Source organism: Lygodium microphyllum, chromosome 14 (genome assembly GCF_053477565.2).
Source record: "Lygodium microphyllum isolate KBCC chromosome 14, Lygodium_microphyllum_v1.1.10, whole genome shotgun sequence".
NCBI lineage: Eukaryota > Viridiplantae > Streptophyta > Polypodiopsida > Schizaeales > Lygodiaceae > Lygodium > Lygodium microphyllum.
Genome location: NC_141148.1, coordinates 12,620,384 through 12,764,562, shown reverse-complemented (window position 1 = coordinate 12,764,562; position 144,179 = coordinate 12,620,384). Strand labels below are relative to the sequence as shown.

The 144,179-nt window shown below is 39.5% G+C and overlaps 1 protein-coding gene across 5 annotated transcripts; it reads left to right on the top strand.

The window, feature by feature from the left end:
* Nucleotides 1-46,897: 46,897 nt before the first annotated feature.
* LOC148025333 (uncharacterized protein At5g02240-like) lies at nucleotides 46,898-96,100 on the top strand. Of its 5 annotated transcripts, XR_015693045.1 has the most exons (12): nucleotides 47,264-47,399; nucleotides 73,931-74,154; nucleotides 75,406-75,518; nucleotides 75,597-75,650; nucleotides 75,760-75,844; nucleotides 93,808-93,913; nucleotides 94,053-94,139; nucleotides 94,328-94,425; nucleotides 94,553-94,662; nucleotides 94,769-94,831; nucleotides 94,948-95,095; nucleotides 95,551-96,100. XR_015693045.1 is itself a non-coding variant. In XM_087692370.1 (10 exons), exons 1-10 carry the CDS (start codon nucleotides 47,057-47,059, stop codon nucleotides 95,623-95,625), a joined length of 1,134 nt encoding a protein of 377 aa, XP_087548496.1. In that variant the 5' UTR covers nucleotides 46,898-47,056; the 3' UTR covers nucleotides 95,626-96,089. The 5 variants fall into 5 exon arrangements, 3 of the variants coding, with proteins under 3 accessions (XP_087548496.1, XP_087548497.1, XP_087548498.1); XR_015693044.1 differs by lacking the exon at nucleotides 73,931-74,154 and having other exon boundaries at nucleotides 46,898-47,399; nucleotides 95,551-96,094; XM_087692370.1 differs by lacking the exons at nucleotides 73,931-74,154; nucleotides 94,948-95,095 and having other exon boundaries at nucleotides 46,898-47,399; nucleotides 95,551-96,089.
* The last annotated feature ends 48,079 nt before the right edge of the window (nucleotides 96,101-144,179 follow it).

Sequence of the window (144,179 nt, the reverse complement as noted above, 5' to 3'; positions counted from 1 at the left end):
TTACAATAGGTCAAGCAAATAAGATAGTAGTGATGGTTAGGAAAGTGGATGGGAAGGTAGTAGAGCCACACCATAGTCAGTTTTATGGGCACACTACCAGCCACCCCTCAATGGATGAGGCAATAGTGATGGAGAGGAAAGGACTAAGAAGGGAGTCCCCCTTAGTTGTACTTCATGGCCCCCTTTCACCTAGCCAAAATGATGCTCCTTAGTCATGGTAGCTATGATCAAGCAATTCACAACACCTTCATTAGCTCCACATCATCATTAGATGCATGTGTTGACTCTTCATACATGTTTATGGTCGAATGAGGTTGTCGATGCATCTATACAAACTATTGGATATAAATGTCTTTTACTCTAGTTATTATATAATTATTGATGGGTTCAAATATGTGTACTAAATATATTTTACTCAAGCTATTTCAAATATTGGATATAAATTTATTTTACTCAAGTTATTATTTCATTATTGATGGGTTCAAATATGTGTACTTTGATGAATGCATGAATCTTTTCTCAACTAGCAAGAGCTCATGTACTAAATATAGGGAGACCATGAGGCTATAATATCTGCAACTTGATTATCATATATTCTCTCTCTCTCTCTCTCTCTCTCTCTCTCTCTCTCTCTCTCTCTCTCTCTCTCTCTCTCTCTCTCTCTCTCTCTCTCTCTCTCTCTCTCTCTCTCTCTCTCTCTCTCTCTCTCTCTCTCTCTCTCTCTCTCATTTTCTTTGTGGATTGGCACTCTCTATCCTCTTATTAAAAGTATATCAGTATATGATGTTAGGCAAAGAAGAAACAATAGTTTAACACATCCATTAGAGAAGTATCTAAATTTGAAACATGTGTGGTACGGAAGGTTGTCTAAGTTACACGTCTAGATTTTTTTAATTTTAGACACATCACCTCCAATCATATGGAGTTCTTTATTGCTACAATAATGAAAATGTATCATGTTGGTATGAATCCATAGTCATTAATTGCTAAGTGATATTGCATCAATATTGTTTCTTAATGACTAGACCATTGTGAAATTGAGGCTGTGGTAAATTACTATGCATTTAGAAGAGTACACATATGTCATTTTCATAAATTCTCAAGATTTCTACCAAGATATGCATGCCATAGGGGACTTAAATCATAAATTAGAGCCTAAATATTGCTTAGTATGCTTATTATACATAATTGGAGCACTTGCCACATGTGGATATTGCTTAGTATACATAATTGGAGCACTTGCCACATGTGGATAGAGATAAATGAAAAGAATTTATAGCCTTGCAAATTCAAAGTGTAAGATAAATTAGTTCATATTTTTAGATATATGCACAAACACATATGATTTCGAAAAGATATGGTGTTGAGGGGGGGCCTTACAACCATCATTTGTGCCCTTACACCATTGCTTTATAGGCACCCTTGCAACTCGTGCTTGCATTGGTCCTAGCATGAAATGCTAGTGACTGGAATGAATGGTGTGTGCACGATTGGATGGTATGTGGCCATGTGGCTAATTCGACACCTGGCAGCATGTGAATGAATGATGAAGCTTATGGACATTTGCATGATTTGATAGTTGTGCACATGTGGACGATTTGATGATAGTCAATTTTCTAATAAATGGATGAGTAGGTAGCATGTGCTCCAAAATAATGCACTCAAGTGAAGGAGATCAAAGTGGCTATAGATGTGCCAAAGTTGACTAGTTGATGACAACAATTGGGAACTAACTCACATGGTTGTACAAAGCACCTAATTGGTAGCCATGTGTAATGACCCTATCAACGATATATAATTCTTTCCCTTGCATACCTCAAACAATTATTCCCCCCTAACTACCCTCATAGGGACTTCTTCCCCAAACACACACATTCCTTGTAGTTCGTTAAGGACTACAACAGTGTCGCACATGTAATTTCTCCCCCCCCCCCCCCCCAATTGTGCATGATCAAAGTTTACCCCAATATTTGCAAGAAACATTGTGAGAGAATAAGTTCTAATCTATTAATAAGGTTTTTAAACCTTAATTACAAAATAAATTGATGATGAAAAAAGGAGTAAAATATGGGGTAGCCTAATTTAGGCCACTAACTGGTCGAACCCCATCCCCCCAATATTTTTTTAAAAAATAAACATTTTTAAAATTTTCCCTCAATGATGAGGAGGAGGGCTTTCAATAGGCCATCGTCTAATCTCCCCCATGCTCGCTATCTCTTGTGCTACCACCACCACCACCACCACCATCATCATCTCCTCTTCCCCCTCACCTCCTCTAACCCATCCACGGTTGGCATCCTCCATCCCCCCTTCACAACCCCCTCTTTAATATTTAATTTTAACTCTCTCTTACTCTTCTCCCCATCAATTTAAGTGACCACCCCTCATTATTCCAAAATTTTTTAGATATATAATGTGTGTGTGTGTGTGTGTGTGTGTGTGTGTGTGTGTGTGTGTGTGTGTGTGTGTGTGTGTGTGTGTGTGTGTGTGTGTGTGTGTGTGTGTGTGTGTGTGTGTGTGTGTGTGTGTGTGTGTGTGTGTGTGTGTGTGTGTGTGTGTGTGTGTGTGTGTGTGTGTGTGTGTGTGTGTGTGTGTGTGTGTGTGTGTGTGTGTGTGTGTGTGTGTGTGTGTGTGTGTGTGTGTGTGTGTGTGTGTGTGTGTGTGTGTGTGTGTGTGTGTGATTCCCATCTCTCCTCCTATCATAGGGTTTCCCCAAATCATTCTTCAATTTTTAAATCAACAACTAGGAGGAGGAGAGAGAGGATTATACTCCCACTCCACCCTTCCCCTTCCAAACATGTCTTCTTCTCTCCTTTTTTTAAATATACATAGCAAATCTCCTAAGGATTCTTTATACTCCCCCCTAATTGACACTTTGATTTTTGAGAATTAAGGCATCTAGATTTTTTCTCCTTCTCTTGCCACATATTGACACCTTAAAAATCCTATGGCATAAGCGGTATTCCCACCCCCCACCCCCTCCCTCCCTTAACTATAAAAGGAAGTCCAACTGCGAGAGTAGAAGAGAAGAAAGGCAAGTGATGACACAATGATGCCAAAAAGGAGGAGCGATAAGAAGGAAGGATTTAAAAAATGTATTCAAGAGTGTTTGAGAGAGTGTGAGAAGGTGAAGGCCAAGGTTCTTGAAGCATTTTTCCCTAAGTCATAAACCCTTTGCCTTATTCTACCTAGTTTCTTTTTCTTCATCCATCATACCCCGTGGACAAAGGGTCATTGTGTCTAATGAGGTAGGGCCTTCCAGCATAGCAGGTCTATCTTTAGTGACACTCAATGTAGGGGAGAATGCAGCCACAATGACAATATTAATTATAATGTACAAAATCAAGTATTTTTAACCATTATTATTTGTACAATCCATTTCATTGAGAAAAGAGAAAAACCAGGATAAATTTTATCATTCTCCAGTACACCTTACTATACTTACATAGGGAAGTTATGGAATAATAGATAAGCAATATCTTAAATGGATAAAAATCTAGTTCTTAAACTAGTCATAAATATAAGCTTAGTCACCTCACTTAACGAAATAGTAGATATCTTACTGGGTTTCAAAAATATATCAATGAAGTACCATAGGCAAGAACCATAGGATTTACCATAGATAAGATTCATCATTGATTTAAAAATTTTAATATACTAATTTAGGAACAAAATAGAAAAATTCAAATGTTAGTGATCTTTCATGAGACATGCATCAAGTACTATAAATAATTCATAGATAACTAATTAAATTCCCTAATTTATATATTGAATTATTTACATTTTAATAGTCTCATAGAATAAGGGAAGGTTAACTCTATGAATGACCATAATAAAATTCCTCCATAATCCAAGGAGGTGTTGTTAAGCTATAAAAAATGTAGAAAAACTTGAGTTGCATGATTTTACATTAAAAATTAACACTCGAAAATACATGGAACAATTCCATTTTATGGTGATTTTCATGCATCTTAACCTAATCTAGCCTAGTTGAAATCACATAAAATGTATAATATACTACTCTTCTATGCCTAAAGAGCATGCAATTATTATCCAACCCATATGCTAGGCAAACAATGAAAAGTCAAAATTATCCGCACATGATATATAGTGCATACATTCGTAAAAGCATGTACTTCTAGTTAAGGGTGCACATAAAACTTATCAAAGAATTGAATAGTAGATTTCTAATTACCTTAATATGATCGCTAAAGTGAGAACGCACAGTCATATTATGTATATAAATCTCCCCTATCATTAAAATAATAAAATACTATTTAAGAAGGATTGATTGGCTATTGTCTTGAGTTGCAAGTTATTTGTAAAGTACATCTAATAAAATTATGAAAAACTTTTACTTATGCCTAGATGACAAGCAAGGTTGAGTAGTTTGCACTTCCCCAAGGGCAATTGCTAGGGCTCTATTTGAGCTAGTTTTATTGCGCCTATGAGCATCTGGCCAACATTTAGGTAGGAAGGTCCCGTACAGAGGGTTCCCTCTTATGGAAACACGTAACCAAGGGACTCTAGTCAAAAAGGGTAATTACATAGTTGATCCTACGATGGAGAAGAAATCCATACGAGTACAATGCTAAGCATCAAAAGCCCAAGAATTATTGGACTAGTCATCACTCTGAAAAAGTGAGCGGGTTTTTGTATCTAGCTCTATGAGCATGATTCCAATGTAAAGATTATTAATCAATAATTCAAATGTTTTGAAAAGATTGTCTTCATTGCTTTTATGTTGTGCTTAATGAAGATGTAAAACAAACTCAGTGCTCAAGAATAATTTAAGGAGTTGCATTTAAATACCAAACATTGTGTTAGTATGCTTTGTTTTAAAAACTAAAGAAAAACCATTATCAATTGGCAAGTGAGCGATCATCTTTCCCTAATGAAAAATGATTGATGGTTGGGTGGACCCGATAAGTCAAGTGTTTTCCTCATATGAAAATTTTAGGACAAGAGCTAGACATAGACTTTTCCTAGGATCTGGTCCTAAATCTCAATCATGTGCCATTTTAGGATAATGGAGATGAGATTTTTCCTTATGGACAAAGGGGCATTGTTTAGCTCCCCTTCATCCCTCACTCACAATGAACATGTGTAAAGATTGACCTACTATTAATCTTAAACGATTACAATGTGATCACCTTGATTGAGTGCTAGAATACTAGTAAAGACTGTTAAGTTTTTTAGGAACCTTCAAACCAATCCTTATGGGTCGAGGCAAAGCACTTCGTAATAACGAGATAGACCCAAGGTCACCCAACTAGATTATTCTTGTGGAGTGCAAATGGTGGCATCTGGGATACCTAGATGTTGAGAGTGAAAAAAGACTGAATTTTTGTTGTTTTTGAGGTCTGAATGGTTGATTTTTTATGGATTTTGAGTGATGTATGGTTGTTTTTGGAAGTGTTTGAGAGTGTTTTTGATTATATTGATTATTTTTTGGAAGCTCGTGATGATTCTTAGTGGAAATATGAAGCTCTGTGATGTTTTGATAGGTTCTGTTGAGGTTCTGATTGGTTCTGATATCTTCTGTTTAGCTTTTTTTTTGTTATGATTTTCTTATGTATGAAGCATTGATTGATGATTGATGAAGGTTGAGATCTCTTGAAAGCTTATTGAATAGTTTTTGATAGTTTGGAATGGTTTTAGTATGAGTTATGAGGGTTTGTTGTTCTTTGATGATCTTCTATAGAGCCTTTGTCTCTGCTCTGCTTGTGTTCCTGTTCTATTCTGTAGATCTTCTGTAAGTGTTCTGTAGAATGTATGTGTGACTTCGAGAAAGTTTTCTAACTTTTGGAAAGGATGAATCTAAGTTCAAAAGAGCTAAAACAAATGGAAGAAGCAGCTATTGAAGACTGAAGAGAAGACTGAAGTGACAGTGACTGTAGTGAGCTATGAAGAGACACTGTAGCAGCTCTGGTGCCCTTTCATACCTCCCATACCTCTTGGGAGGTGCATCCACGACCTAAGAAGGATTATTAAGTGCCATTCTTGAGTATTGTAGTGAGGAGATTATGTACTATTGAGAGAGAGAGAGAGAGAGAGAGAGAGAGAGAGAGAGAGAGAGAGAGAGAGAGAAAGAGTCAATTCTATCAAAACAATGTATCTTTCTATGAGAGATTGAGAGAGAACTATGAAGATAATAAAGATGAATACTATGTGATTGATTTCCATTCAAAAGTGGTGTATTATTTTAAGTTCCTTGTTCTATTGATGGATTCTATGAAGATTTTGAAGATTATAGTTGATTCTATCAAATCAATGGGAGATATCTAGGATGATGCTACGTGAAGATTTGCTATTTTCCTTGTTTTGGTCATTAAAAGAATGAAATAAAAGCTTGTTGCTGTTAGAAGATAGATTTTCTTGCAGTAGAATCCCCTTTTCCTTGGTGTTCCTATTGGGGCTCCATGTTTTTGGTGCGCAACCGAGGAAACTTGCCATCAACAAGCATCAGAAGAGGCTGAAAATGAAGGAAATGGCATTGTCAAGAAGAGAAGAATTCAATGGATGCTTGGAAACTTGCCATCAACAAGCATCAGAAGAGGCTAAAAATGAAGGAAATGGCATTGTCAAGAAGAGAAGAATTCAATGGATGCTTGCAAAATTCCTTCTTCCATTGAAGAGATGGAGATTCTTATTGCCAAAGCCACTTTCCACAAGAAGTTCATCCCACAATGGCAAAAACATATTACCATCATGATGCAAGCTCTATGTGGTGGACTATTTCCTATTCCTGTTAAAGCAACAGAGATGTAAATCTTGGTGGCAAATTGTTTGGGAACAAAGTGAAGGGTAGAAACAGAGAGAATGACCATCCATGGAAGATTTGGCATTCATTGAGAAGTTTCCAGACATCATCAAGTGGGAGATCGTGAAGAAGCTTCAGGAGTCGTGGTCAGTGGAGGTTCACGAAAACAAGAAGGAAAAGACTTGGAATTTGTTCGTGGATGCTCAACAGCAAGATACGTGGGGATGCTTGGTGCACTAACAATCTTCTGTTTGTCCAATTAACAACCCACTAGAAGTTGGTAGACAGAGTTTTTTTCACAACATACACTATTGAAACCATCAGAAGCTGGCATTATTATAATGATGGCACAACAATGATTCTAAGAAGAATGAGTTTTGATACTTTCAGAATGGAATATCTCCCCCTTTGTAGTGGTTTGAAAGCTGAATTCAGAGATGTTGAAAAGAAGGAAGTAGAAGAGATGTTGGCCAGAGAATCCTCTAGACACTGAAGCCCCTCCCTGATTCTATTCTGTTGAGTACAGACCAACTGGTTGGAGCAAACCCCCTGATGAATGATGCAATCAAGAGGCAAGTGTTAGAACGAGTCCAAAGGTACGTGAGAATAGAGAAGGCAAGAATCAAGGCTGAAAATGAGCTTGCAGCAAAAGCCTCTTTTGATGCCCTAAAAGTACTCTTTACAGAAGTCCCTATGGCTACTCAAGGTCCCCTTCCTAGTCAGATTTGTCCTGGAAATATTGATGACAGGCCAGAAAATGTAGTCCCATTGCCAATTTTTAAGGAGAGTATGATGAAGACCCTGATCTTCATGTAGCAAAATTTATGGTAGCATGTGTGGCTAACAATGCCAAAACCCATGAGCATTGATTAGCGATATTCCCCACCACTTTCAAGGACATGGCATTTCAATGGTATGAGAGACAAGCAGCAAGAACTTTTGGCACATGGGACGACTTGAATTTGGCCTTCCTCACTAAATTCAGGCGTGAAGGTTTTGAAGAGCGGATGCAAGAGAAGTTCATGAACCTAAGTCAGTCCTCTGGAGAAAGAGTAGAAGCTTATGTCTCATGAATGGAATCCATCCTGAAGAGATGGAATAACCATCATTTGGACGAAGGTATCCAGAAAGGAGTGTTCCTCAGAGGTCTACAACTAGAAGTTCGCAAGTTTGTGGAATTGAGAAGACCAGTCAATCTGCAAGCTGCAAGATTGTATAACGAAGTTGAAGCAAGGTTGTCAATGACTCCAAGAAGAAGAGTCTTACCTCCTCCCATGCCAGGAATGGTATACCCACCAAATGCAGTCCCAAGGATAGTTCCCTACCCGTATTCCCAGATGCAAACAGTGCCATAGTACAGTGCACCTAATCCACAGTGGTCTCACCGCAAACGATAGTGCCTCAAATGATGGTTCAATCAAAATAACAGTGGCCTCAAACAGTTCCTCTAATGGTGACTCAACAACAATGGAACCCTACCAACTGGAATCAACAACCCCAAGTCTCAACAGGAGCTCTGAATCAAAGCCAGAATAGAGGACCTTCTGGATCAACCCAACCTGTATATGCAATAATTACAGAAGCTTCCCAAAACCCTACTACAAGTACTTCAGGAGGTGAAAATCTGAAGGACTACTTATCCAACACAGTCACAAGTATCAAGAAAGAGCTTTTGGATGTGATTCGAGAGCAACTACAGACGCTGAAGGTGAATACTGCCAATATATCCACTCCTACGGGATCTGGGAGAGATGTGATGCATTCTAATACATGGTGTGGAAAGTGCCATCAAGCAGGACATTTAGATGTACCTAAAAACCAACCATTCATGGAGCCTTCTGTTCTTATTGTTTGTGGAAGAACCATACATAGGATATTTGCTCTCTAAAAGAGATGCACGAACGAAGACAGAAAGATGAAAATGCAAGATTCAACTTGCTAGAATCCAAAATGACAACACATGACATTGCACCAAAGCCTAGGGAGTTTGGTCCTAATTTTCGTCCAAGGAGATTTCCCTCTCAAAGTTACAGAGGACAACAGTCTGGCGATGGTCAGAGATCAAAGGTAGAATGTTACAAATGTAGAGAAAAGGGTCATATCCCCCCGAATTGTCCAAACCCTAAAAGATCTGTGGATTACAAGCCCTTATGTAGCTGATGCAAAGAAGAAGGCCACACTGCAAAGGACTGTCCAAGTCCAGCCCCTGTTAAGGTCAATGCAACTGATAGCCAGCAGAAGGCACAAGAGCATGCCTCCAATTTGGTAGAGTTGGAAGTTGCCGCTATCAGCGCGCTAAGAAGAAGGAACCAGTTGTCCAGAAAGAGAATAACTCCCCTGCCAAGACTGTGAAGTTCAACTTGCCAACAGAGGGACAGAGTGGTACAGGACAGAACAGTGCAGTACTAGAGAGCACTGCAGTGCCACAAAGAGTCATAGAGACAGTCCCAAAAACAGGACGAGAGGTCTAGAAGATAGATGATACAGAAGCACCTCCAAAAATAGAAGAAGTGTCGATGCTGCCATTGCTAAAAGAAAAAGGAAAGATGAAAATGGGTGTAGCCCCATTCCCTAGCAAGCTGGAGAAGCTTGTAGATCCTATCAAAGATTATGACTTGGCCAAAGACCTAGACACTTTTAAACCAAACCAAACCTTCCGACAGTTGTCACTTATACGATTTCCCAATTGCCAAAAAAGATTCAAAAGCATCTTGACAAGAAGACGTGGCCTAAGGATGTGGGTAACGCCTTCCTAGATCCTGGAATCCCAGAGATTAGTGTATGGATAGAAGGATGCTTTATTTCAGATGCATTGATTGATGGAGGCTCATCAGTAAACATAATGATAGATGTGACAATGAAGGATCTAGGTTTGCATGCAATTCAACCTACACAGCGGCTTATCAAATTGGCAGACCAAAGCAGAATTAAACCATTGGGCATCCTCCCATACGTAAAACCAACCCTTGTAGGAAGAGACTATTGGCTGACATATTTGGTGGTCAAACCAAATTCCTATGGAACCTCATGCCCTCTATTGTTGGGAAGACCTTGGCTTTTTGAAGCAAGAGCCAAGACGGATTGGTTCAAAGGAACCCTAATCCTAGGCAAAGGACCCCATAAAGTGGTGTTGAAATTGTATGGATCGCAAAAAGGCAATGGATCCACATCCATCGAAGTCATAACCAACTCCTCCAATGAAGTAACAGATGGTACATCAGGAGATGAAGAGGCTATTAAACAGATCTTTCCCAAGAAAACAGAGGCTCAGTCCCTAACAGTGGGCACTATAAGCCAACCACTGAAGGAAGCAAATTCTTTGTCCATGGGAGAATACCTCGTGCCTCAATCCGAATTGACTTTTGAAATCACCTCTGACATCGAAATAGAAGCATGGATGTATTGTGCTCCCTGTTACATCACAGTCGTAGAGACAGAAGCAAAGGCAGAAGCAGAAGCAGACACAGAGATGGAGGATCTGTTCTTCTCCTATAGAGCCTCTACAAAAGCAGAGACAGAGCCTCCAGAGGAAGAGGATGAAAATGATGAGGAAGAAAACGAAGCAGGTTATGAAAGTGTAGATGAGGAAGTTTCTTTAATAGTAGTGGACGATCTTGTTGATGTCCTTACAAAGACCTCAGAGACCGAAGATCTCAAGCTGTTGGAAGGAATGACCATGGTTCCATTTTGGTTGACCAGTGGACCACAAAGTATGCAGAATCTACATAAGCAATAGATCAAAGGTATAAAGATTAAGTTCACCAGTGGCTCCTGTCGCCTTGACCATTCATTCTAGAGAAAAGATGATGGTAATGCCCCTTGTCAACAGAAGCCATAGCCATCAAAGCCACGGCTTATAGAAGGTCCGTGCTATGTGACATTCTTGGACGCATCCTTTGAAGATGAATCCCTAAGTCTAGAAGAAATCACCACTCACACAGAAGCAAACAAAGCTCTGATACCCTTCTAGCAATCTCAATAGACAAATGAGTCATCTGTTCAGAAGGAGGACACTGGTTCTAGTGAAACATCTGATGATGACACTACTCCCTTGAAAGAGTCAGATCTCTATCTAGAAGCAATCTGTGGGACATTTATCCATGAAGTGAAAGGTGAACGGCAAGTGACATTCTTGGATACTGACGATACTAAACGTCACCTCAAAGTGGGTCTCAATCTTCTCGAAGAAGAACTAGTGGTCACGCGAGACCTACTAAAGGAGAACTTAGACGTGTTTGCTTGGTCATATAAAGATCTAAAGGGGATTGATCCCACAGTATGCCAACATCACATTGACCTAGAGCTTGATTCCAAACCAGTGAGACAGGGACAAAGGCATATGAATCCTAGTTATTCTGCTCTGATGAAGGCTGAATTATTGAAGCTTCTTGTTATCCCATGGCTAATAGTGAATGGGTTTCGCCCATTGTGGTAGTACCCAAGAAGAACGGGAAACTTCAAATATGTGTGGACTTTCTAAAGCTGAACTCGAAGACGAAGAAGGATAATTTCCCTATCCCTTTCACAGACCAACTGTTAGACACAGTGGCAGCGCCATGACCCTTAAAAATTGGCAATGGAACTACATTTGTTGGCCTGTCATAAATATTTCCAAGACGAATCTGACTAGGAAGGGAGCCTTGAGTAGCCATGGGGACTTCTGTAAAGAGTGCTTTTAGGTGTCAAAAGAGGCTTCTGCTTCTACAAGCTCTTTTTGAGCCTTGATTCTTGCCTTCTCTCTTCTCACGTACCTCTGGACTCGTTCTAATGCTTGCCTCTTGATTGCGTCATTCATTAGGGGGTTGGCTCCAACCAATTGGTCTATACTCAACAGAATAGAATCAAAGGGGGGTTTCAGTCTCTGGAGGATTCTCTGGCCAACATCTCTTCTACTTCCTTCTTTTCAATATCTCTGAATTCAGCTTTCAAACCACTATGAGGGGGAGATATTCCATTCTGAAAATATCAAAACTCATTCTTCTTAGAATCGTTGTTATGCCATCATTATAATAATGCCAACTTCTAATGGTTTCAATAGTGTATGTTGTGAAAAGCACTGCGTCTACCAACTTCTAGTAGGTTGCTAATTGGACAAACAGAAGAACAAAGAAAAATTAATAACTCGCAAACCGTTCATCAGAATGCAATGCGGTAAGAAGGAAAATGGGATGGGAAGGGGAGGGGAGATTGTGGAAAAGTTCAAGGGGGTTTCCAGCATGAAATCACGGCGTTCCCATGAGAAAAAGGCAAAAAATATGCTTGAAAATCCATACGACAATTAATATCAAAGATTCCATTCGCCGAAATAAAACATGGGAAAAAGAAAAATTGTGAGAAAAGGAATACAAATAGGCCTATCATGTCAAAATACATTTCCGATGGAGATAAGATTTGGTCACATGGAAAAAACCCAAAAATCGACCCCAATACGGGATACAAAAATTAGCAGAAAAAGATCTGGTCACACCGAAACAAAGGACAGTAAAAAGAAAGAATGTCCACGCGAAGGGAATTCACATGGCTGGTCAATCAACACATAGTTCCGGGGGAATTAGGAGGGTTCGCATGAGAAAAAGGTGAAAAGCGACCCTGAAAATCCATGCGGAATTAATATCGAAAAATCCATTAGCCGAAACGAAGTGAGGGAAGAAGGAAAAATATGCCAAAAAGTGTGCCCAACAAGTCTATCACATTAGAACATAGTGCCGAGCAAAAGAAACCCTGTTCACATGGAAAAAATCCAAAAATCATATCTGAAACAAGATTCGAAAAGTGATAGCGAAGGATTCATGCACCGAAAGGGAGGGCGAAAAAAAGAAAAAATGTCAGGACATATAGAATCTTTAGGGCTGTCACATCAAAGTTCAGTTCAGATGGGGTTAAGAGGCGTTCACATGGAGCAAACAATAAAATGGAGCTCGATAACACCAATAAAAACTAATAACAAAAAATCGAGAGGTCGAAACAAGCAGAAGAAAAAGGAGTATTATGGAAAAACGATGGTCGAACAAGGCTATCTAGTCAAAGTTGAGTTTTGAGGGAAATAGGGCAAGTTCACATGGAAAAATGTCAAAAACACGCACGTAAAAGATACGAAACTGTACAAAAATTGATTACGGGCAAACCATATGTCGGAATAACATGCGACTAAAAGAAAAAATGTCCATGGGGAGGCATAGGATAGGACTGGTATGTCATATCACTATTTCGAAGCTATAAGGGTGCATTCGCATGAAAATACATTCAATTGTGTGAGAAAAAGCTCCAAAAATTAATAATGCAAAAATGTAAGCCAGAACAAGGGGATGTAAAAAGGAAAAGTGTGTCATTCAAAAGGACAAACAGGGCTACCAGGTTGAACTGGGAGTTTGGTGAACATAGGGGATGTTCTCATAGAAAAGGGAAAAAATGCACAAGAAAAGCAACCATAAGGAAAACGACCTCGATGATAGGGGGTACGAGGGTGGGTGGGTGAGGAAGGGACCCCATTAGGGCGGAACTAGTATGGGGTAGACTCGCACGATTGAGGAATGGCATGTGTAGGGATTATGCATATCAAACACGTAGGGACGTGTGCCCACACTTAAGACCTTACCGGTTAGAGTAGATTGATCGACACGGCCATGGACTTGTCAATTGATGGGACACTAGTATCCCCACACTTAAGACATAACATACACTTGCAATCAGAAAAGTAGGGTTAGGAACACTTGGCCCATTTTGTAGATGGTTGAAGGGAGCTGCCATTGTTGATGCAGAAATATTGAAGCTGTTGTCGGTTGGCAAAAGAAACCAGGATGCGCCAAAGAACACGTCCAGCATGGAAGGGACCATGCAATAGTACCTAGGGAGGTAGTTTTGTCGATAAAGTCTGTCAATTCAAGTGTCGATGACGAAGAATAGAACTCTCAGCTCACGGGCACTTAAGAGGATGATAGAATAGTCGCTCACCCCATGACGCACATTGCTCAATGAATAGGCGTGAAATCCCATAACTCACGCCCAATTTAGAATTGAACAAGGGGAAAGTGATTGGAAGGGAGGATGCCAATGTTGCACAATTGATAGTGCATTTGTGCGTTCCACCCATCTGGCATATATGCAAGGAGGAAGGCCAGGGAGCCTTATAATGCAGTGCACAGAATAGGGTGACGTGTCCTGTGCTAATGGCAAAGACCCATCCCATGTGTGCATAGGAAAATGGAAACATACCTAACTCCAATTGTCGTAACATCCCTCCATCTCACCTCTCGGAATTGATTGAGGAGAAACACCAGTCATACTCAGCCTGCCCTCTGTCTCACACTTTGTTAAAAGATACAGAGGGCAGCCCATTCCTGAAACCCATTGATGTAATCCTCACATTCACTTATGTAGAGGTTGTATGCCTTGTGCACATTTGATGGTGCAACAGTGCATTCCACCCTACGCCAGCATACAGTGTAAGAAGGAAGGCCAAGGAGCCTTATGGTGCAATGCACACGAACAAATCGTGCGTTGTGCATTGAGAGGCCCAACCCGTGCATGCAACACTCCATTCATACATCTCGCCTCTCATTTGATTTGAAGGGAAAGGCTGGTCACTCACCCCACCCTCTATCTCACACTCTTTTGATAGATACAAAGGGCAGCCCATACTCACATCCCCATCCTATTAGGATGAAATCTCGCATCATTGGTGATGAAGATTCTGTCGGCTCTTGTTTTCACTAGAGTGTTGAAGATGATGCATACCTAAGGATGTAGCTAACACGTCTAGTACTTCAATGGTTTGTATGAAAGATTGTCTGTTAAGGAGGGTAAACAGACTGATATTGCAGAGACAGCACACCAAGGGATCTATGGCTTCAAATTGCTTGCGAAAATATTTTGCTGGTGAATCAGCTATATCTGAGGTGCTACCACCTTTTCCACAGTTAGCTTTCCACCCAAGGGTGTTTCCACCTTTTCTTGGAATGAGGCATGCTATGACATGGAATTTCTTCATTTTCTCCCATAACAAATTGTTTGTTTTGTTTTTTTTTTCTTATTTTTTTTCCCTGTTAAAAAAGAGAATGGTAGAAATACCATGTGTCAGGACCAACCTCGCCACCATTGCTGGATTAGACGAGAAGACAACAAGGTAGGGTTTAGAGGTATCTGTGAGGGACTAGTAGAACGAGACTGTCTCATGAGGAAGATTATAAGGGCTATCAGGAGCACGAAGAGAAGGACAGTGTGATGCCCAAAAGGGAAAGGGTGGGTTGACTGTGATTTTCAAGATCCCCAGGGAGGCAAGTACTTCTTCAGGCAATAGCCATTTATCAAAAAGGGATCCTCAGAAGAGTCGACAACTTGCACTTGGACAGAGCCATTTGGGTTAATAGCAAGTGCCTTGTAGGGACCCATATAACGTTGTTGAAGCTTGTCTAGAAACTTACCAAATCGAGAATCATAAACAGGACAAGATCACCTTCTTTGAACTCCTTGTGCTTGATGAAGCTGTCATGATAGGCCTTGCGTCACGCTTGAGTGGTTTCCATGCACTGTAGGGCCATCCGCCGAATCTCATCTAAACATTCCAAGTTTAGGAGGTGCCGTTGCAGTGACTCATCATCTCCTAAGCGTTCTTTAACTGCCACTTGCAAAGAGGGCAATTCCAGTTCAACCGAGAAAACGGCTTTGGTACCATACACTAGCTGGAAAGGGGTCTGTCCTATAGCTGCCTTATGGGAGGTTCCGTATGCCCAGAGGGCCTCTATAAGTCGATTGTCCCAATTATGACGATGTGCAGCAATCGTACTTGTCAAGATCAAGCAAAGGATGTGGTTGGTGACTTCAATTTGGCCCTTGGCTCTAGGGTAGTAAGGAGTGGACTTGCAATGGCGGATCTTATACGGCTCTATCAGCTCTTCCATGATTTTGTTAAGGAAATGAGTACCTCTATCACTTATCAGCTCGAGGGGACTACCAAAACGGGTGATAATATTCTCGTACATGAATAGGGCTACGCTATTACCATCGTCTCGCTTCAGAGCTTTAGCTTTACACCATTTTGTGACATAATCCGTACATACCAAGATCTATATGTTCTGCTTCCATTTGGTAGGCGAATGAATGGGAACCACAAAATTAATCCCCCACTTCTCAAACGGTTTTAGGGGAAGAATAGGTTGCAGTGGCATGGCACCTGTTTTGGTGGGTTTCCCCATTCGTTGTCAAGCATAGCATCTCTTGCAGTAGCCATATGTATCCTTGTGGAGGGTCGGCCACCAATATCCTACGAGCAGAGCCTTTCTGGTTGTTGCTTCTCCTTTGAATTTTCCACCACATGGTTCGTCATGGCATGCTTTCAATACTATGCCGATTTTGTCTCCTGCAACACATCGTCGCAACACTTTATCTTTGCCTCTATTGTACAGTGCACCGCCTAGCAAGGTGTAGGGAGCTAATTCTAACAGAAGCTTTTTCTTCTCACAGCTTGAGATGCCACGAGGATACTGTTGAGTTGCCATGAGGTTGGCTATGTCTGCATACTATGGAGTAACTGTTTTGACTAGAAACAAGGAAGCATAAGGAAGGTCTAGATCATCATGTTCCTCTTTTGCGGTTTGAGGGATCCGTGACAGATGATCGGCTAGGACATGGGAACGCCCAGGCTTAGTGATCACTTCAAAATCAAACTCCTGAATAGGAGAAACCATCTCATAAGTCGTCCTTTAACATCTACTTTGTTCATAAGGAAGGATAGGGCTTCATGATCCACGTAGAACTTGAAATGCCTTGACAGTAGATAGTGTCGAAACTTCTCCATTGCAAACACCATTGCTAAGCACTCAAGCTCTGTCATTGTGTAGTTCCGCTCTCTATCAGTGACCTTTGGGCTTGCATAATATATTAGTTGATCTATTTAGAGGGGCCCTTTTGACATAGGACAGCACCTAGCCCTTCAACATGCATGGAACTCCTTCGTCCAGTCAAAAGGCTGCAAGATAGGTGCTTGGATAAGGCACTGTTTTAGGGTATTAAAGGATTCTTTGCAGTCATCAATCCAAAGGAAATCTGCATCTTTCCTTAGAAGCCTGTACAGAGAGGCTGCCTTGGTTGCAAAATGTGCAATAAATCTTCTATAGTAGCCCATATGGCTTAGAAATCCTCTCAGTTGCTTGAGGTTTGTTGGTGCAGTCAAGGCAGCAATCTTCTCAATCTTTTCCGGGTCTGTTGCAATCCCTTGTGCAAAGAAAATATGGCCCAGAAGGACTTCTGATGAGATGCCAAAGACACATTTGTCAGGGTTGAGAGAAATCCCATACTCTCGGCATGTGTCAAAACATTGCTCTAGGTGTCCCCAATGCTCATGGATTAAGCTATAGACACAGAAGTCATCAAGATACACCTCAATGAAATCATGCAAATGATTCTGAAAAGCAACCATCATTCCTCGTTGGAAGGTGGCAGGAGCATTATAGAGCCCAAACGGCATCACTCTATAGGTATAGGTTTCCCGTTCTGTTGTGAAGGTTGTTTTGGATTGGTCCTCTTCTGCAATTTGGACTTGGTTATATCCACTGAATCCGTCTAAGAGGAAATAGAGCTCATGGACTGCCATTGTGTCCATCAATTGGTCTATGAAAGGGATAGGGAAATGATCCTTATTCATCTTCGAGTTCAACTTTCGAAAGTCCACACATATTAGAAGTTTTCGGTTCTTCTTAGGTACTGCCACAATGGGCGAAACCCATTCACTGTTAGCCACGGGATAAATGAACTCACTTCAAGAAGCTTCATTAATTCAGCCTTCACCAGAGTAGAATAATTAGGATTCATACACCTTTGTCTCTGTCTCAGTGGTTTGGAATTAGGCTCTAGGTCAATGTGATGTTGGCATACTGTGGGATCAATCCCCTTTAGGTCTTTATATGACCAAGCAAACACATCTAAGTTCTCCTTTAATAGGTCTTGTAGGACCACTAGTTCTTCTTTGGGAAGATTGAGACCCACTTTCAGGTGACGTTCAGTACCATCAGTATCCAGGAACGTCACTTACCTTTCACCTTCCACTTCATGGATAAATGTCCCACGGATTGCTTCTGGATAGAGGTCTGACTCTTTCAAGGGAGTAGTGTCATCTGATGTTCCACTAGAACCAGTGTCCTCCTTCTGAATAGATGACTCATTTGTCTGTTGAGATTGCTGGAAGGGTATCAGAGCTTTGTTTACTTCTGTATAAGTGGTGATTTCTTCTAGACTTAGGGATTCATCTTCAAAGGATGCGTCCAGGAATGTCACATAGCATGGACCTTCTATAAGCCGTGGCTTTGATGACTCTGGCTTTTGTTAACAAGGGGCATCATCATCATCTTTTCTCTAGAATGAATGGTCAGGGCGACAGGAGCCATTGATGAACTTAATTTTTATACCTTTGATCCATTACTTATGTAGATTTTGCATACTTTGTGGTCCATTGGTCAACCCAAATGGAACCATGGTCATTCCATCCAACAGCTCAAGATCTTTGGCCTCTGAGGTCTCTGTAGGAACATCAACAAGATCGTCCACTATCAAAGAAACTTCTTCATCTGCACTTTCATAACCTGCTTCGTTTTCTTCCTCATCATTTTCATCCTCTTCCTCTGGAGGCTCTGTCTCTACTTCTGTAGAGGCTCTATAGGAGAAGAACAAATCCTCCATCTCTGTGTCTACTTCTGCTTCTGCCTCTGCCTCTATCTCTGTGACTGTTATGTAATAGGGAGAACAATACATCCATGCTTCTATTTCGCTATTAGGGACTGTGCTCTGTTTTCTTGGGAAAGATTTGTTTAATAGCCTCTTCATCTCCTGATGTACCATCTGTTGCTTCATTGGAGGAGTTGGTTATGACTTCGATGGATGTGGATCCATTGCCTTTTTGCGATCCATACAATTTCAACACCACTTTGTGGGGTCCTTTGCCTGCGTTAGGGTTCCTTTGAACCAGCCGGTCCTGGCTCTTACTTCAAAAAGTCAAGGTCTTTCCAACAACAGAGGGTATGAGGTCCCATAGGAATTTGGTTTGACCACCAAATATGTCAACCAATAGTCTCTTCTGGCAAGGTTTGTTTTTACGTATGGGAGGATGCCCAACAGTTTAATTCTGCTTTGGTCTACCAATCTGATAAGCCACTGTGTAGGTTGAATTCCTTGCAAACCTAGATCCTTCATTGTCACATCCATCATTATGTTTACTAATGAGCCTCCATCAATCAATGCATCTAAAATAAAGCATCCTTCTATCCATACACTAATCTCTGGTGTTCTAGGATCTAGGAAGGCATTAGTCACATTCACTTCCTTTGCAAGTTCTGAGGCTTTGTTGGACTTTGTTGTTGTTGGGATAGCAATCCTTAGGCCACATCTTCTTGTCAAGATGCTTTTGAATCTTTTTTGGCAATTGGGAGATAGTATAAAAAACTGTCAAAAGGTTAGATTTGGTTTAAAAGTGTCTAGGTCTTTGACCAAGTCATAATCTTTGATAGGATCTACAGGCTTCTCCAGCTTGCTAAGGAATGGGGCTACACCTATTTTCATCTTTCCTTTTTCTTCTAGTAATGGTAGCATCGGCGTTTCTTCTGTTTCTGGAGGTGCTTCTGTATCATCTATCTCCTAGACCTCTGGTCTTGTTTCTAGGACTGTCTCTATGACTCTTTGTGGCAGTATAGTACTCTGTAGTGCACTATTCTGTCCTGTATCGCTCTATCCCTCTGTTGGAAAGTTGAACTTCACAGTCTTAGCAGGGGAGTTATTCTCTTTCTAGACAATTGGTTCCTTCTTCTTGGCACGCGTGATAGCGGCAACTTCCAACTCTATCAAATTGGAGGTAGGCTCTTGTGCCTTTGGCTGGCTATCAATGGCATTGGCCTTGATAGGGGTTGGACTTGGATAGTCCTTTGCAGTGTGTCTTTCTCCTTTGCATCGGATGCATAAGGGCTTATAATCCATATATCTTCTAGGGTTTGGACAATTCGGGGAGATATGACCCTTTTCTCCACATCTGTAACGTTCCACCTCTGATCTTTGACTACCGCCAGATTGTCGCCCTCTATAACTTTGAAAGGGAAACCTCCTTGGACCAAAATTAGGACCAAACTCCCTAGGCTTTGGTGCAATGTCCTGTGTTGTCATTTTGGATTCTAGCAAGTTGAATCTTGCATTTTCATCTTTCTGTCTTCATTCGTGCATCTCTTTTAGAGAGCAAATATCCTCTATATGGTTCCTCCACAAACAGTAAGAACAGAAGGCTCCAGGAATGGTTGGTTAGCGAGTACATTCAGTTTGGCTAAATGTCCCACTTGATGGCACTTTCCGCACCATGTATTAGAATGCATCACAACTCTTCCAGCTCCCGCAGGAGTGGATATATTGGCAGTATTCACCTTCAGCATATGTAGTTGCTCTGTAATCACATCCATAAGCTCTTTCTTGATACTTGTGTTGACTGAGTTGGATAAGTAGTCCTTCAGATTTTCACCTCCTGAAGTACTTGTACTAGGGTTTTAGGAAGCTTCTGTAATTACTGCATATATAGGTTGGGTTGATCCAGAGAGTCCTCCGTTCTGGTTCTAATTCAGAGCTCCTGTTGAGACTTGGGGTTGTTGATTCCAGTTGGTAGGGTTCCACTGTTGTTGAGTCACCATTGGAGGAAATGTTTGAGGTTATTATTGTTATGATTGAACCATCATTTTAGGCACTGTCGTCTGTGGCGACCACTGTGGATTAGGTCCACTATACTGCGGCACTGTTTGCATCTAGGAATAGGGGTAGGGAACTGTCCCTGGGACTGTGTTTGGTGGGTATACCATTCTTGGCATGGGAGGAGGTAAGACTCCTCTTCTTGGAGTCATTGACAACCTTGCTTCAACTTCGTCATACAATCTTGCACCTTCCACTGCAGCTTGCAGATTGACTAGTCTTCTCAATTCCACGAACTTGCGAACTTCTGGTTGTAGGCCTTTAAGGAACACTCCTTTCTACATACCTTCATCCAAATGACGAGTAGTCCATCTCTTCAGGATGGATTCCATTCGCGAGACATAAGCTTCTACTCTTTCTCCAAAGGACTGACTTAGGCTCATGAACTTCTCTCGCATCTGCTCTTCAAAACCTTCACACCTGAATTTAGTGAGAAAGACCAACTTCAGGTCGTCCTTGCCTTGCCTTGATACCAAACAAAATAAATCGCGCACACCAAACAAATATACTTCTACTAACCTTGCCTTGACGTGTCAGATCATTTTCAGTTCGTGGTTTTTTTCCTTTTTGGATTGCTAACTTGCATCTTGGGATTGAAACGTGTGCATTCCATTTCATTGCATATATATATACCCACTTCCAAGTACTTTTCTTTTTTCCTTTCTATTTCTTATTTTTCACTACCCAAAAATTCACGATTAATTTTTAAAATGAATCCTAAATACCACCACACCACGCGTCATTGCACCAAACACACCTTTTTCTAATAAATTAAAATAAACCTATCGTTCACTTTGCCCGTGCTACGTATGCTTCAGAGGCACCTTAATTTTAAATAAAAATGAACCAGTTGTCACAAAAATGCATGTGTTAAAAAAGAAGAGCGCTTCAGACACATCAAATTTTTAATCAATCAATATGCATATAGAGACTTGAGTCTGGGTATCGAAGTCCGAGATTTGTTAAAAGCACCATTTCACATTAATAAATTGTAGCTAAAAATTTAAAAATGAATTGTCATTTTCTTATTAATATTTACAACCTAATAAAATTTCAATCATTGTTAATAATTTATTAAAACGAACCCTTCACTAAAATTATTCTCCACAGGGTTATTGAGGTATTATGGTTTGATTGTATGATACGATTATGGGTGCAATCTGTAGTTTTCTTTTCTGCCTAATACGGGGTCTCGGGTTCTTAATTATTTCATAGCATGAAGCTTTTGGTCGCATATGTGTAGGTGTCATGCCAAATTTTTTCTAGGATGTGGATTGGTTGGGGTGGTCAGTTGGTTAATCACATTTGTGTGTGTTTATTCTGGTCGATTTCTTTTTGATAGATATTCTCTTGTTTTGCAAGTATTCACTGTGATTGTCTGTGTGTGTATTCCATGTGAATGGCACCTCAAGCTCCTCCTCATGTTCAGTATGTCCCATTAATCAGTAGAGATTATTCTTCCCTATTGACTTTTGAGCCTATTGCGAAAGCTAGCCTTGCATCTTTTGTGGCTGCTCCACTCTCTCTAATTCCAGATGATCCAACCCTATGTGATGAGTTTCTCACGTCATACAGTAAGAAATTGAGCTTGGTTCATGGTACTTCTATGGTCTTGACACCTAGAGGGTTAGGGAAGGCTTTGTCTCTTCTTTACAAAGGAGAACCCTTTGTCACAGCCCGACAGTTATTCTCAAATGAAGAGATCCTCAAGTTGTTACAGAAGCAGACTAAAGAGTTTCTTGATGTCAAGAAGGTGATTAACACTTCAGGAGTGTCTTTCTCAATGATCATTGATCCTCTCTGGAAGCTAGTCTGCCAATTTCTCTAGGACAGGTTCATGCTTGCCAAGACACCATCTCACTATTTGTCTAAGGAGCTCTTCACAGCCTCCAGGATGGTTTTAAAAGGGGTTTCCATTGACTAGAGTACTTACCTTCTTATGAAGATGGACTGACATTTTCTTAATGTGACTCAAGGGAATGTTACGAATGTAACCTATGGTTCATATTTATATGCTTTCCTAATATATTCACGCCTTAAGAAGGGTGTTTTACCTCCTCCTCCATATGATCCAATCCCTCTCCCTCCACCTTTAGAAGATTGAGAACCCATTGACATAGAGGATATTGACTCCCCTCCTTCGTTGGTCATTTAGCGAAAGCGCTTGAAGCGTGTAGCAGAGACAATTTCACCAGTCGTTCCTTCAATGTTAGTTCCTACTACCTCTAGAAGTGACCTCCCTGCCTACCTCACATACAACTTATTTAGGGCACATCGAGAGGATTCTTTGGATATATCAGTTCCTCCGATGAACAATTTAGTGACACGGGATGCCATTCCTTTCCTTTGTAACGACATCCAGAGTTCTATTGAACTCTTAGTGACAGCTTGTGTTCAACAGTTATATGCTTCTTTCTATGAAGAATTAATGCAATCCAAAGACCAGATGCATAAGGCAACCACAGAGTTAGCCTCTACTAAAGACACTCTTTTTGATCTGTTTAAGCAGATGGAGTAGCAAACACAAATGATTGAGACCCAGAGAGAAGAAATATATTCTTTGAAAACTCAATTAGCAAAAGCTCACTCAAAGGTCACTAGAGTTTCGAAAGAGAAAGAGAAAATGTCTAAAGAAGCTCAAGAGTTTAAGACTCTTCTGGATACGAAACTATTCGCTTTGCAAACTACTCGCAATACAGTGGTATCCCAAGCTTCCTAGATTAAACAGTTAAAGGACCAACTGGCATAGTCACGGTACATCCCTCCAAGTCCTAGTGTCCCCATTATTCCTTCTATATCTCAGAAAGACTTGGCAGTTCTTCAGAGATAGGCCACATTATGTCCACTGTTTCAAGCTAAAGTGGAAAGATTGCAGTCTAGGATGGATTTATTATGGTCTACATTTGAGCAATTTCAGGAGTACGTTCCTCCCAACTATTCCTTTTTTGTCCACTATCAGCTCTGCAGAAGCTAGCATTTTATATTAAGCTCTCAACGATGGATCTTTCTCTTCCAAAGGATGGTCGAAGTGGAGCCTGCTCTTTTGATTTGCTGATGGAAGTTCTCCATATGGTCTTTGAAGATTTTGTGATGATGGTATGCTGCTGTCTTATATGTATCTACGAGGTGATCTATTAATTCTCGATGATGTAGATCTGGCTTGGTATATAGGGGATGTGGTCTTACAAGCTGCTTTATATGTCAACCATTTAGAGTTGAGGATAGATGACATGTTCTAGTGCTATTCTTCTAAAGTGACTGCTTGCCGTGACACTTTATGGCATTCAATGATTAATTCTGTAGTCATGAACCAACGACAGAATACAACCTCTACTCATGTGTAAAACACTAACCAACTGAGGGTGGTGGATCTTTTAGCTTATCTTTCCAAGAACCATCCATTTGATTCATCCTTCTTTGATACCTACCATCAACGATCTATTTTAGGTCCCTTAAATTCCTAGCTTATTGTATTATCAACAAATGGCCCATCGCTATTATGCTTATTTTTCTCTTTATCAATCCAACTCAGCAGCCATTTTACATCTTATTTTCCAACCTCAAGGTTTTCCTCAAATTCCAATCTTTACCTATTGTTCTTTCATTGAAGATCGAATCTTTTCCCCTTCTCCACCTTGTCCTTCCCCATCTATCCATATACCTTCTACTTTTACTGCTTATCAAGTAACACCTTTTCTAACTAATTTGCCTAAATTTTCAGCTAATCCTTCTTTAGCTTATTCCCTATTTTATGATTTTTCCTACCCATCTCTTCATCCTCTTTTACTCATTCCTCTTCCATCTTCTACCACTTCTATTTCTCAACCCCCTCAGTTGGTTAGTGGGTATAAAGAATTTGATCAGCAGATTCCAAGAAGAAGAGGATGGAGCTCAACTAATTCTCTCACGGGACCACATATTTTTTGGCAATTAATTCCAAGAGATTGGACAACTGCTAGTCAAGCGTACCAAAATTATCTCTATTTGCCCAACAATATTCACAATCTCTCGATCCTTCAGTGAGATTGATAGTCCATTTTGCTTAGTACCTAGCAAGCATGCATAAGCATTCCCATAACAATCAAAAGGCCATTCCCAAGCTTTTTATGAATGTCAATGTGAACATTGATTCCCAACAATTGGATGTCCTATATTTTCATGCCCTTTGTTTACCTAGTAGATACCTTGTTTTGCTAAAACAGATGTGCTGCCTTCAATTCTTTCAAAATCCTCGAAAATCTTTTGTAGATGAGTCTTTATCCATGGATCGCTTCTGTAATCATCAAGCTTTGAAGAGTGATCATCTTCATTGATACCCTTGAATGTATCTTCTATGCTTCTTAATGATATATTTTGTGGAGGTGCCATTCTGATGGTTGTTTTGTGTTTGTGATGTATTAATTTGTATGTGATGAGTTCGTGTTGGTTGAATCATTTGTTCGAGAGCTCTCTTTTCGACTATTGATACTGATGGTAATGGTGGATGGAAAGCCTACAATACAAAGCTAAGGAACCTCTTATATCATTTACGAATTTGTCATGACTTTCTATTGTTTATAAGATTTGTTAATGCATAGCAATGTTTTCCTTTAGTAGTATTCTTTCTTAGATACAGGTGATAAGTTGGGGTCGTGGTTGGGTGATTATTGAAGATACCAAAGAAGATCGAATTGAGCTCTTTACTGAACTTACATTATTCTTTTCCTTAGGTCGCGATGACGCTTCCTTTTTAAGTGTGGGGATATGTTGAGAGAGGAAAAATATTGAATTTTTGACTGATTTTTATTGTCTTTGAGGTCTGAATGTTTGATTTTTGATGGATTTTGAGTAATGTTATTTTGGAAATTTTTTAGAGTGTTTTGGATTATATTGATTATGTTTTGAAGCTCATGATGATTCTTAGTGGAAATATGAAGCTCTGTAATGTTCTGATAAGCTCTGTTGAGGTTTTGATTGGTTCTAATACCTTCTGTCTAGCTTCTGTTTTGTTCTGATTTTCTTTTGTATGAAGCATGGATTGATGATTGATGAAGGTTGAGGTCTTTTGAAATCTTATTGAATAGTTTTTTATAGTTTGGAATGGTTTTGGTATGAGCTATGAGGATTTGTTGTTCTCTTATGACCTTCTGTAGAGTTTTTGTCTCTGTTCTGTCTCTACTCTGTTTCTGTTCCTGTTCTGTTCTGTAGATCGTTTTCTAACTTTTGGAAAGGATGAATCTAAGTTCAAAAGAGCTTTAAAAAAATGGAAGAAGCAACTCCTAAAGACTGAAGAGAAGACTAAAGTGACAATGACAGTAGTGAGCTATGAAGAGACACTGTAGTGGCTCTGGTTCCCTTTAATACCTCCCATACCACTTGGGAGGTACATCCATGACCTAAGAAGGATTATTAAGTGCCATTCTTGAGTATTGTAGTAAGGAGATGATGTACTATTGAGAGAGAGAGAGAGAGAGAGAGAGAGAGAGAGTCAGAGATAGTCAATTCAAAACAGTGTATCTTTCTATGAGAGATTGAGAGAGAACTATGAAGACAATAAAGATGAATACTATGTGATTGATTTCCATTCAAAAGTGGTGTATTCTTTTATGTTCCTTGTTCTATTGATGGATTCTATGAAGATGTTGAAGATTATGGTTGATTTTATGAAATCCGTGGGAGATATCTACCATGATGTTGTGTGAAGATTTGTTATTTTTCTTGTTTTGGTCATTAAAAGAATGAAATAAAAGCTTGTTGATGTTACAAGATAGATTTTCTTGCAGTAGAATCCCCTTTTGTTTGGTATTTCTATTGGGGCTCCATGTTTTTTGTGCATAGCCAGGGAAGCTGACTGTGGAAAAGGTAATAACACCCGGTAGTTCAGGATATAGCTGATTCACCAGCAGAACATTTTTGCAAGCAATTTGAAGCCACCTCCCTTGGTGTGTTGTCTCTGCAATATCAGTCTGTCTACCCTCCTTAACAGACGATCTTTCATACAAATCATTGAAATACTAGACATGTCAGCTACCTCCCTGGGTACGCATCATCTTCAACACTCTGGTGACAACAATAGCCGACATGACCTTCATCACCAACCCCCTGAGTGATGCAAGCTTTCATCCTAATAGGATGGGGACGTGAGTATGGGCTGCCCTCTGTATCTATCAAAAGAGTGTGAGACAGAGGGTGGGGTGAGTGATCAATCTTTCCCTTCAAATCAAATGAGAGGCAAGATGTGTGAATGGAGTATTGCACACACGGGTTGGGCCTCTCAATGCACAACACACGATATGTTCCCGTACACTATACCATAAGGCTCCCTAGCCTTCCTTCTTGCACTGTATACTGGCACAGGGTGGAATGCACTGTTACACCATCAAATACGCACAAGGCATACAACCTCTACACAAGTGAATGTGAGGATTACATCAATGGGTTTTGGGAATGGGCTGCCCTTTGTATCTTTCAACAGAGTGTGAGAGAGAGGGTGGGCTGAGTGTGACTAGTGTTTCTCCTCAATCAATTTCGAAGAGGTGAGATGGAGGGACATTACACCAATTGGAGTCAGGTATATTTATGTTTCCCTATGCACACACGAGACGGGTCTCTGCCATCAGCACAAGACACGTCACCCTATTCTGTGCACTGCACTACAAGGCTCATTGGCCTTCCTCCTTGCACCTATGCCAGATGGGTGGAACGCACGGATGCACTATCAATTGTGCACACTGCATAATCCCTCCCAATCACTTTCCCCTTGTTCAATTCTAAACCGGGCATGAGTTATGGAATTTCATGCTTATTCATTGAGCAATGTGTGTCATGGGGTGAGCAACTGTTCTATCATCCTCTTGAGTGCCCATGAGCTAAGTTCTATTCTTCATCATCGAAACTTGACTTGATGGACTTTATCAACAAAACTACCTCCTTGGGTGCTATTGCATGGTCCTTGTCATGCTAGACATATTCTATGGCGCACCTTAGTTCCTTTTGCCGCCCGGACAACGACTTCAATCTTTCTGCATCAACAACGGCGGTTCCCTTCAACCATCTACGAAATGGGCCAAGTGTTCATAACCCTACTTTTCTGATTACAAGTGTATGCTATGTTTTAAGTGTGGAGACACCAGCGTTGCATCGGTACAAGTCCGTGGCCGTGTCAATCAATCTACTCTAACTGGTAAGGTCTTAAGTGTGGGGACACATCCCTACGTGTCTGATGTGCATACCCCCTGCATATATCATTACCTAATTGTGTGAGTCTACCCCATACTAGTTCTACCCTAATGGGGTCCCTTCCTTACCTACCCACCCTCGTACCCCTTGTCATCAAGGCCGTTTTCCTTATGGTTACTTTTCTTGCGCACCTTTTCCGTTTTCTATGAGAACATCCCCTACGTTCACCAAACTCCCGGTCCAACCTTATAGCCATGTTCGTCCCTTTGAATGACATAATTTTCCTTTTTACATCCCCCTGTTCTAGCCTTACGTTTTTGTGTTATTAATTTTTGAAGCTTTTCTCGCACAATTGGATGTATTTCCATCCAAACGCATCGCGTCCTTTTCTATGAGAACATCCCCTACGTTCACCAAACTTCCAGTCCAACCTTATAGCCCTATTCATCCCTTTTAATGAAATACTTTTTCTTTTTACATCCCCCTGTTCCGGCTTCCCATTTTTGCGTTATTAATTTTTGAAGCTTTTTTCGCACAATTGGATGTATTTCCATGCAAACGCGCCCTTATAGCTTCGAAATAGTGATCTGGCATACCAGTCTTGTCCTATCCCTTTCCCTAGACATTTTTTCTTTTACCCGCCTGTTATTCCGACGTATGGTTTGTCGCTAATTAATTTTTGTACGGTTTTGTGTCTTTTTCGTGCGTCTTTTTGACATTTTTCTATGTGAATTTGCCCTATTCTCCTCAGAATTCAATTTTGAATAGATAGCCTTGTCCGACCATCCTTTCTACACAAGTCTCCTTTTTCCTCCGCCCTGTTTTGACCTCTTGATTTTTTGTTATTAATTTTTATTAGTATTATCGACCTCCATTTTATTATTTTTTCCATGTGAATGCCTCTTAACCCCATCGGAATTAAACTTTGATGTGACATCCCTGAAGATTCTATATGTCCTGACATTTTCTCTTTTTCCCATCCTCCCTTCCGGTGCATGGATCCTTCGCTATTACTTTCTAAATCTCGTTTCGGATACGATTTTTGGGTTTTTTCCATATGAATGGGGTTTCTTCTGCTTTGCACTATGTTCTGATGTGATAGGCTTGTTGGGCACACTTTTCTACATATTTTTTCTTCTTCTCTCACTTCGTTCCGGCTAATGGGTATTTCGATATTAATTCCCGTATGCGTTTTCGGGGTCGCTTTTCACCTTTTTCTCATGCAAAGCCCTCCTAGTTCCCCCGGAATTATGTGTTGATGTGCCAGCCATGCGAATCCCCTTCCCACGAACATTTTTCCTTTTTACTATCCTTTGTCCCGGTGACTAGATCTTTTTCTATTAATTTTGGTATTCCATACCGGGGTGGATTTTTGGATTTTTTCCATGTGACCGGGTCTTATCTCCGTCGGAATTGTGTTATTACATGATAGGCCTATCTAGAATTCCTTTTCTCATAATTTTCCCTTTTCCTATGTTTCATTTCGACGAATGGATTATTTGATATTAATCATCATATGGGCTTTTGAACCTATTTTTTGACTTTTTCTCATGGGAACGCCCTGATTTGATCCCGGACATCCCGTTGTACTTTTCCGCAATTTCCCCCTCCCCTTTTGGCCCTGTTTTCCTTTTTACTACATTGTGTTCCGATGAACGATTTGTGAGTTATTAATATTTTTTTGTTTTGTTATGTCCCTATGCGCCTCGTCTTGCGCGTGAATGCGCATGTTTTTGCTTTTACGCACCTCATGACATCTCCGTGGCATCCGCGACTCCCCCGTTGCCGTCGTGGCCCGTTTGCTCCTGCTGACGCAAATTTTTTTACTCCCGCCCCGTGCTTATGCACGGGATGAGAGTTATTCTTTTCTTTTTCTTTTTTTATTTTTATTTCTATTTCTTCTTTATTTAACAAAACACATTTTTGTTTGTTAATTTTTTATTTACTTTTAAACACAAAACATGAAATTCCCCCCCTCCCCGACAGTTCTCTTCTTCCCTCTCTCCTTTCTCCCTCTTCTCCTTCTTCTTCTCTCTCTCTCTCTCTCTCTCTTCTCTCTCCGCGCCTTCTTTTTCTTCTTCTTCTTCTTCTCATCCTCCCTCCCTCCCCTTCTTCTTCCTCCCTTTCCTCCTCTTCCCTTCTTTTTCCCTTCTTCTCCTCCCCTCCCTCCCCTTCTCCTCCCTCCCCTTCTTCCTCCTCCCCTTCATTCCGCCGCCTCTCGTGCCCTGGTTTGTCGCCTGCGCTTTGGTCCGTCGCCATGTGCTTGCGTGACGCCAGCCGCCCATAGCCCCCTCCCACCACCCCTTTATCCTCACCCCTTTACCACCCCCTGCCCACCCCCTATTTCCCTCCCTGACCACCCGTAACCCCACCCCCCCCCCCCCCCCCCCCAAATTGGCCCCTCCACCAATTTGACCCATCCTTTCCCAAATTTACCCCTTGCTAAATTTGACCCCCCATCAAATTTGACCCACCCTTCCCCAAATTTACCCCCTACTAAATTTGGCCCCCCACCCACTAAACCCCCCCCCCCCCCCCCCCAAAAACATTTGGCCCCCTTCTAAACCCCCCCTCTTACCCCCCCTTCTAAGCCCCCTTCCCATGCCCTTTCTAAGCCCCCCCAACTCTCTTTTCCCCCCGTGGCCTCATAGCCCTTATTCTTCCCCCGGGACCTACACAGGACATGCAAGATTGTCATGCGCGAGCGCAGCGGTGTACTCGAGAGTCTGTGAGCTGCCAGCGAGTGTTCACGCGCAAGGTCGCGCGTCCAGACTTGTCCGTGCGGTGGTGCGTGCTCATCCGTTTTCAAGCAACTGTTCACAAAAAGCCATGGGTACCTGTTTTAATTTAAAAATCCGATTAAATATGCAAAAAACACCTAAAATCCTTAAAAAACCTTTAAAAATCATTAAAATTTCAATTAAAAAACTAAAAATTTATTGAAAAATCCTTTACCTAATTGGAAAATTTTCTTGTTTATTTTTTTGGTTGAAATGCAAAAAATAAATTGCAGATAAATTACAAATATTAAAAATCCTTCAAAATCTATTCAAAATTAAACAAAATTTACTTAAAATCAATTAAAATAAAAATACTTTTTTTTAAAAATTCACAAAATTCTACCAACTCATTTGAATATTTTTAGAATGTTCCATATACTGAAAATTTTTTGTCAAATGATCCAACTATTATTTTAAGGCAAAAATGCTAAATTTGATACCTAAATTCATGAAAATTTCATTTTCAATTTCAAAAATAAGCTGAAAAATATTGGATAAATCTGAAAATATTATTGAAACTTGATGGTATAGTTTTCACTCATGGTGGGCTGCTAAAACCTTGCCCTAAAAATTTACAACATATTCATGTGTCCCGTTTATCCCATTTTAGTCATATTTTAAAAAAAACAAACAAACAAACATTGGATATCACATTTTAAATAAACTCTTTAAAAATAAAAATAAAAAACAACCTAACAACACAATCAATAAAAATAAAAAATAAATAAATCGCGCCCACCAAACAAATATACTTCCACTAACCTTGCATTGACGTTTCACATCGTTTTCAGTTCGTGGTTTTTTTCATTTTTGGACTGCTGACTTGCATTTTGGGATTGAGAAGTGCGCATTCCATTTTATTGCATACACCCATATCCACTTCCAAGTACTTTTCTTTTTTTCTTCCTATTTTTTATTTTTTGCTACCCCAAAATTCACAATTAATTCCTAAATTGAATCATAAACACCACCATGGCACGCGCGCTCGTGTCAAACACAGCTTTCTCTAATAAATTAAAATCAATCTGCCATTCACTTTGCACGCACTACATGCGCTTCAAAGGCACCTTAATTTTTTTTAAAAATGAACTAGACATTCGTCACAAAAATGCACGCACTGAAAAAGAAGAACGCTTCAAACACGTCAAATTTTTAATTAATGAATATGCATTTAGAGACTTGAGTTTGGGTATCAAAGTCCAGGATTCGTTAAAAGCATTGTTTCACATTAATAAATTATAACTAATAATTTAAAAATGAACCCCCGTTTTCTTATTAAGGTTTACAACCTAATAAAATCTCAACCATTGTTAATAATTTATTAAAATGAACCCTTCACTAAAATCATTCCCCTCACTGCACTTTTTCCCCTTTTCAATAAATATGCTTCATGGGATGGGCACGTGTAGTCTTTCAAGTTATCATTGCTTATCGAAGTTCTGGTTATGTCGTGGGAGGGTTATTGAGGTATTATGGTTTGGTTGTATGATACGATTACGGGTGTGGTCTGTAGTTTTTTTTTTTTGCTTGATACGATGTCTTAGGTGCGTGTTTGTTACATAGCATGAAGCTTTCGATCGCATATATGTAGGGGTCATGCCGACTTTTTTCTAAGATGTGGATTGGTTGGGGTGGTCAGTTGGTTAGTCACGTCTATGTGTATTTATTCTGGTCGATTTTTTTATATATAGATATTCTCTTATTTTGCAGGCATTCACTATGATTGTCTGTGTGTGTGGTGTGCGTATATTCCATTTGAATGGTGCCTCAAGCTCCTCCTCTTGTATAGTATGTCCCATTAATCAATAGGGATTATTCTTCCCTATTGACTTTTGAGCCTATTGTGAAAGCTGACCTTGCATCTTTTGTGGCTGCTCCATTCTCTCTAATTTCAGACAATCCAACCCTATGTGATGAGTTTATTGCGTTATACAATAAGAAATTGAGCTTGCTTCGTGGTACTTCTATGGTCCTGACACCTAGAGGGTTAGGGAAGGCTTTGTCTCTTCCTTACAAAGGAGAACCCTTTGTCACATCCCGATAGTTATTTTCAAATGAAGAGATCCTCAAGCTGTTACAGAAGCAGACTAAAGAGGTCCTTGATGTCAAGAAGGTGATTAACACTTCAAGAGTGTCTTTCTCAATGATCATTGATCCTCTCTCGAAGCTAGTCTGCCAATTTCTCCAAGACAGGTTCATGCCTGCCAAGACACCATCTCACTATTTGTCCAAGGAGCTCTTCACAGCCTCCAGGATGGTTTTAAAAGGGGTTTCCATTGACTGGAGTACTTATCTTCTTACGAAGATGGACCGGCATTTTCTTAATGTGACTCAAGGGAATGTTACGAATGTAACCTATGGTTCATATTTATATGCTTTCCTGATATATTCACGCCTTAAGAAGGGTGTTTTACCTCCTCCTCCATATGATCCAATCCCTCCCCCTCCACCTTTAGAAGATTCAAAACCCATTGACATAGAGGATATTGACTCCCATCCTCCGTTGGTCATTCAACGGAAGCGCTTGAAGCGTGTAGCAGAGACAATTCCACCAGTCATTCCTTCAATGTCAGTTCCTGCTACCTCTAGAAGTGACCTCCTTGCCTACCTCACATGCAACAACTTATTCAGGGCACATCAAGAGGGTTCTTTGGATATATCAATTCCTTCGCTGAACAACTTAGTGACAGATGGGATGCCATTCCTTTCCTTTGTAACGATATCTAGAGTTCTATTGAACTCTTAGTGATAGCTTGTGTTTAACAGTTATATGCTTCTTTCTATGAAGAATTGATGCAATTCAAAGACCAGATGCATAAGGCAACCACAGAGTTAGCCTCTACTAAAGACACTCTTTCCAATATGTTTAAGCAGATGGAGCAGCAAACACAAGTGATTGAGACCCAGAGAGAAGAAATATCTTCTTTGAAAACTCAGTTAGCAGAAGCTCACTCAGAGGTCACTAGAGTTTCGAAAGAGAAAGAGAAAATGTCTAAAGAAGCTCAAGAGTTTAAGACTCTTCTAGATACGAAACTGTTAGCTTTGCAAACTGCTCACAATACAATGGATTTCCAAGCTTCCTAGATTAAACAATTGAAGGACCAACTGGCACAGTCACGGTCCATCCCTCCAAGTCCCAGTGTCCCCTTGATTCCTTCTTTATCTCAGCAGGACTTAGAGACAAGCCACATTATGTCCGTTGTTTCAAGCTAAAGTGGAAAGATTGCAGTTTAGGATGGATTTATTCTGGTCTAAATTTGAGCAATTTCAGGAGTATGTTTCTCCCGACCATTCCTTTCTTGTCCACTATCAACCTGCAGAAGTTGGCATTCTATATTAAGCTCTCAACGATGGATCTTTCTCTTACAAAGGATGGTTGGAGTGGAGCCTGGTCTTCTCATTTGTTGACAGAAGTTGTCCGTATGGTCTTTGAAGATTCTGTGATGACGGATACCATGTTACTGTCTTATATGTATCTATGAGGTGATCTATTAATTCCCAATGATGTAGATCAGCTTGGTATGTAGGGGATATAGTCTTACAAGCTACCTTATATGTCAACCATTTGGAGTTGAGGATAGATGAAATGTTCCAGTGCTATTCTTCTAAAGTGGCTACTTGCCCTAACACTTTATGGCATTCAATGATTGATTCTGTAGTCTTGAACCAACGACAGAATACAGCTTCTACTCATGTGCAGAACACTAACCAATTGAGGGTGGATCTTTTAGCTTATCTTTCCAAGAACCATCCATTTGATTCATCCTTCTTTGATGCCTACCATCGACGATTTGTTTAAGGTCCCTCTGTTCCTAGCTTATTGTATTATCAACAAATGGCCCATCGCTATAATGCTTATTTTTCTCTTTATCAATCCAACTCAGCAGCCATTTTACCTCTCCTTTTCCAACCTCAGGGTTTTCCTCAAATTCCAATCTTTACCAATTGTTATTTCGTTGAAGATCGAGTCTTTTCCCCTTCTCCACATTATCCTTTCCTATCTATCCATATACCTTCTACTTTTCCTGCTTATCAATTAATACATTTCCTAACTAATTTGCCTAAATTTTCAGCTAATCCTTCTTTAGCTTATTCCTCATTTTATGATTTTTCCTACCCATCTCTTCGTCCTCTTTTACTCATTCCTCTTCCATCTCATACCACTTCTATTTCTCAACCCCCTCAGTTGGTTAGTGGGTATAAAGGATTTGACCAACAGATTCCAAGAAGAAGAGGATGGAGCTCAACTGATTCTCTCACGGAACCACATATTTTTTGGCCATTAATTCCAAGAGGAAGAGTCTTTTGGGCTTAAATAGGCACCTAGGAATGGTACTATAGGTTTTATACTTTTATGCATTCACAAGGTTACTCTTGTAGTGATATGGATCCATGTATTTACAAAAGAAGGCCTGTGATGGTAGCCTTATCATTTTGTTGCTATATGCTGATAATATGTTGATTGTTGGGAGTGCTCATAATGAGCTAGATGCTTTGAAGACTCAGATTAAGAAGAGTTTTGAGGTAAAGGACAAGGGTCATGCCTAGAAGAGAAAGTGAATTGTTTTTGTATGCTGCATCATGCATCCATGGAGAAGTGGCTCACGAGGTACAAGTAGGCCAGAAGAGAGTAGGCGGGAGCACGATTAGAATTTTGGCATAGTGCACACCATCAATCGGTTTGATATCCCGATGGCATGGAAAAGATGTTGCGGTTTATGTCTATGCAATGGTTGCATGAAGCAGCTCACACGAATGAGTAGAGGTCTCTACCAAGGAGGGGTAGGAATTCTTGAGGGGATGTAGTTCAAAGGTAACCACATGCTTTCTTTGTTGGCATATCTAGATTTTATATGCAACAACTAAATTAATCGTTTTGGTATACAATACAAAATCTACAATGCAACATGATCGCATGGGCGACATTTTCGAGTTGAGCACATCGATAAATTGCACTCCACAACAGATTGTGGTATCATGGTAAAGTTCGAGCAAGAGAGTCACCGGTGGGCCACAGATCCGAATACTGTAGTAGATGAGATGGAGTATTTTGGCAACTTGCAAACTATTATCTTAATGGATTACCATAGCTTCTCCATGATCATATTCGATGTACATGGGTTTAAAGTAGGTTTGGAAGGAGTTGGGAGAACCATTAGACGAGGCCCATCTAGATTTCTGAATGTAGTTTTCAAGAAAAGATGGACATATATGTGAGACATGTTTGTCTTGCCACTGGGTCATTGTGTGTAGGTGAATTACCTTTTTTGTTAATGTTTCTACGATATGAAACAATCACAAATGTTGATTCACTCTTATATGTGATATTGAATAGGTAATATTTTATCCAAATCCCCGACAACCTCGATGGTGGTATATTGTGTTATCAAAACCTCAAAGTGTGCAAGTGTGTGATGAAAGCAATGTCCCCAGCATGGATGAGGAGAGAATGCAAGTAGAGGGATCAATGTTGCAGAGGGTGGAGGGCGAAGAGGGCTTGGAGCCTATAGAGGAGACATGCATGGATAATGTAGACAAAGAGACTAGAGGCCGATAATTTTTCGAGAATGAAGTGAAATCCTCTTTCTGTGGTGATCTATGTATAGATCTTCTAGTATACGCCGAGCTATGCCAAGAGCTTGACATGGAGCCATAGGCCAGGTCATATTTACGTCCACTTGCTCAAATTGTTGATAATTCACTTTTAAGGGTACTTAATATATGTGTTTTAATAAGCATCATTTTTTGCAAAGTTATGTTGTCGTGCTTTACCTAAATCCTTATATTGATTACACTAACATTATTTTCTATCTATGCGGGTTATCTTTGACGATACCCAGAGAGCAAGATGAGTCGAGGACTGATTGATGAGGAGCTACATGAGATCTTCACACGTGTGTATCCAAATCAGATGGTCCGCTTTAGAGATATGGTGGACCAAGAGTTGTTGCGAACATCATCAGGCCGTTTTGTGAGGTCTACTTCAACACTCTCTGATGCTTCAATCTCCAGTCGGTGGGGTCGATGCTCTAGACTATGGCCTTGGCTAGAGGGAGTGATTCTAGGAGGTGCTGCAAAGATGTGGATGTTGTAAGCCCACGATTCATTCCAAAGAGGGTTGCTACTCCTCACTCGCATATACTAGTTCTAGAGAGGGTGGCTCAAATGGTATTGTGGAGGCACTGATGCATTGTCTTCATCTCATCGGTCTGGTGGACACTTGTCACCCCAAGATTTGTCACATCTATAGGGACATCTACTCACGTGACTCTCATTTTGCTCAATCATCCACAGTAGGTGGCACCCCTATGGGTGCTACCTTGAGAAATACTTGCAAGTACGCCAGGTGTAGAAGGGTCTCCTAGTTACGTCCAAGAGCGTGGTTGCAAGTGGGAGAAGCTGCACTTAGATATACCTTAGTAGGATACAGATACCTCGTAGATGACAACATGTGTTGTGATCATGAATGATGAGGGGAGGATGCGATGTCTCGCATGAGAGAGTTGTACCAATAAGTATTTAGGCACAATGTTCTAGACCATTGGAAGAATATATGAGAGGGGAGCAAGGACTATGTAGTGGCTCTTTACATAAGGAGTTTCTAGTACCTACGACAGCAAATGAGTTTTCCACTAAGTGGATCATGGAGTGTATGCATGCATATATGTCACATAGACAATCACATGCATGCAAGGCAATCAAGAGTGGTGTCTCAAAGCTCGAGTGGTTGGACATAGAGGATTGGTGGAGACTCAAGAAGAAGGCCACAAACTCTCTAAGACGATGACAGTAGCAGTAAGAGGCAGCGAGGGTATGATTAGAGGCAAGGGTCATGTATCATCTCAGGAGTGGCGGCCATATGACTTATTTGGAGGACTTTGTAAGTTTTCTTTTGGTTTTTCTCACTTTCTTATTTGGAATATCACTTGTACTAACAACCTTATTTCTAATAATGCTATTTTGTTTTCTTTACAATGCTCCATCACAAATCACGATCCTATAGGTTTGGAGACTCAATATGCAAAGAGACATGGTCTCACTGCACTTATCGATAGATTGCATAACAACGGCCTAGTAAGTCAATCCTCTTTCTTGTTTGAAGTCATTAGTTTTTTTGTGATGCATTATGTATGGTGGACTAATATCAAGTTATTTATTTTGTAGAGTCCATTCGACGCTCCTTTGCATCAAGACGAACTTTTAGAATGGTGAGAAGCTGTAGCATGTGCCTGGATTCGTGGAGTGCACATCATTTTCTTTTTTGGTCATGGGATCCATGCATGCCTCTTCCATATAGAATTCCTTAGATATATTTATCATCCTTTGTATAAAATCACATTTTGCGATATTTATACATAGATTTTCATGTTTGTTTTGGACTCTCCTCTCCATAGTTCCATGTAATTTTATGAGTTGTCATCACTAGTCTTATACTTATTTTATGAGTTATCAAAATTGTGGTTTTAAATCGTTTTTGCACCTATCTTGATGACAATTGCATATTCAATATGTAATAAATTATTCAGCACATGGCGTTGTGGGTGGCAAGGCAACTTACTGCCCTACCATCAAAATTTTTTCTTTGTAATTGTCCCTATTTGCATCACTAATTTACAGCACATGCCGCTATCCCAGTCGGTATATGCATTACAAAGCGTTGCTATTAGTGTCACTTTTGTGATGCAAACAACGATGCTATTAGCTACAAATTTGTAGAGATGCCTATACCAATGCTTTTAGCGACGACAAGGGTAATTTTTTTATGAATATTTGCGTCGCTTTAAATGTCGGTATGTGGCTTGTATCTTGTAGTGTTGCCTCCACATTGCAGTTATTTTATCTATATTGTGTTACTAAGTTAGATAACATTAAAAATCAATTAAAAATTAATTGTGTGTGACATTAAAGAAACAATTATGTGTTTCAAGTTTGTGAATCACTCTATGAAATAATCTCTATATGTAAATGTGGCTTATAGAAATAACTTTATAATGAAAATGGCCATATAAGTAATAAAACTAACATAAAATTGCTAATAAAGAAATAAATGGCTTGAGACTCTTCAAGTAGTATTAAGAAACATCTTTAAATTCTTATACACTCCATATGTATGTGGTATTAGGATGGTAGATTTAGGAATCCAAGAATGCACACATAGATTGGAGAAGAAGAACCTTAAAGACCACAAATTAGAAAATTCAAAGGTCTAACTTTAACCTAGAGTAAACGAGTAAATATACAAAGCTAGGGAAAAAGGAGCATACTAAGGAAAAAAGGTACCTTGGTAGTCCTAACTATGTTCACATACATCATTATCAAAATATGATAAGAAATCCCCTTAGAAGTAATGTAGTGAGCAAAAGTTAGCACTTAGGTAGAGAGAAGTGCGAAGCTTAGTGGATTACGACCTTCCACAAAGGAGAATAAACCTAAAGCTTCTTAAAAAGCTTCAAATTTCTCACAAGGTAAAGCCTTTGCAAGGTTATCATGTGTTGGCACATAGTTCAAGCTAATCTCTCATGGAGAGAAACTCTTCTTAATATAATTATAATTGTAAGATATCCATTTTTTTGCAATAAATAAGGGCGATTGTGGCAAATTTTCTCCCTCCCCCAATCCCTACATATATTGACTCCTAAATTTTACGCTTATATAGATTCTCTTATTCTCACTCACACTAAAACTAATTTATTTTACTAGATTATCTACTTATTAAATTTAAAATATTTTAATATGACTTATTTTTTCTTTTTTTTTCTCATTAATTTGAATTTATCCTAATTATCTCGAATTTATTAATATTAATATTAATTTGTTTTGATATTATTCTAATTACAATGATTTATCTTAATATTTTCTTAATTTATTACCAATTTTCATAAATTTTCCTAGTTATTTATTAATTTTCCTAATTTATTGTTAACTTTCTTGACTTATTTTGATTTGCTATTAAATTTCTTAACTTATCTTGAAATAATAGCAATTGTTAAACCATTGTACTTTTTCTTACATTTTTTGAATTTTCTTACAAATTTAGCTATTTTAAATACAAAAGTTTCAAAATTTTTTACAAAAAAAACTCACATGATTAACTTGATTTTTTATAAATTTATTTAATTGATTTAAATAAAAATTTAACTTTGTAAACTTGAAATTAAGTTTTTATGGACAAGTAATTAAAGCTAGGATTTTTTAATGGGCTTCTTTCATCAATTTATGAGCCATGAGGTTTTTCAACCAAAGTATACCATGGTCTAATGCAATGTTGCTTGGCTTACCTCTAAGGCTGCCCTTGGATTTTGGATTTGACTAGCCAAGGTGGAAGTTGGCAACTACAAAATGGAAAGTATTTGGTAGATACTAAGAAAGTAAAACATATTGAGAAGGATGTAAAGAGAGTCGACATTCTTGAAAAGCTTAACTTGATTAGAGCCTTTTGGTTATTTAAAACAAAAGACTCCCAAGCTCTTGTATGTGTAAATTGTCATATGACTAATCGAAATCAATATGTATACTCATGACTCACAAAAGTTGTAGACCCTAAGTACATTGAAACTCAGCTTCATAAATCCTTCATACCTAATTTAAAAATATCTAATCACCTTGGCTACCCCATTACAGTCGTGGATGTAAATAGATTTCATTCTCGTTAGTATATTGTTTAGCCTAGGAGCCTATTGCCCCCATTCCACTTGAATACCACTTTAGGTGCTACATCCAAAGCCTTGTAAATCAAAAGATTTTCTTGTATTAGAAATGAAATATGAGGCTCAAGATTTTTACTATTAACCTTGAAAAATACTAAAGTAATAAAAATTATTATAAAATTTATAAATCTTCAAAGGGTCACTACCATTTTTCTATGAACAAAACAAAATCTCTATAACAAGCTATTTCAAGAAAAAAGATTGAGATACGCTCTTCATTCAAAATCTTGTGCAGGAGGAATTTTGCTCAATGTTCCCCTTGATCTATCAAGTAGGTTTGCAATGCAATCTTCGACTACATGAGCACATTTTTTCGGATGACGGACTGGATCTTCATCCCACCTCACTACTAGGACCCACTAGTAGACACACTATACTTGAGGGTTTATGGTGCCTCTCCCAACTACTATATTTACTTTGATCATATTGCTAACCAAGAATATGACCCATGGAGGATTCATTGGGCTAGAATGCTTCAATATCATTCGACTTTTTACCTTTTACCCTAGGCCTCCTAGCCCTATTTAGTACCATGACAATGACGCCATGACTCGAGCTTAGTGGATATATAGGAGAGTTACTCGAGTCATTCGGCCCAATCATATTGTGTTTGCCTATTGATATGAAGGTTTTAGTTACTAGATGGAGGGATTTCCTAATCTTTCTACAAAGTATTTAGCCCTAGATGTTGTGAGCAAGCCACCTAAGTATTACTCTATTTCCTTAGATAGATAACATGGTTGACAATGAGGTTGTGCATCTTACACTCCTACTCAAATTGCTCTACGAAGCTATAGGGGTCATCGCTTGCTCTATACTTATCTACTTGCTTGGCAACTAATGGGATTTTTACTTAGTCCTTTGATCCTGGAATAGTACCGAGTCTTGCCAATAATGAGTTGGCCATGTGTGTTTTGATGTGGAGGGCATATAAATTATCTAATAGCCTTAATTGTGTAAATCAGTCACTAAATTAGTAGAGGATTCAATGACATTAGAATCATGTAACAATCATCTCTTCTTTTTTTAAAAAAATTTGTGCAATCTTGTCATGAAAAGAATTGTGATTCAAATTAATTTACTTTGTTGCAATATAGATTCAAAAAGAACCATGCGATGATTTTTTGGTCTTCCACACTATGTATCAATCTGCCTTGCATTCATGGGATTTTTCTTAATGAGAAGACTTTATTAAGAACTTGGAAAGTTTGCATTTTTGTGTGAGCATACACCCTTGCCTATAAGACTTGATTCCATTCTTTTTTGGCTCAATGAGTATTTATATAATATTATATTATATAATAGCAATTACTAAATTGGCAAAAAAGTATGCTTCTAAGTTGGGGGAGGGCTTTAGGGTTTGAATGCCCACCACCTTGTCAAGCACACAAATGGTGCTTCCCGTGTTGTGTACATAGGCCTTGCCTCCATGATTTGGCTACCATATTGTAAGATTCCCCCCATCTAGTTGGACATGTGGCCTTGACATTTGAGACATCACCTTGTTGGCCACCACCATGTTGAACTTGGCATTGTGCCAAACTTGGCTGCCATTTCATTTGCCAGAAACTCCACCTCTATGGCCTCCTTGCACCACCCTATAGGTGTGCCTCCAATTAATCGAGCCACACATGGCTCCCGACACCATCATGTGAGGTCTATATCACTATGCCACAAGGGAAAGAAACAACCGACGCTTAACCTCCACCCTTCTTCCTCCCACGTCTTGATCATCCATCTCTTGAGCTATTGGAAAGGTACCACCATTGTGTTTGCCATCTCATTGCAACCACAAGTCACCATTTGACCAACATCATCCGAGGAAGAATAATCGATAGGAAAGAGGAAAAGAGGTGCAATAGGATCACCACTCATTGAAGATAAGTCATACTTAAATGTGCATTTTAATTGTCTTAACACCACCTTCGCATGATTTGGGAAAGTTGATAGGGTTTTGTGAGTGTCAAAGAGTGGGGGAGGTAGTCATGCGTAAACGAGTTGGTTACAACAAGAATTTGAAGGAATAGAAAGTGGTTGTGTGAAATCATTCCTTGTCCGTTTGCTATTGCCAATCAAATTATTGTGAGAGTCTATGTAATTGAAACTTGACAATTGTTAGTCGTCAAACACCAAATCATAAATCATCGATAATCAATTATCAATCCTCAATCAACGACTCATCTTTTTCATAAAAACCCTATGCCACATCATCAATTATTAAGCTACCAAACCATAACTTGTCAATTTATGGCTTCTCGATTGCTAACTTGTCAATCACCGCCCACCATCAATCACCAACTCGTTGATCACCGATTGTCAACTCATCAATTGTCATCTTATCGATTGGCAAACTTGGTAAGTGTCAACTTAGCAATTGACAACTTTCCCATTCTCATCAATGGATAACTTTTCAATGCTTAAACCCATCAATCCTAACCTATGCATGTAGAGACCTCATCAATTGATAGCTTGCCAATTGCGTGAACTCTTGAACTTGTCAAGTATAACCTATCAAGCCTGAACCTCAACAAGAATCAATATGTGAATCATGGATTGGGAAACTCACTAATTGATAACCTATCAAATCAACTAGAAAACTCATTGATTGACAACTCGTTACTTGACAACTTTTCAAGCTAATTGATAACTTTTTGACCTTCCATGCTCAAACCTTGAACTTGGGGGCTCTCAACTTCCTAGTTTCTTGTTGTCAATTAGTCAACCTATTGCCCTTCAAGCATTTACTTAGTTTTGTCAACTTGTCAATCACAAATTTGTCAATTGATAACTTGTTGAATGTGAAGCACCAACTCATCAATGTGTCAATCAATAGCTTTTCCACTCATAGTTGACAAGTTATCAAGGCCCAAATTTGAACTTGCCAATTGTGAAGATTCTAATCCTGCAATCATCAATCTATCAAACCACCAATCTATTAGCCTCTAAGGTAAGGGAATATCCCAACATAGAGTAATAGTTGGAAATAATTGATAAGGTCAAGAAGTGGGTGCAAGAAGCTCAAGAAGTCGAGCAAGCATTGATTTCTACATTCAATATGAGTAGCATATAGCTGGCAAGCACTGTGCCACAAAAAAGTTCACCTCTAATCTACTTGAGGCTAGAATGGCCAAAGCTTCATAATCCCTAAATGAGCTAGTAACCAACCAAGTCATTGCTTCAAAGTAAGGATGTGAAATTTGACCTTATTACCACACTCGCTTCGACCAAAGTGACAATATTGGTTAGGTTTGTTAATGCATATTGCCCAATGACCTCTCAAAAAAACTTAAACATTGAGTAGAGGGCGAGATGGAATTGCAGGAACAACCACTCCATGTGATTCAAATAAACATGCAAGTGTAGAAGCAATAGACCCTTCTCTAAGAGCTCTTTGAGTCAATATCTTTTGGGAAGGAGCCAAACGTCATGCCATTCTTCTTGTGGAAACTCTAGGTGACTTACCAAGATAAGGGATCATAGATACTAATGTTTGAGTTAGAATAATCAATCAATCATTGCTAGAGGCACAATGAAATCTCCCCATTGAGAATGTGCATTTTAATCAAACAATTGTGGATTGATGGATACAAAGTTTGACCATTCACCATACTAAAAGATTGGCCTATCAAAATTCTAGGGATTAACTTCATAGTATGTATCATGGTGATGAAGGAAGTGGATTATGATTTGGTTTTAGGTAGCCCTTGGATATGGAATGCTCGACTCATTGAGAACTAAGGTAATGGACTAGTCTTCTTATGGAATCATTAGGATGCAGTGAGGGTAAAAATGGAAAGCTAGAAAACCACACTCATAGATCTCAATGCCATATCCAATATGCTTAAAGGTGATAAAAACTGCATCTTAAAGTCCCTAAACAAATATGTCCCCTACTATGATGACAAGCAAGGTCAGATGCACATTGTTGACATGCTTGATTTATTGTTTGCAGAGAAAGAAGAGTACAAAAAGTCAACAAAACACTCAGCCAAGCAAATGAAGACAAACTTACCACATATGCAATCAAGCCTATTACGACTAAATTAATGATACATGTACTCGTGATGAATATAGGACCATCCAAACCAAACGTTATAGGATTCAACATTCGTGCTGCCCATTAGGAGTTGAGAAAATTTATCCTCAATGGTAGTGGTGCCTAAAGAACAACCATGAGGCCAACTTGTTAATATTTGAAGAGTTGCTTCAATAGTAGAGTGGAAGTGAACAAGGTTGCACCTAGCATTATTCACCTATCATTATGATTTGGTCACATCCTTGATGAAGGTCAATGAGCCATAAGAAGAGGATATAAGTAATTATAAAGAAGGTTTCACTAATGACAAAAGTGAAGATGATAATGATGATGAGTACAATAAATATGATTTAGATGGCAAAACCATAGAACAAATCATGGTAGATTCCAAGCCCAAAAAGATGGATGGACTGCTTGTCGATGTAGTTGTCAAAGTGAAGTCAGAGCTAGAATGGCGGAGCTAGAATGGTTGGAATATTTGGAGGTGCTCGATCACAAGCAAATAGAATGTTAGACCTCAAAGCTTATCTTAGCTCTTGATGTCCTCAAAATTATAGAAGCACAATATTGAAATGAAAATTCACTTCAAGAAATAGACAATACAAGTTCAAAGTTAGGTGAGAGGAGGGATTTGGATCCAAAAACTCCATAGCTAACTCTAACCAAAGCTAGAAAGTTGAAGGAAACCCAAAACGATAGAGACTTTAATGATGAAAATTAGAAAAAGCCACAAGATCTCTTGAAGAGGTTCACTCACTTCAAAAAGGGGGACTATATGGTCATTATGTTGAGAGCTAGATGCAAAGGAAAATCTAGCAAATCAATAGAGGGACTTGCAAAGGTCAAGGAAGTGAATCTTGCTAAGGAAGGAGAACCTCCTAAACCTACACATATTACTGACAACCTTGTGGAAAAGGTGAGAAAAAACTTATCACACTTCTTAGGGATTTTCCAAATGTGCTTGTATGAAGTTATACCAATCTTAAAGAAGCATCATTGCATATGCTCACTCGTACTGTCCCAATAGATCCAAATATCAAATCCACAAAACAAAGATATTATATAATGAACCCAAGATATACACATTTCATATGAGAATAGTTGGATAAGCTTCTCAAGGTAGGGTTCATTTATGAAATAGAACACATAGGCTAGGTGTCTCCCATTGTGCTAGTACTCAAGAAAAACAACAAAATCTAAGTATGCCTTAACTACAAAAAGATAAATGCAGTCACTAAAAAGGATCACTACCCATTGCATTACATCGAGCACATGATTGAGCATGTGGTAGGAATGAAGGCTTACAATTTTTTGATGGATTCTTAGGCTATAAATACATGTAAGACCTTTATGTCACGCATAAAACTGCCTCTACCGTTGAATGGGGGTGTTCATGTACACTGTCATGCCCTTCGATTTAACAAATGCACTAGCAACATATCAATGCCTAATGTATACAATTTTTAAACACATGCTTTGCAAGTATCTCAAAGTGTTTTTCGAGAACCTTTATGTCAATTCCTTATGGGGCAAACATTTAGAGAAACTTCGAGTTGTCTTCGAATAATATAGGCAATAGCGTTTATCCTTAAATCTACTTAAGTATTAGTTTTGGGTGAAACATGGTATCATTCTAGGATATGTCATGTCCAAGGATGGAATAACAATTGACACTTCAAGGATACAAGTCATTGTGGAATTTTCACCACTAGAAAACACTAAAGAAGTTGAGTGCTTTCTCAAGCACATAGGTCATTATAGATGCATCCATTGTGAGATCATTGTATAGGCTCTTGGTAAATTGGAAATGAACAGATGAATGCCAATAAGTTTATGGAGCTAAAGAAGGCTCTAATCAGTGCACCTATCCTATAAGCCCCTAACTATAAGCTAACATTCCATGTGCACATTGATGCATCCAATATCGCTTTTGGAGGTGTATTTTGTTAGCTAGAACACGACATGGATTTTTTTTGTGAGCTTCACTAGTCAATAGCTCATAAAAACCAAAATAAACTACTTAATAACGGAGTGAGAGGGACTAGGCGGTATATGTTGTGAAAAATTTTGACCGCTATCCCCTTGCCACCCATTTCACCTTCTTTGTAGACCATCAATCTTTACTATATTTGGTAAATAAGTCGTGTTATAGGATGCATCACTAGATGGCTTTTGTTGCTGCTAGAGTTCAACTTCAATGTCGTTGTGAGGAAGCGTAAATAGCATTTCATTGTAGACCATATGTTGAGAGTGACAAGTGGAGAAAAAAGCAATAGGAACTGATGATAATCTTAGATTCATAGTTGTTTATTCTTTAGCAAGAGGCTCAACTTTTCAAACCTAACCTAATACCTTATTGGGTTGATGACATTATCGACATATTGACAAATGGACTACTCGAATGCCCGACTAGTTCCTTAACTCATTGTTATTGTTATTCGGTCCTCCAAAACTTGAAATGTTTCACTAAACTAATGAAATTAGTAAGCTTGATACAATAGTTCAGATGCTCTACTTAGATGCTCATACATACGTACCAAGAAAGTATGAGTGCAAGATTCGAACTTAGGCACTCATGTTACTCGATCCACACCCATGTTACTTGATCCACACCCAAACCACTAAGCCACAATCCCCTTGGCTTGAGATGCTAGTGTGGGGGAAAAATTCAACTGCAACTAGTAGTACGTCTCAACATAAGGATATTATTTACGAAAATAATGCTAGAAACAAATTCGCCATGGTGGGTTGGAAGAAGGCTATCCACATGTGAGGAAAAGATTTTGCTAACAGGGAACGTCGACAGTCGAAGGTCACTCCATCGTTTCGGAGAGAGGCTAATTAAAAATTCATCTTCTCTCATTGATAAGTTCCATCAATATCATAGAGTATCTACCGTTGCGCAATGTCTACTCATCTGCTGCAGTCCTTTAGCTGGCGCAGCTCCCACCCGCCCCTGCCTCTGCATCACAGGGGCAGCCGCACCCAACATCATGGTTGGCCGATCGCTTTTGATCCCATGGACCCCGAGGGCAACGGCCACCCGTCGATTCGTTTTCGGTTGCCACAGGTGCGTGTCGCGCCTCCTGTACAACCGTCCATCATGTGCAGTGGAGGAACAACTTGCGCCAAAGGAGTGGTTGATGCCCCTGTTTCGGAAGATCTTTTCACCAAACCTCAGCGGGATTCATCGCCAACGCTCAATTCATCGAAATGCGTGCTTGTGGTGGGCGGCACCGGTGGCGTTGGTATGCTGGTTCTTCCCCTTGCAAAAGCAGTGAATCTGGACGGAATATTGGTGTTTATAACTCTCAGTCCATATTAATGAGCAGCTGGTTTACGCCAGCAAACTGTGCGTGTGTTCAGGCTGAGTTCAATTTCCAAGGACGGCTCAATCTTAATTTGCCTCACCCCTATTTTGGGGGGGGCGGGGGCGCGGGGGAACTTTGCACCTTAATGAAATGACAGCTCAATCTTAATTTCCATCACCCGTATGTGGGGGCTTGACACCTTAATAAATCAATCGCCCAAAAAAAAAAAAAAGAACAGTCCTTGGGTGAGGTAGGGCAGCTGCATTTTCTAAACGGAATATTGCCACTAATAGGAAATTAGCCTGAATAGAGCATGGCACGACAAGGTAATCCTTATGGATTATGAAAAATAAATATTGCTGTGGGTCTCTGTAAATTTTGCTTAACAGTATGCGACAGTAAGAAGCACTACAAGTCTACACTACACTCTAAGACTCTCCTTAAATTTAACAATATTGGCAGGAGAGATCAGCCCCGTACATGATGAACAAGCCCTTCTTATTGTTGCCAATATCTCTCTTTAGAAATTTGAACCCATCTAAGGTCCATGACTAGTACGGGATCTCTTGTTGTGTGTCACCTACTGCCAAATGTAACACATTTAGTGTGTTTGCAGGTCTAGGGACATGAAATACAACTAATTCCTAGGCTTTGATGACTCTAATGAAGAGTCTATTCATACTCATTCTGAGAGGTAGCGTGATCCTTGCGAAGTTCAGAGGTCTGAGCCTTGTTTGAGCCTGCTGCTTAAACCCTTTGCTTACAACAACTAAGTTCCTTACTTCCAAGAGACACAAGCTCCCTTGCTTAAGCAAACCCTATGCTTGTATATATCAAAACCATGTACCAAGACCTCTTCTCGAGCATCCAAAGTGCTTCAACCCTAACCACTAATGGCTACGCAAATCAATGCCAATGGGCTATTGCTGTCCCCAATTAAGCCTCGATGGCTCAAGCACCTACGTGACTCAGATAGATTCAATCGATGAGAATAGTACTCCTATCAATGTGTAGGTAACAAGCATCAACATTGAAGAAGAAGCTCGAATCCTCAATCTTTGTGAAAAAGCTTTACTCCTTACGCTCCTCGCTCCAAGCATGAGCTCTCACAAATACTAAACACTGCTTTGATACTAGTTGAGAGGGAAGTAATGGTGGGATGCGAGGTAGAAACTATGGAGTGCAAGAGGGTTAAGAGAGAGAGAAGAACATAAGTGAGTTATGTGAGTATATAATGAATGGTATCCTCATTCTTTGTTATTTTCACTTATATATGACTATACAATATATATGTATACGGGCTTGCCCGGCTATAGGCCAATGGCCTCCCAACACCAAGCTGAAGGCATAAGCTATAAAAAGGAAATGTGTGTTGAAAAAGCAACAAGTAGACAAGACAAAAAGAATATCCTTCAAATAGGCCATACAAAGAGAAATAGAAATACAAAAACATTATGAAGCCCAACCCTTAACATCCCAAAAGAACACTCCATGCAGAATCTAGAAAGTTCACCTTGAAAAAATGAAGAAACATGTGCTGGAAACGGAAATCCTCTCTTGACTAATCACATAGATCAGAGCAGCTCTCCTCTCTCTCTTCATGTCTCCCATAGAGCCACCCTTTTGTCCCCAAGATGTTGATGATGACACATTTTGTATAGGTGCCCATTCTACCTTCTATACCCAAAGAAGACTGTTTGGATGGATAAAACTACTTTGTTTGGCTTTGCAAAGTGGAGTTTTTGATACCTTTGATCTTTGGGCTTTCGTTACTATCCCTATTCCTTGGTTCGTGGAGGATCCTGCTCTTGGCTCGTCTATGGGTCATGTAGCCCTTTGGGATAGACTCAATTCTTGAGCTTGAGGTTTTCTCTTTATGAGCCTTCAAGACTCTGTTTTGGTTCATGCGTGGAGGTTGAAGACGGTGGTAGAAGTGTGGATAAAGCTTTCTTCTCTCTACCATCAGAAGACATTTGCACACTGTATTACGTTGGAGAAGAAATGTTGCTTGCTCTTGGTTGATCACTCTCCTTCCATGAATGACCACATGAACAAAATGGAGGATACAAGGGATGAGCTTGCATCCCTCGAATAGATGATATCTTTGAAGGATATGGCCATGGTTTTTCTTATTCAACTGCCATCTCCTAGTACGATGTCTTCTACACTAACTTTTTAATATCAAGAGTTTGCGAGACTCTTCTTTGGGAGAAGTTAGCGGTGCTTGTCTTGGAGCACGATGAGTGTCTTAAAGAGATGGGAGCTAGTGGATTTGACTCTACTAAAGCTTTTACTACAAGTATATGAGGGGGAAACAAAGACAGGAACAAGAAGGTAACTAATAACAAGAAATAGGATGACAAGAAGAATGAGAATAAGTCTAAAACCGAGTGCCTCATCTTGAGAAGTGTTGGAAAAAGTACCCCCATTTGAAGCCAAAGGATGGTTAAAAGAACTTGAAGGCTACCCCTATTATTATGTAGTCTGTCTTTGTGCATTTATTTGAGGTGGAGGATATTGCTCTTGCTTTCTCCACTGAGGAGAAGCCATGGCTCATTGACAATGGGGCCACTTCCCATATGACTTATCGACATGATTAGCTTCAGGATCTTCATTCCAGAGGGGGTTCGGTTACTATTGGTGACAACTCTCCCATGCTGGTATGTGGAGTGGGAACCATTCCCTTTTCACCCGATCGTCAGGCCTCAACAGCCAAAATCTTTATGTTCCAGATTTGGGCTTTAGTCTTCTTTCAATCCATGGTTTCATAGAGCTAGGTACCCACATGGTCTTTACCCAGGATGCTATGATTGTTGAGGATTCTTCTACAAGTTTTATTCTTTCGACAGGTACTTAGGAAAGTGGGCTTTATTAGCTCATTGCCCTTGTTGCGTCAACTTCTCATGAGCTTGGGCTCCTTTGGCATGCTTGTTATGGACACCTAAACTTTGACATCATATGAAAAGCTTCTTGGAAGAAGTTAGTGGAGGGTCTCCTAGATTTTCCTCCTATTCACACCTTGTGTCCCAGTTGCTTACGGGGCAACCAGCATAGGCAACCTCATCTACAAGTTACTTCTCGAAGGGCTAGTACACTACTCGAGTTGGTCCACACCGACTTATGCAGACCTATAGGCACGACCCTCCTTGGGAAGGCCAAGTGTTTGATGATGATTGTTGATGATTTTACCAAATATGTGTATCATACTTCTTGGAGTATAAGAGTAAGGCGTACTCCAACTTCTACAAGTGGAAGGTGTTTGCTTAAATGCAAACGTCTTTCAAGGTCCGAGTTGTATGAGCTAACCATGGCAGTGAGTTTTACTCTTAAGGTTTTTTAAAGTTTTGCAAGGATCATGATATTCGGGTGGAGTATTTTATCTGAACTCACCATCAAAGAATGGTGTGGTGGAGTGCACTGATCGGCCCATGCTTCAGATGTCATGATCAATGTTGGAGCTTTGGAGTCTACCTTGCTTTCCTCGGGGTGGGGTGCTGTAGTGGTGCTTATCCACAACATGTCTTTGATTTCTGCATTGCAGAACAACTCCATATGAGGCTTTCTTTGGGAAGAAGACTTCTATCTCCCGGATTTGTATCATTGGGTGTGATGCATATGTCCATATGGACAAGAATAAACAAGACAACAAACTTTACTCAAAGTCAAAGAAGCTTATCTTTGTAGGTTACGATATTACCACAAAGAGCTACAGGCTCTATGACCCATCAACACAAAAAATTGATGTGAGCTAGGATGTAATCTTTGATGAGGCTTTTGCCTCTGATGATCCCATTGATGGTGCTTCTTGTGTAGGTGGTTCTTTGGGAGAGATTACACTCCGCCCGCCCCCCCCCCCCCCCCCCCCCCCCCCCCCCCCCCAAAAAGCTCTACCCCTTTCTTCTTGGTTACTTGTTGGCACCGCTTCTTCTTCTTTGACTCCTCCCCCTCCTTCTCCCCCGTCTGCTCCTCTTTCACCCTTGACAGTGTTGAGATAAAAATGCATTAGCTTTATTAAAACAGCCCCAAAACTTAATTAATTATTGAATTAAAACCTTTGTATTAAAATGAACCTAGAGAGTTTCTATGTCCCCCATGCAAACCCTAATTTGGGAGGCCCCAAACTTTCTATAAATAGACAACTGCCCTCCATTCAACCTCAATCTCATTTTGGTAGTTTCCAAGTGCTAGAGCTTTGCTGTTCACACCTCGTTTGCAGAGATCTTTGTCGGAGCTGCCCACCATTGCTGTCCATCACGTGGCACCCTCTTCCAAGCTTTCTGCTCCTGCACTAGAGCTGCCTAATAGCTGGTGATTGCTGTTCAGGGCTGAAACAGCCTGCATTTACAGTTTTCTATCCTTTCGTGTTGTTGAACAGCTTGCCTTTGCTGCCGCCTAGCTGTTCATGATCTCTAGACAGCTGCGTTTTGCTGCTGTGTGCTCCGCCCTGCTTGCCTTGTCATCTCCAAATTTGTGTTTTGCTGATTGTGGGGTTTGTATAGCTGCCATGTCATCATTGCTCTGCCTGTGTTTGCAGATTTCTAGCATTCTTTTACGTGTGTGTCATTGATCTGGCATCTACTGTTGCATTTGCTGCTGCTAGACACCTTTAGAGGTTGCCTTGTTGCGTTTCAGGTCCATCAATGTACAACACACTTCTTGTTCATACTCTCTGCCGTGGTTCTCGAGACACAGGAGTTTGGGGGTCAATATTCATTCACTACATAGTGTGTTTGCTGCATGAGCATTGTATTCTATTCATATTCATTCATTCAATTATTCTCTATGTTCATTGTCTCTGAGTTACCCTAACCCTAATTGTGTTCTATTATTAGTTCGTGCTTTGTCATATGATTGTATTTGAGTTTCTATGTTGAGCATTTCTTTACATTGTATGAGAGCTAGGTATCCTTTGAAGAAACTTAGATCTTGATTTGAAAGCTCTTCTCAAAAGCCAATAACTACAGTAGGAAATATGACTTTGAACACTTCTACACCTACCAAATCCCCAAAGGCACCTATGTTGAGAATTGAGCAAGAGTGGCATAAATTGGTAACTCCGCAAGGTTTCGACATGGCCGGAGATCCTTTTGACTATGCTGAAGACATGCATAATTATTTCATCACAAATGAGGAGTTGCAACTCGAAGATTAAAGAGCTACTTTGATAAGCCTTTAAACAAAAGCTGCATAAAGAAGGTATACTTGACTCTTTCTCATTAGATACAGTGCACGAGTTTAATGATGTTGTAGGACCGTTGAGACCTCCATTAGGGATGGGTCCTTGTTGAGCTAAAATTGCATTAGAAAAGGGGAGAAGGATAAGTATGAGTGGCCGTCCTCTAAGGAGGGGAAGAGAAGGAGATCCTTCAAAGAGTCTCTCTCTCCCTCTCTCTCTCTCTCTATTCTTCTTCTTCTTCTTCTTCTTCTCCTTCTCTTCTCTCTTCTCTCTCTCTCTCTCTCTCTCTTTCTCTTTCCCTTGAATGCGTTGCTCAGCATGTTGAGCCCCTCCTTTGATTCCATTGGGGGGGGGGTATATAATGTTAAGGGGGGTATTATTGGGAGGGGGGGAGGAAACGCGGAGAGGAGGTGGAGTGATGGTAGGGTCTCCACCACCTATTCTGCATAGCGGCAGGAGCGTCATCGTCTTCATCTTCTACTTCACCGTCATTTGCTTCTTCATCGTTTCCTTCTTCTTGTAATCATCACCTTCCTCCTCCCCTCGCGATCATTGTCATCCTCGTCCATGTCGTCCTCTGCTGTCTTTTTTTCCTCTTTTTTCCCTCGCCACCTGTCGGCGATGACAGGGGGGGAGAAGAAGATTAAAAAAAATTTCCATTATTTTTTTAGTGGGGGGGGGGGTTCCTATACCTTGCGGGCGGGGACTATTACATCCTCTTCCCCTTAGAGAACTCGAGATGTCATAATCTCGGAAGAACTGGGAAAGACAAGTATTAATGGGGCATAAGGTCTATGGGTTAGGACTCATTATGCGTCCGCTACGTTGCTCTTAATGACTCAAGTAGTGCAACTTATGTTATTGCAATTAACCGTAGATACGAGAGTAGGATTTATTCCCAATATAAGTTGTATTACATGTCGATAAAATTTGCTAATCATCTCGAAAAGGTATAGTGGGTTCTAAGTCTTCGTCTTCGTTTGATTCCTCTAAATATCCATAGATTGCGCTTGTGTAGCTTCGTTTTCTTAGAGGCTCAATATTTTCTGGACTTAAGTTAGGGCAGTTTGCTTGGATGTGCCCTAGCTCATTGTAGTGGAAGCATCGGCGGATGGGACATCTTCTACGGATGTGCCCTATCTCTCCGTATGTGTGGCATCTCTTGCCCTGATCTCAGGAATCATCTTTGTCAATTGTCCGGTTTAAGTTCTTGGACGATTGACTTTGCTCGAAGTAATGCATCTTGCAAGTCCATTGGACGCATTGCTTCAAGTTGGTGGTTTAGAGGAGTGTTCAGGCCATGGCAAAACTTGGATACTTGTTGTGCAATATCCATAAGCTCAAAGTCTGGTAGGTTGGCTGAAGGTATCGTCTGCGTACATCATCTTTCAGCTGAGCCCAAATAACAGCGGCTTGAGAAATACCTTGATCTTTGCACCATTGTTTCCACCATATCCGAGATTGGCCAACTAACTTAAATTTGGCTGTAATTGCTTGATTGGTGGAGGCAGTTTCCGCAGCAGAGAAATAGTCATTTATCGACTCAATCCATATCTCCGCCTCGGCTGTGACGTCTATTCCTTTTCCACCAAACTCGGGGGCCTTAATTTGTTTGAGAAGGATTTTCTTCTCTTATATGTCAGCATTTGTGGGTGCAGAAGGTGCCTAACAATCAAGCCATACCACTTAGGTTATTCTGTTTAGGATATGTCTACGAACCCTACATTAATCAATCATATATTATTATGAAGTTTCGCTCTAATACCAATTGTAACGTGCTCGCCTATTGGCTGTCCAAGCAGGTTTTTAGCGGTTCATCGAGAGACGAATCTAAGTGACGCCGCTTGGAACTCCCATGGAATGTTACGGGGTTTGTCGCCTAGGGTTTTCCAAGTCTGCCTCGCAACAGCACGTTCGCGGCCGTGAACCCACTAGGATCGACCTGAAATCTAGATTCCTACTGATCAAGGTGTCCTGATAGTGTTTCGGCGTCGGGTCATGGACATCTTACTTTACGTAGAGATACCCAAGCCGAAGCGAATCCATGCAGCACTTGGTTCAAAGAGAATGGGAAACGAGAGGGATGCGCTGATCGACCTCTCTACTTGTAGGGCATAGTCCCATTCCGGTCCCCTAAAACAGCATGAATCGGGTTCTAACTTAATGATACCTAAAGATCGAACGATGGTAAGACCTTGTGAGAAGCCTCCGAGTTCTTTAGGACCACCCTGCCGTAGGATAGACCCGTCGGGGGTTCTGCCCACTCGCTTCCCTTGATAGCTTTAGTTTTCTAATTAGGTTCTATCACATTTATGTGCGATATTTAAAATTAGCCTCCTTAATTAGGCCTTTTAGAAAACGGGGTTCATTCAGGTAATTTACAGCACAGACAATAACAGAGCAAGTAGTCCTTTTGTCAAACAAGTTTCTATAACTTATCTTCAAGTTAATCTTTGTTTCCGGTCCATACAGGAGAAATTATATTTCCCTTCTACCTCACAGAAGTACCCGGTCCAAATAACATGGTATCATAATTTCCATCCATGATCTAGAATAGGATCTTTCAATGCCATAGACGTTGGACTCATGGCAGTCTTCAACTCTGTCCCGGAGTGGCAAGGGGTGTCCAGAGCTCCACTTAACTCCAAGCGGCCTAGGAGTGAAACACAATTTCCGTGATTGGCCTTTTTACCACTTGACCTTCGGTCCGTGAAATCAAGCACAAACAAGGCAATCGGCTTTATATCATCTTCTAAGAAAACATTTCTTTATCCTCATGGCAACTTGGTATTATAGACCCTTGCCATGAATTTACCATAAATCACAAGCACTTGGAATAATCATCCATATCACAATCCAACGATTAGTTTAATGCAAAAGCATTTAGGACGTTGTTTGATCAACCAATAAAAACAATGGTATTCTTTTCCAAATGTTGCAAGAATAATCACGATAAACTTTCCATCGCATATTTGCTCTCCCCCTTGGGATTAAAGAGTGATACTAAGTAGAATTTTAACTTGTTTTATCTTCCTTTCCCCTAAAGAATGCGAGACAATTTGTAACGATGCAAGACTATCTTTCAATGTATAATAATCCATGAATTATTGTGCGAGTTGTAATCAACTCATGGTTTGGCAGCACAAGATAACTCCTTGACCGTTATTTTATGTGAAACCTTCATAGGATGGATGCAAGACTTTAATGCAAGATCAATTCGTATACCATCAATGTAAGTTTCATATAATCTTTCCCATGCATGTAGCGTCTATGTGCACAACCCCTAGGGTAGCATTGCGAACCCTAAAATGATATTGTCCTAGGTGAAGACTAATCTAAGACTTATCGATGCTTAATACTTTAGAGTCTTATATGTTGTTTATGCTATGCATGGATTCATCGTATAGCAACTAGGTGCAAATAACCTCCCTTGATACAAGCACTTTGCAAACTTCATCTTCGAATATTTGAGATGAGATTTATCCTTTTCAATGATCTATTCTAGTGCAGCACAGTATGGCCTTGATGTGTCCCATGCGGAACTTGGAATTGTACTATTCATATTCGGTACCGTAGTTGTATTGGTGGTGATGCCCTCGCTTGAGGCTTCGTTGCTTGTCGTGGGATTGCCATCCACACATGACATTCTCCGTTTGGGGGCCATTCTCAATCTTCATCTCCTATAGATGCGATTCGCTAAAGACTTCAGCACGTTTTATTCGATTAACAGGGCCAATTTGGGGAGAGAATTAAGCTACGGTGGAGGATAATTTTGTGGAAAAGGGGAGAAGGATAAGTACGAGTGGCCACCCTCTAAGGAGGGGAAGAGAAGGAGATCCTTTAAAGAGCCTCTCTCTCTCTCTCTCTCTCTCTCTCTTCAGCGTGCTGCGCAGCATGTCGAGACTCCCCTTTGATTCCATGGTGGGGGGGGTTTTATAATGGTAAGGGGGGTATTATTGTGGGGGGGGGAGACGCGGAGAGGAGGCGGAGTGTGGTGGGGTTTCCACCACCTATTCTGCATGGCGGTAGGAGCGTCATCGTCATCTTCTACTTCATCGTCATCTGCTTCTTCATGGTCTCCTTCTTGTCATCATCGCCTTCTTCCTCCCCTCTCGATCATCGTCATCCTCGTCCATGTTGTCCTCTGCCGTCTTTTCTTCCTCTTTCCCCCCCTCGCCACTTGTCGGTGATGACGGGGGGGGGGGGGGGAGGGGGAGAAGATTAAAAAAAATTTCCATTATTTTTTAAACAAGAGGGGGGGGGGGGGGGGTTCCTATGCCCCACGGCGGGGACTATTACACATTCTTGCAAATTGCAAGTGCTAGAACTTTGCTGTGTCCACACTCCGTTCGTGGAGGAGATATCAGCTGAAGCTGCCCATCATTGCTGTCCGTCAACTGGTGCATGCTGTCTAGCCTTCTCTCACCATCTCTCTCTCTTTCCAACCATTCTTTCACTATTGTACAATAGGGTGACTAATGTCTACTATTGTACTAGCTGCTACCTGCTGTCTTCAGCCCTAGAAGGTTGTGTTTACTGCTGTTTGCCCTTGTGCAGCCTGCGTTTACTATAGAGCAGCTTGTGCTCGATATTGACACCACCTGCCAGCTCAGCATTTTGCTGTTTTTGACACCCATATGCTGCCACATCATCAGTATATTTGTGTTTTGCTAATTCTGCCTTGATTCAGTGGATCTTCACCACTGATCCAGCCACACTTGAGTTGTGTTTGCTACTGCAAGACAACTTTGGAGGTTGCTTGTTGCTTTTTGGGATTTGTCAGGAGTACGATACACTCTCCATCTCATTATCTTTGCCCCAGTCCTTGAGTTAGGGGAGTTCGAGGTTTGGTATTCATCATTGCATAGTGTGTTTGTTGCATTGAGTATCGTATTCTATTCAGATTCATATTTCATTATTCATTGTATTCATGGTCTTTGAGTTATCCTAACCCTAACTATGTTTCTGTATCAATCTTTTTGTTTGTTGTACAATTGTATTTACTTTTTGTTGTGGAGTATTTCTTTGCATGGTATTAGAGCTAGGTACTCATTGAAGAAAACTAGGCCTTAGATCAAAGAGCTCGTCTTTAAAAACAAGAAATCACAAAGAGAAAATGACTTCGAATACATCGATATGGATTTAGTCTCCAAAATTATTTACACTGAGAATGGAGTGTGAGTGATTTGAGTGGCTTGCCCCTTTAAAAATAGAAATCATAGAGAGAAGATAACTTCGAATACATCGATACTAATTCAGTCTCCATAATCATTCATGCTGAGAATGAAGCGGGAGTGGTTTGAGCAGCTCGACATGGATGAAGACACCTTTCACTATGTGTCACGAGGATGTGGCATTTTATTGCTTTGCTTAGCATTTGATTAAAAGTTAATCAAATGTGCTAATGTGACTTCTTGCACATATGAGATGCAAGTTAATTATCTTACAATGTGGAACTAAGAATCCCGAAATATCACTTGATACCAAAGGCAAAAGTTGTAATAAGTTATTTCTGATAGGTACTTGGTGGTACTCGGTGTTAGATTTTGGCTTAGACCAATTTATTGGCCACTAATGGTAGTGGGTTGACATTAGAGACTAGGTCTTAATTAATTAATTAATACCGATTTAAGGATCAATAATTGTTTAGGGATACTTGGAAGATGAATTGGCCTAGCTAGTTTAATTATCGGTTGATAGAATTATTTTTTTGGACACTAGAATAATTATTAAAGTAATTTTCAGAATTAATATTTTGAAAATTAATTTAGTAAGTAGGATAATGTTGAAAAATGAGATTAGAAGATTGCCACTTAGTAAAACTTGCCCATGCAAGTGGAAAAACCGTTTTTGAGGCTATGAGAAAGAGAGAAAGAGTCATTCCATCCATTGTAAGAGAGAAGGAGACTCTTAGAGAGCAAGAAGAGGCTGCTAATGTGATTTGCAGCTATCAGGGATCAATCCTACAGTATGTGATAACAGTTTGGAGCCTTGTAAGAGCAGGTGATAGCAATCCAAGGTCCTTCTTGTGCAGATGACGACATATAGGAAGGGGCAACAGTCTTTTTGGTGGTCCTAAGCTGTAGATCATAGCTTCCATAGATGTTTGAGCAAGGCAATAGTAGTTTTTTAGTGTTTCTTGCAATGAAACTCTGAAATCTCTCTCCCTACAGCATTCTCTCTCATCCCCCAATCATTTCTTAAGTTATCTTAGCAGTTTCCAGTTGTTTAAGCCATCAGAGGAAGAGACTTCAGTCAATCTCTATTGTAGAGCCTAATTTATAGCAAAAATTAGGATTTGATAGCTACCTCGGGATATGTGCTCAAAATTAAGGGCTTAAAACTTGAAATTCCAGTAGTTGAAATTGAGGAATTTCAAGGAGATTCAAGAAGCCAGCTAGCCAATATCAGATTTAGGGCTGAATTTGTCTTTCAAGGAGTAGGGTGAAGGCCAATCCCCAAGCAAACCAAGGGACAAATTGGTTTGAAGGCTTGCTGATCATTTGTGGCAACAAGGGGCATTTGGATCTATGGAAGAGATTTAAGGAATCTCAGTTGTACTCCATCCAATTGCAGTATAAGTTAAAGAAATGCCGAAAGGGGTGCTAGTTTTGGAGCCAACAAGGTGCCTAATATCCAAGATTGTATAGTAAAGTGTGCATTTTAGATTGTGAATGTGTTAATTGCTGTAATTAAGTACTTAATCAGGTTTCACTAGCCTCTCTAAGAAGAAAGACTGGTTTCACTACATGGGAGAAACTAAGGCATATTAGCTCACTCATAAGGAATATAGTTATTGTGGCTTATAGACGAAAGAAGATTGAGAAGCTTGACAAAAAGATTGTCCTCGATAATAGCTACTTAATGAAGATATACATGATTTTCTCTCTTTAGATGTTGTATATAAGTTTGATGATGTTGCAGGGCCATCGAGACCTCCATTAGGGATGGGCCCTCGCTGTTGGAGGAGGAGATCTAGAGCATGTGTCCTATTTCCATCTAGTTTCATCCACTATGGTGCAAGGTACACTAGACTCATCTTTTGTTTCTTCTTCTTTTATCTTTTGCTTTTCAATATATTGGTAGAAATCATGAGGAAGAAAGAGTACGGTGTGTTCACTATGAAAAAGGATCTCTTGAGAACCAGTTCTTGTATGTAAACACATACCAAGGTGATTATAAGAAATCATGAGGAAGAAAGAATACGGTGTGTTGACTATGAAAAAGGATCTCTTGAGGACCAATTTCTATATGTAAACACACGCCGAGGTGATTATAAGAAAAAGTTAAGTACCTCTTTTTTCACCCTTCTTTTCGAATTTCTTCTCAAAATCACAATGAATATGGTGTTTCTTCTTCTTCCTTGCATGGTGCATCTTTATCTTTTCATTTTCCATCACTAAATGTACAAAATGAACAAAATGCATCTTCATCTGTTACTACAATTTCAAAACCCACCCATTCCACCCTCTTCTTTCGTTGCATCACCAGTTTCATTTACACCATTCACCATCCCTTATCAGACCCCTCATGTTGCACCTCACACCACACTAGGGGTTTCTTAACATATAGGCATAACCTTTAGAACCTCTAGATCTATATTTCCAGGTGGTGCTTATACATCTATGGGGAAGGCTCGACCTCCATCATATACACCTTTGGGATACACATAGCATGGGATATCCTCCCAAGCTGTCCCAAGTGTTGACTATTTAGTACCATAGTTTGCTAGCTTAGCTATGCCTAGTGGACCTTCTAGTTATGTTTCAGTATCTCATTCGACAGTTTCAGAGTCCTCCTACCCTCATAGGCACCTATGGGTCACTAAGCATGCATTTATGGATAAGACTAGTTTTAGTGGGTCAAACTTTACCACTTGGTTCAACTTGATGAGGCATGGCTTTGGATCTCCAAGGATTATGAGAACTTGTCCAAGGGCAAGAACCCTAGACCCCCCTGGTTTCCATATGAGGTTGTTCATTCTTGGAAGAGGAGAAATGCCATAGCCATAGGTGAGTTGACACAAGGTCTCCTCTCTAAATTCCACTCATAACTCCAATACTTTGACCTTGCCTCTGAGTGTTGGGCTCATCTCGTTGACCGCTATGCAGCTCAGGATTGGACCCCTCGTATCACACTTGATTGTGAGCTTCAAAACTTCAAAATTTCTAACTGGGATGACCTTATGGTCAAGTTGACTGAACATTGACGTCTTCTCAATAAGTTTTCCAGTACAGGGGCTCTTAAGTCCTTTGATGACCAGGTCACATTGTTTCTAAGTAAGCTACTAAAGAAATACTTCCATTCTACATAGAATAAAATACTTCCATTTTGCGCAGAATGTGGTATTACAACCTACAATGCCCACCTTCTATGAGTTTGAATGTCAGTATTACATTATGTTTGGCTGTTCGATCAATTTCATAGTCCATCCTCCTTAGAGGGGGCTTTTACATCTTATGAGAAGGGGTAGCAAGGGAAGGGTAAGCAAACTCATATTTCAAATCAAAATCCATACTCGAATCAAGCTATGAGTCACAAGGAACTTCCCAAAACCTAGGTGGTAGAATGTTGGTGCAGCTCCTCGAGTCTTTGAGTCACAAGGAACCTTCCAATCTTCTGTTAAACCTGGGTGGTAGAATGTTGGTGCAACTCCTTGAGTCTATCTTGGGAGAATCTTACTGTGTGCTTGATATCCTTTGACTCACTAACAGGTTTGAGATGAGGGCAGTCCAGGATAAGAGTTTGCTGACACTTCCTGATATTCCCTCCAAGGTCAATAATGCGCAGTGCTTTGTGCTCAAAAAGATAATTTCGGGGGATAGAGTCACTTGTGAGTAAAGAATGGTCCGATTTATGCAATAAATCCCAAAGGAATCCTGAGTCACTACCAACACTTTTTACCCAAGTTGGAAGTATGCTTTACCAGGAAATTAATAAAACTTTTATTTATGCCTTTGACTTATAGAAAAACTGTAAAAGCCATAGCCGATGACATTTATGATGTCATGAACCAATATATATGGTATGAAAGCAGTATGAACCTAGCTACTACAGAGGCTTATAAGTTCTAGTGTGATCATGTCACAACTCTATAGAAACAGAATTTGTATCCTTTTTCATTAATTTGTCTATATAATGATTTATTAAATTTATTTCCTTTGCACTAATTAGATATAAAGAAAAGTGCATTGGAGCTGGCCACTGATGAGTGGTCACACGTTATGGTGGACCCACGGAGTGGGTTAGAGAAAAGATAGTTCACACTTCCACCTATATGACCCGATTGGGCGCCTGTGACTAGAACTCACACATATCAGGGTTAGACTCGCACACAGAAAGGATTGATGCCTTGAAGTATGGGCTAGATCCACTAGAACAGACAGTTACAATCAACAAGATGGCATGATCATGAAATGCTTGTATAATGTGCATGTGTGGGTTGAAAGCTTGAAATGCACATTTCTTTGCATAGGAAAGTCACATGAAGATTCGGATACCATTTTTGCGATGTACACGGAAAAAGCTTTCATATGACACCCATATTGGGGAGGTCCCTAAATTTTAGGAGATCCCTAAATTTTAGGAGGTCCCTAAAATTTAGGAGCCTCGAATTAGCCTAAAAATGCTAGTCCTAAAAAATAGGGATGTCATTCTAAAAATAGTAAGTTCTGTACTCTGACTGTGCTTACTAAATTTGGTTGTTTCTATTCTTGACAGTATTCAACCCAAAAAGGAAGGCCATAGAGAAGAGACAAGTGTCAAGACACTTGTCACACAAGTTTCCAAGTGTCCCACCACTTGTCACATCTCATGACATGTGGCTGGACACTTGTCTTGTGCTACTCCACTTTCCCCTTTTGTACTAGCTCTCCCCTCTCCTATAAATAAGAGCTCGTTTTTTTTCATTGATCATCATTTTTCTTTGCTGTAAACTCATGTACAACACCCACAGATAGCCAGAAACTGGCCCCATCCATCCCCATCATCATCCCCCACTTCTTCATTATCAAATTCCTCCATATTCCCTCTTCTATCACTGCTGTTTACAGGACAGCAAGCCTGTAAATTCATCACAACACCTCCTTCTCGAGCTTTTTCTTCCATTTTAGCTACAAGAAGCAAGCCCTATCCATGTACTGTTGATCAACGATGGAGAAAGGCTGAATTTCCCTTTTTCTTCTCTCATACTATAAAGAAATCAGCTCTTATCATTGCATAATAGATAATGCATGTGTGTTTGTATATCTTTGCATGATCTTGTGAGAGTGAGAATTACTTCTTCTCACTCTCAGGTTGATTGTAACTGAGCTCTTCCCTAAGGGACTTGGGTTGAGCAGAAATGCATTCCTTCGGGGGGGGGGGGGTTGCCCTTCTTCAACCCTCAATATTGTCTCCATTACTTTTACATTTTCATGGCTGTAATTTTGTGAGTAATTTTCATTTTCAGCTTTAAGTATTCATTCTCTTTTATATTAAATCTCGAAAACAAGCGAATATCATAATTGTTAAGCATACTACGTTGTTCGGGGCGTTTACAGATCACTACTCCGGAGTGGACAACTTGTTGAAACTATTTGGATTGGTGGAACCGCCAGTTGGGCTGCTGTCTTTAACTTGTGACCTAGCTTACTGCCTACGTGCCTGTTATGCCCAGTCATTCTGAATAGCACTCTCTCTTCCCCCCTCAAACCCCCTGTCTTACCACAGCTGCTAACATAGAGTTAGCTGGGGCTGCTTCTTTAAGTTTTATCACCATTCTACACTTGACGAAAGGGTTTAACAAGCAATATTGCTATTCCTCACGTTTGCAATGTTCTTCACTCACCCATGTGTTATTGCTGGTTTAAGCTTTCGCCTATTGTCTAAGATTCCCCACTGCTGCCTCTCGACGGAGTTTGGGCCATATCTCAGTTCCAGTATGGCTGGTCGTCCGAAAAGATTAGCTAAGCATCATAATCTTGGTTGGCCTTTACCCAACCAACTACCTAATTCTATGTAGGCTCATCAAACAATGCTTCATTATCTTCTTGCATAGCTTTATTGCTTGCGTTGCTTTTGGATCTAGCTTGAATTGTTTGGCAAATTCGTGCATGTTACACACCCGTTTACTGCTTTTTTTTTCAATTATTACCTAAAATATCTATTCTTGCTAATATGCTACGTGTTTGTCTTCAAAGTTTTATGACCCAACATGTTAATAACTCTTTTTTTTTGCAGCATTGCTTTGTCTGCATTAAGTAAAATATACATAAACAAATCTAATGCTTTTTTTCCTTATCCCTTAGCATAGATGCTGGGCCATTCTAAACTTGAACCAAAAATCTTGCCCATAAAGCAAATCAGCAAATAAAAACAGGTATTATCAACACTATCAGTTGGTTACTTTGATGACGAGTATCGCTCAAAGGCCAAGGATAGTCCACCCAAAACTCATGTCTTGAGTACATCATGTGAGGGCCCTTCAACCCCATCTCCATAGTTGAGACAATAGGGTAGACCCGTTGCTTACATGGTAGTTGGACCTTCTACTTCCTCTTCACCCAAGTTGTCAAAAAAGTTTGCCCATTCTACTATTTGGAATTTAGTCCTTAGACTCTCCTTGTCTCCCTTTAGGATAGACTTGATGAGTCCCTTCTCTTTCTAAGTCACTCTATCCCCATCGATGTGCAACTAGAAGCACTTGAGCCTACTTTCTCTCGATATCCTTTGGCCAAGTAGATTGTGGAGCCTTCCTTTGGCTTAAATATTGGTGATATTGATTGATGCTCAGATATCCTATGGCCAATAGTTTGTGGAGCAGCGTAGATATCGATGATATTGAATGATGTCTTCTCTCTTTTGCTGCACATTCCCACTTACTTTTCTGCATCTTTAGTGTGCCTATCTTCTGAGATAATGGGAATCCCTTCCCATTTCACACACATCACCTACTTGCACTTTACATTGAAGTTGAGATATGCATGTTTTATGGTGTTATGTCGTTGTTTTTTCTTTTCTTTTGCAAGTTGCCATCACCTTCTATAAGACCTACCGCTTTGATTGGAGTGAGGACTTGGATCATTTGGCACTCCTTCCCTTGGTCACACTTCTTTGGTGGAGCTTTCCACTCTGTTCCAGGAAGGAGATTTCTTCTCCTGAGGACAAGTCATTGCCTTCCTTGAGGCCACCTTGGAGGCCATTCATTTCACAAGTTTTCAGCTCGACATACATCTCACTCTTCTTCTTTGGGTGCTTCTCCTTTCTCCCATCGACATCGACATCTTGGGAGGAGAGAGGGTGTTTACTTCTTCTTCCATTGTTCGAGATGACCATGATTGTAAAAAACAAACTACGTAGCATATTCCGAGCTAGAAAGTTGATAGGAGGCTCTTTAGTACCCCTAATGGCAAGAGGCCATGGAAAAGAAGCTAGAGAGTATTAACATAAATGAGACTTGGACCTTGATGGATCGTCCGCGTCACAAGAATGTCATTGGGACTAACTGGATTTTTAGAAAAAAGCTAAAAGCTGATGAAACTTTAGACAAGTACAAGGCTCGCCTTGTAGTACAAGGGTTTCGATAGGAGCAAGGTATTAAATATGAAGAGACCTTTCTTACTGGTGATCGCACTAGCTGCTCATCATAGTTGGCCAATCTACTAGATGGATATGAAAAGTGCATTTCTGAATGGTTATCTAGAGGAGAAAGTCTATGTGGACTAGCCAACTGGATTCTCTTTTGCTAATTGGAAAGATAAGTCTTTTATTTGTGGAAAGCTTTATGGACTGAAGCGAGCACTGTGGTCTTGGGTGTAGAGGACGGATGAGTTCTTTAGGACTCACAGATACCATTCTACTTCTTATGACCCAAACTTATATGTCAGTATCATTTCAAAGGGAAAAATACATCCTACTATACGTAGGCAATTTACTTCTTATTGGCTCAAATTCTGTTGCTATAATAGAAATTAAGGCCTAGCTTAGTTTTACATTTGAGTGATCTTGGTCAGTTGGTCTTATTTTTTGGGGACAGAGATAGTTCGTTCCGAGGGTAGTATTTTTATGTCACAGTAATAAAAGTATACTATTTTGTTGATGAAACAATATTGCATAGTTCAGACATGGCATGTGACCATGCCTCTTGATCCCACTGTCCACTTATCTAAGGATACTCTCAATTAGTTCTTCGTTTGAGGATAGCTATAGCTCTGTTGTAGGGAAGCTCTTTAGTTGATTCACCCTAGGCTAGATTTAGCATACTCAGTTAGTTTGCTTAGTCAATATTTCATTGCACCTAGGATGTCACATTGGATTGCTTATTTACGTGTTTTGAGATATCTTCAATGTACCTACTCTTATGGATTAACTTTTGGTCCTGGTTTGTGCTTGTAGGGTTACACTAATTTTGATTGGGCATGAGATCTTAACACCCGGTGTTCCCACGGTGGCTACCTCTTTTCCTTGGACATGAATCCCATCTCTTGGTCAAGTTGTAAGCAGGAGACAAAGATGGCTTCCATGGCTGAGGCTAAGTATAGGGCTCTTTATGATGGCACCACTAAGCCATCTATCTTAGTAGCTTGCTGACGCTGCATCAATTCCCTTGTGCTGCTCTGAACGAGAGTGTGATTGCACTGGTTGGTAACCCCATTGTCACCTCATGGACGAGGCATGTTGAACTACACTTCCACTTCACCAGAGAGTAGGTTAAGTGTCACGAGGATATGAAATTTTTGAGATGCTCGAATCTTGCTAGTAACATTGATTAATTTAAATTACTCAAATGAGCAAGGTTGTAAGGTACGTGTGATGCACATGGCAATTATTTCATGGTAATAGCCTAGGGTCCTTGAGGTAGTAGTGGATATCAAAGGAAAAAGTTATGATATGTCATGTTAGTTAGGTTTTGGTAGTCAGTTGTTGTCAGTTTTGACCTTGGGATGGTTAATTGTCCATTAAGTGTCAATGGTGACACTAGGGACTAGTATTAATTAATTAATTAATACCAGTCTAAGGGTCAATTGAGGTTGGGGACCACTCAAGGTTGCAATCAAGGTTGCAAATGGCCTAGCCAATTTAATTGTGGATGAGTACATTTAAATGTGGGCTGGATCAAAAGGGCTGAAATTAATTTTCAGAATTAATTAATTGGCTGAAAATTGCTGAAAAATCGGATTAGAAGGCAGCCACTTAGCAAGAATGCCCACGCAGTGGGAGAGAAGGCTGATTGGGGTTGGTGGAGAGCGATTTAGGGCATTTAGCCTATGGAAGAGAGGAAGAAGTATTAAGAGATAGGTATGTGAATCCATTGTATCCACCCTAGTAAGTGTGAATGGATTGGAGGGTAGGGGAAACCCTAACCCTAGCCATCCAAAGGCTATATAAACAACCCTAAGGGTCACTCTCAGTAGATGAGAGAGTACCCTAGTTTTACTTTGAGCAACTTAATAAGCAAGATCTTGTTCTTGTACTTTGAGCTCTCTTCTCCTTCTTGTGCACATCTTTTGATGCTACAACTCTGATATTCCAACATGGTATCAGAGCCATCTCTGATTCATTGAGCTTTCCCTAACTTCATCTTAGCCTAAGTGCACAAGAAAAATTTCATTTTTCATCTTATTCTCTCAACCTCCATTGTTAGTTCTGGACTTGCAGACCTTGGAGGAGTTGGTGTGGCCAAGGGAGGTTATATTAGCTCATGATTTATTCTATGGACCTCTTTTCCACCTTAGGGCGTAGTTTCTTGTCATCTAATTTGCCAACATTGTCCACCCTAGGAACCGGCATTGCTAAAATATGCAGAAAAAGGTGCAGACTTTGTCTGAGCAGATTCGACCTGATCATGCTCATCACAAAGGGTGCAATGGTAGTGGCTACCATGGGGCTTAGATAGTGCCCCCCCCATTACGGACCTTCACGAGACTTAAAGTCATAACCTGTCATGAGGTACAAAAAGGCATAGTGGAATGGCACACAAGATATATCAATCAGGAATCTTTGTATTCATGATATCGAAAGATACAACATTGAGGCACATCTCAGGACTACACCCTTGTGACGCCGCATATGTGAGGGTTCACCATTGAGTATAGGGAATCACACGTAGAGTGTAAACCAAGCTGAGTTGAGAGTTACTACTACTCCCTATATAGGTGTTTTTGGCTCCAATGCCATGGTATAGCTACAAAGCCCATATCCTTACACTCACCCCTGCTTAATGAATTGTTGTCCTCAGTAATCTAAGGGTGGTTTCTTGACTCATTCTGGGGTCTTAACACAGCTTATGCTATCAAGTTGGTCAGTGTTTGCCGGTCTAGAACTTGAGTCATTAGCGGGGTCTTAACGCAGCCTTTTCTATCAAGTTGGTCAGTGTCTGCCGCACTACAACTTGGGGGTCTTAACACAGCTTATTCTATCAAGCTGGCCAAGTTCTACCCATCTAGACTTAGTTCTTTTATTGTTTTTGCATTCCAGTCAACCCTCGACTCAATTACATTTGAGGAGTGGAGGCTTCATAGTCCAAACTTGAGGTCGGCTTGGCTTTTATGGCTTTGCATGCCAAGCTTTGTAGGCGTGATCCCAAGTTGTCGCGCTGTTAGGGTCAAGGCGTGGTGGCGCGGTTGTCGCCATGTTGTGCCATGCCTTAAGGGAGACAGTCCATTAAGTTGCTCCTTGCACTGGTGCTCTCTTTCTTCGTGCCATTGCCTTGGGCCTTGGGAACTTGGGTCTCTTGGTTCGCTTACCAAGACACTTTGCCCTCATTGCCAAGTCAAGAACTTGGGCGGTTTTTCTTGGTCTCCTTATCAGATCTTTCTCGTTTGCTTTATACTTAGACAAACCGGTTGGTTTATACTTAGACAAACCGGTTGGTTCGGCTTGTCTTTTCGCATGGAAAGTGCGGTCTTGGTGCATTGCACCTCTTTGGCTCTTCTTAGCCTCATTTGGAGTTGAGGCTCTTGGGGTGAATGGACTAAGTCGTCACACTTAGACTAGATTTTGGTTTGCGGAAGTAGAGGTATCCTTGAAGTTCTTGGGGTGACGCCCATATGTGTGGTGCTTGGTGTGTCACAGATCCATAGGATCAGGGGATGACAACTCCTTGCACTGCTTGGGACGTGAATACCAAGATTTCAATCTTTGCCAGCATTGAGTATGGTCCCAAGGGGTTCCATAGTCGAAAGACATTCACCTTAAGAGTGAGTTGCCAAGGCTCAACTAGCAAGGTTCGCTTCCATGGCCTTGAGTTACCTTGATTGGACCATATTGCGAGCACTCCCTCATACTCTCCCTTCTTTGAGGCATTGTCCTCGGACTCCTGTCCAAGCTCATAAGGGTTTGCCTCTTCGGGTTCAAAGGCGTAGCCAATGACTCCATTGTTGAAGTGCACTTGGTTTCTACTTTGATCTGAGTTGGTTGGGATGGGATGTGGCCTTGATTCAAAAGCTTGGCTTGCTTCGTCCTTAGCCACGAATTGAGTTGGGGGGTTTTGGAGGCATCTTCATTCTTATCTCTCATCTTGGCTCTAGCGGCTTGCCTCCGTTTCTTGGCGTTTGGTTTCGCCTTCTTCTTCGTCTCATTCTCATTCTCATTCTCTTCCTTCTCTATCTTTTGCTCTTCTTTTTCCTTCTTGTTTTTTGTCTTTTCTTCTTTGGCCTTCTTGCCTTGATCTATCTTCTCTTGCTCTCCTTGTTCTAGCCCATCTTCTTCATTTGGCTTCCTAGCTCTCCATACTTGTTCTTTCACTTTGCTTTCTTTGTTCCATCTTCTTCATTTGGCTTCCTAGCTCTCCATACTCGTTCTTTCACTTTGCTTTCTTTGTCTTTTTCTATTTGCTCAATCTTTTTTCTAGCTTTCTTCTTCTTGTTTTTTTCTACTTGTTCCTCATATCTTGCTCTAGGAGGACATTGCTATGCCATGTAATCTAATGCCACTCTGACATTGAGGGGGGGTGTTGAGAGATAGGCATGTAAACCCATTGTATCCAAGGGTGGATAAGGTCAGATGAGTGTGAATGGATTGGAGGGCAGGGAAAACCCTAACCTTAGCCATTTAGAGGCTATATAAATAGCCCTAAGGGTCACTCTCTGATAAGAGAGTATCGAGTTGTACTTTGAGCAACTTAATAAGCAAGATCTTGTTCTTGTACTTTGAGCTTTCTCCCCCTCTTATTCACATCTCTGATATTGCAACAAGGAGCAGTTTCTGGTCTGATTTTCAGCCATTGGAGGATCTTCTAGGGCAGTCAAGAGCTGGATGAGACCAATCCAGGGCAGGCAACAATAGTTTTAGTTCTCCCAGGTGCAAGCGACACTAGTCAGGGACTGGAGACAACATTTCATGCTCTCCTTGGCAGTAGGCGATAGCATGTGAGGTTGATTTAGGTAGATAGCAACCAATTTTAGGGTTCTTCCACATGGAAAATCAGGGAATTCTCTCTCTCTAGCATTCTCTCATCTTCTCCAAATTATTCTCTGAAGATCTTAGCATTCCTTAGCCATTTGAAGGTATTCTTAGTTACATTTGGTGGACAGTAGGGAGAAATCTACTGTAAATCCTAAATTTTTGTAGAAATTAGGATTTAGTAGGCCACCTTGGGACTTGTGCCATCAGTCAAAGGCATTGTACACTGAAATTAGTACCTAAAATTCAAGGAATTGTCAGGTATTTCATATGCTAGCTTATCCCATGTGATTTGGGTCTTCATTTGGACAGTGGTGGTTCCATTTGAACAAGTCTTGGCTGAAAATCAAGGGATGATTGTTCCAAATTGCTTGTTGATCAGTTGTACAGCAAGGAGCTATTGGATGAGCAAAGGAGATTGTGAAATCTCAGTTTGTACTCAATCCATTAGCAATTCAAGTTAAAGAAATACCGTAAGGGGCACTAGTTTTGGTGCCAATAGAGTGTCCAATGTCCAAGATTATGATGGTAATGTGTACATTTCAGTTTATGTTCATTTGTTAATTATTGTAATTAAGTGCATGATCAGGCTTTACTACCATCTACGAGAAGGAAGGGGTTTCATTGAGCTAGACACTATTCACCTTGAGTTTGTGCCATCATGCCAAAATCCACCAAAGGCATCTTCATGGGCTATGGTGACGAGGGTGAATTTGGCTACAGAGTGTGGTTACCTCAGTCCAAGAAAATTATTCGCAGCCGTAATGTTGTGTTTAATGAGGCAAAATTGCTGCAAGGTACTTTAGCCTCTAATGAAGATATGAAAAAGGTCAAATTTCAGAGTTTGCAGCCACCTATTATTTCAGAAAATGAGCCTCATGGTGCTGTACCATAGGCTGAAAATGATGATCAATCGGTTATTTTTGAGCCAAATGATGATGGACAGCAAATAGGAGCACAAGGAGGTCATGGACAGCAAGATAGACTTGCTGATTATGAAAATGCAGGTGCTGGTAATGAAAATGAAGGTGATGTATAGCATGAACAGCATGTTGAAAATGGCTTATAGTAGCCAATAAATGCTGAAAATAATATACCTCTAGATGTAGACCCAATTCCTGAAAATGTTGATCATTGGGTATGCAGGTCTACACGCGTAAGAAGGCAACCACATAGGTTTGACCCCTCCTTGCATTATGTGATACTTATAGATGAGGGTGAGCCTCTTACATACGAAGAGGCCAAGTCATATGAGTTCAGCAGTAAGTGGGAGCTAGCTATGAAGGAAGAGATTAAATCTCTATATGCAAATGATACTTGGGATCTTGTGTCATTGCCCAAGGGAAGGAAGCCATTTTCAAACAAATGGGTGTACAAAGTAAAGACAGTTGATGGGAAACCCAAGTACAAGGCAAGGCTAGTTGCCAAAGGGTAAAGGAAGGAATTGACTTCCAAGAGGTCTTCTTACCTGTTGTGAAGATGACTACTCTACATGTGCTTTTTGCTCTCACTGCTCTATTGGACTTAGAGTTGTATCAAATGGATGTATAAACAACTTTCTTGCATGGTGACATTGATGAGGAAATCTACATGAAATAGCCCGAGGGCTTTGTAGTTCCTGGAAAAGAGCAGAGGGTGTGTAAACTAAAACACAGCCTGTATGGGCTGAAGCAAGCACCACAGCAGTGATACAAAAAGTTTGACACTTTTATGCTATCTCATGAGTTTACACGCAACCATGCAGATCATTGCTTGTACATAAAAAATGATATAGATGGCAGCCCCATCATACTTGTTTTGTATGTGGATGATATGTTGCTAGCTGGGAAAATAAAGACTAGCTTGGATGCTCTAAAAAATGAGCTGAAATCAACCTTCTCCATGAAAGATTTAGGGAACGTAGAGCATATTTTGGGCATGAGGATTCGTAGAGATAGAATGTAAAAATTGCTATTTTTATCTCAAGAAAAGTACATTGAAAAAGTACTGGACAGATTTAAAGCCTTTTGGGGTACCCTTACCACCTTATCTTAAGCTTAGCAAAGTTAATAGCCCAAAAGATGACGAGGAAGCAAATGCTATGAAGGGAGTCTCTTATGCATTAGCTTGTGGCTCTCTTATGTATGCTATGGTTGCTACTTGTCCAGACATTGCTCATACAGTGGGAGTTGTTAGCAGGTTTATGCCAAATCCTGGCAAAACACATTGAGAGGTTGTCAAGTGTATTCTTTGATACCTCAAGGGTACACAAAGAAAGTGTATTTGATATGGGCAAGGTGCACTTAGTTTGCAGGGTTATTGTGATGCAGCCATGGCAGGTGACTTGGACACTCGTAGGTCCACCAGTGGGTATATCTTTACAGTTGCTGGTGGGGCTGTTTCTTGGTGTTGGAGGTTGCAAGACATTGTTGTGTAGAGTACCACTAAAGCTGAATACATACCAGCTATTGAAGCTTCTAAGGAAGCTATATGGTTGAGCAGACTTGCAGAGGATCTCGGCATGTCTATAGGTACTGTAGTTTTGGGATGTGATAGCCAGAGTGCTGCATATCTAGCTAAGAATGCCATATTTCATTCACGCACAAAGCATATAGATGTGCGATATCAATTCATCAGACAGATTCTGGAAGATGGTCAAATCACATTGACCAAGATCAAAGCACAAGACAACCCTGTAGATGTTCTAGGTTGACATGATAGACCTTCGGATCCTTCACTTCTTCCTTGGTTGGGAGATGTATCAAATGGCACAAGGCATCTTCATCTCCTAGCACAAGTACATCTCCGAGCTGCTTTCGGATTTTGGTATGGCCGAATGTTGGCCTATTTCTTGCCCCATTCTTGAGAGAGAGAGAGAGAGAGAGAGAGAGAGAGAGAGAGAGAGGACAAAGGAAGAGCGACTCAATATATTAAGTATAGCATACAACCTACAAGAGCTATTCAAGTAACCTACCAAGAGCTTATTGTAGGAAGGCACCAAGAGAGCACGCACAACCAAGGGTGAGATTAGAGTGATGGAGTGTAACTATATGTGGCCTTTAAATAGGCAACTGATGGAGAAAATGAGAGGCTATATGCCAAATGAAGGAATATTTAAAGAAGTCTCAATCTAGAATAGTGTTGGGGCTGTTTAGTAGTATTTAAACTAGCCACTGCTCCAAGTATCCAATCTAGTAAAGCCTCAATCAAGAAAAGCGCTAGGGTCTGGTTAGCAAGATTTACACTAGCCATTCTTCCAAGAGTTCAATCTAAGGTTGTTTACAAGCACCACTGTGTATCATTCTAATTTCTGACAGAGGCAGCAACAAGCTTTCTAATGTGAGGCTTATCCAATCTCTCATGTTAGTTGACAGAAGGAGATGTGGGAGTGGCACTCCCTAGGCACTTGTGCAAGGTATGGACGTAACCTAATGATCAACATGAATCAAGGGTCTGATTATTATTGCACTTAAGGAGAGAACCCTTACAAATGTCCAATGTTGTGATGTCTACACACATTAATTGGGGAGTTTCTACATGACACTAGAGTTGCTAGTCTTTAGGAAAACTTCTAGGTGGGTACAAGGCTTGGTGCTTGAGCATTTTGGCAGCAGTGGAATGTGAGAGGATCATCTTAAGGACTAGTTTGCTGCTATATTGACTTGAGTTTGTGCTTGTTGGGACGATGAGATTCTATTTCTAGAGAAAAGTGACATGGCTGGGTGGGTGGCAAGTCATTGTGGTCAATGTTTTCTAAATTTGCATGCTATTGTTGTTTTGAGCATTGTGGGTGGTTTATTTTTACTTGCCTCTAGTTAGCTGTGGGATGCTGCACCCAATTTTGAGAAGTTTTAATCGATGTGGTTTTATGGTTGCTTTGGCTTGGTATCAAGTTACGTTATGTAGCAATCAGTTGTCTTGCTTGTTACAGGGTGCCTTGGTGAAGATAGTGCATTTTTTCACAAAATTCAGCTGTTGATGCTTTAAAGATAGATGATAACAGTGGAGGTGAAGAGAGTGCACTTATCATCTGTTTCCATGCAATTGAATTGTTGATGCTTAAAGACTTGACAGTGACTGTCAAACCGACGGACCATGTTTTCCCCCCCAAAGAAAGGAAATCTCCATTAAGAAAGACCTCAGGAAAACATGAAGGTAAAATAGAAAGCATAAAATAAGCCTTGTATAGGACTATAAGTTACATCAGAGACATCTTGCCCAAATCTTGAAGAGATTATCGGCAATAGAAATGTCCTGCAAATCAAAGGCGTGATTGCATCTCGCACTCTGAATGAATGAAGCAATAATGCAAGCAAATCGCCACCTACTTGTCAAAATGGGTTTTGTTTAGGTGTTTCCTAACACTGGAGTGAGCAAAGGGGGATTTTGTTCCTCCTGCTCAAACTGCCAAGTTGGGGAAAGACTCATGTTGAATCTTCCATAAGTCCTGCATTTGGTTGGACAGGAAAGTGTTCTTCTTGTTTGGAATTTGGGAGGGTGTTGCCACTCTTGTGATCGGACTGGCCTTCTGGTGCTGGTACTAGCTCTGTTGTTTCTATGATTCCTGTCCGATTTTTCATTGAGTCTTCTTTGGTCATGGGTATTGTGGTATTGCAGCCATAGGTTGGTGTTAGAGTACTTGTTGTTGCACTAGTGAAGTAGCTAATCAATCTGGCCCTGTGCTTGAACAACACCCTGTTGTCAATGTCTTGTCTGTCCTTGAGCATATTGCATGTGATGATGAGACAACTCCCTTTTATTGATCTGTTATGCATGGTTTGTTAACACAACCTTTAAGCACATGAACAAATACTTTGGAAACAATAATGTATTAATCAAAGTTTGTTACAAATCCATCATTTGAGAAAGAATGGTAAAAACTGTCCTGTCTAGGGTGGGGCCTTCCAACCCCGCAAGGTCAGGTCCTATGTGACTGCACTCCTTGCACGATCTCAGGGGATTTATGAGCTCAGAGCTCCACTAAGCTCCCTTGAGCTTTCAGAGCCGTCCTACATTACGGGGGCACTTACCACTCGATTGTTTGCCCTACCAGCTAATCAATTTGGCCTTTTGTTTGAATTACACCTTGTTGTCAATGTGCTGTCTACTCATGAGCATACTGCAGGTAATGATAGCGGCAGTCTTAGTGGAAGAGAGTGACAATTACCTGGGTTGTTGAAGACATCTCAATCAGCAGCTGTCTGTGAAACATTTCCACTATATCTTCTTCTACTAGATTGATGATTAACTTTTGAAAGGACCATATTCAATCCAGAATCTCATGTGTCCCCCTTGTCTAGGTCCTTTCTTGTCTTATGCACATGCATGTTGCAATTTTTGTTTGCTAATTTTCAACTTGGGATGTAGCCTTCACCTGACTTGTCAATTTGTTCTCTTATGGTTCAGGGCAGCTTGTAGTAGCGGCACTGATGGGTAGAGGTGTTCGGACTCGTGTCCTGCTACGGGATGCAAAGAAAGCTGTCAGCTTATTTGGCAAAGAAAACTTTGACAAAATGCAGGTATATAAAAGCTTAAGGTTTTCAAGAGTGGGACTTGTTTCTGCTGCCTGACTACAATTATGCCTTTTTTCCCTGCAGGTTTTCATTGGAGATACAAGGAATATAGAGAAAGTGGACCCTTCTGTTTTTGAAGTATGTAATTTCAGGAGAGTTAAGATTTTCACATTGACAATTAATATGCTAAGGATATCTGTGTATAGTGTGCACTTTTTCACCTACAAGATGCTGTTTGTTGTTACAGGGCATCACTCATGTCATTTGTTGCACAGGAACCACTGCTTTCCCATCAAAACGTTGGGATGGTGATAACACCCCAGAAAACACTGGTACAAATTTAGACCAATAGTCTTCAGTGTGTTTATGCCATGACAGGCTGAAGCCGAAGTGGTATAGTAGTATTTTCTCAACTTATTATGTTTATTTCTGCTCCCCCTTTTATGCTGAAAGTTGACTGAAACATATCTCAGCTTGTACGGATGTGGCCAAGAGGGGTAAAATTGTTTTCTTTTAGCCATTTTTGATGAAAATTAGTAGCCTGTACTTGGCCCTACTGGTCTAATGTACACCTCTAAATATCATTTCAATCTTGAGTGTAAAACAATCTATGGAGACACTCTAGTGGCAGGTCACTCCTGCAGATTCATAGAAGTTTAATGGACGATCTACAAGATGAACAAAAATAGCATTAGACAGAATGTGAGGAGGTCTAGCTTACAGCAAAAAACATATGGATGTGGTTAAGCCTCCACAATAAAATAGCAGCTATCTCTTTTGGAACCCAAACTTCAAATGCCTTTATGCCAATGTCCTTTGAGCCTCCACAATAAAATAGCAGCTATCTCTTTTGGAACCCAAACTTCAAATACCTTTATGCCAATGTCCTTTGAGGTCAATTTATGAAGGAGATAATGTACATGACTGAGGTTGTTGCGAACATGCAAGGGTAGATTAGGGTTTGTTTCAAATAATGGTTCCAAAGGAACCTTAGAAACAGAGCATGGGTGAGTGACAAATCTAAGTTACAAGCGCTGATGTAAACCTGAAGAGTTTCAGTATCAACAGGATTCTATGTAGCCACCAAGAGATGGAGAGAATCAAGGGGTGCATCCACTCATTAGGGGAGAACATGTGATTGTGGGCTGACCTTGGGAAGTCTCTATGTATATCCTAAGTCATGTATCAAAAGGCTATTTAAAGGCAGCCATTTCAATGAATAGCAATACATTGTGGGTACAGAGATAGGAAAAGTAGGAGAAATTCATGAAAGGCAAAAGAACACAGCTTTTCAATCATAGGAAGGGTTTTACAATTAGGCAGATCATGGCTGTCACCAGCTAATTGGTTGCATTGCACTGCTGAAATGCAGTCTGTAATGCAGGTGATGGTGTTTTACTGCTGTTGGCTGCTTTTCTCGTGCAGGTGATGGCTGTACTGAGCAGGGTGAATGCTGATCTGGTGCAAGTGATGCTGTCCTTGGCTCGCTGATACAGTTTTAAGCCCATTTCTGTGGTTCTGGGGCTATTATGAGTACTTTTGTTGGCCCCTATGTTCTTCTTGCTGTCTGTGTGGCTCATGGGAGAGAGGTGTCATGAAAAATCTTGTTGGAGGGGCTCTTTTACATTGATCGTGAATGATCTAGTCATGATTGGGATCTCCTACATGAAGGCCTCGAGTGCTGGGTGCATTATGACACTGAAGGTCTTGTCTAGCTTGGGCTTTCATAGCAATGGAGGAGAGTAGTCTAGCAAGATCTTGGGGTTGGGCAGATTGGTCTTCTTGTGCTTTTGTGGATTCATTAGTGGATATGTTTAGATCTAGAGTTGTATGCCTTGGTTGGTGAGAGCAGCTTGAGATGGGTTTTAGAGCATGGATGATTTGTTGAGTAGAAGTAACGAAGTGGCATGTTGAAGGTTGAGATTGGAGATTCTGAGTAGGACTTTTCAAGTGGTCATGTTGGCAATTTGATAACGGCCAAGAAATACTATAAAGGGTGCCAACTATGGGGCCAATCTCTCTTTGTGTGCTGGTGTAGGAGCATTATAGACCCGTTGTTTTATTTTCTTTTCTATTGCTGAATTTCAGTTTTTAAGTTGTAAGTGCTTGCAATTTAAAGTCTACTGCCTTTTTGTTTATGGAAGGCCAATTTCATGGTTCTGTTCGTGGGACATCACCATCTTCCTTCAGGGAGTGAGTCTGCGGTTTGCTTTTGTGCAAGCACTTGAGCCTTAAATCCATGTAAACATAGAAACCATTCAGCAGGGATGTCTCACAAAGAATAGGGCAGTGATTTTTCTGAAGGATTGAGATCTTTTGATTGGTATCTCAACATGCAGATGATGTGCACGAGGTATTGGAGCATGGTCCTCTGGTGCATGAAGATCTGATGGACGATGTTGCTTCAGAGTGTAGGGAGCCTGGAGAGAATAAAGCAGATGATGATGCTTTATGTAAAGCACAACTGCTTAGTCCATTTGACAAGTTTTACTTAGCTAGCTAGTGCAGTGGAGACTTTTGCCCAGCTCATGTAGTGTGATCACTAATCTTGGACTGCAGGCCTGTGGCCCTTGCGTCTGTTCTAGCATCTGATGACTCTTAGTTAATGCAAGAATGTGATAGGACAGCTGACGATATAACCACTCATCTTGTAGAGGTCATGTACTGACCAACACAGCCCCCTTAGATGCATTGCTGGTTGGGATTAGGAGCCAACTTGCTAAATTGAGACCTTTTTCTCCAAATTCCCAGATATGAGTAGAGATGATCCTTACAGCTTTGCATAGTAGTTTGAACAGGTTTGTGTCACCAATGGGCTAGTGGTGAATGATATAAGAGTGCAAGCCTTTAGTCTATGCTTAGGTGACAAAGGTAGAACTTGGTTCACAAGCTTGGACGATTATGAGAAGGCTCATGCCTTCATCTTGAAGGATTTGTTCATTAAGAGGTTTGTAGAGGGCAGTTATGCATAGAATTTCCTCATTAGCCTAACGAATGTGACCCAGTTGGAGAATCAGGCAATGAGAGATTATGTCTCTAAAGTTTAAATCCAAATTATGTGATCCAAGAAAATACAAAGAGTATCTTATTTACATGCATGACCTTCTGTATGAAGGCCTTCGAGCATATGATAACAGTATGAAGAAACACTTGGTATGTTATTTCTCGGAGCCCATTCCATTTTATTGTAAGCGAAAAATGAAATAGGAAAAAAGAGATTTTATTGACAGTGTTGGACAAATCATCCAAACTATAGAACAAACTATCAAGGAAGTTTGCCATAGTAAACGTTGACAGTATTACAACAAAAGTTTCCTATAGTTGTGTGTAAGACTGCAATCAAGTATGAAGAGGGTTTTGGATGTGACAAATGTTCATGCCATCTGGCTGGTTGGTCTAAATGGAGATCTTATAACAACAACAAATCTTCTTATAAATCTCACAAGAGAGATTCTCAGCATAATCATAGAAGACATTATTGTTACTCTTACAACAAATAAGAAGCATCAAAGATTAGTCATTCTAATTGCAAAGGATTAAAATGCTATATATGTGGTAGTTCTAGTCATCTTGCCAACAACTATCCTTCTAAAGGTAAGGAACACTCTGGGAAGACAGGTAAGGAGCAAGCCAAAACCAATGCTCATTATTTACTGTCTGAAGACTCTTTCTTTGCTTCAGAGTCTAGTGCTAATTCAACAGACTCTAACACAAAAGATAATGTTTCTAAGACTTCTTACGATTCTGATACAGTGCTACAGATTACACTAGTGATACAAAAAGTTCCTTTTCTAATCGGAATGAATCATGCTATTCTAATGTTGAAATTCTCCAAACTTAGAGTAGTATTTCGGAAGTGTTTGAGTCCAACCAAGAAGATACTGCTTCTCCAGATACTTCTCCACCCATCTTTACTCCAATTAATGCTCACTCATTCCCTCACTATTTTTTCCAGAAAGGAAAAGAAAAATATATGCCATCCACTTCAGGTTTGAAGCATAGGCACAAGGGGACTATTGAGTGCATTTCCTTTTTCTTTTTGTAAGATTTGCACGCGGCTGACACAGCCTTCCACTAACAGATATCCACTATGTAAAATGATTTGACCCCCCTCACTTGTATGATTATATTCCCTTTGGCTCCTATAAATCGAGAGCTCCTTCACTCATTGGAGCAACCAAAATCACTTGCACTTTCTCTCAACAAGCACTCTCATCCATAGCCTTGTATCTCAAGTTCAGCACTTCTAATATACTCAAGCTTTGAACCTAAAGTGGATGGCATATATTTTTCTTTTCCTTTCTGGAAAAAATAGTGAGGGAATGAGTGAGCATTAATTGGAGTAAAGATGGGTGGAGAAGTATCTGGAGAAGTAGTATCTTCTTGGTTGGACTCAAACACCTCGGAAATACTACTCTAAGTTTGGAGAATTTCAACATCAGAATAGCATGATTCATTCCGATCAGAAAAGGAACTTTTTGTATCACTAGTGTTATCTGTAGCACTAGTATCAGAATCGTAAGAAGTCTTAGAAACATTATCTTGTGTCAGAGTTAGTTGAATAAGCAGTAGACTCTAAAGTAGAGGAAGAGTCTTTAAACAGTAAATAATGAGCATTGGTTTTGACTTGCTCCTTACCTATCTTCCCAGAGTGTTCCTTGCCTTTAGAAGGACAATTGTTGCGGCAAGATGACTAGAACTGTTACATATATAGCGTTTTAATCCTTTGCGATTAGAATGACTAACCTTTGATGTTTCTTGTTTTTGTAAGAATGACAATGATGTCTTCTATGATGCCTCCTTGATCTTCTATGATTATGCCAAGAATCTCTCCTATGAGATTTATAAGAAGATTTATTGTTGCTATAAGATCTCCATTTAGACCAACAAGTGGAATTGCATGAACATTTGTCACATCCAAAATCCTCTTCATACTCGGTTGTGGTCTTACACATAGTTGGAGGAAACTTTTGCTGTAATACTGTCACCTCCTCCATTGTTACTCCTATTTTCTCGCACTTCCAAAGAACGGAAACAAGGGGAAGCCCACCAATGATCACTCTCCAAAGAAAGACCTTGCATTTGAACAAGGTCTTGTTCAACCATCCTTCCATCACTATCATTTTCCACCAAGCCTTGGATTTATGTATGCCCCAAATCGCATTGGCTTTAGGAACTAGCCAATGCTTATCCTTGATCAAAAGATGATACACTTGGTTGGTTGAAGCCTTTTGAAGACAAACATGGCTAGCAAGATCCCAAACTTGTTCCCCTTCCCCCCCCTCTTTGCGTGTGTGTTGCAAGAGTTGAAAAAAGTTCAAGAAGGCCTAGCAATAATGAAGCAACAAATAATCAAGAAAGAATAACAAATTAAAAAATTACAAGAACAACTGCAAAGCATGAAGAAGGAACAATAGAAAGCAAAAGAGGAGCCCATAACAGAGTCATTACAAGCAAAATTAACTAGCTAGATACAAAATGTAAACTTATATGCTTCAACACATTTTTGTACAGAGGTTATGTCAATAATTAAGAAGAATGAGAGGATTGAAAGTAATGAGAGAGAGATGAGGATTGGAGGTCTCCCCCTAGGATGGGATAGGGAGAAACTTGCTTGAGAGTTGAAAGATGATTTCCTTATAGAAATGAATGTTCTACGAGCATAGCTAAGCAAGGTTGTTCCTTCATATATTTGGGAGAGCCCATTAGCATTATCCCAAAAGGCACACAAGCTAAGATCAGCTACATGAATATAATAGAGAAGGTAGTGGTGATGAAGCAAAGTAAGTTCCCACAAGGGACAAAATTGTTGATAGCAGACGAATTGACCCCACTTGAGCTCAAAAATCGACCAATGGAATTAGCCAAAGTCAAAGAAGCATGAAGAAATAGTAAGTGGAAGTGTATCGAGGAGGAAAAGCAATCATCGAGGAGTTTCTCACCCCACTTCCCTTGAAGTAAATATATCTTCTAGTGGAATTTAGCTACCCTCTATATCTATAAGGGAACTTGATGTTGTAATTAAAGCTCTTATGAGTCGCAAGAGCTCTAACCATGAAAACTAGACCATATCCAAAACTATCATTATCCACAAAACTTACGAAAATAGAAACTATGGCTTATAAGCTCCAAGTTCGTGCCACAAGAACGTGAAATTTTAACTTAAAGCTATTTGGATACTTAAATTGTGACACTTGAGTTGCTGTGCACATGCCTGATTTAATGTGTCACAGTGGTAAGACAATCCTAGCTTGGGTAGTGGGCACATTGGTAAAGGTTGTTGTGGTGGATATGTGCCATTGGGTGCCTAATGTCAAATCTTGGTTAGGAACATTGAAATTTCCCTTGGAAATGAATGATGGTGTCACGCGGATAGTTTTAACACTTTCAAGTTCAAAGAGTTTAGGATTTAAAATTGAGTTTGGGCGGCATTGAATGTTATTTTAATGAGGGCAAGACCAAAGGGCTATACAACTCGGATTTGTATGTGGATGCCCTAGTGAAATAGAAGTTTGCCAAATGTCAAGTTTGGGTCAGTTTTGCGCTGCGTGCAAGTGTATCTTTCATGTTGGACTCTCTCTCCCCCATTTTGGTGTGGTTCTAGGCTATGCAAGGTTGGAGAAGAATGTGGAGATTAGTTTTGGGAGATTACATAGCACTAGATGCACATTCTAGAACAACTGTTGAACCCGATTTTGAAGGATTAGACATCCTCAAAGCCCTATTTCACATAAGATGACAGCATTGAATGCATAGTTTGATGCATGCAACCACTATTTGGGCATTTTTTGTGAAGAAAAGTAAAATTCTCTCTCATTTGCAACTTCTCTATCTCCCCTCTGTGCGAATTGAAGCCTTGTCAATGAATTTAAAGCATTTCAGTACTGAATTTGCTGGTACAACTCCAAATTTTTGCAGAAATTAGGGTTTCTTACCTGTCTCAAGAAGCATGCCTTCAAATCTTTGCCATGCAATATAGGGATTTGCTGGAAATCTAAGAGATAATAGCACATCTAAAGAAGATTGCTCATCTACAATCAAAGTGAGTAGCACACAAGGGGAGAAGACCTAGTTTTCACCAGAATATGCCGGTAATCACAGGGCAATTTGGGGATAATTGCTGTTAGTCATTATTCGAGGGGCCGATAATCATAATTTTCTCTCTTTTTCTTCATCTCTCTCATCTTGGTCAAGATTGGAAACTTGAGCCTCATGTGTTGAGGATTGTTGATTTGCTATTCTCATTGTGTTTCCAGCAAGGATTAGAGTTTTTCATGGCAGCATTCAAATGCCTCTTGGATAGAGAAAGGTTGTTATGCAAATTTGGTCAATGGACAATAGAATAGGTAGGATTTTGGGTCTACAAGTGGGCTGATTTAAATATAATAGCAAGGGGAAATTTGGGGCTTTATGCTCCTAGTCATTTGTCACATGCATGCAAGTCTCTTAAGGCCAAATTTGTGCCCAGATGTGCGTTGCATCAAGGGAAAATTGAATTTTTTGATTGCTAGTTACAAAGGATAGCTTGCTATTCTAAATGTTGTTGGGGAATTGGCTCTATCTATAGCGGAAGTGTGAATCGCGATCCCTCTCGTATCTAGGCCTTTGGAGAGCAATCCCTCTCAGGTTCCATGCAAGGCCTAGCTCCTGTTGGGGTTTTGAGTCAAATCTCAATGTACAACAAGTGCTTGGAATTAATGTGAAAAGAAATACTACAAGGAGTGCCAATGTTTTGGGGCCAGTCGGGTGTCAGCTTGTCTCAATTTTCTTGTGGGCAATCTAACCCAAAGTGGTTAACTGTTGACTATCTAATTTTCTTTTTTTTTCTTGGTGACTTTATTACTCACTGTAAATTATTGTAAATCAAAGTTATTGAGGGTTCCACCATGCTTCTATGAAAAGGAAGGCTGGTTTCAACTAGTGAGGTCCATTCATGTAAGTAAGATTAAAAGGAAACTAGGGGACACTGATAATATTGTCTCAAGGGATGCAATCACAGAACTCTTTGAAAGAGGACATCATCATCAATGGGGAATCTACTCCAATTGCCATCATCAATGGATTACTAATTATGCATTCACTACACTGCTGATCTCGACTTTATTATTATTATTTGTCTCTTGCTTTTCCAGACACCTAGACAAGATGTGTTTTGGTTGGCCACGTGCTCAATAGGAGATCTCTTCCTTCACTTATCCAATCCTTTCACTTCCTCTATTCAACAGCATCACAAGTACCACTTGATAATCCACGACTACCACATTCCCTTCTTCATCGTAGGTTATGTAGGGTTTGGTTTAAAGTTCCTCTCTACTAATTCTTCCACAGTGGGCAAGGATGTCACTAGAAGGATGTGTATTGACCGCACCAAGAGGTCTAAGGGCTGTTGATGGATTGATGTCTAGCCTAGAAGTTTTGTGCTTTGTTCTAGTGGAGTTGGCAAGGCTAAAGGCACTTCCTTACAATACAACGTCCCTCTATAGATTTGGCACCATACTGATTTTGGTAAGGTGGATGCCAAGGGGCTCTACAATTTTAAACATCACTCTTGAATCTTCCACAAGTAGCACATACTCCTTGGTTTCTAGGATTATGGCACTCTGTTGGTAAGTGGGCCCCTTAGGAGTAGACACATTACCCATTGGGTGTAAATTAGCCTTGGCCTAGATCTCCGTCATCTTCATCAATTCTTGTTGATGCTAACAGTGCTTGATGCTAGACACTTCTTGGAACATCATTGATATCTTATCCTTTCTTCTTTCAATGTGATATTCTCTTTGCCCAATCAAGGTGGGTTTGTCTCTCTCTTTCTTTATGCAAGTCATCTATCTAATGGCTTCTTCCAAAATTGCCTCAAGAAATCTCTATTTAAGCTAGATTTGCTAGCCAGAGCATCATGCAATCGCTTGCCTTTAAGACCTTTGACACAAACTTTGGCTACTACTCTATCGCTAGGATGCTCGACTTTTGAAATAATAAGAGTAATTCAAGAAAGGTTTGTATGGGGTCAGGTTGCTGAGCTATTGCCACTTTAACCTATGGATGCATAGAAATCCAACATTGTCGGAGACCACTAACAAAACCATGGGTCATGGCATTAAGGATATCTATTCTATTTGTAGTAGGTTTTTCTAACATTTTCTGACCAACGTAGGCATTCATCATGTAGATTAAGAGTTTAATTTCCTCTGGAGTTTTGCTTTCAATGGACTAGATAGGAAAACTTTCTACCTTTTCTAGGACACCAATTTTATTGTAAAACTTTGTGTGAGAAGATTTGTCTTTGTTTGTGCCATGAGCATTGACAGTGGCATGGGCATTAAGATATTTACCCTCTGTTGTAGAAGCACCTGTTCTATGAGGATTAATAGGTACAAATGTCTCATCCACCACACTATCTCCATGAAATGCTGTAAATGAGTTGATTTTGGGCATATACCAGGCCGGTATATTGTCTTCAGTATTCTGCTCAACTATTTCACCCATGACGTGTGAATTGTACCGATTATGCACATACCTGGTCAGGTCATCATTCTGTTGCTCTTCCGGATCAATACATAATGGCATTCGATCTAATACTTTATTAGCCTCTTGTTGTTTGTGGGTCCTATTGAACACCATTTGGTCAATTTCATCAAAAGCTACTTTATATTCTTTGTCAGTCCATTCTGGAAAGAGAAGTTCCAGATATTCAGCCAATTCCAGTGCTGTATCAACTGGTTGCACTGTAGGTTGCCTTAAGGAAGTTGGCTAGCTTGGCTAGTACTAGGACCTGCTTCTGTAGATATCTTCCAGACAATATTTTCTTCCTTGTCCTAATCTGTATTGGTGGGTGGAAATTGGGGTACATAGATTTCTTGTATATCATATAGCATAGAATCTAATTGCTGTTCTGTGTGTTTTTCTAGTTTAGCCTTTCCCTTTAGATTGTTTTCAATTACAGAATGCACGTTGAGAGTGCCTTGTGTTGGTGTAGCAAACAATGAAGACCATCCTTTCTGTAATCCTTTATTTGAAAAGCTTGGCCAATCAACTTCAGTAGAAGTAGTAGCGGAGACAAGGTTTTGAGAAGTTGAAGCTGCAGAAGAAACAGCTACAGGAATAGAAGCTTTAATCTTAGTCTGTTGATGACAAAGTTGCAAAATAGTATCACTGGTGTCAGCTAGTTTTTCTGTCTTCTCTGTCAAGCCTGTCAAGGCAACATGAGTTCAATTGGCAGCTTGCAGTTCTGCAGACCATGATGCAGAATCTTGTGGCCTTAAGTAAGGGGCCGCTTTATACACATGAATCTCATACTCAAACTCCTGAATAGCATTGACAATAGAGACATTGGTATTTTCAATCAGTTTCTTACAATGGAGACAAATACCTTCTAAGATCTTGGGATGTGAGCAAGGTTGTGCTTTGTGGTACAAACTGCAATGTACGTGCTCTTTGTAATGGGGAAACCTTGAGCCTTGGTTGATGTGTAGCAGTTATGTGAGGTGGTTCCTCTCTTGCTTTTCTTTGAGGAAGATATAAAGTTTTGCCCTTGCTGTTGCGCATAGAAATCACCTTGGGAGGTAGCAACTCTTTCCTCTAAGGGAAAGATATATCCAACTGCCACTCTTGGGGTAGCTTAATCAAGTATGCTGGGTATCGCTAAAGACATACAGCAGAATACCATACGGTACTGAATAGCCAGGTGTGCTGAAGATGCCTTCATGTTAAGCCCCATGTGCAGATATGAAGCAGTAGAAGCTCACACAAATAAGGATCATCGATAGCTATGACATAATTAGGATGCAACTCAAAAAAGATTGGACCATTGGATAAGGGAGACACTGCTACTCCTATGATCATGTCCATGAGTTCTAGATGCCTAGTATCAAGAATTGCAGCCATACAGGGTACATTTAACCCTCTACGAAACAATGGTATAATACCTATTGCAGGCTAACCAAGATGTGAATAAGGGTAAGCATTTTTGGCTTTCTGTTTTTGGATTTTATGTAAGACTAAGGAAAGAAGATTGGCAGGTTGATCCTCTGCGAGTGTATCACCTACTGTTAAAATACCGTGATCTTCAACATAGATAATAGAAGACTTAATTTTAAACAACAGGTTCTCTCCATAGATGTGTGCAGCACCTATCTCAAGAAGAATCCATTTAGCACTTGGATTCACCTTATCTACAATGATAGTGGAGTTACCAGGAGACTTATAGCACTCCAAAAAGATTTTTGAAAGCAGCAACGAATGCACCTTGCATAGATCCATGAGAGGCCATGAGGAATTATTGGAGGAGACAGAGGATTTATTGCTCTTTCACAAAGCTCACAACGGCAACACCCCTTACACACGGGAAAACACCTAAACAGCCTACTCGAGCTTAACGTCAGATGTCACTGACAACCTTTGGCTCTCGTAATGCAAATGCAAGAGAAGTTTACTGCTTTGATACCAACTCAGCAGCGCACAACGGAAACGATACAGAGTGAGTGCAAGTGAAAGCTTGAAAGCTTGAGTACATTAGAAGTGCTGAACTTGAGATACAAGGCTATGGATGAGAGTGCTTATTAAGAGTAAGTGCAAGTGATTCCGAGGAGCTCAAATGAGCTAAGAAGCTCCCGATTTGTAGGAGCTGAAGGGAATATAATCATACAAGTGGGTGGGGCTCAAATCATTTTACATAGTAGGTATGTGTTAGCGGAAGGCTGTGTCAGCCATGTGCGAATCTTACAAAAAGAAAAAGGAAGCACACTCAATAGTGGCTACAAGACTCAAGGAGATCAACGACGGAAAAGTAGATCAGCCAAAATATTCTCCTTGCCCGGCACATGCTCAAAAGTAATGTCTAGAGCATCAAATAATAGGGACCATCAGAGAAGTTTTTTATTCCCTATTTCATAGGTTGCCTTTTTGGTTAGATAGTCTTTGACGTGTTGTAAATTAGTGCGCACGGTAAAGTGCATGAATTCGAGAAAGATTCTAAATGCTTTTATGGCCTTAATGATGGCGAGGATTTCCCTTTGATAGAATGGTAATTTTGTTGAGTTGGATTGAATATGCCTAAGGCATATCAGCATATTTGCAATTGCTTTCCAATAGTAGTTTGGAGTTCCTCGCACAAGAGTGCTCCCCAGCCTTTGTCAAAGGCATCTGTCAATAGTACTAATAGTAGCCCTGTAGGAAGATGTAATGGGGGAAGATGTTGGATTAAAGCCTTAATTTTTTGTAGGGCCATGGTGTGAATAGGCTTCCAGTGGAATTGGCCTTTGCGAAGCAAGGGATACATATCTTTGGTGTAAAGTGCTAAATTAGGTGTAGAAGAGTTTATCTAGTTTAAACACCTTAAGAGTTGTTGGAGTTACTTTTGTGAACTTAATTCTTTTGGAAATTCTAATATTTTTGGAGTATATGGCCTCATACCAAGATGAATTTTTTGATCAAGACATCTTTGAGAGGGATTGGATGACCATGTCCAATCAAGTATTTGTTCAGAGGCTTATGGTTTATCACTAATCTTTTCTTCCTCTTTTGCTCTGAATGTTTGTTGACATAAAATGCTTGGCAAGACTAAGGAGATGTTGTAGGCTCTATCAAACCTTTATCTAGTAAGGTTTAAATCTCCTATTTGCACAATTCCAAATCCTCCTCTCGCATGCCTTTCATATTGAGTTCTCTCGTCTTTAAACATGAGAGGGTGCTTATGCATATATTATTGAATAATGCCCTTGATTTTGACAATCTCATCTGCATGCTTAGTCTTTCTTGTTTAAACCAATTTTCTACGTCAAGAATCTTTTGTTGTGTAGGTATTTCGGTCAAAGAATAAATACTTTGACCAATTTTGGAAAGCGGAGGGATATCTGTCTTTTTGCCTAAATAAGGCACCGTAAAATGGTTGGAAGACTGCATGGTGAAGCAGTTGGAATTGCTTCTTGATGAGGAAGTAATATCGGGTATGAGGTGTGATCTTGCCTATAGCATTCAAGAGATCAAGTCAAATGAAGCGATTGTGCTGATTGATATGTACATACCTTCAAGGATACAAAAGATTATTCGAAATTTCTTGGATTTCTTCCTTGGATGTATACGGATGCTTCCACTTTAGGGCTCATTTCTCTTCAACAATTTGAACAATTCTATGAAACTAACAGTCTCACGAGTAACACAAAGTGGCACAAGTATTCACATTGTGCTTGGGAGAGAAGCGAAGAACCTTGTTCGTAAGGCTTGTTGCCACCATTGAAATATCCTCATTTCTTGCACGTTGCACTTCAACAGGGACCTTAATTTGACCCAAATAAAGATAAGCCTATATGATATGATTCAAAGTTACCCTCTTATCGTTGGATAGTTCCATCACTATAGGACTAGTTGCTTGTATACAGTCTAAGGCAAATAGCTCAAAAGGAGCAGAATAGCACGATCCATTCCAATCAAAAAAGGAAATTTTTGTATCACTAGTGTTATCTGTAGCATTAGTATCAGAATCATAAGAAGTCTCAAAAACATTATCTTTTGTGTCAGTTGAATAAGCAGTAGACTTTGAAGCAAAGGAAGAGTTTTCAAACAGTAAATAATGGGCATAGGTTTTGACTTGCTCCTTACCTGTCTTCCCAGAGTGTTCCTTGCCTTTAGAAGAACAGTTGTTGGCAAGATGACTAGAACTACCACATATATAGTGTTTTAATCCTTTGCGATTAGAATGACTAACCTTTGATGCTTCTTGTTTGTTGTATGAGTGACAATGATGTCTTCTATGATGTCTCCTTGATCTTCTATGATTATGGTGAGAATCTCTCATGTGAGATTTATAAGAAGATTTGTTGTTGCTATAAGATCTCCATTTAGACCAACAAGTGGAATTGCATGAACATTTGTCACATCCAAAATCCTCGTCATACTCGGTTGCGGTCTTACACACAGTTGGAGGAAACTTTTGCTGTAATACTGTCGCCTTTTGTTGCTGGTAGACTTCCTTGACAGTTTGTTCTATAGTTTGGATGATTTGTCCAACATTGTCAGTGAAATCTCTTTTTTCCTATTTCATTTTTTGCTTACAATAAAATGGAATGGGCTCCGGGAAATAACATACCAAATGTTCCTTCATACTATTATCATGTGCTCCAAGGCCTTCATATAGAAGGTCACACATGTAAATAAGATACTCTTTTTATTTTCTTGAGTACTTTCATTTGATTTCATAATAATGGTTTGCCATCGACCTTTAGAGGAATTTGTGCCTTCGAGTACCTTGGGTATCACTAAAGACATACGATGAAATACCATACGGTACTAAATAGCCAAGTGTGCTGAAGATGCCTTCATGTTAACCCCCATGTGCGGATATGAAGCAGTAGAAGCGCAGGCAAATAAGGATCATCAATAGCTATGACATAATTAGGATGCGACTCAAAACAGATTGGACCATTGGATAAGGGAGACATTGCTGCTCCTACAATCATGTCCATGAGTTCTAGATGCCTAGTATCAAGAACTATAGCCATACAAGATACATTTAACCCTCTACGAAACAATTGTATGATACGGATTGCAATGTAACCAAGATGCAAATAAGGGTAAGTATTTTTAGCTTTTTGTTTTTGGATTTTATGTCAGACTAAGGAAAGAAGATTGACATGATGGTCCTCTACAAGTGTATCACCTATTGTTAAAATATCCTGATCTTCAACATAGATAATAGAAGACTTAAGTTTAAACAACTGGTTGTCTCCATAGATGTGTGCAACACCTATCTCAAGAAGAATCCATTTGGCACTTGGATTCACCTTATCTACAATGATAGTGGAGTTACCAGGAGACTTATAGCACTTAGAAAGAGTTTTGAAAGCAGCACTGAATGCACCTTGCATAGATCCATGAGAGGCCATGAGGAATTACTGGAGGAGACAGAGGATTTATTGCTCTTTCATACGGCTCACAATGGCAACACCCCTTACACACCTCAAATGTAATTGACAACCTTTGGCTCTCGTAATGCAAATGCAGGAGAAGATTACTGCTCTGATACCAACTCAGCAGCGCACAGTGGAAACAGCGGAATAGAGACAACTCAAACACAGATACAGAGTATACGAAGGTAGAGAGGCAGTGAGTACAAGTGAAAGCTTGAAATCTTGAGTATATTAGAAGTCCTGAACTTGAGGTACAAGGCTATGGATGAGGGTGCTTGTTGAGAGTAAGTGCAAGTGATTCCGGGTGCTCAAATGTGCGAAGGAGCTCTCAATTTATAGGAGCCAAAGGGAATATAATCATACAAGTGAGTGGGGCTCAATCCATTTTACATATTGGGTATCTGTTAGTGGAAGGCAGTGTTCAGTTGGGCAATCTATTCTCTATTCTTCATGTTGTGTTTGTGGTGTATGGGAGAGATTTGTTGTGACAGAACTTGTTGGAGGGGTTCTTTTGCACTAATCGTGAAGGATCTGGGCAAGATTTTGACCCTTTTACACAAAGGCCTTGAGTGTTGGTTGCATGGTACTGAAGATCTTATCTAGTTTGGCTTTCCTAGGAATGCAGGAGAATCTGGCAAAATGCTAGGTTCAGGCAGATTGGTCTTCTTGTGTGTTGGTGGATTTGTAAGTGGATTACTAAGATGTTGAGCTGTATGTCTTGGTTGGTGAGAGCAGCTTCAGACAGGTTTCATAGCATGACAAGTTTGTCGAGTAAAAGTATTGAACTGATTTGTTGAAGGCCGAGATTGGGGATCCAATAAGGACGACTTTCCAAATGGTCATACTAGCAATTCAGTAATGATACAGAAATATTGCAAGGGGCATAGGCTTTGGGGCCAATCGTTCTTTTGTGTTTTGGTGTAGGAGCATTCTAGTCCCATTGTTTTATTTACTTTTCTGTTGCTGAATTTCAGAGTTTAAGATTAAGTGCCTTCAAGTAAGTATACTGCCCTTTGGTTTACTGATGGGTGGTTTTAGAGTCTTCAATTACTTAGGGTTACATGTTGCAGCCATATCCACAGGTCACATGGTCTGATTTTTTGACCTACAGCAGCAGTAATAATCTAACATTTTGTGAGCTTAATAGCTCAATCAAAAGAGTGGATGAGGGGGGACATTTGCTCCAAGGAATAAATGTGGAAATTGCTTATGTAGCAGCAGCAGAGAGAACTTAGACACGGGAAGGATGGTTCCAGTTGTATTGCCTGTTCATCTCCAGTGGTGCAAAATTTTCAATGTCCACTCTGCTGCTGCAGTGCCTGGATCCCTGCTTCCTTCTCCCAAAGCTACGATGGTGGGGATAAACTAGAGTGGCTGCTGCAGGTCCTCCATTGAGGATGGGTCTTAAAAAATCAGGGTAGCCATAGCCTCTCACCTTAAAATTTAGGGTTTATACCCTAAGGTAGAAGTTTCTCATTAGTAGGTTGTTTCTAACCAAGCAAGAATCTCAAGGACTCTGAAGAGGCTATTTAAGTGAAAGCATGATTAGCATGTCTGGTAAGTCAGGATGTGTATGCATGTTGTATTGATGTATCAAGGGCAGCAATGCCACAAGCACTTAATGCACTGATTATTGAGTTAAAGAGAGGCCAGGCATTGTTTTTCACAAGCCAAAGATGCAACTCAAGCAAAGGCATCGAGCACATTAAGCCATTGAAGCTACACATGCTGGCCTTATGTAATGCTTTGATCTATGCAAATCTAATTATCGAGCCTTGTATGAAGCCCAAAATCAGGCTTTGTAAAGCCAAGAACCAGTAATCAACAGAGCTATACTTTCCATACCCTGATTCCATTTTTTCAATCCCAAAGTCTTCATACATTCGAAGGACCAATGCAATGTTTCAATAGTACATGAAGCCACTGAGCCAAGACAATCTCTCCCCAAATCTATGCCAATCTTATGCTTCCAATACATGGTATTTCAAAGGCAAAAGAATACGTGCATCTGCTTTCAGGATGTAAATGCAAGGTTAGGCCCAAGTGAAGATGAAGAACATTAAGATCAAGAAGAGCACAGAGACCAAGCAGGCAAAGAAGACCACCATGAAGTCCACCAAGGGAGATGGCATGATGATCAAAAAAAGAAGCCAAAGCCATCCAAAAGAAAAAGACAAAGCTAGGATCAACAAACCAAGACCATGGACAACAACCACAAGAAGATAAGAAGATCAAAGAGTTGAGCATCAACAACAACATTACCAAAACAATTGAACACCATAAAGATCTGAAGCAGGTTTGTAATGGAGAGGCTGCCCACTGAGCAAGCTGCAAGGGGAGCACTCTTGGTCCCCTATCCTTCGGAATCTATAGTAGCCATTAAACTTGGGTCCCCATCCTGTAGCTCAAGGCCAGGATTTGGGGGCGGAGGGATTGTTTCTTTATGCAAATTAGTACAGCCTACCCTTGAGGGGTGGTTGAGAACATGCAAGGGTCTACTAGACTAGGGTTTTAGAGCAATTAATGGCTCCATAGAACCTTAGAAACAAAGCATGATTGAGTGCTAAACCTATGATGCAAGCATTGATGTAATCCTGAAGGGTTTTGGCATGAACAGGATACTATGTAGCCACCAAGAGGTGGAGAGAATCAAGAGTACGTCAACCGGGGGAGAACATGTGATTCTAGCTGACCCTTTCTAATTGATGTATCAAAATCCTATTTAAAGGCAACCATTTCAATGAATAGCAACACGTTGTGAGTGCATTAATCTCTTTGCCCCCCCTCTCTCTCTCTCTCTCTCTCTCTCCAAAGGATAATGCACCTCCATTTCTGTCAGAAGTACCCTCTTAAATATTATGGGCTATATATTTAGGCAGAGCATGTAGGCTTAAAGCCCTTATCCCTTCAAGTGGATGCCTTAATGGCCCTTGCTCTGTTGACTCCTACAATCTGTCAATGTCATTTGGCCAGATATCCCATGTAAAACACAAAGGCTACATTCACACTACATAATAAGGACACATGTTATGATCTGTTCAGATTGTTTATTATCCTCAGGAGTCTCTTCCACAACAGCAAGGGTTTAGGGCTTAGCACAATTGAGCAGGATCTATGCAACATGAGGAGAGGTTGAGATGAACATTCTGCCTATTGTGAGATGTTTGTGTCTTTGTCTGACTTTCTTTCCATCTCCATGTGTATTGTGACTGCCCAATGCATTATGGTTGCCTACTGTGTCAAATGGCACTTCAGGATAATGCATCGGTCGGTGTTCATTTCAGTTGCTGCTTGAGCTACCATTGATGAGGGATTCCTGTTTGTTTTCAGTGCACTTAGCTTGTGATCATAATGTTAGTACTCTAATCTTTTCAGTCCTGTGGTCATGCTAGACTGGCATGGTGTGCGGAATCTGATTGCTGCAGTGCCACAATCTGTGCAAAGATTTGTTCTAGTCTCCTCCATTGGTGTAACAAAATACAATCAGCTACCTTGGAAGTACGTTATTTACCTTTCCTTCAAGTCAATGTTTCCAATGGTTGTTCATACTGCTAAGCTAGAGCTTGTCAGTAAAATCCAAGCCATGATTATAACAATCTATTTAATGACAAGGCTTGGCTGCATGCATGGTTTTTAGCATTATGAACTTGTTTGGAGTGCTGAAGTACAAAAAGATGGCCGAAGATTACCTGCAAAATTCTGGCATTCCTTACACAATAATGAGGTGGATTTTCTATATTCAACTTTCCAGTCTTCAATCATTGCCAAATGAAGCAATAAATACCTTGATGCTCTTTAGATTTGGTCTTAGCTAAAAGACTGAATATGCATACTAAATGTTTTTCTCTTACAGATCACCTGGATCCTAAGATTTTTCTATCAAACCTAACCACAGGTGTGGTCTTGAAACAGAGCAGGAAGGCTGACTGATGGGCCTTACACTTCATATGATCTTAATACCCTACTTAAAGCTACAGCAGGGACAAGGCGTTCTGTAAAAATAGGCCAAGGTCCTTTTTTTGTTTGTTTGAAAAAATCTACCATTCTACTAGTGAAAAGTTTTCATTTTCAAAGAAACGGATTTTAATTTCATGCCCATTTTTTTGGTGAAATATACTTTGTACAATCGTATTCTAGGCGACAAGCTGGTTGGTGAAGCCAGCCGGATTGTTGTAGCAGAAGCATGCATTCAGGCACTTGATTTGGATTGCACATGTCATCAAACATATGAAATAAATTCTGTAGAGGTACTTCCTGTTTCCATTTTAAAAATCTTATTCTTCATGTGGATGGCTGTGACACTGTTGTTTGGAGGAAAGTCTGCAGTTCATAATCTTCTCTATTGATATAAAGTTAGCAATAAGACAAAAGAAGGTGAACGTTGTGATTTACCTCACCAACAAAGCAATACTGGAGGTATGCAGTCAGAAAACATACTTGGAATCGAATTTAAGACTAATCTTATCTGGCTCCCAATGAAATTCAAATTAGAATTTTTGATAAGCTCTATCTGTAATGGACATGTCCTCTAGGATCAGACGTTTTGTAAGCAGACACATAACTTGGGCATGGGCATACAGATCTCTTGCCATGGTCCACCAGAAAATCCATAGATCTGGTCATCAATCAAACTATACAGAACTGTTTGTTTGAGTTGATTAAAGGCGAACATTGTCAGAGGTTGGTTATCCATCAGTATAGCTTTCACTTCCAGTCTAATGGGACAGTGATAACTACTCTCTACTTGATGGTGCTAGCATTGACCTCAGAACTGTGTCCCTTTCCTGTTGCACGATTTGTTTGGAAAGGCATTTTTGCCACGCATTGCCTTTCATGCTTTATAAACAGGGGCTCCATGCAGTCAAGCTTATGTTACTTTGATGATGCTAGCAGTGGCATCGAAAACGTGTTCCTGCTGCAATGTCTGTTTGAATATACCATGGCTTTTATAAATGGCACGACAGCCTTTGATGTTTCTCTAGTCATGTTTAAATTAGTAGCACACAAGCTACACGACATTTCTTTGTCCAGTTACTGCACTTAGTTTCTTTTCAATCCTTCATCATAACCACCAAAGGTCTCAAGGTTTTTAGGAATACAGAATTAATGATGCCAGTTTATGGTAATGCCTGCAGGGGGACGGTCCCGGGAAAGATCAAAAGCAATGGGCAGATCTTTTTGTGACAGCACATGAAACTCCAACCAGCTGATGTGAACCTGTCAATCTTTGAAGGAAATACGGCAGATACATGAATTTTGACACCTGTGAAATCCATTGCCATATCCAATATCAGTTAGCAAAGCAGTTGGAAAAAGCATACAACCTTCATGTACAGAATTCGCAATCGAGAGCCATCTAAATTCACTAGATGGTATGTAAAATCAGGCAGTATCGCTTGTAGATAATCTCTGAAGAGTTGATTTTAGATTCAATAAATAACTGATCATCTTAAGTCTCTTGATAATACCAAACATCACATGTCAAGCGAGTAGCTTCAAGCAAGGCCATCGGCCCCAGGTGGCAGGACTGAACAGGTCACTGTTCAACTGTATTGATCGTAAAGTGAGGAAGGAGCTCTCTTGGTAGTGCTAATTGATGCATTTATGTTCACGACTTTGACAACTGACCACTGACCACTGACTTATTCAGCAGGCTTTCTTGATCGTTGTAATCTGTGCACTCGATCCTTCCTCCTTTCTTCTCACCTTCCAATTTCGTTTCCTTTATGGGCCTCTTCCTTTTCTTTTACACTTCGTGAATCTCAATGTGCCTGCTTTCTAAGTCCCCAGGTCTTCAGTGCTGAGATAGATCGTTTCGCTTGTTAAAGGTAGGAAATGGATAAATTGGCGAGGCATGCGACCTTATGATGTACCTGTGGGAATGGTAAGATGATCAGTATATCCTAACATGAGATGTGCCAAGGTTTGTACATCCATGCCTCTATAAAATGGCAGTCCGGGTTTTGCTCCACCAACACCTACACGTGTGTGCATTCTCCTTCAGCAAAACATAAAAAACTGCCAGTGCCACTTAGTTGCTTGGTCGTTTTCAGGAGCTGCTCAAGCCGTCTTGGCAAATCGGGTAGAAATCATCATCAAATGATAGAGGTTTTGCTCTCATGAAGACCAAAGTTGAGCGAATTGCAATATAGATGTGAGAATAGAGCTCTGGATTCCAAGGGGAGAAGCTTTTGGTATCACTCCTGCTAAGTTGGGAATGTCGTTGTGTTGTGAACAGCGTACCATAACAACACTCAGCAGCATTCAGAGCAGCCATTAATGCCAGGTGTAATTCCCAGGGATGGGCTGGTGTGGGCCGTAATAACCCGCCAAGAATGGCATCGCAATTTTTTAGATTACAAGAAGCATGCCGTAAACCTGGAAAGCACAAGCACTCTGGAATCGGGATTCGGGATACAACTTGAGTGACTTCAGTTGAATGCAGGCAGACAAGCTGTCCGTAACTCGGGATGGTCGAGTTGGTATAAGATGCTTGATTGAGGGACTCATTCGGAAGAGTGGTGTGGGTTCATAGCTGGCTTCCAATAAATCTTCTAACACCTTTCCCAAAGCATTTTAATGTCTAAGAGCTCGACGTTATTTGCTTATAGTTATGTGGTTAATGTGGCTTGAATTTAGACTATGTTTCCCTCGAGAATCTAGAATTAATACAAATTAATAATAGTAAAGATTGGTAATTATAATTCCATGCCAATTTTATTTCACCTCATAGAGCGAATTCCCTCATCTTTATCTAAGTATGTACACAATCTACTTTCAAAGCAAAATGTCTTTCAACTTCAAAATAAAGAAACCTAGCATTCTGTGCTCATAGAGAAGTGGTTTGAGTTAGAGTTTATTTCACTCGATCATCTAGAAATATTACCAAGCGATAATAGTAACTCATAGAAAAGTGGTTTGAGTTAGAGTTTATTTCACTTGATCATCTAGAACTATTACCCAAGCGATAATTGTAAAAGTTGGTAATCAGAATTGTCTACCAATTTTATTTCACCTTGCTAGAGGTTCAACGCAGGCCTACTTCCCTAATTGACTTTTTTCTTTGCATTTGTAAAAGGCTTTGCATCTCCAATGTGCTTGTCACCCAAAAGCTTTGTGATGGCTATATTTTGCTTTTGTATCTCTTTTGTAAGGCGAAAGGATGATATTTGGCATGAACTTGGATCATTTTTCCCTCTCTCTTGCAACATCTATTTTTCTTATTCCGCTTTTGCAAGACTACTATTGTTAACTTCTACATCCTTAATCATTACGAAGAGAGTATTATCGAGAGATTATCTAAGCAAGTGATGAAAATATGGATTCTATCCTCATAGCTAAACTAACTTTGAGGATGATCCATAGTAGCATGCAATAGAGATTGATTGATTGATATTAGTGTGCAAACAATGAAAGAATAATAGTATACGTGAATATAGATTGATCTCATCCTAATCACTAGTCTTCCAAGAGACAATAGTCAATTTAGCTATTGTAGCAAATATATTCTTTGCATCATCCAAACTATTGTACCTTCCATGCATGTCTAGAAGGGTGGCCATGGCAATGCTAGAGTTCAAATTCATTGAAGAGGACAATAGAATGAACCTTCTTTTCCCAATCTAAAGCCTTGATATGCCATATGCATTGAGTATGCAGACATAAGCCACACGATCAAGTTCACCTTTGTGCACATGCATGCTCCATAACTTAATGATGGTTCAAGGTATCACAACACACTATCAAAAAACACGCGCACACACACAGAGAGGATTCAAGACTTTGTAGGCACTTCTTTGCATGCACATATTGCTATCCTAATGTATGAGAATGGAGTTGAATTTTCAATTCTATGTGAGATAGATTAAAATTAATATGGTTGCAAATAGCTCCCCTGCTCACATAGTGGAGCACATTGTCCTATTCAAAGTAAAGGAAGGTGCCTCCCTAAGGTAGTGCAAACCTATGGCGGGTGGCAGTAGGCAAATGTTGCAACCTCAAGTCTATTGAGACCCTCGTTGAGCTCAGTGTAGGGCCTACTCTTTTGTAGCCCTCCTCCCCCCCCCTCTTTCTATAGTTATGTGCTCCACTACCACTATAGATCTAAGAAAGACTTGGTAGCCTATGTTAGTCATCCCTTCCACTTGTAGGTCATCAAGGAGTGCATTGCCCCCATTGCTGAGGACCACCTTGCTATCATTTGGGAAGCCGATCTTGAGGACCTTGCTCCCAGCGGGTGGCTATGCCGCTCCACCCACAACCTTGCTTTTGCATTGCCCTACTCCTACACACCTCTTGCTCCCATGTCCACTCACCTAGTGGGGGGCACAGAGAGAGAGAGAGAGAGAGAGAGAGAGAGAGAGAGAGAGAGAGAGAGAGAGAGAGAGTTCCTGCCTCTCACCTATCACCCATTCCTAGTGGCCCCCACTTGCTCCTAGTTGCCTATCGAGAGAGAGAGTACATGCAATATAAGGGAGAGGAAGGGGAGGCTAGTGCGCGCGCACACACACACACAAGCGAGAGAGAGAGAGAGAGAGAGAGAGAGAGAGAGAGAGAGAGAGAGAGAGGGGGGTTTAAAAATAATCAAGATATATGTTGAATAGTTAGTTCTCAAACTATTGCAAGTGCAAACACAAAAAAAAGGTCTTAGCATCCCAACTACATCAGCGAGTTTCTTACTTCTTGCAATTCGATTGATACCGAGCTTCTTTGAAGGGTACATGCAAATACAAAAAAAGAAAAATAGAAATGGTAAGAGAGTACATGCAATACAGGGGAGAGAAAGGGGAGACAAGCGTGTGCGTGCGCGCACACACGCACACAGGTTTAAAAATAATCAAAATATATGTTTAATAGTTAGTTCTCAAACTATTGCAAGTGCAAACACAAAAAAGAGTCTTAGCATCCCAACTACATCAGCAAGTTTCTTGCTCCTTGCAAGGCGATTAATACTGAGAGCTTCCTCGAACGGTACATGCAAATATAGAAAAAGAAAAATAGAAATGGTAAGAGAAAAAGGAAGTTGAAGAGAAATAATTGTAGCAATTAAGTAGACCTTTAAAATCCTTGCAAAAGGTACTTCAATCTAGGATGTAGTTTTCTTGTTTTCCCTCTCAAGGCTACTACAAAATTCTATTTCACCAATTTTGAGGCAGCATGATGAATTAACCTAACAGTGGAGAGTATAAATCATGATGTTTCCATCCCCTCCACTTCATGGACATGCAACATGGGGTGTTTCAATCTTCATTATCTTTTGTTGTCTTCTACGAGGGGATCCTTGTAATCACAAAGCGACAAGATCACTCAACGTCATATTATTATACTCAATCTGTTGTCCTTCTAATTATTTTTTCCATGTATATCTCTCCTCAAATCCTTTCCTTGATTTTTTTTTTTACTCCATTCTTTCACATGTAACATAAGTGGTTAATGTGTCATGATACAATTATTGTATGGGCAACCACACAAGGTAAAATGATTCATTTTCAATATGATGATTTTTTATGGAATTAAACATCTTAATAAAAATTCTCCTTTCACACAAGATCTGACTATTTCATGCATGTTTCAAAGTTTATATGTACGTATCTTCCCACAATTGTAGCATAAAACATGTGACTAGCTTCGTGGTTTTGACATGCCCTTGGTTTCATCAACGAAGCCAAAACGTTGCACTATACAAGCTATATGTTTGGGACCATTGGCCACATTGCTATTACTTCCATACTTTTGATCTATGAAATTTGCAACACCTAGCCTACTCACATATGTATATGAATCTAAAGGTTCAACAAAATGTGGAGAACACACTTACCATCACTTACCACATTGTTGTAGCTCTCATATTGGCAAGCATGGTTCACTATCCACACATGCACTATTTGTGTCAATATTTATTTTATTATTTTTGTGCAAAAGAGGGGTCATTGTAGGCAAGCTTGAGGAGAAGAAGGGAACTTCTTGCCACACATCCATTGCTCTCTCACAGTATCAACCTCATGCACTCTAACTCACACACATGATTCACCAAGATGGGATGGAGAAGAATATAGGAAGAGAGAAGCGTTTCCCTATTTGTCCCTCACTCTTCCGCACTCTCCCTATCCTTCACACACACACACACACACACACACACTCTCTCTCTCTCTCTCTCTCTCTCTCTCTCTCTCTCTCTCTCTCTCTCTCTCTCTCTCTCTCTCTCATAGAGAATGGAGTAACAAGAAGATGAGGAGCCAAAATTTGCACACATGAATAGCCTTTTCCATTCTCTTACCCCCTTCATTTAAAAGTTTTAGGGTTTTCTACTCTTTTGGACATCTAACTAACACTTGTGGCCTCTAGGCCACCCATACTTCCATGCACTTAGGTGTTCATGTGAAGGTTACTTGGTTTTTCAAACCAAAAGCTACAATTTGCATGGGAGTGAGCTCGCCGACCCTCATTTTCCATTGAGAAACATCTTTCAACAAGAGAATTGCTACATGGCATGTAATCAAAAAGTTTATTGTACATCATTTTGTAAGTGCTTTCATTTCTTGCCATGCTTGCTTCATTGTGAGGCAAGGGTTAACATTCGATCACTCACAATTTCTATTGGATATCCAAACCTCGATATCAATTGTCACCATAGGAATTTAGCTATTGGTCTCGTATCATCTTTCCTTGTGGCACGTGCCTCAATTCATTTTGTCATATAGTCAATATGGTGATTATGATGTATTTTACTTGGAAATATTCTATGATAGGGCAAATAGGTCCTATGATATCAATCCCCTATTTCTCGCAGGGTTGACAGACAAGCATTAACACAAGCTTCATTTTGTCCTTCTTGATGTACACTTTCGTGCACTAACATTTGTCACAGTGTTTCATAGGCAAGCATTAACACAAGCTTCATTTTGTCCTTCTTGATGTACACTTTTGTGCGCTAACATTCGTTATCTTGTTATGGATGTGTCATTGAGCACAAAGCATCCATAGTAATTGGTGATGGGTTTGAGAAATCCTTGAACTCCTTTAATATTTTCTAGTAGCAACAATTTCACAATGACTCCAATCTTTGATGTGTTAATTGCAATCTCATTCTTGGACACATGACATGTCCTAGAATTATGCTATGCTTGACCCAAAGTCGACATTTCAACTGATTTAGACCTCATGAGGAATTGACATAGAGGTCATTGATAAACACTTTGAGATATTTGCAAAGCATATATTTAAAGATTATACAAATTAGGCTCTAAGAGGTTACATGCACATTTGTCAATCCAAATGACATGACAATGTACATACATAACCCCCATTTAGTAGGAAAAATGTAGTTTTGTGCTAGTCACCAAGGTGTAGTTGCACACCTGATTATATCCTAAAAACCATTAGAAAATATCATGTTTTCAATGTAAGGCAATGGCTAGTGGTCTCTCTTAGTCTCATTGCATTTACCTTCTTATAGTTAACATATATTAGATTTTCTCATATCTCTTGAGCACTTCCACGATGGGAGATACCAATCTGTATGTTGTATTTTGTAAATGAACCCTACCTTGAGAAGCTTGTCTAGTTCTTATTATATGAAATGTGTATATCTAGGGTTTTGGGATAGGGATTTTGTTTTGTGGGCTTGATATTTAAACCTTTCTAGGTTTAGTTACATGTTCAATGAGTTCATCTTTACTTGCTTGACCTAGAGTTTCACTTGCTTTTCTGTACTTCTCTTCCTTTGTAGTAAAGGATGGGTTAAGCATGGCAAGGATGTGAATCTAGTCTTGGGACAATGAATATGTTTGTTCAAGGACATTGTGGTGAGTGCCCAATTTTCTTTACCTTTAAGCACAATCGATATGGTATCAAGGTCCATATTTATGATTTTCCAAATTTCCATTTCCAGAATTATTGCACTCACCTATTCCTCCCCAAGAAGACTAGTTTGTTACCCCAATACTCAATGAGTCGTGTTCTACATCCAAGGGTAGCCTAGAAGCATGTCATAATCTACTCTATTTATAACCACAAAATTCACTATGAATCTAATTCCTACAATTTTAATTGGCAATACACTCAATCGTTAAACCTTATGGCCATTAGTAGTTGTGAGCTTGAAGTGAATATTTTCAATGGGCAGACTTTTCCACGCTCCTAGCAGCATTGATTGATTGATTATGCTAACTCCAATGCATGTATCAATGATTCCCCTCCTCGGCAAGTCTCCTAAATCTTCCATAGGGAGAACAATGTGATGCTCATCTCCTTCCCAAAAAGTGTTAATTCCAAGAGCTCTCCATGAAGGTTCGATTGCTTCAATGCTCACCTTGTGCTCTTGAATTACTAGAGTAATTGTTTTTGTGATTCCCACCCCATCCTCTATCCATCACTTAAGCATTTTCTAGAGGTTAGTGGTACTATGAAGAAGTAATGACCAAAGTGGTATCGCTACATTAGTCGAAGCCAACATAGTGACAAGGTTGAGTTTTACGTCTTTAGATTGAAACCAATGACTTGATTAGTGACCATGTTTCCCTTGTAGTATGAAACTTTGGCTTGTCCTAGTTCCAAGTGGGTCAAATATATTTTTGGCTTTAGGTCCTCATCTTGGGAAGGACAACGATGCAATACTTGACAACCCAATAACACTGATGTCAAATGTGGATTTTAGTTCTTACTCAATAGCTTCATGGGTTTCTTGAACCCACTTCTTAACTTTGTATGTTATTTCAAACTGTCGCTCAGCATTGAGGTATTCCTTTGCCCTTGAGGCTGCAACCTTCTCGGTTTGAGTAGTCATGGTGCTCTTGGTACTGGACACGACTTTGTTAATAATTTTAGTGGTAATCTCTCAGCTTTGCCACAAAAGTTTTTCAATTTCTCTCTTTTTCCAATTTTTTCATTTTTATTTCTTATGATGGATCCATGAGTAACAGACAGTCCCGAATTGGCCCTTGTGATGGCCTTGATAAGTGTTGGTATGGTGTCCTTGTTGTGGATCATCTCCACTCCAAAGAGTGTGAGGGGCATTGATGGGATAATTGTCATGTTTGTGTTGGATTTCCTCCTAAGATAATGAGGGTACATGTGTGTGATACCACATTCATCAAGGCATCATTGGTCAAGTTGACCATCCTTGGAGTGTTCAATTTTTTGTGGACATCTTAAGGACACATGTCTACGCTATCCATAGTTCCAACATTCAATTGGGTCTTCGAGTTGAGTTGGAGCTTTGTCTCTTCCTCACTCTAGCACCATGACTTGTATGGGTGGATACTCCATAAGGACTATGTTGCCATCCTAGGTCACATATGGGTTTGAGTATTGCTCTTCTTCGACTGACTCTTCTATGTAGTGGGTGAGAGCATTACTCCGAGAATGATAGACTATGGGAACTGGGAATGAGGCATGCTTGAGGAATTATTTTAGACTCTTTATATGGCTATTTTTTGTTTGGTGAGAGTTGGCAAGCCTATCTGTGGAGGCCTAGGGTATTATTGCATCTTATTCTATTGTGGATATAGATTGTTATTAAAAGGGTTCACATAAGGCAAACATATAGGAGCGCAATAATAGGCTACATTGTATTTAATACATCAATAGTTCATACCAACTTGAGGAGGCCTGCTTGAAACACTTTGACGAGATATAGTTGCCTCTATAATGCACATATTGAATGTTTTGTCGATATGGCTATGGTTATTTAAGGGTGCTGGTGAACCTAACTAGTTCACCTTGGTGTTATTGGAAGGTTGTGAGGAGATCGTATGCTACACTAAGCTCTACACTACCTCTTGATAATGCAACATTGTTTTTGAACCTATCCTTTTTGTCTCGATTTCTTTCTTGAGGTAAGGTGTTAATCACATGGCCTCATCCAAGATGGCATTGAGGTCGAGTCTATTTATTATCAAAGTAATGGCCATAGCTTTATAAATATATTTGTCATTGATTCCTTTGATAAATGCTTTTGAGACATCCTTGGAGTTTTGGCTCTTAGCAAGAAGGATTCATTTGTACGATCTTCCTACTTTGGAGATGTATTCATTCATGCTCTCTTTCTCTTGTTGTTCCAAGTTCACGAGCTATACAATGAGGTTGTCCCCATGTTCGACTTCTACAAATTGCATGATGAACAAGTCATTGAGGTTAGAGAAGTACACCTTCTCATTTGCATTAGCCTTGTAAATCACATTTTTGCTTTATCACTTAAACAAAGTCTAAAGGCATAAGCCTTGTTGCCATTTTAGCAATGAGGTTATGAGCCCTATACACCTACTCATGTTGCTCTACAAAGCTATAAGGGTCATCCCCATGTTCTATTTTTCTATCTTCTTAGCAACTAATGGGATTTTTTAATTGGTCCCTAGATCGTGGTGCAATGCCGTCTTGCCAACAACGAGTTGGCCAACTGTATCCCAATGTAGAGGGCACACAAATTATCTAATAGTCTCTACTATACTCAGTTAGTCTCACTGAATTGATAGAGGATCCATTTGTGTTTGCCATTTTGTAACAATCTCATTTTGTCATCCATGGGTAAAAGCATAGTTAGGTGATATAGTTTTTCCACTATTTTAGTAGTTTTAATCAAACCACTTTTTGAATATTCTTAGGATAGTGTATGCTTTGAAGCATATGCCTAGAAGCGTCAAATTTACTTATATTAATAGATATAATTGAAAAGTACTTTAGTTAACTTATAGCATTGTGTCAACTAGCCTATTTCATGAATAAATTTTCTTTAAAAAGTGATGTCAATGATACTTACTGCTTTTGATACCACATAACTATGCTTTTACCCCCATCTCTAGTACCATATATTCTTTCTTCTAAACCTATCAACACTGACATCCTTACTAGTAGTAAATTGAAAGTTTTCTAGCATTGTCCTCAATTTCTCAGGTACATCTCTCAACACTACTTTCTCCATCATTTTGTTTCCAAAGAGATTGGTTATTTACATTTTTAGTAGCATGTCCCTTGAACTTAGGTCAAGCTGATTGTTGTGTAGACCTTAGAGTTCTCAAGTTTTATTTTTTAGTTTTTCATTGAGGTTTTTTAAAGTTTTATTGCTGAGCTATAGGATTTGTATTTACTTTAATAAATAATTTGACCCAACTCTGTCTTGTACCCAAACAGGCTTTTGCACTTTTCCAAGTGCAACTCAAGACTCAACAATGCGCTGGTGCTCAAACAAGCTATATGCTTTCTTGTTGAAAACAATTGTGATATCAACTTCACAGTTTGTTTTCAATATACACACATCACATTTTTCTACATCATAGTTTTTTTTCTTTTCACTCATCTATATATCCATTGGAAGAATGATTCTATGCACTAGTCACTATATGTGCATGAAACATTCTTGATGAGTTCTTGATGCATCTTGATATTTATATTAGCATATGCGTCGAGATATGTGTTGGTATATGTGTCAATATAAGTGATGATATCAATAATTCCAATGGGGTCACCAACACACAAAGATCGAAGCTTTTGCCAACATGCACTTTGATGTCGAGGCTTGACATTTCAAAAAAAAATCATGTGTATCATCTTATTTTATTTGGTATTACCCTCATTCATCGTAGTGCATTTGAATGTGGTATATCATTACTCTAGTGAAGGTGTTGGGCACACAATGCACATCATATGGTTGATTGAGCACATGAGTCCCATGTGTAAAAATTACACAGTGCAGTAAACAAAATCTAAAAAAGAGATAGAGATAGAGAGTACACAACAGATAAGAGGAGAATTAGAAAAATTCTTTAGCTCCAAACAATTAATACAGAGATGGCTCTGTCCACCCGTGTGCTTCCATAGTGAAGCTTAGATGGCGATCTAGACAAACGATAGGTGAAGAGCTTAAGGCTAGCTGGAACAACTCTGACTGGGTGAAGATAGATGATCGATGGCTGTGAAGGGGTTTAGCTTTTATAGCCCGTGATGGCGGTTAGGTCGGCATGATCGAACTACCATATGAGCCTCCACTAGTCGGCCAGAGAATATTCTAGAGAATATTCCCTTTACCACTGGGGGCGTTGCCCCTGGACTCCTGCCAGGGGGGCCAGTGCCAGGGGCCGCTTCCGTCCCCTCCCCCCCAGACCCAAAAATAGGGGCCCCTTTTAACTCCCTTACCCCGCAACTCGATGCAATGTGCCTCGAGTTGCTACCAACTTAACTACTCGTCCAACCCAAAGATTAGACCCACAATGGTCACTGTTTTGCCATCCGATCACATAGACCTCATCTGATATACAATTCAGGACTCAACCAATGTCCGGGCTCACATTTGGCTTCTCCTCATAATAGGGGCCTTACAACTTTGAGGACCATGGATCATTGGTGGCACCTTATGAGGGTGGGGCATTGAGCATATCTAACACCATGTACCTCAATAAAAGTTGGTGAAAATATCATATTCCATGTGGCATACCACATAGAAATTATGGTTCACATCACACTACCTCATGTCCTGGGACTCTTTTAAACCTAGATGCATGTGACATGAGGACAATGAAACATTGCATGTTCTGAATAGATCCAACACATGTCATATTATAACTTAGTAAACTAGTCTTCTTTGTGGACTTTGAAGACCATTTAAATATATACCTCATCTTTGGCATGTAGCATAAATTATAAAAGGTTTTTTGAGTTACAGTGTTGAATATAGGCTTGGCTAGCATTTCCTTGTGTAGGAAGTGAGTTTTCACCCCTCTCCCAGAGCTCATTCACCAATTGACCCAAAAAGATATGGTTAAATCAAACATGTTAAAGAGGGATATATGATTGAATAACATGAGAGAGAGAGAGAGAGAGAGAGAGAGAGAGAGAGAGAGAGAGAGAGAGAGAGAGAGAGAGAGAGAGAGAGAGAGAGAGAGAGAGAGAGCATGTGTGCTTTTTTTGAGAAACTCCATTTAGTTTTTCAAAAATGGAGTAGAAATCATTCAAGGATATGTATAAAAGCCTTGGCTTATGATGTTAATGTAAGTACTCCTAACATCTAGATAATAGAATCTAAAAAAGGAGAGCTTGCTAGTCAGTCGATATTCAACTTTTGTTTAGTATTTTCATGGAAACATGATTGGATGGAGATAAAAGTGCAATTTGAAAATGGATGTGGGAAGCTTCCACACTTTCACATTGTATAGAAAGTGCTTAGGGGTTGCACATATTAGAAACAACTTACATGTTGCAATGTAATAAGATGAGCACATTTTCTTTAGAGACTTATTGATTTCTTTTTAAATTGCAATAAAAAAGCCCCTTTTGTAAATGTAATTATGTAAATATATTGAAATACTATCAAATAAATAACCATTTGCTCATGGCATGTCATGAGATCACATTTTTTGACGTGCACCCTTAAGAATATATGCAAAGGATTAAAAATGCTTATAAGTGCTTCCACACGCAAAGATGTGATTACGCACATACTTAGAAAGCTTATACTTGAGTATGAAATGCTTTATTTTGTATTCAAATGGAGAGTAGCAAGAGGAGAGAGCCATGCAAAGGTGAAACCTTTTATTGAAGCGATCGATAGTAAAAGCACAAGTTTTCGCGAGGGGTGCCATCTTTTTGGCTGCAAGGTGACCCATTCCATTGTTTTATTTTTTTTGGTTTTTTGGGGGGCGGGGAGAGAGAGAGAGGGCGTTGTTCGCGTTGCACCGAGAGAGTGCGCATGGCGTTTGATAACACAACACCAATCACGTGGGCCTGCCTCCCCCCCTCTCCGGCAAGCCCCTCATGGCGCCCCCCCCCCCCCCCAAAAGAAAACAAAAACCTATCCCAAACAAAAAACACACACACACAGTCTCTCTCTCTCTCTATCTCATGTATTTACACAAGTACAAAAAGTAAAGCCCGCCACCTTTCTGCTTGCCTCACACAACACTCTGTGTCCTCCACACATACACACTCTCTCCCCTCTGCGGTTCCTTCTAGCTTGGCTTGGCGCAGCTTGATCCACCTTTTCTTGTGTGTACAATTCTCCGCTTGTGATCTTCGCATGCACACGAGGCTCTCAAACGAGAAAACCATCTACTAAGTATCTAAGATAGGCGGGGCTGCCTCCCTCCTCCCCCCTCTCCCTCCTCCCCCCAACCTTGCCTTTCTAGAAACTCTTTCTAAACACACTCTCTCTCTTTGAGTCTCTTTCTCTCTCTCTCTCTCTCTCTCTTTCTAAACACACACTCTCTCTATGAGTCTCTCTCTCTCTCTCTCTCTCTCTCTCTCTCTCTTTCTTTATTTTAACCTTGCCTCGATCTCTTTCGTCTCCATGATCGTCCTTCCCAACTCTAATATTTGCCGTACTGAGTCCATCTCATGCCCGACTGTTCGACTGCATCCCTCAAAGCCCACGAATATCATATACATTTTATATTTACCTCTCCTTTAACGCCAAACTCGATCTCAGTTCCTCTCACACAACTTCCAAGTTTGTTTTTGCTTACATTCTTGCAGAAGCCCCACATTTAACACTGCTTGCTCGTGATGATCGTAAGGATGGCGATGATGAATGTGGATGTCAACCACGGTGCCGACAGCATCATCTATTGTGTTGGGTTTGACAAGGCAATAATCAATGGTACATACAGACAGGTGCATAGTCTTGACAGAGGTAATGCGTTGTATGCAACCGTATTGCTTGTCGCATAGACAAGCACCTTTACTAAGTGATGAGGGTAATCGATGCCTTCGTATTAGGCAATTATTATACCAGCATTGGTGTTCCAAATACTATCGTTGGGCAATGATCATTATGCCGGTATTGCTCGACCATGTAGATTTGGCATCACTTGTCAGATCCCATACTTGTTTAGTCGGATGTCAGTTTAGCTAACAAGGTATTGTTTAGGAAGCGTGCATGTACATTGACAGGTGATCTTGTGGTTTGTGCACGTACATGCATGGAAGGTTGAACCTGCATATCCATGTGTCGCCAAGGCAGTATTCATGGAAAACCCTTTTTGGAGCCGATACAAAAATCTTTCTCAGCTTTGACAGTCCACCAGTGTTTCCAATTTAGCGTTTGCGGGTTTTTTTAACCATGTTATTGCTCAAATGACCAAACTTCTGAAGTTCAAAACCTTCTTTCTACATCTCATGGCAATTTGGAAATTGAAGAATTTGCTTCAAACCAAATTTGGGGTTTTTTTCCTGATCAGTACTCTCTAACTTCAGTGTACTGTATCTATATTGCTGTTGTAAGGCCAGTTCGAAACATGTATCTATCTATGCTAGTAGATGTAGGCATGCATGGAACTATGACATGAAAGATAGGCCAATGGATCTCTGTACGGAATGGAGTCCGAGTAGCTGTATTATATAGTGCATTGTGCAATTTCATCCATCATCCCACTTCTGTGTTGCGGCCCTGTGGTTGAGAGCTGGGAAAGAAAAGATGCTTGCCGTTGAATGAATGCTTCATTACCTCTGTCAAGACCGTGCACCTGTCTGATGTCAATAGTCAAGAAAAGAACCTTTGGACTTTGCGGAAGAGAGAGCAAGTGAAGAACTGATCAGCATGTGAAAGCAGATCTACAGACCTAGCCTCGGCAACGAGTTACACAGGTAAAGCGGATGTGAGACTTATTCCCACATTTAACTGTATATTGTACTAGAGAGAGATAACAAAAACCCTGTTTTCATTGCATCGTCCTTTTTTCTGACGAGTAGACGTAGTGCTGCGCAGCTATAGCACAAAAGTGTGCTAAGTGCTTCTTGTTCCCTAGAGTCTAATGGCGCTCCGCCTGCGGCTGCGCAGACATCTGTTGCACTTTGTTATGTATGTAGGTAGCTCTTGTGGTACCCCCTACAACATTCATGGAAATGGGCCTTGGATGCGTGCAGCGCTTGGTCCCTGTCTTGACAGAATTGTCCGAACTTTTTGTAACAGGGCTAATTAGACAATCCTTTTCGGGTTGGACCTCATCACAGGAATGAAGATCCTTTTTAATCCAGCACCCGCTTCATGGAGGATTTTGAGATTTGAGCCAGTTTTTCCCCCCAACTTTAAATCGTTCGTTGAAGATCATAAGCTCTGAATCTCCTAATTATCACATGCTGAAGAGTTGTTCTTTCAACCAACCCTTCAATTATCTTCACGATGAAGGAAGGAGGAGGCTCTAGAGTCTAGAGTCCAGAGTCTAGGGTGAATCTAACTAGTTAATTCGCAAATGTCCTTTCGTAAAGCGTTCCGTTCTCCCATTCTGGGGTTCATTGGTCACGCATGTCTGTGTTTTCCGGACCTTGTTGTATTACATGTATTGGTGTATGTGGAAAGACGATGAAACTCGTCGTGTTAACGAAAAGCCTCTGAGGCTTGAGCTTGGAGAAGTAGCCGTGCGGCTCCTTCCCGTAGGTAAGTTGCAGGGCAGTCAGAGAGCCCAGTTGTGTAGCAAAGTGAAGGATTTGCCAACAATTACAATGTCATGGCGCACCCACTTCCTTTATCGAGGTACGCGATCCACTCCTCGTGTGGGCCGAGGCCCTGATTGCCCAAAACTATCTAAGTGCCAGTAGGGTAAGGGGCCCGATTAAAGGACGTCCCCCTATTTTGTGACAGTGACAGTGACAAGCCAGCACCGATTTTAGAGCAAATCAAATGAATAATTGCTCGCCACGTGTAACAGGCAACCAATGGGGAGCTGCCAGCATACCGTCTTTAAATAGGCACACCCATACCACAAAACAGCGGGATCACTGATTTTCTTGCGCAGCATTATGAAGGCCTAGCCATATAGCTGCATCTTTGCGTATATTTTGTTTTTTGGGAAGCTCAATCCCTTGCGAAAAGGGGTGAAATATCATTTGGCCCAATTCTACCGTTCTAAGATTTACCGACAGAGGGGCCGATAGCTGCTACTCACCTGGCCCCTTACCCTAGTTGCGAAATGTTTATGTATCTCACTCGTTACGGTCCATTTTAGTCGGTAGGCTTTTAGTAATTTAATTAATCTTTGCTGTCGTGACACGATCAAGCTTAGAAGTTGTTCCAAAAAATTGCAAGGGATGTGGTGAAAATGACAAGTTGAATGGTGCGTTTCTTACATTTCGTCTCCATCTTCAATAAACTTCCAAAGGAAAGCAAAACTTACTCTTATACGTTGCACGACTCTAGCATTAACATCACAAAATTGACCAACAATGTCACCCAGCTATCATGGATGAACATACGTATGTTGCTTCATTTTGCGTTCGAATGAATGAACTAACATTTTCATTTGTTAGGTGTTTAGCAAAAGAAGGAAAAGGGGTTGGGTTTGACTTATTGATATTGTTTGTTGTCAGTAGATGGTGGGAGTAGTTGGGAATGAAATAGACAGTGTTCGGATTATAACCATCACATGGCAAGTTAGGTCAGCCATATACATTAATTGAATTGCAGGAAATTGTCATTTGTTGGAGAGTTGTGAATATAGCTAGCTAATCCAAAAAAAAAAAGATTGGGGATCAACATATGAATCGGATGGTGCTAAGAGCGAGGACATTCTTAGGTGAATTGTACTTGCACAAGTCAATGGGGTTAAGTTTAATCATGTGTGCATGGTTTACTTGACCACACTTAACTTTTGTGTTGTAACTTTTAGCTAAAGTTGAAAGTGGAGCTGCTCCATGAACTACATAAAGTTAAGATGACATGATGGCCAATCTCTGGTACGTTTTGCATTCTCGCTCTTGGAGCTCTCTCTCTCTCTCTCTCTCTCTCTCTCCCCTTAAATGGTTACAGACAAAGCCTCTCTCCTGATTGGTGGTGAAGGGGTCCAAGTTAAGTTTAGAAGAGTGTATTTGTGGTACCTTTACTTTAGTTAATACATGCCCAAGTCAATGGTCTTGGGCATGGCATAACTTTTAGACTTCATCTTGATATGATGAATGTTGCCTAATAGAGGAAATTAGCATGGTTGATCATCTTCAAGGCCTCTAAAAAACATATGTAAACTCGTATGGAAAAGGAGGAAGACTTAGCGAAGGATCATGGCACTAGGATGAAAGGTACATAGAACAATACCTTGGGGCATTCTAGTTGGCGTCGCCTTGCAAGTTATTTAGCCATTTTCTATAGAAGGTGCAACATACTCTCCCTAAGATGGAAAAAGTAATGTACCCATGCTCAATGGCTTGCATGCTTAGTTTTTGTAGGTTGTCAAGAAAGTATGTTGTGAGAAAGAAAATTGGTGCAATACCACAGCCCCTTGGAAGAATAAAGCTAATTAATTGCCCTTGTCTACGCTCATACTTAGCATATATAGCCATTGCAAAGGCCTTAGCTCTAAGGATGAAGCATGTGTTGCTTAATGTTTTACATCAAATACAATATGGATTCATGTGTGGTAGGAAAATCCATGATGCAATGCTCAATCTCACCTTATTAATGAACTTTACTCTTAGCCTTGTCAATGACTTTGTCATAAATATGGATATTGATAAGGGGTAGGACCAAATTAGTAAAAACTTCATTCTCTTTCTTCTCTTGTGAAGAAAGCAAAATATATGTTTGGAATCTTAGAGGAAAGCAAGAATACCAAAGAAAATGAATGAAATGCTTTAGAGATGTACAATAGTAAGAACCTCATTCTCTTTGTTTTGTTGGGACAATGAATGAACACTTTAGAGATGTACAATAGTAAGAACCTCATTCTCTTTGTTTTGTTGCGAAGAAAGCAAAAAATATATTTGGGAGCACAGAGGAAGCAAAATATATGTACAACTAGATTAGTAAGAACCTCATTAATGCTCTTTGTTTTGTTGTGAAGAAAGCATAATATATGTTTGGGATCTAAGAGGTAGCAAGAATATCAAAGAGAATAAATAAACACTTTAGAGAGGCATAATAGTAAAGACTTTGATAAAAAGATACTCCGCGCCTAGACTCAGCCCGGCGCTTCGCGCCGGGATATGAAGCACAAATGTTTTAATTTATTCAATCAAGTAGTCTTGCAATTTTTAAACTTCATTATAAAATCAAATAATTCAATACAATAATATTAATTATCTCAACCGTAATAATTGAAAAACAAAACTGAAGCAAAAGTGATTTTTAAATATCAATGAATGAATTCCAACTATAACAACAGGTAAATGGAAAAGAAAGTATAAAATGTTTTCAAAAAGATAGTTGTACTGTAGAAAATCAACTATCGAAAAGAAAGCTTTCTCTTCTTAGATAAATTATCAATTCGTAGATCTAGCACAGGGAATATGTGTGGGTGAAGTTGTGACACGCCCCATCCCGGATTGTGCTGCAACATCTAAAAACGAAAAAAAAAACTTTAGAAATAAGGATAGTAAATTTATAAAGCAAAACATTAATTAATGAAAATGGTAAGTATTACCTGGGGACGTGATATGATTGGCTCTCACATTAGTAGAGCAGTCCGCGGAATTTGGATGAAATTGATGCAAAGTTACAAAACATGATAAATCTTTAAACTCCCATTTACTCCAGTCATTCGGTATGTGTCCAGTATGGGACCGAGATATGAATTACTCAACATCTGTTTGTCTAACATAGTAGCATTGGATCCATCCAAAATATAAAATTTCTACATATAAAGGAGTGTTTCCATTAGTAAATCCATCATTGGGTTATCTTTCGATTACCCTAGCCAAAGTTCTCTGGTTAATAGTATGTGCAACAATAGTTCGCAATGCTTCTTGAAGTCTCATTTGATAAGGAGAGGCACGATAATATTCAAATACTGTTTGGGCCATCTATCAATAAAAATTAGAAAACATAAAAATATATGATTAAAAAAGAATAAATAAACTTTGATGATATTGCACCAAAAATTTTATGCAAATATAATATGATAGAAAGATCAAATAACTTTTTATGGTAGAAATAATTTCAACACAATGTTCTCATATAGTAAAACAAACATACGTCTAACTTCACATAAAATCATGAATATCTATCCGTACATGAGATATATGATTAAAACATTAAAGTATTAAATAAGAGAAAATAAGTCAAACTTGCTTTTCATCGACGAAGAACTCACTACTGAAAAAGAGCATAAGAAAGTACAACACTACACTTTATAGATATGTGAACAAAGAAGAAAAAAAGGCTTTGATTGTATTGAAATAAAAACATTATGCAAATATAACATGAGAGAACAAACATTGCACTTTTGAAAAAATAGAGGTTACAATACATTCTGTAAAACTTCATTATATACAATATTGATGGTACGATTTACCATGTCCTCTTTCTCATTAATCAAGACTTTCAATCTGTCTGGAAACTTTACTTTGGAGAAAGCAACATAGAGTTGACCATGAGCAAAGATTGGGGTTTTTTAGATATATTCCCAAACATGATAACGTTTGGCCTTGAGATTTGTTGATTGTCATTGCAAACGCCAAACAGACTGGGAACTGCAAGCGTTTCATTGAGAAAGGAAGGTCTAATGTAGTTGGGATGAAAGTTATCCTCGAGATAAAAACTCTATCACCAATATTGATTCCCGTAATTATCTCTGCATCAATGACCTTGTTATTGAAAGCCTTGCATACCAGCCTAGTACCATTGTATAAACTTTAGAAGGATTCAAGTTCCTGAGCAATATTATTGGAGCATTTACTTTGAGCAACAAGATATGAGGAGGAATATCTCCACCGAGGTCAAGGGAATTTAGATATTCCATAGAATAGAGAAATGAGTTCTCCAGAATTTAGATATTCCACAGAATAGAGAAATGAGTTCTCCATAATTTAGATATTCCACAGAATCAGCACTGTCGTATTGTTTAACCTCTCCCGACATCAGCTACAATGCATGATTGTTTATCATTTCCACATCATTGTTTCGAGGTGCAAGAATGGCACGTCCACTAAAGAATATTTTGTAATCAATTACACAATTCATTTCACAATAGACAAAATTGATCAAGTCTTGCATAGATCCTCCCTTTAACAACAATGTAGGTGGAATTTGCAATATATTATTAGTATGTGTCAAATCTTTTCCATCTCCAATGTATTGCAACCATGCAACAAACTGACCCTGATCTAATGCAACCCGCATATTCTGTGTGAGTTTCAAAACACTGAAATATTGCCACAAATTGGAACAACATATAGCAGCACCAGCAATATCCTCACGGGTACCCTTTGGTACAACAGGCAATATTTGCCTAAAATCTCCACCTAGTAGAATAACTTTACCACCAAATGGCATATCACACTGCATTATATCCTTTAAAGTTCTGTCCAATGCCTCAAAGGTATTACAATGCAACATAGGAGATTCATCCCACAAAATAAGACTTGCCTCTTTTAACAATGCTGCAAGATGACTTTGAACAGGTATATTGCATGTAGAATTATTGTCTGCCTGCAATGGAATTTTGAACTTTGAATGGGCAGTATGACCATGTGGCAAAAGCAATGCAGCAACACCAGAGGATGCTGTAGCTATTGCAATGCGACCTTGACTGCGAAGCTTTGCAAGCAAACATTTGTATAGGAATGTTTTTCCAGAACCGCCTAGGCCATCTAAGAAAAATGGTTTACCCAAACCACTATCAATAGCATTCATTATTGCCATAAAACAATTACTTTGTCCGTCATTCAACAAAGCTTGCATTGTTAAGGCATTCTCTTGTTCTACCTTATCATATAGTTGTTCATCAAGGATCAAAGGATTTGTATACTCTTGCATTGTCACCTCAGGAAATCCATGATACTGTGCCAAATTGCGACCATGTTGATCTAAAAGTTTTTGAATGTGCATCAATGCATGATTATTGGCCTCATCTTGCATATCAACATTTTGCCTATTTTGCAAGGAGAGTCAATGTTTTATATCCTCTGTCAGCGGACCTAAGAACTCTTCCCATAGAGCCCCAAGTCGAGCAAGCGAACAAAATACCAAAATGGATGCAAACAATTTTCTTAATTGAGCACCGGTTTGCATCAATGCAACTTCACGCAAACACATTTGCCATTCATCATCTGTTTCCAACATTCCTTTTGCAATGCAAGCCTCCTTAAAAGTTGAAAGCACCACATTATCAACCATACGCAATGCCTCAAAGGATGTGCACCCTTTGCATACAGTGAGTAGTAGACGCAAATAGTATTTTTCTCCACACGTAGGTGAAACAAAGTATATTCGACCACATGTGTTTCCTTGCTTTCTCTTTGTCCACATTTTTTTGTGTGCATTCTAAACCTAAAACATTGGAAAGTCTTGATAGAGAACTGTATTAGCATTAGGGTGCAAACGATTGCATGTAAACCATTCTGTGAGAGTTATTTTTTGAGCATTTTCAGTTTGCATCACATCACGTATGTTATCAGCGTCACGAAAGGAAACAGTATTCTCTCCAGGTAAATGTATTTGCAATCGTTGAATATCGGGTTTCTCATCATGAAGTTTGAATTCAAATATTTGCCAACATGCTTCAGAAGCTGAAATATATCGTGCATCTAAGTACCTCTCAATCTCATCAATATTTTGTGCATCAATATTTTCTGCATCAATATCATTGGATTCGGAACCACACGTACTTGTAACCCGAATGGTTGCTCGATCATGGCCCTTATATACATATTTATACAAATATTTGACAGCTGCAATTGTCGAGCAAACCTTAACATTTATGTGAGCACTATACTTGGAACTCAAATAAGGATTGTAAGGCACTATCCATCGGTTATCCAAGAGGTTACCATTAGCATTATGAGTTTTTCCATCCTCTCGACATCTGTATAAAAAATAACTAGATTTATCAACTGTAGTTATATGTATAAACTTTTTTGGATAATCCTTTATACACTTTCCATCCACCATGCAAGCACTTTTTGGATTGAACTCACCACACGGACCATGTATGTTACATTTAGTAATAATTCGATACAAATCCGAGAACCTTTCCTTATCAGGTCGCTCAGTGCACACCAGTCTATCATAATGACATGCTTCTAGTGGCTTAAAGCGTGGTTCTAATATTAAGAGCGTATGTGAATCATGAGATGAAATTCAAGGGATTGGGACCTTTCAAGGCTTGCAACATCAATAGTAGAGCAGGCAATGTGGAACTCAAACCCTAGAAGGGGAGGGCATAGGCTTTTTCAATGAAAGTCGCATAAAAAAATATCACCCTCTGTCACATCCACTTCATGAACCTCTGATGATAGAACCACCAATGAATGTGAGAGTTGCAATAACCATTGAACTAGAGGAGGAGGATGAGGAAGCAGTAGCACCAGCCTACCTACAAATAATTGTGACTGCTCATCAAAAGGCATATACATTTGATGTGCTAATTGATGAGGGAGCTAACTTTAATATCTTAACATATAAATACTGGATCACCATGGGTCAACCCCAATTGCAACCAACCCAAGCAATACTTAGCCCATTTGGGAGGCACTCCTATCCACTTTTAGGAAAATCCAAACTAATGGTTTCTAACAAGACTAAGAGCCTAACCATCTTCTATGTGCTTCCTAACAAACTAAGTGTTGGTAAGGAGTCATTGTTGAGTCACATGTTCAAAAAACAAATTCACTAGTGTAATGTTGACTATGACTCGCAATGCATCCACCTTGCCATAGGAAAATGTTCGAATAGTAACGGCTTTCAGCAAGGATACCACATCCATCCAAAAGCATGTAGTGCCACCAATAGTTAAACCTAGTGGCAACCCTAAGGAGGAGGATAGTACACCACAGCATATGCCCATTGTGAAGCCCCACCACCATCTAGAAATCACACCCAAAGCTATGGACCAAACACTCTAGTGGGTCCCCAAGTATAGACCACAGCCTCATAAAAGTCAATCATTCAAAACTCATAATTTTCATGCCCCACACGCTAGACCTAAAAAGGAAGGAGTGGGCACTTCCATAATTCACAAGTGACTAGGCTCCATTGGGTCCCAAAAGCCCTATTGTGTATCCAAGGTTATTATAAAGGTAGCACCTTGATATGGTTGCCTAAACTCACAGGCGGCATGTATGCCCCTCCATCTCATGCTCCAAAAGATAAGGCTAAAAAATGTAACTCAACATAAGGTAGGAGAAAAACCAAGAAGAAGGGTGCTCAATCCATGAGTGCTCCAATGGCCTATCGACCAAAAGCTCAACCAAGCATCAATGTGCATCCTATCATTAATGAGATCCACCTAATGACTCTGATGTGATCACCACTACAAAAACCAACAACAAAGCATCAACTAAATTGCAAACTTCTCAAACCAAGCTCACCAAACCCAATGAGAATCCCAAAGTGAAAATATCACATATAAACTTGTCAAATCCAACTAAACCAAAGCCACCAATTGCAGGCCTTAAGCCGTCACAACAACAACAATCCATTCTTGAAGTGGCTTCCAACATGGCCATGGACGCAAGGGATGACTTAGTAATGTGCATCCGATGATTGGACTCAACCTTAACATTGTCTGCTAAAAGTTACAAATGTTTGGGCATAGGCCTACATGACGAATCCATAGCAAACAAGGTATATTCCTTGTCGTGTTCTTGGGAAGAATATGAATTCATCTTCATTAAAGCCTCAACCATTGCAAAAGAGATGATTACCAATGAAATCTCATGAGAATAGACCTTAAGCCAATGCCTAATCACATCCTATAATAAGAAGATCAAAATTCCCATGCTACCACATGAACTTACTAAGCTCCAACAGTTAGTTGCTTTTTATGATCATCCTAAGCTGAATTGCCTTGAGTCTAAGCCCAATTTCCTACACAAGTGGTGCACTCTACTCATTTCATGGGCTCAAGAGGGTTATCAAATCATGACCAATGTGGAGCAACAACATGGCATCAAGAATTTTGAGTATGACCAGACGTATGTGGCCCCAACTTCATTTTGGTAGGGGTAAAGGTACATGTCTCTAGCCGCCTGTGTATTATTACACTGATAGTACCTACACATACTCACTACAAGTGGTGGGCACCTATCATTGCTGTCACTTCATTCTTTATTCTTTCCATGAAATTTGAATAAAGGGAAGGTCGATCACACATTGTGATTATTGGAGTTTCCATATCTTGAGTCTCTCTCTCTTGCTTTCTTGCTCCATCTGCCATAGCTCACACCTCTCTTGCTTTCGCTTGCTTCTACTTCCACTTAGGCTTCTCCCTTCAACAATTGGTATCATAGCCTTCTCCATGATCTCAAGCTCACTTTGGCATTACTTTAGCTCTCATTCAAGTTACCTATAGCAGGATTTCACCATTGGCAACCATAGCTCCACTTCTTGAGGTTCGTATTGAGCTCTCTTTGCTCTAGGACTTCTCAAAACCTGTTGAGGCTATCTCAAGGCATTCTTGAGCCTACATTGAGCTTATTTTAGAGAGTATTCAGCTTAGTATCCAAGGTTGAAAATATAAAAACGCTTTTTCAGTTGTGGCCATTTTCAAGCACTTATACTTGCTCAATCACTCCTTGGCATTCGACAAAGGCTTTGGCATTGTTTACCACTCCCCTCGACATTGACCATTAACATTGAGCATTGGTTCAATTGTTAACTATGCAAACATGGCAACATGCTGTCATAAAATAGGGACATCCATATTTTCAATGTTTGGAGCTCGTATAACCTTTCCAAGATGCCTATGTACCTATTTTTTGTTAGTGAATACTTGGGGGATCATATGTCATTGGTTTGAGATGTTATTGGACTAATCTGAGCACTCTTTTAGCTCACTTTTCTCATAGATATCACTACTATCATAACAAGGTTGAATATTATTTGTCTAGGAAATGTCATGCTCTTGGTGGCTTATGTGATGCTCCCAAGATGCTCATTTGATGTTGGACACTTGGGGAATGTTTGACCAATGTATTGGAATACTCTCATTTAAGCCCATATTTGGCTCAATTTTACTACTATTTTCACTACTACAATAAGCAGAGACAAAGGCTATTTTATCAGTGAAAGTATATATCTATTGCTTGTGATGCTTCTTGGCTACTTGTTGGGATGATACATTGATGTCTATGGTTGATGCCACATGCTTGGCTCCCAGAATGCTTTTGGGCTTTGATTGACCTCACTTTTTCTCGGTCTTGATTGTCATTTTATTGTTGTACATACAATGGACAGTAAGCTTTTAATAGGGACAATCTATGCCTAATGCTCTTTCGTGCTATTCGGGCATTCTATTGAATGTATTGGTGCATGACATTGAAGCTCTATACTTGGTTATGCTATTGAATGCATTTAAGCTTTTATTTGAGCTTAGGACATTTGACATTGGTTGTTAGTTACTTCATTGGATGCTTCAAAGGTGTATGACCTTACGGGCTTGAAGCTTTTATTGGGTCTTATGCTCCCAGCTATGTACTTGATGTATCTTGGATGCTTATATGCCAGTCACATGAGGATTTAAGCTTTGTTTTCTAGTCTAGAATCTAACTTTTATTCCAATGGGAACCGCTTACTTGACACGGATGTTACATTGAGCTTTGGATTTTATTTGCAGTTGAGCTTGAGCTACTTCAACTTCTACTCACATGTGCTACAGGTTGTTTTGTATCAGTGATTGCCCCTATTTGACACTAATTTCTTATTGCTTTACCTCATTTGTAGCATGTTGTAATTGCAGACTATTGTATTATTTATGAGAATAGTCTTCTCCATTTGATGCTGATTATTTGGTCCATACCTCTTGTTTTCGACTTGTTTCAGCAATGGTTTGGGGTTGTTTGTAGGTATTACAACAACTTGTTTGGTCTATCCTGTGCCTCTTTTTCTACAGTATGGCTAGTCATTCAAATGATAGCGCCATCTTTCAACACTAAAAAGTTAGATGCCAGTAATTATGCTTATTGGAAGATGCAAATTTGGCAGGTTTTGGTGCAAAAACCTCAGATTAGGTCAATCAAATGCAAGAGCATTAAACCTGAAGGTCAAGATCAAGATGTATGGGATGACTTAGATGGGCTTTGCAGGTCCCCATGATTATCCTATCCCTCAACAAGTAGGTTTATTATAATATTGTCACAAATGGGCAGTCTGCATGGGATCTTTGGGAGAAAATCTGTAATCTTTATGATAAGAAAAGCCTTGCTTTTCAAATGTATTGGCTAAAGTAGCTTATGGACCTTCATATGAAGAAAGGTACCAATGTTTCTCAGCATGTGAGCAAGTTTCATGCAATCATCATTGGCCAACTGTCATCGCATGGTATTGAATTTAAGGATAATCTTCCACCTTATTGGTCACACTGACTGAGTCTTGGGACACATTTCGTATTGCTATGTGTTCAAAAATTCCCGAGAATAGGTTGAAATTGTCTAATGTAGAGGGTGCACTCCTGATAGAGGCGATAAATAGGAAGAATGTGGATGCTTCTCGTACTTCTTATACCTTGATTGTTCGGGCTCACCATGATGGCAAGAGCAGGAATGACCACCGTGGTAGAAACTTGAAAGAAGTCTCATTCTAAGCTCCGTGTGGATAGTCTCCTAGTAAGTCCCGTGGATGTAAGCCTGACTTGATATGCCATTATTGTGGAAAAGTAGAAATATCGTGTTGCACTACCATAAAATACTTGATGACAAGCACAAGAAAAAGGACAAAGGAAAAGCACAGGACAATTCTGATGATCGCAACATTGTCCCTACTAAGTCCAGTGTTAAGATCAAAGAGATCAATATAGTGCAGCAATGCAGGACAAGTCTGATGATCGTAGCATTGTCCCTGCTAAGTCCAATGTTAAGATCAAAGAGATCAATGTAGTGCAGCAACTTAACTCTGATGATGATTGCATACTTGCAACTGCTTCTTTGGATGAGTTGCATCTAATTGATGCATCACCTAGTTTTATCAATGTTGGTTGATAGATTAAGGGGCTTCCTTTCATCATGTGACCCCTCGTAGAGAGTGGTTCCACTCCTATCGCAGTTTGATTAGATCTATCCGTTTGGGGAATGACTTGGCATTGCAAATAGTTGGGTATTGGCGATATTCAGCTGCAGTTTAGTTTAGGAAATACTTTCCATAATGTTTGACATGTATCGGCTCTCACAAAGAGGCTTATCTCTATCGGCATACTAGATGATGAGGGTGACTTTGTTTCCTTTTGGGATTCTTCTTGGAAGATCACCCATGAGAACCTTGTTCTGGCATGTGGTGCCAAGTTTGGCATTTTATATCCTTGGTTGTATCTAGATCCATAGATCATGTTTTATCTATGGCTATAGTTTCACGTGTATAAATTTGGTGTTGTCACCTTGGATGTGTGTCCTCAATGGGAATGAAAATGCTTACTCATTTGCAATATTTTTTTCCCCCTTGACTATAAGTGTTTTGACTCATGTGATCATTGTTTGTATGGTTGGCAAACACATAGTACACATAAGAAGTCTGGCACTCTGGGCATGGTTGAGCCTTTGGCTCTTGTTCATTATGATCTCTATGGACCTATGCCCTATCGATCCTTAACCTTCACTAAAAGGGGGCCCCACCCATATATAGCGAGCTTCCTCAAAGAATTCTTCTCTTGTCCAAATCCTACTTTCATTACCACATGCATTTATCTTTGCATGTGAATACTACTAAAACAAAAGCCTACTATAGAGAAAGAGCGGTTACCGCCTCTCTTTTTTTATATTAATACATGAATAGATAGATATGCAATGGTCTGCCTCATGATGAGAGCCATCCTCCTGCCAGCATTTTGTATAAGCCTATTAGAGGACATGAGTGGCAATAGGTTCACTGGGTGCAACCACCTTTTTTCGTCATCTACACCCCTCAATGTAAGAGTTAACTTGAAGGGCTATATGCAAAGTAGGGCCTTCCTAAGAAAATCCTTTAAGCCTCCCTGCAGCATGGCCCCTATGCATGAATGGGATGCCACTTAATGTGATCCCTTGTAATTTTCCAAAAAAAGGAAAAGAAAAAGAAGAAAAAAAGAAAAAGAAAACAAAAGAAAAGAGAAGAGAAGAAATATATGGAAAAGAAATGAAAACAAAAATAAAAACTATCCATTTGTACTCTATGAGTGTCACAATCATTGCACCTAGGGACCACCCTAGCACTCCCCCACCTTACAACTTAGGGCACATCAACGGCATGTCATTTTGATAGAACTATCTCCCTAAGTCACTCACAACACCTTCCTTTACAGGAACTAGGTCCTCAAGTGTGGGACAATACCTTAGGCTTGCCTATGGCGACCCATCTTATAGTTCCACCATCACTTGCACATTGCACTACATGGTAAGATAGACACATCCCCCTAGGAAGTGCACTCTTCTTCTTTTTAGGTACATTGTGTGGTGGCGCATCAAGCTAACACCTATGAGGCCTTCTTCAACCAACCATCTATCTTTGACATTAGCAACCTTCAAAACTTGCTTCACAGAGTGTCCCCAAGATGACCTACCTCTCCAAACGCCCCAAGAACCATTCCATACTGACCCTCAATATTTTCAACCAATACCATCAAGTGCCATGGGATGAGAATGGGATTGGCACTCAACTAGGAGGGGGTAATGTTAACCCTTGAAAGACCAAGACGAAAAAATTCTGAAAAATCAAAAGTGGAAGACAGTCCCAAGGTAAGAGGAAGACGGAGGACAAAGGCGCACTCTAAAAAATATGAAGACATGAAGCACAAGAAAAACCTAAGAGGAAGCGCATAAGAATAAGCGCACCTTAATATTTTAGCAAAAAGAACACCAAGAGCATTGTAATTTATTTTGCAGAAAAGAGCACTGGGCTCTCTCTTGTGCAAGTTGTAAAGAATGAGAGGCATAGTCTAAGGCCAATGCTAATAGGAAGGAGGAGGAAAAAGAGTGGAGGAATAGACAAAGGCGAGACCAAAAAGGGGATGGCCACCAAGAAGGAGATAAAACATGTATAAAAGTCAAAAAGTGAATGGAGAAGCTTATCCTTGGTGTGTGGCCAGAATTGCTCTATTCTTGCTTCTTGGTCTTGCTGCATTCTTGTGTATGAGAGAGGGAGAGTGTGTGTGTGTGTGTGTGTGTGTGTGTGAGTGAGGGACCATGAAGAAGCCCTTCTTCTCCTCTCTTCATCTTCATATTTATCTCTTCTCCTTTCTTGTGCACATGGCTATGGAGGTCTAAGCTTCAAGCTTAGAGATTGAGGTTGCTTGAGAGCACATCTTGGATCGTGGAGCTATCAGCAAAATCGTGGGAGAAGGCAACTCGATCGGATTCAAAGATATGCTCACTACATTTTTGTATGGAAGAGTGCATATGGCTATGTGAGATGTAGCCATAGCTCACGACTTGAAATGCTTGAAGCAATAAGCAGTCCATGGCTCTTAACGGTGTGCTCACAAGAGCGATGACAACGGACTAAGAAAAGGACTTCATCTTTACTTAGTCAAACTCAACAAGGTGGAGGATACCAAGGATAAGGATGAATCCACATGGTTAAGTGAGTATGTTGATATCTTTCCTAAAGAATTAACAGAATTACCTCCAGAACAAGATGTGGATCATGAGATTATGCATCCTAGCAACTCTCCCTGGGGTGCTCATATCCTATTCCAAAAGAAGAAAGAAGTAATCCTTAGATTATGCATCGATTATAAGGTATCAAATCAAGTCACCATAAAAAATAAATATCCTATTCCTCAAATTGATGAGCTGTTGCTACTGCTGGAATGATTGCAAGGAGTAGTGATTTTTTTAAAGATTGAATGTATTATCAAATTCTAATAAAGGATACAGACATACCAAAGATTGCCTTCAATACCAAGTATAGCCATTACAAGTTCGTTGTAATGCCTTTTGGGCTGATCAATGCTCATGCTATATATAACATGTAGGTCCAATATATTTTCAACCCAGACCTAGATGAATTTTTCCTCATATCCTTTGATGGAATTCTCATCTATTCCAAGAAAGATGAAGCTCACCAAGGCCATCTACATATAGTCCTTGGAATTCTTCATGAGAATAAGATATTTGCTAAAAAAGAAGAAGTGTGCATTCTTCAAGAGGACGATTGAATACTTAGGATTTTTTGCCTTGAAGGAGGGCATTTCAATGGATCTTACCAAGGTCAAGGATGGTCAAGATTTTGGCTATCACCCCATAGTGCCAAAGAAATCCTAGGATTTGTGGGTCTCACTATGTGGTACATGATTTTTATCAAAGAGTATTCTTTGATAGCAACACCCCTCACTAAATTGCTTAAAAAGCAAGTAAAAATCACATGGACAACTCAAGAGCAGGAAAGCTTTGGTAAGCTAAAGCAATCTCTCACAATTGCTCCCATTTTGAAACTATCAAATGCTATAAAGGAATTTGAGCCCATTAGAGAGGCTACATTATGGCTCTTAGATGTAGTATTACCCAAGAAGGACACCTAGTGGTGTATTCTTCCTGCAAACTCAAACCCTACAAGAAGAATTATGCTATTCATGACCTTGAGCTTCTAGTAGTCATTTATGCATTGGAATTATGGTACCACTATTTTCTTGGCAAAAGATTTATACTTGTGACAAATCACTAAAAGTTACAAATGGATCTTCACACAACTAGACCTTAGCATGAGGCAAAGGAGATGGATTGAAGTTCTCCAAGAATTTGATTTTGTATTCAAGCTCCACCTTGGAAAAGGTAATGTGGTAGCTAACTCCCTAAGCAGGAAATCTTTTCTAAATTCTCTACTTTTGCAAGTTTGATTTCTATGCCTAACAACCCTATTTTGAAAGTCGTAGCTACTAAGATTTCTAATGATCCTGACTACCTTGAGATAAAGAGGTCCATCCAAACTAGAGGTGATAGGTTGAATGCAAAGACCAAATTCAAGCACTATCAAATGAAAGGTAAGATTTTGTACTATCAACATAGGTTGTGTATGCCAAATAGTTGGGACCTTGAGAAAATTATTCTATGAAAAGCCCACAACAATCCGTAGCTAGACATCTTGACTACCGCAAAGACTATAAATATTATGAGGAAAATCTATCATTGGCCAGTAACGAAAGCTGATATGTTGAGGTATGTAATTCCATGCTTGAGTTGTCAACAAATCAAGGCTAGAATGATTAAACTACAATGAGAATTGTAACCGCTCGATATACTATAGATGAAGTGGGAGTGCATCAGTATGGATTTTGTGGTAGGTCTTCCAACAGTGCAAGGAGGATATGACTCAATTCTAGTAGTCATTGAAATGCTGATGAAGGTTACCAACATCACCCTTGAAAACACTACCTTCAAAGCATCTAGCATTGCTAGGTTGTTAAGGAAATTTTTAGGCTACATGGTTTCCCAAAAAGAATTGTCGGTGACAAAGACTCGGTGTTCACTTCAAAATTTTGGACATGTCTCTTTCAAGCCATTGGTACACAACTTTGTTTCAATGCATCCTATCATCCTCAGAATGATGGGCAGACTAAAACGGTCAACCAAGCGTGGAAGATATTTTAAGGGCCTATTGTAGCAAGGAGCCCAAGAAACAGATTGAATGTCTACCCTTGATAGAGTTTTCTTACAATGCTTCATACCAATAAAATATTGGTATGACTCCCTTTTAAGCATTGTATGGGCAAGAATGCTTGTCCCCTCTTTATTTTTATGATCCGTGAAGCATCTAAGAAAAATCTTGAAGAGATAGAGGAGCAGAATGTCAAAAGACTTGGATCTAGAGCATGGCATGAGCTATGGAGGATGGAAGATGTAGAAAAGACTCATGCAAACATAAACACAAACAAGACCAATTGTCACACAAGTGAATTAGGTTCCAAGATTGAGACTTGGACTCATAAACACAAACTTTTGTGCAAGACAATGACACAGACACTTGATTGAAGGACAAAAGTACTATGACATTGCATTGAAAAGTGAACCGAGTACATCATTATATAGTCTTTGACCTTTCTCCACTCTCCTCACTATGCATGTGGAATTCAGGACATCTCTTCATGGATCATACATAATTTGACATATCTTTCAACACCCCTCCTCAAATGATGAGTTCCTACACTTGCTGGCTTTTATCCCCAGGCTACATGATGGCATGGCCTCTGGGAGACTAGCTCATAGGCAGCCTAGTTAAGTTGAAGCTCTTTACATCTTTAGCAAGGGTTTTGTTTTACAAATTAAATCCACTAAGGGAAACAAAATCCACTATGAGAAAACATAAGATCCACTATGGAAAAGATAATTTCTTCAAAACCATCTATCAGAGAGTTATTGTTGATAGCAAAAGCATCTTCTTCTTCTTCTCTTTCATTCATGAATTGATTTTGGTGATGATCATCTTGCACTTGTTGGGCTCTTTTCTTGTGAAAACATTCACTGGCTACATGGCCAGTCTTACAACAATAGTGACATATAATCTGATCCTTGTTGTTGTTGATGATGAATCCTCAACCTCTTCCTTTAGGCCCAACAGCTCCTTTAGTGTATAAGAGGTTTCCCCTAGATGATAGAACACCATCTTTTGCATTCTTGTTCTTCTGCTTATTCTCTTCATTAAGAAGAGAGTTCTCAATATCTTTTTGTGACAAATTAGGTACATTGCTGAGAGTAGAGACAAGATTTTCATAAGGATCCTAGTTTACACTAGCAAGGAGTACAGCAATGGCTTCATCTTCATCTATTGTTTTCTTTGGAGTGGCAAGTTGAGTTTTTAGACTTTTGAATTTGTTAATACGCATAGTCATTGAAGTGTTGTCTTTTATGTCAAGCTTATAGAACTGCATTAACAACTTGACCTTAGAGTTTTTGGCTTGACTTCCAAAGATCCTATCAAGCTCATCCCAAGCCTTTTTAGCATCTTTGATGCCAGAGATATGGTACAATACATTGTCAAACAATCCCCGGGCAATAATTCCTAAAGATTTATTATTCATCTTTTTCCACTCTTTGGAGTGGTTCTTCAAGATCCTTCTATGGATTTTTCCATCTTCACTTTCTTCTTCTTCCTCCTCTACCTCAAACAGGTCTCACAAGTCCTTTGGCATAAGGTGGTACATGGTCTTCTCCTTCCAGAGGCATGAAAGCCTTCTCCATTGAACTTGGCTATTTGCTCAAGCTCTGCCATGTTGATCAACTTCAAATAACCAGCAAAAGAGTTGTAGTTCAATGTGTCAAGAGACTCAAGAAAATTAGTGTCAAACTGACACAAGTTGATTATCAATGGATACTATTCTTTGAGCTTAGTGTTGGATGCCGGTGCTTAATCTGCTTCTTGTTTGTTGATTTGAAGTGTTGCTCTTGCAAGGAACCAAGTTCAGGCTCAAACCAGAGTGGTAGTGGGTTAGTGAGCTAAGAGGAGTGGAAAAATCAAGTGGGGATGAACTTGAGTGAGATTGGCTATGGCTTCCACATTTAGGATTTTAGACAGGCGGCTAATTTCTGAGCTCATGTAGCTCATACACTAAACCATTTTGCATGGAAATTGAGGTGAAGATAGTCCATATGGTAGCCTTACTTTGCCCCATACTTGCACGAAGAATCGCGCAACATATCGGGAGCCTAGATGATACAACTAGAACATGGTGTTGATCTATCAGCAAGTTTGAATTCGTGTAATGCTGAGGCAGATAGAGATCGATGTTGGCATTCGAAGTGATAGGGAGTTAGCCCTAAGTTAAGAAAGATGTGCCCAAAAGAAAGTTTGAAAAGATATGGCTTGATTTAGAAGATCTAGCTGCTCAAAGTAGGGTGGCTACTGTTCTGGCTATGGCATCCATGAAAGCTAGAATGGAGGTAGAGGTGAAAATGAGGTCACAAGCTAGCATTGAGCTGGACTGAAGTTAAGAAAGCTTGAGAGAGCATAGAGGAGAGATAGATTAAACTAGAATGATTAAATTACCATGAGAATTGTAACCACTTGATATACTGTAGATGAAGTGGGAGTGCATCACAATGTGCTTGTCCCCTCTCTATTTTTATGATCCGTGAAGCATCCAAGAAAAAGCTTGAAGAGATAGAGGAGTAGAATGTCAAAAGATGTGGATCTAGAGCATGGAATGAGCTATGAAGGATAGAAGATATAGACAAGACTCATGTAAACATAGACACAAATAAGACCAATTGTCACACAAGTGAATTAGGTTCCAAGATTGAGACTTGGACTCATAAACACAATCTTGTGTATGAGACAATGACACAAACACTTGATTGAAGGACAAAAGTACTATGACATTGCATTGAAAAGTGAACCAAGTACATCATTATATAGTCTCTGACCTTTCTCCGCTCTCCTGACTATGCATGTGGGATTTAGGGCATCTCTTCCTGGAGCATACATCATTTGTCATATCTTTCAACATGGAACAAGGCAATATGGTAAGAAATCAAAGCAGCACAAAGAGAGAGAGAGAGAGAGAGAGAGAGAGAGAGAGAGAGAGAGAGAGAGAGAGAGAGAGAGAGAGAGAGAGAGAGAGAGAGAGAGAGAGAGAGAGAGAGAGAACCCTATCTCCTCCTAACAAGTACCCCCTATTTTTTTACCAATAAAATTTTTTAAGAGGAGTGGCAGGGTTGTACATCACTCTCCCTCCTTCCCCTCTTCCTAACATGCCCTCAATTTCTCCTTTTGATTTATCAAATATCATGAGGATATTTTGCACTTCTCTTCACCCTTTCTTGACACATCAAGCATCTTCCAATTTTTAATTGGAGAATTCCAATGAACTCTTCTCCTTCTCAATAAGAAACTCTTGATAAGAAATTAGGAAACAAATCACCCCTGCCAACACATTATTCTCCTCAAAGAAATCTACATATTATATGATACTTGTAATTTTTAACGTTAAACCAAAGTCTAAGAAATTCATAGCTAATGACACATTAGTAAGCCCACAAAAAAACTAACTTTTCTCATGCCACCATCTAACACATCAAAATGCCAATTACACAAGCGATTGATCTCCTCTTCGTCCTCTTCAACTAAAAATATGACCTAGATTATCAAGAGTTGGGTAAGAGAGTTAGATAAGGAAAAGTTATGATACATAAGGAAGAAATATTAGAATAAGGATAAAATTATCAAGTGCTAAAAAGTACAATAGAAGAATCAAAGACAAAGGATTCTTCTACCATGCAAGGAGAAATACTCTTTCCACTAATTCCTTTGCTTTATCTTATCCTAACTCTTTTCCCTACTCTCCATTGACAATGCCTCCTCACAATTGCATTAATGTCACCACTCCATCAAATGAGGCTAGACCATCTAATGTAGCATGTCCGTCATCAACATTTCCTAATGCGGGGACAAATATGTATGTGGTCAATGATAATAATAACTTGAATACCCTAGACTAGGTATTCTACTTTTTATAATTTCTTGAAAAGTATTTCGTAAGAGTAGAGAAAACTACGTACAGTGAAAGCATGCATTTTAATCATATAACTAGTAAAAAATTCATTGGAGTATAGATAAAAACCATTCATGTACAAACTAGTTAATAAATTATTAACTACGGAGGTCTTGCATGTGTGTGTGTGTGTGTGTGCGCGCACGCGCCTAAGAACTTAATGAACTTTATACAATTTACATTGTTCCTAGTAGAATCAAGTATATCGTAAATTAAAGTCATAAACATACTCGCACAAGGCATACACAGTAACACATAGGCTCACTATTCATATGCATGTTTTTGATACATAGTTACCATTCGTGTGCACATAAGAAATATTAGATATGTTAAGAAATCCAACATCTATCATAGGATATATAGCATATGTTTTAATAATAATCATCTTTATAAGTGATGTCTCATTATAGTATTTAATAAAGGGTCTTTGTACTTTTGGGTCTTCTTATAAATTCTCAATGTTTTAGTGTAGGTTAATCATATGAAGTTCTACCTTGCATAAAGGAGATTGGTGTTTATGTATCCCTATAAAGTAAACCTACATTCACTATTTTTCTTGCAATCTTCATCCATGAGGTTGATTGGGACTAAGTGCATCATGAGACCCATTAACTAATTGTCATAGCCACCACTTTGTTTGAAACTTTACAAAGTCCTTTAAAAAAATTTAAGAGAAGATCTTCAACCATTAAATCCACGATACCATATCCATGGAAATTCTTTGGTCATTGGACTATGGAGACTCTTTCAATCTTAATTTAGGAAAAAGTCCATGGCAAAAATGATACAGTATTTGACTATTGTCATGAGGATCTTTTTTTTTTAACGAACCATATGATGAGATAAAAGTTTGTGAAATTTGATATTATAGTTTAGCCAATAGAGTTTATGAATACCCTTATTACATATTGAACAATCAAAACAAAGCCTAATATAATTTAAGGTTATCAAAACCCATTGCTAAAAGTATGTAATTCTAGCTATAAGGTATTTTGAGACCCTCTCAAACTAGTTGAGCGAATAGTTCCACGAATTAGACCTATCACATCCACCAAAAAGAGCATATTTTTTTCTCATTGATGAATGATAGAAATATCAAAAGGATATTTTACATATAATCTTTACTATTTTGAAAGGATTTGTTGGTTACTAATTAACAAAGAAGACTTGATTGTGGTTTACATTAATATATTGATAAAATTCTTTATTCATACTCATACAATGGGGAGTTTTGAGCAGGTAGTACCACCTCCAAGGTCAACTAATGGAGCTCGTTTATGAGCCAATTATGAGATTCACCTATGGGCGTTTGACCAATGCCTAGGATGGAGGGTCTAGTATAGAAGGTTCTCTCCTATGGTTACACATAACCAAGGTGACTTTGGTCTGGAAATAGTTAAATGCGTAGTTGGCCCTAAGATGGAAGAGAAATCCATACTAATGTCATGTGGCAAGCATCAGAAGCTCGATAAAATATGGGCTAGATATCACTCTTTTGGAAAAGAGGACGGATTTTGTACTTAGCTCTATGATCTAGAAATAAATATATAAACAGTTTGGAAAAGATTGTTTTCATTGTTTTCACATTATGCTTTAGTGAAGATATGAAATGAACCCTATGTAAAGGATAATTAAGGAAGTTGTTTTTAAATGTCAAATGGTGTGGTAGCATGCCTTATTTAGATAACTAAAGTAAGTCGTGTTTCATGGGAAGTGGGCGATCATCTATCTCTGATAGAAGTAGTCAATGACTGGGTAGACCAATGAGTCGAGTGCTTTCCTAAAAAGAAAGAATCAGGATAAGAGCCAAATCATTGACTTTTCCTACTGTTAAATCTTAGAATCAACCATACGCCACTTTAGGGAAATAGAGATGAGATTTTGCCTCACATGTAGAGGACTCAAGTCCAACTTCATCTCTCACTCACTATGAACCAAGTACAGCAATTGGTCTACCCTTGACCTCGATTGGCCTCGATTAATTGCTAAGTGACCATTGAGATAGAGTGCTAGAATATTGTTAGAGACTGTTGGGTCTTTAGGAACCTTAGGTTGGTCCTTGTGGGTGAGGTTGAGCGCTTCTCTATAAGGTAGACCAAGGGCTGCTCAATTAGATCAAAGTTTGATCATTCCAATGGAGTATAGATGGTGGTGATTGGGAATAGGCTCTTAGTGACTACCAAAAATGTCACTTTCTAAATCAAGTGGCGAGAACATTACATGTGGTATTAAAGCATGATCATTTATGTTGCAAAAAAGTGCTCAAAATTTTCATTAAAAAATAATGTGGCAAATGAATATAAGATATTTAACATCACAAAAATCATGGTAATATTGAAACCTATGATCAGTTGAAAATTTTAACTAGCAATAGATTGGTGTTCTCTAGAATAGATCCTAGAAGAAATCCAGAATATGCACTATCACAAAGTAATTACTTATGCACAAATAGGATCTAAGGAAAAAATTTAAGAATAGTAATGGGTCATGGATAAATAATCATTGATAAACAAATTTTGTAGTTGAGATCTCTGGAATTTTCTATTGACTCACTTCTAGAAGCATGTGCAAGAAGCACTATAGTGATTCCATGAGTTGTTTCTTGCAATTTATCAAGCAAGAGATCAGTGCAATATCTTCTTAAGAGAGGAGATTTTTTGCACTATGGATAAAAAACTTATTCCTCATGCATATCAGTTTGACCTTGAACATTGCACCCTATATCAAGGATGGGGATGGTCACCTACTTCTTCTCCATCTATGCCAATGGAACAAGTGGCCTACAATACAACCTTTGGAGGCTGTGCTAGACAGAGAGGCCTTGCCTAGTTAGACTTTACATATTGCATAGAAGTGATGTAAATCATGCGGTTCACAAAGAAGGAAAATTCATGACCTTAAATTAGTGGATCTATCTATATTACCAAGGTCATTCAACAAAATCAAGTGATTGTAGCTCATCGATCTCGTTTGAGCAACTATCAAATCAAGGAACTTCCCAATCTCTTTGACAAATATCTAGCATTCGATATGAATAAGGAGGCTCCTACTTATTACATCTTACCCTAATCCAAAGTCCATGATTGAGATCATGTAGCTACTCAAAACAATTGCCAATAGGGAACATAGAAATCTTGCACAAATTTTTGATAAACAGACCTTTTGCATTGTATGGGAAAGCTTCTTGTAAGAATATGTATGGTCTATGGTACAAAAATAACGAGAATAAAAAGCTTTTTTAAATATAATTTTTTTTCCAATATCGTAGTATGGTCTCGTGTCGATTTAATAAAGTTATTGGCACTTAAAATAAATATTTTCAATTGAATAAATATTTATGATCATGATTATGACTAGTCTCGTTCTTGACATTACAATCTTGCAACCTAATTGTGTATTTTATGCATTACTAGTCAAGAATGATATTGAGCTAATAAGAGTGAATCGAACAATTTTAGATTCCTTCAATTAGAATACCTTCAACACTGCTATTGCTATTATCAGTGACATGATGGAGAAAGAAAGGAAATTCCTACTAAAGTAGGTCAAGCCGCTTCTTGGACTTAATGGTGAAGGAATGAAAGTGGAGATATGAGCTAAAACTTGGATTGAGCAGATGGAGAATTACTTCTTTGCTCTACTGGTACCAGTTCAACAAACCAAGCAATGATTGCTCATTTAAGGCTTACAGGAGAAGCACGGATTTGGTGGAGATAAAGGTGCTATGATAAGGCTATCTCTATGCCCAATGTGACATGGAGTCAAATTAAGATAGTAGTTCAAAGCTATTACTTGTCTTCTTCATATCGGAGTCTAAAAATGAACGATTTTTTCAACCTTAAGCAGGAAGGTTTGACTCTAGAGGTGTACTATTCTTGTTTTGTCACACTGCAGAAGTATGCACCCAAATGTCTATGAGTCAACAAGTCACATGCTTTTTTCAAGGATTGAACCCACCTCTCAATAGTCAGCTCGAGGTGATGAGGCCCACTGGCCTAAATTGTTTTGTCACACTGCAGAAGTATGCACCCAAATGTCTATGAGTCAACAAGTCACATGCTTTTTTCAAGGATTGAACCCACCTCTCAATAGTCAGCTCGAGGTGATGAGGCCCACTGGCCTAAAGGATACCTTGATGAGGGTGCAACGACTAGTGAACACTCTTCCTAAATAATACAATAGGTTCAATAGGTCTTTATATGCCAAAAGAGCTTGAGTAAGTAACCAATAGGGAAATCACAGCCAAGACTGCACAAACCTTGCTAACACATCTTAAAACTATGGCAATAAAAACAATGATAACAAGAATTGGAAGAATGAGCCGCATAGCTTCAAGTGCAACCAAGTCCACTTTCATGCCCAATGTATGGATAGGGAAATGAATGCCAATGCTAATGCTCCTTGCGATCCTCCAAGAGAAGGAAAGTTCAATATTGAGGATGTAGGCATGGGACTAGGCATGGAGCTAGGCCTAGAGCAAGAGAAGGAGTAGGACATGGAGTTGAAGCCCATGTCTATGCAAGTGAAATTGATAAATTAGATCCATCTCTCAAAGAGGAAGTTGAAAGAGGGTCTATTCATGCTTCAATCAATAATCAAGGCATTAAATGATAATTCTCTATCATCCAAATCCAAGTAGAACATCAAGGTATTCCTTTCCAAATCCTGATTGATGGTGGTGGAGTCACTCATTCATTTATTTTCCCATCAAGTAAAATATGCTAAAGTTAAATCATGTATCATCAAGTAAACTCATTGTTGAATTAGTAAATAGGAGCAAAACCATGTCAACTCAATCTAGTAGCAACCCAGTTCCAATTAGGGGAAGAGACCGCTGTAGCAAATCTTCGAGTTATCCCCCTAAGAGAGCTTGTGACTTCCTTTTAGGAATGGATTGGTTAGTACCCAATCAAGAAAATATACAGACTCGTTTCGAGGTAAAAGGTTCGCAGTGGGAAAGGGAAAATCACGTTCAAAAACCTATTTGAAAAAATTGTCAAGTCGTAAGGAAAATTAGGCAAACCTAAGATTCAGTTAGCTAAATCTAGTTGAATCTTGGAGAGACTAAGAAAAGGACTTTATGTTTACCTAGTCAAACTCAACAAGATGGAGGATACCAAGGAGGAAGATGAACCCTCATGGTTAAGTGAGTATGTTGATGTATTTCCCAAAGAATTAACAAAATTACCTCCAAAAAGAAATGTGGATCATGAGATCAAGTAGATCCATGGAGCTAAACCAGTCACACAAGGACTCCCTACAAAATTTCTATCCCCAAGGCAATCAAATTGAAGGAGAAGTTAAAGAAACTACTAGACCAAGGATTCATTCATCCCAATAACTCTCCCTAGGGTGCTCTTTCCTATTCCAAAAGAAAAAAGATAAAACCCTCAAATTAGGCATCAATTATAAGGGATTGAATCAAGTCACCATCAAGAATAAATATCTCATTCCCTGAATCAATGACCTGTTGGACCAATTGCAAGGCACAATGATCTTTTCGAAGATCAATCTCAGGTTCGAGTATTATCAAATCTAGATAAAGGATAAAGGCATATTAAAGACAGCCTTCAATACCAAGCATGGCCATTACAAGTTCATTGTAATGTCTTTTGGGCTGACCAATGCTCGTGCTACATTTAACAAGTTGGTCCAAGATATTTTCAAGCCATACTAGATGAATTTTTCCTCACATTCTTTGATGACATTCTCATGTATTCCAAGGAAGATGAAGCTCACCCAAGCCATCCGTGGAGGGAATTCTTCATGAGAATATGCTCTTTGCCAAAAAGAAGAAGTGTGTATTCTTCAAGAGAACAATGGAATACTTAGGATTCATTGTCTCGAAGGAGAGCATTTTAGTGGATCCTGCCAAGGTCTATCAAGAATGTTCGAGATTTCCCAACACCCCAAAGTATCAAAGAAATCCAAGGATTTTTGGGTCTCACTAGGTGGTACGGGATTTTTATCAAAGATTATTCCTTGATAGTAGAACCCCTCACTAAATTGTTTAAAAAGCAAGCAAAAATCACATGGACAACTTGAGAGTCGGAAAGGTTTGATAAGCTAAAGAAATGTCTCATGATCACTCCCATTCTAAAATTGATAGACTTTACAAAGAAATTTGAGGTCATTACAAATGCTAGCATTATGATGCTTGAATTGTTCTTACCCAAGAAGGACGTATGATGGTGTATTCTTCCCCACAAACTCAAATCTTATGAGAAGAATTATGCTAAGCATGACCTCAAGCTTCTAGCAATCATTCATGCATTGAAATTATGGCATCACTATTTGCTTTTTGGTAGAAGATTCGCACGTGTTACAAACCACAATAGTCTCAACTGGATCTTCACACAACTGGATCTTAGCATGAGGCAAAGGAGATGGATTGAAGTCCTCCATGAATTTCATTTTGAAATAAAGTTCTATCCTAGAAAAGATAATGTGGTAGATGCCCTAAGCAAGAAATATCTCCTAAATTCTCTACTTTTGGAAGAGCTAACTAGAAATGGATTTCTTGCAAGTTTGATTTCTATATATATATATATATATATATATGCAATTCACCTTATTCCTAGGAGAATAAGGTACATCGTGAATTAAAGTCATAAACATACTCGCGCAAGGCATATGCATTAACACATAGGCTCACTATTCATACACATGTTTTCCATACGCACTTATTGTTCATGTGCATAATAAGAAAGATTAGATATAGTAAGAAATCCAATGTCTACCATAGGACATATAACACATGTTTTAATAATAATCATATTTTTAAGTGAGATCTCATTATATTATTTGAGAAATGATTTTTATAATTTGGGTCTTCTTATAAATTCTTAGCATTTAGGTGGTGTAGGTTAATCATATGAGATTCTACCTTTAGTAAAGAAGATTGGTGTTCACGTATCCCTATAAGGTAAACCTTTGATCACTATTTCTCTTAGGATCTTTGTCCATGATGTTGGTCAGGGCCAAGAGCACCATGAGACCCATTAATTAATTGTTGTAGCCACCAATTGGTTTGAAACTCTATGAAGTCCTTAAAACAAAATTGAGAGAATATCTTCAACCATTGAATACATGATACCATATCCATGGAAATTCTTTAGTCATTGGACTATGGCAACTCTTTCAATCTTAATTTAGGAAAAGCCCATGGCAAAAATGACTTAGCATTGGACTATGGTCATGAGGATCTTTTTTTTAAACAGACCATATGATGTGAATAAAAGTTTGTTAAATTTGACATTAGAGTTTAGCCAATAGAGATGATGAACGGCCTTGCCATCTATTGACAATCAAAACAAAGCCTATTATAATTTAAATTTATCAAAATTCATTACAAAAAGCATGTAGTTCTAATTGAAATGATATTTTGAGACCCTCTTAAACTAGTTGAGTGGATAGTCCCATGAATTGGACCTATCGTATCCACTAATAAAAAGAGTAGATTCCTTAATCATTGATGAATGGTAGAAATATCAAAAGGATGTGTTACAAGTAACCATTACTATTTTTGAAAGGATTGGTTGGTTACTAATTGACAAGGAAAACTTGATTATGGTTTACGTCCACATATAGATTCATGCCCAGATAATGGCAAGTTTTGAGTAGTTGGTACTCCCCCAAGGTCGACTACTAGGACTTGGTCATGAGCCAGTTTTGAGTCCCACCTATGAGCATCTAGACCAGTGCCTAGGAGGAAGATCTAGTGCAGAAGATTCTCTCCTATGGCAATACATAACTAGGGGGGCTCTAGTCTAGAAATAGTTAAATGCATAGTTGGTCCTAAGATAGAGGGGAAATCCATACTAGTGCCATGTGGCAAGTATCAAAATCCCAATAAATTAGGGGTTAGATATCGCTCTTCTAGAAAAGAGGATGAATTTCATACTTAGCTCTATGAGCTGGAAATAAATATATAAATCGTTTGGAAAATATTACCTTCAGCATTTTCATATTATACTTTAGTGAAGATGTGAAATAAACCCTGTGTAAAGGATAATTAAGGAATCTATATTTTAATGTCAAACAATGTGGTAGCCTTCCTTTTTTAGATAACTAAAGTAAATCATGTTTTAATCAGGAAGCAAGGGATTGTCTATCCCTGACAAAAGTGATCACTAGCTAGGTGGACCCGATGAGTTGGGTGCTTTCCTAAAAATGAAGAATTAGGATAAAAGCCAAATCATTGACTTTCCATAGGGCTGACCATGCGTTCTTTTAGAGGAATGAAGATGATATTTTGTCTCACACACAAAGAGCTCGAATGTAGATCCCCCTCATCTCACTCGCTATGAATCAAGTGCAGTGTGATTGGTCTACACTTGGCTTCGACTAATTGCTAAGTGATCGTTGAGGTCAAGCACTAGAATGTTGTTAGAGATTGTTGGGTCTTTAGGAACCTCAAGTCAATACTCTTGGATGATGCAGAGTGCTTCTCTGTGAGGTAGACCTAGGGTTGCTTAGCTAGTGATCATTCCAATGGAGTCTAATCGGTGGCAACTCGGAATAGACCCTCAGCAACTACCAAAAATGTTACCCCCTACATCACGCGGCGAATATGTTACACAAAGCTTCTACATGATCTCTCACTTGATATTGTCTGGAAAAACCTCAATGAAGAAGGTCAAGTCATGAATTTCTAATCTTTATCCTTGCTTCTATTCTTTTAGTTTATGCCCAAATAATTGACTATGAAGGTTGCAAGTTTCTTCAACTTTTGTTGAGAGTGGGAAGTGTCCATCATTCAAGTCTTGTATCAAGATGGCATTGCATTTTCTATATTAGGGATTGAATCTCTAGTAGTAAGCTTCCCTTGCTATGAATATTATCAATTCTTCCTTGGTTTTAGAGCTCCTATTGCTATCCATTGCTTCCTTTTCTTCTAAACAATGTTGATTCCCTCATTCTTTTAGCCTCTCGAGTACCTTTGATGATGATAGAGCAAAACATGGAACTTCCAAGAGAATACCAAGGAACTGCAAAAATAAATCTAAGAAAATCTATCTTGTAGCATCAACAACCAACTTGTTCATATTCTTATAGAACCACATGAGGAAAATGGGAACAAAAGTTCATGGAACATCATCATAGAATATATCTCCCACATTAATAATAGATCCAACAAGTACACAATGCTCCTCATTTCAATGAATGACAAGGAAAGAGAACTCATCCACAAGATTTTATCTGAGTGGAAAATGATCACATAGTATTTAAATCATATCTCCAACAATGTATCCACAATCTTATTCTCTCTAATCTCACAACCTATTATACATACAACAGATTGATCACTAAAAATGAATATCTCTTTCTCACAATCACTTTGTCACATGCTCTCACATAAAGATACAGTGGAATAATCATCCATAGCCCTCTCCTATGGCTAGGGACTACACCATTCGGGTCTTGGCCAGTATCTTCCCTACCTGACCTGATGGGAGCCCCTCACCGGCACAGGCCTAGTCGCCCGACCACCCGAACTCACCCCGCCTCATACAAATAGAATAGCCCCTATATTGTATAAGCTACTTAACAAAGGCCATCCTACCATAACTTTTTGTTCTTAAGTGGTTAAAGGGGCAAGCTCCCCCCAACTGTACAAACGTCCCTTACTACTAATACTACATGGCATGTCTTTAACAAGCGCCGATGAGATGCATTGTAGGTCAACACCATAGGATTTAGATGAAGTAATATCTTCTTGAGTTGCATATGTTCATCATAATTGATACATGTGATTTGCATATACTCTCACGAAGCGTCAAGTGGATGCAAGATGACACAGGTCTTCGTAATGAAAGTGTTTAAGATCCAAGTCACCACAAGACCACCAACCCCACAAAGAACGGTCATGGATCCACTATCCAAAGGGCATGTCTGATATGAAGAGGTACCATGACCACTATAATGACCCTTCACAATGAACTACTATCACTATCACTCCAAGTCGATAGCTCCAATACTCAATTGATATTTATTCACTTGAAGTAGCTAAAATTAACTTCTATTCTCCTCTTTCCAAAGTATAAATACATACCCAAGCTAAGAACCCATCAAATATAACACACATAAAAGGCTATAAAAGCATATAGGAGTACATAAAAGGTATAGAAGGTCAACAAACCTCAATAAAACCCACATACTCCAAACAAAACCCCTATCAATCCATAAAAAGGCATCCATAGGAGCTTCAATAATATCTCAACCCATTCATTCACAATCATAAAGCCTCAAACAAAATAAAAGCAAAGCTCTATAGAGATAAACAAAACATATCAAAACCAAACAATCACCCAAGGAAACTCGCCAGACAATAACAAACAAGACAAAAACCTCAATGAGCTACAAACGATATTCAATCCAAACCAAATTCATCCAAACCACTAACAAAACAATTACATTTCACAAAAACATGCAACAAATAAGAAATTTAGCCCCAAATAAATAACAAAAATAGTCAAAAATCCAATCATTTCAATACTCAACAGCAACAAAACCATCTATGGGGCAACCCCAAGTGCACTCTAAAGCAACAACTAGTGGAGAACCCACCCCATCATGTGAACAATGATGGATTTCCAAGACCGACCCTAAGCAAGTCACCAAAGCTACCAAAATATTTAGGTCTTCCATCCACCAACATGTGCTAGACATACCATTAGATGTATATGATTGAAAAATAGAAGGATTTTTTTATCATCTTGCTAAGGATTTGAACATCAAAGTTAAACCCAATGTGTCTATCACATTTGACTTCCTCATTCCTAAGAAGAGGATGTTGCCCATCACCATAGTGTAGTGTCACATTGTTACAAGAATATTCATAGATGGGATATGGTTAGAAAGTGGAAAATAAACTTTTGCTCAATCTTACAAGGATAGCAAGGGATGGAGATCCAAAGACACATTAAAGTTCAAGGATGCTATGAAAAGAAATAAGCATGGAACCAACAACCATGTATACTTCACTTTCTTAAGGACCACAATATAAGAGAAGGTTGATCTGACATGCTATCCTTAGCCAAGGTAATGCGGTATTTCACATGATTTGACAAAGTACAAAATGTATAACTTCCTTTAGATACCAAATGTTAATGCCAAAGTCCTGGAAAGTACTTACATGTTTCAGTCTTAGAACTGGGTTTTGTCCTTTAATGCTTTCATCTCCAAATCCATCCTTGCTCTTAGCAATACATGTGGCTTTTTATTACCAAGCACACTTTGTACAAGGTAGACTACCAATGTTATTTCTTTTTGTTAATGCTCCAACTGACTAATGTACCATGGCTTGGCTCATTCTCCATAAACATCTCTAATTGTATAATGCTTGGACTTTTTGAAAGTTATGAATGAGAATCTCTTAATGCATTGCTCTCAACACTCTTCATCGATCTCTTATATAGATGTGGTTGTCAATCAAAGAGTACTTGTTGAGAGAGGCTTTCCTTTCTCAATTGTTGCATGTGCTTCTCGAGGAATAAGATACAAAGTTAAAAGGAGAAAAAAAATGAAAAATAAATAAATAAGAGAAAAAGCTCCATCCTTAGAGTATATGCACACACCATCATTGCACCTAAAGGTCCACAAATTAGAAGTGTATAGGAACTAATGGAGTCTATCAAAAGAAAGTCTTTAATCTTTGTTTTAGAAAGTATAATAAGTACATATATTTGCTACAAAATATTTGTTCTGTTTGACTAAAAGAAAACACCCATAAAATGGCTTTATGTGCTAAACTCTTTAGGGAGGACTTTCTAGGGTGCTATACTCAAGTGCAATACTAGTTTGGATCAAGGTACCTTTTATCACATAGTGACCATTGACAAATTAAAACGAGAGCTCCTATGGAAAATGATTGATAAAAGTATAGGTCACAACAACAAAAAGAAATAAGAAAGGAGCTAATATTTATTATTTATTGCATGACATGCTACTAAATGAATTGGATATTGTAACATAGTTGAGTAAGAGGCTCTCAACAGCATGATTTAGTAGCCCATCAAGAGATTATCTTAAGTAATGATACCTAGTACTCCTTAGAATAACATAATATTTGTTTCCTAAGCTCTCTTGAGTCCATTTTGCAAATAAAAGGTTCCAACTGTAACCCATAAGGATCAACCTAAATTTGGGTTCCTATTAAAATGCTAAGGTCACCTACCAACTTAAATAGCATCGATTCTTGAGCCACTTCATTTGCAAGTCAACTCAAATTGAAGTATATCAATGTTGCACTTGGTTCATAGTGAGTGAGAAACAAGGGGGAATAATAGGCATCAACCCCTCTATCCTTAAGGTATAGTCTTAACTCTAATCCCCTAAAATAGTATTGATCAAGGTCTAAAATGACACACTAGGTAATTATGCATTTGGCCTTTTTCTAATTCTAACACCTTGAAGGAAAACTCTCGACTCAACAAGACCACCCATACATAGGACGAACCCATTGGGGATCTCATCCTCTCGCTTTTCTCAAAGGTGTATTTTAATTATTTGATTATCCTAACATATTTATGTTTGACATCTAAAGATAGCTACCTTAATTAACCATAACACTGGTTCCTTCATGTAATTTATTGTCACATGCACAAAGACAATGTCAAATAATCGTTTGAAAGCAGTTATAAAACAATTTATTTATATTATGTCTTCTTCACCACCCTAGCATTTTGTCCCTTAATCCACGACTCATGTCCAAATCTCATGGTATATGATCCACCAATTGGCCCTTATCTAGCATTAAGGCCTTCTAGTAGGAAGTCCATCCTAGGCTCGTAAGGGTTAGGCCAATCCTTGACAAGCCTAAGGGATTTATGGCCAAAGCCCCCCCTAGCACAATCGTCACCTCCTAGACTAACATTTTCCCTATGGAGAGACCTCTCACATTGGGGCCGATCCTAGCCTCCAACACAATCAAACTAGCCCCTTTACGAATAACTTTCACCAATAACCTTAGGGGAGGTTTAGTGCATAACCAATAAATTGCCCATGCATGTATAAGAACTTTTGTATAAATACATAACCAAGGCAATCAACCTATCATTAATAGGTAGGAAAACATTCTTCTTCCATAATATCAACCAAAAATCACATTGAATATTCTATAAGAGTTAACCAACTTATCCTTGGCTAGGAAAACCATTTATTTTCCAAAGCAATAAACCTTAAAAAGACAAAGTTTAAAACCAAAAGAAAGTCCTTTGGATATTTCACAAAGAAGATGCAATTATCAACAACTTATGCAAACTCAAGTGATACCTACTACTTTCGTTAATGTTCATTAAGGTAAATTCCTCTACTAGTTATACCATGCAAATGCGAACCTAATTAACCCTTTATGTTAAGGCTTATATAGCTTTTACAAACTCTTACTATCTCTCTTTGATGTCACAGCTATGGTTGTCAACTACAATACTCTCCTCCATTGTTGTACTGATAGCCTCAAGGTTGCC

Bases quoted from the DNA above. Each gene is read 5' to 3' on its own strand.
- LOC148025333 (XM_087692370.1), top strand. From the start codon at position 47,057: ATGTCTACTCATCTGCTGCAGTCCTTTAGCTGGCGCAGCTCCCACCCG. The intron at 75,519-75,596 runs GTATATAAAAGC...TTTTCCCTGCAG, and splicing joins AAAACTTTGACAAAATGCAG to GTTTTCATTGGAGATACAAG. The intron at 94,832-95,550 runs GTATGCAGTCAG...TAATGCCTGCAG, and splicing joins CCAACAAAGCAATACTGGAG to GGGGACGGTCCCGGGAAAGA.